This window comes from Aethalodelphis obliquidens, unplaced genomic scaffold, assembly GCF_003676395.1.
Source record: "Aethalodelphis obliquidens isolate GAN/ISIS:26980383/991018 unplaced genomic scaffold, ASM367639v1 scaffold18, whole genome shotgun sequence".
NCBI classification, from domain to species: Eukaryota; Metazoa; Chordata; class Mammalia; order Artiodactyla; family Delphinidae; genus Aethalodelphis; species Aethalodelphis obliquidens.
In genome coordinates, this window is record NW_020837962.1 from 11,162,835 (window position 1) to 11,284,730 (window position 121,896).

A 121,896-nucleotide genomic window follows, 5' to 3' on the forward strand; every position below is an offset into this window, starting at 1 on the left:
CAAGAGTGAAAGTTAAAAATTAAATAGAAGGACTGGAAAGCAAAATCAAGGAAATGTCAGAAAAATGGGGACTCGAAAGGCACTGAACATGAGAAAATTTTTACAAGTGAAGGACATGGTTTCCGGCCTGAAAAGGCCCCAAGTGCCCCCAGCAGAGCCAGGTACCACAGGGATGGAGACACGACCCTATACCTTCAAGCAAAGACCCCCTGTATGCACCTTGGAAAGATGCAGTCATTCGAGCACAAACACCAGACAACCATGGAAAAGGAGCCACAAACAGCCACACCTCCACTGCAGTGTGTTCCCACTCAGCCGTGGACAGATTTATAGAACAAAAGTGCAACAGTGGGGCTTCCCTGGTGGCGCAGTGGTTAAGAATCCGCCTGCCAGTGCAGGGGACAAGGTTCGAGCCCTGGTCCGGGAAGATCACACATGCCGCGGAGCAACTAAGCCCGCGAGCCACAACTACTGAGCCTGTGCTCTAGAGCTGCGAGCCACAACTACTGAGCCCACGTTCCACAACTACTGAAGCCTGCGTGCCTAGAGCCCGTGCTCCACAACAAGAGAAGCCACCACAATGAGAAGACCACACACCGCCATGAAGAGTAGCCCCTGCTCGCCACAACTAGAGAAAGCCTGCACACAGCAACAAAGACCCAAAGCAGGCAAAAATAAATAAATAAATAATAAATTTATTAAATAAAAAAAGTGCAACAGCTGCCTCGAGAGGAGGGGGCAGTGGGTAACTGCTGGGTCCTTGCCGTCTCTGGTCGGAAGTCAACAGGAAATAAAAAAACAGTTGACAGCAATGGAAGGAAGCACGCTTTAGGGAAGAGGGCAGCAGATGCCCTAAGGAACAACGGAAAGGGGACTTCCCTGGTGGTCCAGTGGTTAAGGCTCAGCGCTTCCACTGCAGGGGGCATAGGTTCAATCCCTGGTTGGGGAACTAAGGTCCTGCATGCCGTTCTGCACAGCCAAAAAATTAAAAAAGGAAGCAAGGAAGGAAGGAAGGAAGAAAACAAAAAAAGGAACCATGGCTGAGTGGTTATTTGGGGTGGGAGTTGGGGGTAAGGACGGGGCGAGGCTAGATCATCCCTAGGTACATAGAAGTTATAAGGAAATGGGATAAAAAGAGTCAGAAAAAAAAAAAAAATCAGAGATCTCGAGTTTGAGACAATTTTAGGGCCAAAAAGGCTCTAAAGGCGACTCAGATGACTCAGAAAAGTATGGGACTGGGAACCCCCGAGGGAGAGCAGGGAGCAGAGAAGGCTGGGCCGAGGCTGCTCTTAGCAAGATGAGCCGGAATATGCACGTTATTGTGGCCACGAGAGTCAAACATAAGCACTGTGGGGCCGACAAAGGTGGGAGGAGGGGGGCTGTGACCCTCGTCATAGAGCCCAGAGGGACGATGGTAGATGATCAGGCAGAACAGCTGGAGGAGAACAGAAGTCAATGACAGGAACGGGTCACCTTCAGCCCTTAAGCCACATCTGTAGGACGTGCTTATTACCGGGCACGGTGTCAGCCACCCACACTGGAAAAATGAGAAACCAGCTTGTGCAATTAGCTTTCTCTATGAATCCTATACATTCTTAAGAAAAAAGAAAGGATGAGAAGGAGGAAAGGGAGCCTGGGTTGGTCAAGTGCTGCAGAGATTCTGGGCTGGTCTGAGCAGGAGAGTGAGGCCTACTGCCCAAGAGAAAGGGTGATGCCCCAAGTCACCTAATCGACTTGGGGATAAGGTGAGGTGGACCAGGAGGGGGTGTGGGGGTAGGGAGATGAGACAGGAGGGAGCTGTAACCTTCCAGAGGGTCCCCAGTAAGGACGGGGAGGATGCTTGCTGGAGGTCAAGAGGGAACGGGGTGGGCAGTCTGGGTCTTCTGACTGTCCCCCGAGGCCGCTCCCCGGTCTGGCCTACCAGAGCTCCCTCGCTGAGCCGTGCCAGGGCGTTTCTCTCGCTGCCGCAGGGCCTCCAAGCCCCCCAGGTCGGGCGGGTGGCAGTGGCCTCGCATCACTGTCACCCGCTTGCCTTGGGTGATGGCTCGGCTGCGGCAGCCCATGCGGGCCTGGTCCCGGCACGTCCAGTACACCTTCTCCCCGGCCGCCTTCTCCCGCCTGTAGAGGAAGGACTCGTACACCAGGAAGCTGCCCCCCAGAGGGGTCCTCAGGAACTCAGGGCCTCCTGGGGAGAAATGGGAGAGGGGGTCAGGGGAGGGAGGTTGGAAGCTGGGGTGTGAGCCGGAGCAGGGCCTGGGGCTGGGCCAGGCCTGGCATCGCCCCCCTCCCACCTCCTGGGACCTCGGGGAGCAAGACTGGAGTGCAGGCAGAGCGCCAGGCCAGCGGGTGTGGACTCACCCAGGTCCTCGTCCTGGTCCTCCTCGCCTTGCGGCTGGGCCAGGAAGTCCTGATCTTTGGCCTTTGACCGCTTTCTGGGCCGGGGCCTGGTGAGAGTCAGGGGGCCCGGCCCCCTGCGGTAGAACAGGCTGTCCACGCCTTGGAGCAGCTTGTCCACTTGGCCCCCGGGGCCGCCCGGCCTGGCCCGCAGCAACTCCATGGCCTTCTCCTGCTGCCGCCGGGCCTCCAGACCCTCCACGTCAGGCGGGTGGCAGTGGCCACGCATGACAGTCACCCGCTGGCCCTGTGTGATGGCCCGGCTGCGGCAGCCATGCAGCGTGTGGTCCCGGCACGTCCAGTACACCTTGTCCCCCACAGCCTTCTCCCGCTTGTAGAGGAAGGACTCGTGCACCAGGAAGCTGCCCCCATAGCAGGTTCTCAGGAACTCCAGGGGCGGGGGCCCTCCTGGAGGAGGAAGTGGAGAGGGGGCTGGGCAGGTGCAGGCTGGCAGAGCTCTGCTCCTTTAGTTTACCGTGCAGGTCAGGGCCCTGGATGCATCCCCACTGATTGCCCACCCAGTGCCCCAAGGAGGCTGTGTGGCTCCTCTCCTGGTGGCCGGTGAGGAGGCCACGGCTCTGGGTGGTCAAGCACCACGTCCCAGGTCACACACTGGAGAGGGCCAAGCTGCCTCCGATGCCACACCCTGCCTGCTCAGTCACTCCCGGCCATACTTTTTCTTAGGGTTTGTTTGAAAATTGTATCTAATTATCGAATAACACATGCACATGCCATAAAATGAAATGGGACCAAAAGATACACAGTGAAAGACAAGTCCTTCTCACCCAGCCCCCGGCACCCAGCACAGCAGCCGCCTTAAATCCCTAAATCCTTCAATCCTCTCCAGGTCTGGAGGCACCCAGCCTATGGGACCAAGCCCACCTCCCAGTTACTGGTAATAAAAACTGCCACAAAGAACAAAACAAAACCCAACAAACAAAGAATAAGAACCTCTGCAAAGACTCCATCTACCAGTTACTCAGTGACAACACACACTGGACCAGGGCTGGCACTGCAGCACCAGATCCCCTAATGGCGAGGCTATCACACATCTTAGGAGCGACCTCCTGACCTGCAGTGCTTCAACAAGGCTGCCCAGCTACATGAGGCAGAGCTGGATCTTGAACCTGGGGCACAAGGCTCAAGCCTCCCACCAGGCCGATCTTCCCAAACTTCAAAGGTTACCAGAATCACGTGGGGTCCATAAACCTCAGGTTTTTGCATCAGGAAGCTCCAGAAGGACCTAGGCTGCCTGGCTCACGAGCATTAGTTCTACCCCTTGGGCTTAATGATTACTTGGACACATTTATATTTTAAAAATCGTTTTGACTTTGAGCACATTATGAAGCCACGTGGGACCCACATTTATCTTTGGGCAGAGGAAAGGGCTGTGGTTCCCACCTGCCTGAGAGTAGAGCCGGGGTGGGGGGGCACTCACCGGTCCCCAGCGTCGGGCGTTTCTTGGGAGGCAAGCTCAGCAGCGACAGGGCTCGGAGCCCCTCATCCTCCTCGGGAGCTGGCTTGCTCAGCACTGGCCCCGGGGCCGGCTCCGGCTCCTCGGGGCACAGCCACGGGCCCACCCCCTCCAGGGGCTCCTCCACTCGGCCGCCGGGGCCCTGGGGATCCCCCAAGCCTTCGGGCAGGGCTGGGCTGGGCAGCTTCTGTCTCTGGCGCCGGGCCTCCAGGCCCTCCTCATCGGGCGGGTGGCAGTGGCCCCGCATCACCATGGCCCTTAGGCCACGGGTGATGGCCCGGCCCCGGCAGCCCAGCTCGGTGTGCTCGCGGCACTTCCAGTATACCTTGTCCCCCACAGCCTTCTCCTGCTTGTACAGGAAGGACTCCAGCACCAGCAGGCGGCCCCCAAATGGGGTCCTCAGGAACTCCAGGGGCTGGGGGGCTGCTGAAGGCAAGGGGAGGGCCAGGTCAGCTGACACAGAGCAAGGCTTGAGCCAGGGGCACAGATGGGAACACAGGGATTGGGGTGCCCTTGGATGACGTCCTGCGATCATCACACCAGCCTGGGTCAAGGTCCAGGAGGCCCTGCTCAGAGCAGGGAAGAGATGGCTAAGGTCACCTCACTGGAAAGGGGAGTATGCGAAGCCCAAGTCTGAGCATGCAGGGCCACAAAAGTGGCCAGACAGGGGCAGCTGGCCCGGAACTCACCTGTGTCTGGCTTGCTGTGTTTCAGTTCCTGGGCCTGGGGGCTTGGTTGGACTGCCCCCTGCTGTTCCTCTACTGGCAGGATCTGGGGGGTCCCAGCCAGGGTGTCAGGGCCAGACATCTCCAAGGACAGGACACAGTGCACTGCTTTGGGCTGGGAGTCCACTCCATCCCCATTCTCAGTGGAGGCTGTCAGTAGGACCAGTTCGGAGAACTCCGTGGGCTTCGTGGGGGCTGCAGGGACGACATCTGTGCCCGGCTCAGGGGACTCAGGGGAGGGCTCCTGGCCGGCCTTCACGCTCTCGCCCTCCTGCTCACTGGGCTCGGGCAGGGGCATTCTGGGACCGATGGCCTGGCCCCCAGGCCACGCTCAGGCCCCAGCAGATGGGATTTCTCCTCCACCTCCCTGGAAGGAACCCAGCAGTTCAAGGGCTCCGTCCTAAGGCAGGAGGCAAAATCCCATCAGTGGAGGTGCCCTTGGACCTGGGTTCAGGAAGAATCTGGGCTGGAGGTTGGGGCAGATGGGGCTGCCTCGGTGCCCCCAGGAAAGGACCTGAATGGAGCCAGAGAACCCTGGGCTGGTGCTTCTGCTCTCTTGGTAGCCTTGGGTCCGTCACCTCTCCCAGCCAAACCTCACTTTCCCATCTACAAAATGTGCCCAAAACAGGGCTCTCAAGGGGCTACTGGGGTGACCAAGGTGCTGACAGCTGTGAGTTACTAGGAATCCAGGCCCACAGGTGCTGAGCACACGGTGAAGTGCTTCCACAGGTGTTTCCATTTAACCTTCAGCCCCATGTTATGAAAGTTGATCTTTCTCATTGACCCAGGTTACAGATGAGGACACTGAGGCATGCAGCCATGAAGGCAGAGCTGGGAGTCCAGTCAAGGTGGGTCCAGAGCCCGCCCGTACAGCACCTGGGGTACCTCATCCAGGATAACAGGAACCGGTCTTCCTGAGCACCAGGCGTTGAGGAAAAGCACTTTGGGGACATGAGTTCAGGTCACCAACCCTCCCAGAATGCCTGGTGCCCTTCACCCTGACACTGTGTCACTGGGAGCATGGGCTGGGCCCCTGCTGGCACTCTGCAGACCCCAAAGGAGGAGCCTGGCCCTGGGAGGAGGCACTCTCTGGATTCACAACTAGATCCATCCCCCATCCCAGGCAAGAGGCCCCGGGGCACCCAGTGCTAGGGGACACCAGGGCCCCACGAGGGCAGCGACCTTGTGTCTGAGCTGGTGCTGGCTCTGCCTCAGCTGAGTGGGGACAGGGCTGTGGAGGTGTCCAGAGAATCCGTGGTCACTGAGGGCTCCTTGGCTTCTGGTCTGGAGAAGCAGAAAGGATGGATGACAGGCAGGGCTGGCCTGGAGACCGGGACCCTGGGGCATCAGTGTGGGGGCATAAGTGGCCGTTTTGTCTTCCTGGGGGACTGGGTGGTGGGTGCATGTCAGGGTCTTTCCCATCTATCAGTACTAGCCCAGAAACAGGATGCGGCCTCCCAGCACGTTTCAGCTTCCCCACCTGTGAGCTGTCATCCCCATCCCAAGCTCTACGGTTCTAATACCTGGGTCCCCCATTCCTGCTCCGCCATTTCCTGGTCTGGGGCCCACATTCAGTTCCCCAAGGCCTGTCAGCCCAAGCGCGGGGCTCCTGGGTCCCCGTGGAGACGGAGCCAAGGCCGAAGGTGCAGGGGGCGCCGTGTCCCCTACAACCTCTCCCAAACCGCCTGCACGCCCAGCCCCGGGCAGCACCAAAGCCCTGTCCTGAAGGGCGAGACTCTAGGAAATCCGGATAACAGGTAACGGGACACAGGACTGGGAGTACCCGGCCAGGTCTGTCCTCCAGCGTCATCCTCCTCCGGCCCCCGGACAAGCCAACCCCTGCTCCTCCTGTGCAGTCCTCCCCGCTCTGCCCATCCCGCCCCACAGGGCGATGTAGTGGTACTGGGGACTTGCGGGTACATGGGGACCGGCCGCAGCAAGACAGCGCCGGCGCCTCCGCGTGCAGAGCCGCTCGGGCGGGAAAGGGTTACGCGGGAAGCCACGCCCCCCGCCCCCGCTCGCTGATTGGTCTCTGCCCACGTCCCTCCGCCGGCAGCCCGCCTCCGGGGCTTGCGCGCTCCGGGTTGCCGGGCGAATGAACTTGGTCTCCACCGGGCGTCCTCTCCTCAACGGGGCGAGAGGGCGCAGAGAAACTGGCCTTCCCTTCCACAGGCCTTTCAGACAACTCAAGCCCCCAAAACGTTGCGGTCACTGTCCACCCAGCATGCATGTTCCTACAGGACCATGCGGTTGGTCCCCGCCGTGCAGAGGGACAGGAGTTGAGGCTGCAGGGACCCCGACACACCAATGGCCTCAGTCTCAAGCGATCAGATGCCGAAGCCCGGCCTCCTTCAGGCCACTGGGGGTTGGCATGACAGAGAACACCCACATTCCCGTGAAACTGTACCCAGAGTCATGTGTACCCCGAGTCAGTGTAATTCTCTCAACTAAAATCTCTGTACCTCAAAGGATATGGAACAAGTTCCAGCGCAACAAAAGACCTTGAACTGTGGCTGACTACAGACTGTGGATAGGCTTGGCTCCTTGCCAGTGGGCTTGAATTTCGATTCGATTGACGGTTCCCATTCTCAACCATTAAAGGGCCTTAAAGTGTAGACTGTTTAATGACCACAGATCCTCCCATAAGGTATGCAGGCCCCTTTGCCATGCGGTCTTGAATCTGGACTGGTCTCCAGCCCACATTGGTCACTTGCCGTAGCCAATAGAGAGTGGCAGAAGCTCGCTGTGGGGGTTTGGACGCCCTCACCCTCATGGACAGGGGCCCTGAGACTGCCAGAGAAGGAAGCTGTATGAAGGGCCACATGCAAGGGATGGAGGCACTGCCAGGCATGGAGGGAGGCCATTTCCAGTGTCCAGTCCAGCAGACCCTCCACTTCTGTGTAGCCACAAGAAGGAGCCTGGGGAAACAAGCCCAGGCACCCCATGGAACCCTGATCAATAATAAACTACTGTTATTTTAAGCCAATAAGATCAGGGCTCATTTGTTATGCAGCAGTAACTGATATTCTTGGCAAGTGACTGAACCTAGTCAGTTTTGGCTTTTTGACAGATGAATTAATACTAATGGTTGTGAAATATCCAATATCAAAGTGCTTTTGAACGCTTGAACTCTAGGGGCCATGCTACACAAATTTTAAATCCCTCAGATTATCACATTTAAAGGGCTGGTAACCCAGTGAAAGGAATAAAAATATTAAGTATAAAGGATAGCAAATAAGAATTACTTATTTAAAAAGTCTGTAACATGAAATAAGCCAGACATAAAAGGACAAATGCTGTATGATTCCACGTATATGTTGTACCTAGAGTAGTCAAATTCATAGAAACAGAAAGTCAAATGGTAGTTGCCAGGGGCTGGGGGGAGTGGAAATGGGGAGTTAGTGTTTAGTGGGGAGCGTTTCAGTTTGGGAAGATGAAAAAGATCTGGAGATGGATGGTGGTGATGGTTGCACAACAGTGCAAATGTATTTAATGCCACTGAACTGTACACTTAAAAATGATTAAAGTGGGGGTTGGGATGAATTGGGGGATTGGGATTGACATATATACACTATTGATACTATGTATAAAATAGATAACTAATGAGCACCTACTGTATAGCTCAGGGAACTCTACTCAGTGCTCTGTGGTGACCTAAATGGAAAGGAAATCCAAAGAAGAGGGGATATATGTATACGTATAGTTGATTCACTTTGCTGTACAGTAGAAACTAACACAATATTGTAAAGGAACTATACTCCAAAATTTTTTTAAAAAAATGATCAAACTAGTACATTTTTGTAAGGTATATTTTAACAGACACGCAAAAAAACAAAAACAAAAAAACCCAAAAAAACCCAACTATAACAAACCATACATAGTAATGCTCCACCTACCATACTGGTGAATGAGGTTCTCCATACAATGCAGATTTCTGATTAACTAAAGTTATCCCTCCATGATTCTGAATTTTACAATTTCTCTCTCTTTCACAATTTATGCACTGAGGATGGATGCTGCCTAAGCTCTAATGACTCATCATCACTGCCTGGATAAAGACAGCATACAATTTTTATCCTGATTTGGTAAATGAAGTGTCCCGTCCAGTTCCCTTGGCACTCCACCCCCCGGGGGCCCTTTCTCCATCATTCATATCCTGCTCTCTCTGGTCTCCAAACCTCTCTGCCTCCTCTGGGTCTTTGCATTTAGAGTTCTCAGGTCCTAATCTTCTTAGGTCTCCTATATCCTAAAACAAAACCTCACAAGACTCTCTCCTTCCCTCAACAGTTAGACTTTGCAGGAACAGTCCATACCCCTTCCTTCTCACCCAGGCCGCCTGGCAGCTGCCCCCCAACTCTGCAGACACCACTCTCCTGTTGGGCCACCGTGCAGGATCAGCACCTGCTGGGTCAATCCATAATCCGTGTTTCCCTCTGAAATACCTGCTCTGGCCTGTATGTGGTCTATCCATGCAGTGGAATTTATTCAGCCATAAAAATGAATGAAGTTCTGATACATGTTACCATGTGGATGAACCTTGAAGACAGTGCGGCTCGGTGAAAGGTGCCAGACACTAAAGTCAGCATGTGGTATAATTCCATTTAAGTGAGATGTTCAGTAGAGGCAAATCCATAGGGACAGAAAGTAGATTAGTGGTTGTCAGGGGCTGGAGGGGAGGGAGGAGGAGATTAGGGAGTGATACTAAGGCGTGTGGAGTTTCTTCTTGGGGTAATGAAAATGTTATAAAATTGGCTGTGAATACAATAAAACATTGAATTATACACTTTAGTTGGGGGAATTGTATGCTATGTGAATCATATCTTAATAAGGTTGTTTAAAAAAAACCTTATAAGGGCTTCCCTGGTGGCGCAGTGGTTGAGAGTCCGCCTGCCGATGCAGGGGACACGGGTTCGTGCCCTGGTCCGGGAAGATCCCACATGTCGCGGAGCGGCTGGGCCCGTGAGCCATGGCCGCTGAGCCTGCGCGTCCAGAGCCTGTGCTCCGCAACAGGAGAGGCCACAGGAGTGAGAGGCCCACGTACCGCAAAAAAAACCCCAAAAAAACCTTATAGGGAATCCCCCGGTGGTCCAGTGGTTAAAAGACTTGGTGCTTTCACTGCCAGGGTCCAGGCTCAATCCCTGATCAGGGAACTAAGATCTCAAACAAACAAACAAACAAAAAATCCTCATAGGTATGACTCATGTCCCCGGAGTCACTTGGATAAAAAACCGTTTTCTCCATCAGAAACAGGCTTCTCACTCCTGGGCCTGGTTTCCTCACCAAAGGAGAGGGGTGGCATGGACTATATACTGAGATATTTTGTAAGTTGCTAAGATCATATTGTAAAAACTACATAGAAAACATTTTAAAATGTTGAGAACTGACACTCATAAATCACCCACGAGCCTGCCACTCAAATGCACAGCTGTTTCCATTCTTGTATTAGTGCCTTTAATATACACGTAATTTTCTGTTGCACACACATGTGTTCAACATGTTTGCTATTTTATTCCTCTTTAGAGTGGGAAGCCCGCACCTGCAGACCAGATGGAGCCCTTGTGAAGGACCAAAGCATTACCTAACGCAGGCCCCTAACATGAACACAAATCTAAATCCTCAGTAATACCAAAAGATGACCACAAGATGGCAATCTTGCTCCTTGAAATGCACGTAAAGCATCCTTGGTAGAATTAGATGTATCACAACGTTTAAAAACTAGAATTTGGGAGTTTTTCCATATCAGACAAATAATTCAGGAAGACTTCTGAAAACGTTTGTATTTACAAAATATATTACGTAGAAAGCAAAATCCAGTTAACATATCGGCGAAGACTATGTTTTCTAAGCTAAGGTTTAAAAAAAAAAAACCAAAATATTCCTTAGACCATGACACTGCCTCTAGACCTCAATCCACTTCATTTCTTCTGTCTCAACTCAAGTCTCAAGTCTGGTCACATTTGTTGTTTATCGACTAACTTTATTGTATGTATTTGTGACTTTAAAAAAACCTTAAATAACTGGGAGGAAATATCTCAAAATGTTAAAACTAGTAAGGAAAGCAATTAATTTTTTCCCTTAAATTTCTTTTGTTTTCTCAAAATTGTTTACAAGGTGCATGAACACTTTACAGTGGGAAAATAGTAAACACTTTAAAGATAAGCTGCATCTCCTTGCTTGGTAATTTTTTTCTTTAACTCCATAACTCTCAGGAAAAGTAGGGATTCCAGTCCTATGCAAGATGTGTCATACAGGAAAATAAAGAGTAATATAGACAGGGGACTTCCCTGATGGCCCAATGGTTAAGACTCCACCCTTCCGATGCAGGGGGGCATGGGTTTGATCCCTGGTAAGGGAACTCAGATCCCACATGCTGCACAGTGCAGCCAAAAAATAAAATAAAATAATAAAATAAAATCCAGGGCTTCCCTGGTGGCACAGTGATTGGGGGTCCGCCTGCCGATGCAGGGGACACGGGTTCATGCCCCGGTCCGGGAAGATCCCATGTTCTGCGGAGCGGCTGGGCCCGTGAGCCATGGCCGCTGAGCCTGCGCGTCCAGAGCCTGTGCTCCGCAACAGGAGAGGCCACAGCAGTGAGAGGTCCGTGTACCACCAAAAAAAATTAAAATAAAATAAAATCCAAAGAAATTAAAAAAAAAAAGAGTAATATAGATAATGGGACAGAAAAACAAGTGAAAATCAAGTACCTTGCAGTCTGTGTTGTGGGCCTTGCATGGCCTCAAAGACCTTTTCCCCAAGATATTTATTAACCACAAAGGGAAAGATAATGACTTGACAGGGGAGAAATCTCGCATACACAGCCTTAAGTGCTCAAGGTCAACTTCACCAGTAATAAAACACATCAACACCATGACCTCCTTGATAAGATGCACCAAGGAGGGCACAGCATCACCTCTGTGATATTCCTGCCCAGAACGCACACCCCCATGTGGCACCCCCAAGCCACATGGAGGGACATTCTACAAAACTGACCAGGACACTTTGAAAGTGTCAAGGTCATCTTGGACAAGGAAAGGCTGAGGGCCTGTCACAGACTGGAGGAGACTAAGGAGACACAAGGACAAAATGCAACATGGGATTTCAGAAAAGAAAAAGGACATTAGGGGAAAAGCTGGTGAAATTTGCATACGGTCAATAGTTTAGGTTAATGGTTTTGTACCAACGTGGATTTCCCAGATTTGCTCACTGCACAATGTTAGGTAAGATGCTGACATTCAGGGAGACTGGGTGATGAGTATAGGAAAATTCTTTGTACTTTTTTTTGCAATTTTTAAAAAAGTCTAAAATTAACTCAAAATAAAAGGATTTTGAAAACCCAAGTTTCAAACTTACAGACACAATGGAAGTTGACAGAGAAAATAAATGACCCATAGGCCTCCTGGGTGGAAGGGTGGGGGAGGAGAGGAGGGGACACAAAAGGGATACTCTCTGACCCAGAGCCATGTGGTTGGTCCTCAAGCTGGCACCTGAGCCAGGAACAAAAATCCTATAACATCACGTGTACCTCAAGTATGGGGACCCAACAATCTCCCTTCACCATCATCCCCGCTCTGTTTCTGGGGAAACTGAGGCTCGGGCCTGAAGCGAGTGGCCCAGGACCATACGGGTAGTGAGAGTCAGGCCTTCAGAGCTGCATTGATCAGCCCTACAAACCAGCTATGTTATGGCTTAGCACTGTGGCTTCCAGCTGATCTGGCCAACCGGAGGCACCATGGGAGACTGGAGGGTGTCCCTGAAGCGACCTGCCTGGGGTGGCTGCTCCAGCTCTGCTGGGTCCCGCCTGCCACCCTGGCTGCTCTGCCGGGCCTCGCTGTGGGGGTGGCATCCCACCACTGCTAATCCCTGGGTCGCTCACCATTTCCCATGTGGCTTCTCAGCTCTTCCACCACCAGGGAGAGCAATGAAATTCCCAGTGAAACCTTACGGTAGTTTCTGTTTTCCCAGATGGTTTCTGATCATACATGCTTCAAGAGTCCGAAGGACCGTGATCACACATTTCATGTTCACCAAATACCAATGAGGTGCCTGGCACTAGGCGAGGGCTTTGCATGCTTTATTCCATTTTATCTCCCAAATACCCTCATCCATTAGGCCTGCTGTTGTTTCATTCACAGAGGAGGAAACTAAGGCTCACTCTTAGATTCCTGTGACCGAGAGCCAGGCCACTAAAGGACAGAGTCAGCATTCAAAACTCCTGTGTCTGTTTTCAGGGCCTAAACTCTTAATATAAGTTAAAATGGTTCTTTTCAATTTGAGGATTCCAACCCATAGGAATCAACGCAGTAGGTTAAGACTGGTGGTTCTTAGTCATGGTGATCTGCCCACCAGGTGACATCTGGCCAGGTCAGGAGACATTTTTGGTTGTCATAACTAGGGGGTGGGGCAGGCTACTGGCATCTGGTAGGTGGGAGCCAAGGATGCTGCTCAACATCCCACAGTGCCCAGGGCAGCCCCCCACCCCCACTCTCCCCAGGAAGGATTTGGTCTAAAATAGCATCAGGGTCAAGGTTGAGAAACCTGCTTAAAAGCAGCGCTTGAAAAATAAAACAGAACAGAAAGAGTGCACCCATATACTGAGGTTAAGTACAGTTTTCATGAAGCTTTTATTTCAATTATTTGTATACGTAATTCTGGTCTCCATAAGAATTACTCGGGGCACTTGGTAAAAATGCAGATGCTTAGAGCACAGGATTCCTGGAGCCCTTCTCTGTTACCTCCCCACCAATCAACCAGAAGAAAATCACATACCCTGCAGCCTCACCCCAAATTTTGCCTATAAAAACTTTTCCCTGAAAATCATCGGAAGTTTGGGGGTTTTGAGCACAAGCCACCCATTCTCCTTGCTTGGCCCTGCAATAACCCTTTCTCTGATATTAAAAAAAAAAAATCAGATGCCTGGATTTCCCATCCAAAATTCTGATGGTGAGTCTGGAGCAAAATTCAAGAATCTGGGTTTTTAACAAGTACCCCCTGAGACCCTGGTTCTGGTGGATCATGGACTTGGCTTTGAGAAACACTGGAATAGATGCCCTTGAGGTTAGGTGGCCAGAGGCTAAGTGACCAACTTAATAAGGATTTGAGGTTTTCTTTATGCAGGGCAACACATGAAGTGTTTCACATACATTACCTCGTTTAATCTGTCACATTGTACAGGTTCCCTCATTAATGCATTAAACAGAATCATTAACATTTGTTTATTTTATATCGGTGGGAGAGTCATGATTGCATCTTTTTAAATGATCCTTTAATAACAATTTAACAAGTTTCAGACACCTTAAGATATTTTGGGGACCTCAAGAAGAGTGGAATTTGTCCAAATTTTAAGTAGTACAGGTGAAATCTGGGGGAGAAAGCTCATTGGGCATGGCTTTAGTACCTTGGGATAACAAATACCAGACTTTTAGAAATCCAATCTGAGGTTCCTCACAGAGACTTCCAGCAAAACAAACTCAAGATGGCCTACGAGGTGAATTAGCATGCCTGCCGCACCTATGTAAATAATCAGGCCCAATCTTACTGGACCAGCCTTATTTCATGCAAAAAATATCTTTCATTGAGATTATGAAGCCATAGGGAAAATTTGTGCTTCAATGGAGAACTGGGTTTTGTCTAGAACACAGCCTTTCAGGTTATACGATTCTAGCCTGTTGCTGCCTTTGAGCTACTTCTGCAGCTCTGCACAGATAACGGAACAAGGTAAAATAATTCTATTCTGTAGACACGTTCTCTCTTTCTTGCCATGTAAATAAATACAGATAAGTAAGTAACTTCTCTGGTTTTGCCTCCATTTGCACATTCATGTCAATATTCCTAATCTACAGTCTTCCAGAATCTTTTTTGGAGTCTCCTGCAAACTGGTTGTAAGATCTTACTGCTTCCTTGATTGATGAGTTAAGTAAAAGCTTACACACGTGTTCATTTAGTATCTGTATGAAAGAGTTTTATTTTCTTTGTTTTGGTCTAAGCCTCTGCTTTTCAAATCTCCCTGGTCATTGCTCTTATAATCTTTGGGTTCCAGGCAGCAATTTCAAAAATTACATAGGAAATAACCAATCTGCATTGTGTGTAACAGAAATGAGCATTATTTTATGAAACTTCTATTTGCAATAAATTTATATATTTGTTCTAGGTGGATTTAAATGTATTTTTTAATTTTTGGATGATCATTGTTTTGAGGTAAATACTTGGGCCCTAATGTGTTTTTTCATAATATTCCATTTTTACTCAGTAAAGATTTATTGAGTTGGCTAGAATATTTTTAAGTCAGGCAGATGTAAATGGAAAGTAGGAGAGCCTCACAGTTTACAGTTGGTCATTCTCTTATGCTGTTTCCCCTCCCCCAAAATTGAGGTACAGAGCAATCTGAGTGCAATACTCAGACTGCCTGCTCAAATAAACCCAACACCCAAGACACACACAATATTACAAATTGTTAGGTGCCTCTCAGACACCAGTGGGTCCAAGCCCTAAGATCCTGAAAGGCAGAGCCTCGCTCAGCAGCTGATGGCGGATCAACAGAATTACCTTCATACACAAGAGTGAGAACCACCATCACTGTCCGCCAACACCCGTCGTTAGCGCTGACTTGCTGGGTGGGAGACCTGGGGCAAATCCCATCACTTCTCTGGGCTGATTTCATCTGTGAAACAGGAAAAGTGGCAAATGAGATACTGTATGTGAAATTCTTCCATAAACTGTGAATCATCATGTAAGAACAAGGAGTACTTTGTCCAGGCCCAGCAGAGGTTCTGAATAGTGGAACGGGGAGGAGAGAATATCCTGATGTTTGAAAAAGCTCCTGGATGATTCCAAAAGCTGCCCCACCCCCCACCCCCAGCAAGCTATGAAAATTAGAGGTGCACACTGATTGGCTCATGGACCCTCCTACCATTATGTGCAAAGTCTCTGAGTGTGCATACAGGCATTAGTCCTGGGAGAGGTGAAGGTGGCAGTGATCTCCCTAAAGATTAAGAATTCTATTCCAGGGACTTTCCTGGTGGCGCAGTGGTTAGGAATCTGCCTGCCAGTGCAGGGGACAGGGTTTGAGCCCTGGTCCAGGAAGATCCCACATGCCGCGGAGCAACTAAGCCCGTGCGCCACAACTACTGAGCCTGCGCTCTAGAGCCCGCAAGCCACAACTACTGAACCCGCGTGCCTAGAGCCAGTGCTCCAAAACAAGAGAAGCCACTGCAATGAGAAGCCCGCGCACCGCAACAAAGAGTAGCCCCCGCTCACCACAACTAGAGAAAGCCCGCCCGCAGCAATGAAGACCGAAGGCAGACAAAAATAAATAAATAAAATAAAATAAAATAATAATTCTATTCCAAAGCAGGGCTTCTCAACCTTGGCACCACTGACATTTTGCACCAGATAATTCTTTGTTGTGGGGGGTTGTCCTGTGAAATGAAGGATGTTTAGCAGCATCCCTGGCCTCTGCCTGCGAGATGCCAGTAGCAGCCACCAAATCCTGACAACCAACATTGCTGCATGTCGCTTGAGAACCACTGCTCCAAAGCAACTTAGAGGCAGAGGACACAGAAAGGGAGATTCCAGCTAATAGTACTCCCAGCCCCAGATCCCCCAACGCCCCTAGAGCACAATCATGGCTATTTCCATGCCTCCCATATCAGGCCTAATTCGTCCTCACATCTCTGGGCACCTGGTCACACCATCTTCCACGCCTTCCCACCCCACATTACCTCAAGGCTTTGATACCCACCACCTCCTAAATGGCTTTTCTGCCCGGCATCCAGCTGTTCCGATTCTCCCTACGCAGTGCTGAGTTCCTAAAGCTGAAACATTTCCCTCTCCGATAAAAGTAGTGTCCGTCTCCATTATAAACGCTCTATAATCTAGCCTCCACATACGAACTCTTCCCCGAGTCCGACTGGGAGCTTTTGGGAAGAGGAACAAGGTAAACCTGCCTGAATCGCACCAAGTCCTGGAGATGATTTTGGCCCCGAAAAGCATTAATGTCAAAATAATAAAAATATACCCTTTCTTTGGAATTTAAGTTTACACATGATTATCTGTTATTGGACCTCTGCATCCTCCAAAGGTAAGGGGTAACGGAAGTAAAAGACTGGTCGTTAAAGCAAGGGCTTCAAACTGTGGTCAGACTCTTTAGGTCCTGAAATCAGTTTAATGGGTTAGCAACAGACTTTTGGAATGGAAAGAACAGAACAGAATAGAATAGAATAGGACAGGACAGGACAGGATAGGATAGGTTGGAATTAGAACCCACGTAGAGTAGATCTGGCTGCGTCATGTGAGATTGGGGTAAAAATCTCCCTTTAAAGTTATCGCTCAGTAATCTGCATCTACAGGCGTGTAAAATATATTTCTCACTGTAGGTTGAGTCAAAAAAGTTTGAAAGCCCCAACAGGTAATCTAGGTATGCAGGAGTGGAAGTAGGTGTAACGACAGCAAAAAGTGCAAGGTCACTGGGACCTCCAGAGGCACAAAGACTGGATGGGGCTGGGGTGAATGCCAGGGCGGGGGCAGCACTGGGTGGGGCGGACACGGTAAAGGAAAGGCAAACCCATGTGGGGCTCCCTGACTTGGGGTGTGAGGGCTCAGTCCCGGGGTCTGGTGGGTGGAGGGGGGTGAGGAGGAACGAGGAGAAGGGAGGCTGCGAATTGCAGGTGAAGGACAAGGAGGCTGCCTGAGCGCCGAGATGCAGAGTCCGGGGACACCCCCCTCCGCAGCATCAGCAGTCCTGGGGACCCCCGGGAGAGCCCGGCTGGGGGCGCGGCCACGCCGAGTGACCCGAGACCCTCCCTGACCCGCTGGGGCCCGTCCTCACCGGGCACCGGCCGGGCGGCGACGGCAGCGGGGCCCTCACTCTCCGGAGACCGAGCCGCGGCGGGTCCTCTGGCCTCGGGCCGCCGCAGCCACAGGCGCCGACCTCGCGGCCCAGGCCCCTCCGGCCACCGCAACCCGGGTGCCCACTCCCCGCCCCCACCTGCCCTCTCGGGAGCGAGCTCCGTGCCGCGCGCGCTGCCCCGCTGGCCGTAGGGAGCGCGCAGCGCCCCGCGGGGGAGCCGGCCTCTAGGAGCGCACTAGAGGGTTCCTAGCAAGCATGCGCAGCGGGGCCTCGGGGAGCCCATTCTTTGGGCAAACCCCACTTCTCCGGGTCTTCCGTGCGCGGTGCCTAGCTGGCGGCCGGACCAATCGGCGCTGGGAGGCGGGGCCAGGGCTGGAGAAAGAGGCGGGGCAAGCCCAGGATTGGGCTGCGGCAGCCGGGGACTGAGCTTTGATCTGACCTGAGGCTTGGACGGTGCGGGTGGGGGGGTCGCCTCCGGGGCGGTGGACCCTCAGAGAAGAAGAGATTTGGGGGGCTTGAGAACCCCAGACCTGATCCAGGATTTGAGTCTGAGCTCACTGAGCGGAAGCGGTCTTTTTTTTTTTTTTTTTACGGTACGAGGGCCTCTCACTGTTGTGGCCTCTCCCGTTGCGGAGAATAGGCTCCGGACGCACGGGCTCAGCAGCCATGGCTCACGAGCCTAGCCGCTCCGCGGCATGTGGGATCTTCCCGGACCGGGGCACGAACCCGTGTCCCCTGCATCGGCAGGCGGACCCTCAACCACTGCGCCACCAGGGAAGCCCGGAAGCGGTCATTAAAATTTTTTTTTAATTTTATTTATTTTTTATACAACAGGTTCTTATTAGTTATCTGTTTTATACATATTAGTGTATATATGTCAATCCCAATCTCCCAATTCATCTCACCACCACCACTCCACCACCCCTCTGCCACTTCCTCCCCTTGGTGTCCATACGTTTGTTCTCGACACCTATGTCTCTATTTCTGCCGGGCAAACCGTTTCATCTGTGCCATTTTTCTAGGTTCCACGTATATGCGTTAATATACGATATTTGTTTTTCTCTTTCTGACTTACTACGGAAGCGGTCATTTAAATGCATCATTAGGCCCGTCACTTTCGTTAGCCAGCGGAAGGAAATTTCCTGTGGACTTAACAGAAACTTTAAAATGACCTACCCCAAAGCTGGGTCAATTTGATTCAAACTAAATAATGATAATAACAGATTATAACTGAGTAAAATAAGAAGCCATGATCGATAGTGATGAAAGTAAGTAAATGGGGAGATGGGAAAGCTCTTACAGTAGAATGCCAGCTAATAAATGCAGAAGGAAGGATGCGGAAAATCACCCTTTGGCGACCATCGTAAGTAATAATTGATTCGGGCAAAAATTATCAATGGCCGCTAAGACCGGAGGGTGGAAGTTTAACAAGGAACTAGTATTTACATATTCCCAAAGTACATATTTCCCCACAATACATTTATTAATTACAAGAGGAAAAATATGAATTTTACAGTAGGCAAATGGTCCTCAAAGTGTAGTCTGGGGTTCTTGGAAGTCCCTGTGGGATATTCCAAAGGTTACATGACGTGTAACAGATTGAATGCCAAAGCACAGATGAGAACCTGTAGTCCTCCATTAAGCCTACATTAAAGAGATTTGCAAAAAAAAAAAAAAAGAACAACGCCATTCTTATAAAATTTCTTTGATTTGGAAAATATAGTGATTTTCATAAAAATATGTTATGCTAACACATAAAGGGTTTATTATTGTATCTTTTGGTAACAGATTTATTGGATATAACTCACATACCATACAGTTCACCCATTTAAAGTGTACCAATTGAATGGTTTTTAATAGATTCACAGAGATGCGGACATCACCACACTCAGTTTTAGAACAATTTCATCACTCCAAAAGAAACCTTTAGCGATCACCCCCAAGTCCCCCATCCTCCCACACTAAGCAACTATTAATCTTTCTGTCTCTATAGATTTGCATATTCTGGACATTTCATTTAAATGGAATCATACAATCATATATCTTTTGTGTGTGGCTTCTTTCACTTAGCCTAGTGTTTTCAGAGTCCATCCATGTTGTAGCATGCCAGTAGTATTTCATTATTTTTATCGTCAAATAGTATTGCACTGTATGGATATACCCCAATTTGTTTATCCATTCATCTGTTGACTGACGTTTGCATTGTTTCCACTTTTTGGCTACTATGACTAATACTTCTGTGAACATTATGTGCAAATTTGTGTGGACAGATGTTTTCAATTCTTTTGGGTATACACCTGGAATTGGATTTGCTGGGTCGATGTTTAACCGTTTGAGGAATTGCTAGATTGTCTTCCACAGGGTCTACTCTATTTTACATTCCCACCAGCAGTGTGTGAGGGTTCCAATTTCTCCACATCCCTGTCAACAGTTGTTATTATCTGTCTTTCTGATTACAACCATGCTAATGGATATGAAGTGGCTTTTCATTGTGGTTTTGATTTGCATTTCCCTGATAGCTAATGATGTTGATCCTCTTCTCAAGGGCTTATTTGACATTTGCCTATCTTCTTTGGAGAAATGTCTATTCAGATCCTTTGCCCATTTTAAAATTGAGTTGTCATTTTATTATTAAGCCTAAAAATTCTTTATATTTATATTCTAGATACACTTCCGTTGTCAGATATATGATTTACAAAATCTTTCTCCCATTCTGTGGGTTGTCTTTTCACTTTATTGCTCCCAGTTAAGATGGTGTCCTTTGAAGCACAAAAGTTCTTAATTTTGATGATGTCCAATTTATCTGTTTTTTCTTTTGTTGCTTGTGCTTTTGATGTCACATCTAAGAAACCACTGCCTAATCCAAGTTCACAAAGATTTACCTGTATGTATTCTAAAAAGTTTTATAGTTTAGTTCTTACATTTGGGACTTAGACCCATTTTGAGTTGTTTGTTTGTTTGTTTTTATGGGCAAAGTAGGGCTCTGATTTCATTCTTTTGCATACGGATATCTGAGTTGTGCCATTTGTTGAAAAGACTGTTAATTCCTCTCTGTGATTATTTTGGCTCCCCTGTTGAAAAACAATTAACCATAAATGTGAGGGTTTATTTCTGGACTCTCAATTCTATCCATGGGTCTGTGTTTATTTTGTGCCAGCACTACATTGACTCAATTACTGTTGGTTTGCAGTAAGTTTTGAAATCAGAGAGTGTGAATTCTCCAACTTCGTTCTTTCCCTTTCGTTTTGGGTCTCTTGAGTTTCCAGTTGTCATCTTTCTTGTCAATCTTTTTGAAAATGAATCTTCTTTTAAATTTTACATCATTGCAAACACACTCCATGGCAATTATTTTCAAGTATTCCTGCTTTTTCCACCTAACTGTATATTGTAAAACTCACCGCCCCCATATTATAACCGTATTTACATATGGCTGGCTACATAGTTTAGTTATTTTCCTATTAGACACTAGTTTCTTTTTTTTACAGGCAAATGTATTTTATAAGATGCCCAGATCTCATTTTTTTCCATCATAATACATCATATAAATTCAGGGGAAACATTTAAACGTTTTTCAGATCACATGATCTGATATAGATTTTCTAACCAGAAGAATCCTCCAACTCAAATTGAAGAAAAAAAATTTTTAAGCATTTTTTAAATTAATTAATTTAGTTTTGGCTGCGTTGGGTCTTCGTTGCTGCGTGAGGGCTTTCTCTAGTTGTGGCGAGTGAGGGCCACGCTTCATTGTGGTGTGCGGGCTTCTCATCGTGGTGGCTTCTCTTGTTGCGGAACACGGGCTCTAGGAGCGTGGGCTTCAGTAGTTGCGGCACGCAGGCTCAGCAGTTGTGGACACGTTTCTAAATTTCACTATTGCTGCTGTGGCTGGCTTTATTCCTAACTTTTGGGGAACCTGGGTGAAAAGTATATGGGCATGCTTTGTACACTTGCAGTTTTTCTGTAGGTGTGAAATTATGTCAAAATAAAACGTCAGAAAAAAAAATCTGCCCCTTTGAGGGGATTCCGTGCGGGGAAAGCATCTTTTTCTGCACTGGTCCAACCCTTGCCCATCTATCCAGCCCTCGCCCATAGGTCCAGCCCCCACTCACAGCGCACAATCACTGCACACTTGTTCTCTGATCACCCTGCGCGGTGGGGACCGGGATTGTTCTGGCGCGGGGAGCTGCGGGGCCTGGGGACTGCTTTCCTGGACACTTGGCGGGTGGCGACCGGAGCGGCCCGGCATCCTCCGAGCGGACACCCTCCCTGCCTCTCGCCTGCCCAGGCGCGACGACGCCCCCGCCTCCCCTCCTGCAGGGCGCCCCGGGCCCTCCGCTCACCGCGACCCTCCGCAGCCCCGCGGACTCCTCCCTCCGCCCGCCCTCCTTTGCCCAGCCGGAGCCCCCAGTCTCCCAGTTGGCAGAGTGAAGACGCTGCTCCTCTCTAGAAAACGCCACTACCCTGACACCCCTCCGCTCCGCCTTCCTCCTCTCGCTCTAAAGCTGCTGCTGGAAGTCCCCGCCGCCCCCCTGCCCCTGGGCTCCAGGCAGGTGCAGGTTCAGGTCCCATGGGGCCCTCCTGCCCTGGTCCCCCGCCCGCTCCGCATTTCCACGTTCTCCGTATCCTCCGTCGAATCCCCTCCTTCCCGCGTTCTCCCGCCCCCTTTCCCATCCTTGTTTTCAGTCCTCCGCCTCCCACTGCCTCATCCTCCGCGCCTTCCTCTCGCACCTACGCTCCGCCCAACTCCGACTGCGCGCTCTGGATCCCCGCACCTCTGCCCCTGCCTGGGCTCCGAGTGCCGTACCCCATCCGCACCCTGCGCCTCTCCGCCCGCTCCCCTGCCAGGTCTCCACCCTGGGCACCTTAGGAGCCCAAGTCCACAAAGACCCCTGCCGTGGTGGCGTTGAGCTTACGTTATGGGGGGTGGGTTGGGGAGAAGCAATAGATAATAATAAACAATGAGTCACATGGGCTCTTAGAAGAGGTACTTGCTGTGGGGCAATCAGACTGGGAGGAGGAGGGGCTGCGACTTGTGTTGGAGTGTCTGAGGATGACGAGGAGTACGGATCTCACCCGCGTTCTTCGGATAGCCGGCCATCTGCCGGATTGTCACTGAGGAATCATCCCTGGCCCCTGCAGAAGGCAAGTTAGAGCCGGTGCCCGGGCCTCAAAGGGCCTGGGTGGGCGTCCGGAATCTGCTGGGCCTGACGGCGTCCGCGCGCGTCTCCTCCCGGCCTCCAGGAGAATCAGCCACACTGAGCCTGGCGGCGGCTGGGGGAACGGGGGCGTGCCTGGACCAGCTCTCCAAGCTAACCAAGGAAAATGCAACCCCCAGGAAAAAGCACGCAGAGGTTGTGCATACAAGATGAAGCGGGGGGCGTTATCAATATTTTCTTCTTCTTCTTCTTTTTTTAAATATTTTCTTCTTAATGGTATTACCGGATGTTTGCAAGGATGCCTGAGAGCCGGGTATTCACGGGCCGCGGGTGGAATGATAGTGGCTGTGTCCAATCCGTGTGCAGGAATCTCACCCAAGGCTTTTGAAAGGATTGTTGCCAACCTGGAAACAACGGATACGTCCAACAATCAGGACTGGTTGGATAAATGATCCACCCCTGTAGTGGTACGTTGTAAAATGGACGCTGGAGAGACATTTGTAATACATTAAGAAAAAAATAGGGAATTCCCTGGTGGTCCAGTGGTTAGGACTCCGTGCTTTCACTGCCGGGGTCGGGGTTTGATCCCTGGTCGAGAACTAAAATCCCGCAAGCCACGCAGTGCGGCAAAAAAAAAAAAAAAAAAAGGCACTTTATCACCCCAATTTTCTGAATATAAAAAATATTTATCATAGACTTATCTCTAGATGGTGGAATTATTGTAGATTTTGTAATATTTTTTCATAATCAGTATTTTCTGTTTATTTTCATGAACATGAATTACCTTTTTTTGTTTGTTTTTTAGCTTGAAGGAAAGACCAATGCAAGATATTTTTTTAAAGTAAGTGTAGGGACTTCCCTGGTGGCGTAGTGGATAAGACGCTGCGCTCCCAACGCAGGGAGCCCGGGTTCTATCCCTGGTTGGGGAACTAGATCCCACATTCATGCCACAACTAAGGAGCCCATGTGCTGCAACTAAGACCCGGTGCGGCCAAATAAATAAATATTTAAAAAATAAGTGTACAGTAGTCATCCTATTTACTTTTTATCCCCATCATAATTAATGCCCCCACCCACCCACTCACTGAGTGCAGAGACTCAGAACTTGTATCAATCTGCCACTTCTGAGGGATTTCTGCTCCGTTGACACTGGTGGGAACCACTCTTGACCAACAGGAACACACCCGTCCAGCAGGATGCCAACTGTGTGAACTGGAAGGCCACTTGCCCCCAGCTGCCTTCTCCCCTTGGATTCTCCTCCTGGTGGATGGCACTGTCATCCCGGGCTGGGCAGGCCAGTCTTCCCTCAAACACTGTCCCCCAAAAGAGGCCTACACTGAGCCCTTCTCAGTCCCCTTCTAGAATCTCCCATCTCCCCTCCCTTTGCTCTCCCCCGGGCTGTGGTGGTGCCCTCACCAGCCTCTCCGCTCCCACTTGGGACCCCCTCCAGTCTGTTCTCCTCAGGGCACCAAGGGAGTTTTGTAAAACGACACTGATCACATTCCTCCTCTGCATAAATCCGTCCCAACCTCCTACTACCCGTGATGAGCCTGGAACCCACCTGTGGCCTCAAGGCCCTGGGCCAGTAGCCTCTGCCAACCATTCCTGCCTCGTGGCCTTCCTGTCCTACTCCGTCTGGGCTCACTCCTCCTTAGGCCGCCCTCTTCACCTTTCAGCTCCCTCCACGGGGCTTCCTCAGGCACCTGTCATATGCTGAGGAGCTCCTGGTCCTCTCCTGGGCAGCCCTTAGCCCCAGATTTCATGGACTCATCAGCAGGAAGTCCTGTGTCTCCTGTCTACCTCTGGGAGGCTGGGGTTGTGACCTGTTTACCACTAGGTCCTGTGTAGCAGACATTAAGGTCCTCAAGAAGTGATGAGGCAAGAAAGCGGCAGGACTAGGAGGGAGAGGGAGGGTGAATCTAGGTGAGGGATATGTGGTGTTGCCTGCATGTTCCTTCAACTTTTATGGGAGTTTGAAATGTTTCAAAATTTAAAAAATAAGAAAAGCTTAACACCTCCGGATCCAGTGTATGAGCTCCCTGCCTGGCTTGGCAGTGGCTTCCCACCCTCCTGGCAAATGACAGGCACCACAGGCCGCTTGAGCCCCCGGAGGGAGGTGCACCCTTCCTGTGCCCCCACCCAGCCTCCAGGGGCCACCTAGTCAACCAGGCCCCCTCACTGGGGACCCAAGTGCCACCCCCGCCCCAGGCTCCCATGGCAGCTGCAGAAGGGGTCGATGGTGCCACAGCAAAATGCAGGGGAGTGGATGCCTGCAGTGACCCTGCCCAGGCCAGGACTGCCTGGAGTCCAGGATGAGTGGCAGGGGTCGAGGCTGGCCAGTCCCTCTCCCCACCTCCTCTACTCCATGCCTCCTCCACCATCAAATGTTAAACCAGAGCAAGCCCTCAGGCAGTCTCCTCAACTGACAGAACCAGCCCTCCAGGATGACTCAGAGCCTCAGGAAAGGAGAAATCTTGTGGGGGATGGGAATCTATTTAAATATAGAATTCAGACAAAACAACTTTTCAAGTTATGGTTACAGAATATAATTGTTACAGACAACTATGCTGTAAAAATAACAGCAAAATGGAGAGTTGGGCGCTGCGGATGTGCTGTGTAACTCACTTTTCCCAAGAGGGAGTCAACAGATACTGATTAAATTTGGAAAATGTTTGAAAACATAAGTCCTCTAAACTCTACTTTTAAAAAGTAATCCATTTCCTTTTGCCCAAAGGCAGTTTTCAAATGATGAGGAACACGTGGGCTGAAGCAACTTGAGGCCTATGCCTTTTCTCAGGGGACCCCGACTTATGGTTGAAGGAGGGGAACAGTGTTTCTTCATCTTTCCCTCCAGCAGGGCAGCACCCAGGGGACCTGAGGAGGGGCTCAGGCTCCCAGGAATCTCCCTCAGCCCCCAAACCACCCAGAGGAACATGGCAGGGGCACAATACACTTCTGTCAGGCGTGCCCCCTCACACCGCAGGCTCACCTCCTCAGCAGAACCTTGGGCTGCCGTGGACATCAGGGCCCTTGTGCACAGGGGCTGTCAGTCCTGTGTGGCTCCCTGGAGGAGGTGGCCTTTATGAGGGTTCAGCAGGAAGAAGCAGGCTGAGGCCTCCTGGGAACTAGCCCTGGAAGGAGAGCCAGGGAGGGGCAGGATTGGCTTCCCAGGGGTTCAGGGCTGGACACCAAAGGCAGCAGAAAGTAGAAACCTCAGAGACTCCACCTAGTCTCTGAGTCAGTGGTCGGGTTTTCCAGGCTGAGGAGGCCCTGGGGGATGGAGGCCGCTGGAGAGGCCTCCTGGGCCTGAGAGATGGCCCAGGCCAGGAAGCCCTGGAGCAGGGCCAGGTAAGGGCTGGTGGGGGTTGGGGAGGCTCAGGAGCAGGGGGGTGGGGATTGGAGCTGGGACCTCAAAGGACCCAGAATCATGGAATTTTAAAAACCTACCCGTGGTGGGATCTAGTGTACAGCTTCTTTTATTCTCTTTTTAATTTTTTTTTCTGCTTACAAAAGTAAATTATGCTTGATCAGAAAAAGATTACAACGTTGAAAGTGAAAATCAGTCAGCGGCTGGGCCGCAGGCAGAAGCCCAGTGGAACGTGTAGAAGTTGCAGCCAAGTTCACTGACCCAGCCAGGATGCACCCTCAGTTGTCAGGGCTACGGGTCCTCCCTGGACACGATGGGGCCCATGGTGGACTCCTCCCCATCCACCAAGGGACTGGGGGCAGGCTGTCCTGCCAACCTTCCATCTTCTTTTCCGTCTGGAAGAGAAGGGGATGGGTCAGGCTGTTGTCAAAGGAAAAGGGGGAAGGGGTGGGGGGCAAACCTGGGGGTCCCAGCTGCCAGAGCAGGGGCAGGGATTGCTGACTCCAGAGACATGCTCCCAAAGGCCACTGGCCCAGGGACACAGAGGCTGTTTCCAGGAAACTTTGGGCCAAATCTGGGCTGAGCATCAGGAAGCTGCTGCTCCCTCCCCGCTGCCTGGCCCAGGACGGGGCAGGAGGTGGGGAGGGCCGTGGACAGGTCTGGAGGTAAAGACAGAGAGGCAGGTTGAGAGGTGTTGACTGCCCATGAGCATCTGCCCAGGGGAGCCCATGGGGCCAAGCTGCAGCCCTTGTTACGCTCTTCATCTCTCCATCTGAGGAAGGGTGACTTTGTCCTGATTCTCACAAAGGTGCCATATGGGGTGGGGTCCATATGGCCCCAGAGCCTGCCTGATCTGAGAAGTGAGCAGAGGTCTCAGTTGGGGTAGAAATGGCCTGTCCCATCCAGCTCAGCTGGAAGAATGGGCTCTGAGCCAGAGGGGGCCCCCCCATCCTTTGCAGTGAGCTAGCTGGTGGCCTCAGGGTGGTGACTTGGCCCTTCTGAGCCCTGCCTCCACACAGGTACTGAGGACAGAACCCTCTCTGCACTGGGCAGAGGCAGGTGGACATGAGGAGGCACTTGGAGCAGAACAGGCTGGTGGAAGGGCTCAAGGGTGAGCCAGGCCCACTGCAGAGGGGCCTCCAGGCTCTGGGGTCCCTGACTCCAGCAGGCGATGGAGCCTGAGGGGGTCCCTCAGGTCCCCTGAGAACTCTAGGCTTGTGGCTGGGGATGCCCCTATCTCATGAAAAACACATAAGAGTAGACACGGAGAGAAATAGGCCCAGGAACACAGACATATAAGAACCCACACAAACTTACTCTCCTAGGCAAATACACACATAGGGAGACAGAACCTTAGAGAAACACACGCGCACACACACACACACACACACACACACACACACACGGAGGCCTATAGACACGCAGAGATTCACACTGAGATAATGTAGACAGATGCACGCAGAAATGTTCACAGCACACACATACTCCCCTGAGCCAGCCGAGCCTGCTGTCCCCCTGGCTGCCCAGGTGACAGGGGACTTCGGCCCCAGGAAGGTCTTGCTCCCGCCCTGCTCGCTGGGCTGGGGCCTCACCTGTGTCCAGCTTGCTGCGTTTTTGCTCAGGCTCCTGGGGGGCGGCCTCGATGGCCCGCTGAGCCTCGGGATGGATCTTGAGGAGGGCTTTGGCAAGGGTGGCGGGACCGGGCACCCCCAGGGACATGATGCAGTGCACTCCTTTGCGCTTGGCCCCCGCCACTTTGGCACTGTCCTTGGAGGCTGTCAGCAGCACCAGTTTGGAGAACTTTCTGGGCTTCCTGGGGGCTGCGGGGACGACATCTGTGCCCGGCTCAGGGGAGGGCTCAGGGGAGGGCTCCTGGCCGGCCTTCACGCTCTCGCCCTCCTGCTCACTGGGCTCGGGCAGGGGCATTCTGGGACCGATGGCCTGGCCCCCAGGCCACGCTCAGGCCCCAGCAGATGGATTTCTCCTCCACCTCCCTGGAAGGAACCCAGCAGTTCAAGGGCTCCGTCCTAAGGCAGGAGGCAAAATCCCATTAGTGGAGGTGCCCTTAGGCCTGGGTTCAGGAAGAATCTGGGCTGGAGGTTGGGGCAGATGGGGCTGCCTCGGTGCCCCCAGGAAAGGACCTGAATGGAGCCAGAGAACCCTGGGCTGGTGCTTCTGCTCTCTTGGTAGCCTTGGGTCCGTCACCTCTCCCAGCCAAACCTCACTTTCCCATCTACAAAATGTGCCCAAAACAGGGCTCTCAAGGGGCTACTGGGGTGACCAAGGTGCTGACAGCTAAGTTACTAGGAATCCAGGCCCACAGGTGCTGAGCACACGGTGAAGTGCTTCCACAGGTTTTTCCACTTAACCTTCAGCCCCATGTTATGAAAGTTGATCTTTCTCATTGACCCAGGTTACAGATGAGGACACTGAGGCATGCAGCCATGAAGGCAGAGCTGGGAGTCCAGTAAAGGTGGGTCCAGAGCCCGCCCGTACAGCACCTGGGGTACCTTGTCCAGGATAATGGACACCCATCTTCCTGAGCACCAGTCTTCAGGGAAAAGTACTTTGGGGACAGGAGCTCAGGTCACTGATACTCCCAGAATGCCCGGTGCCCTTCACCCTGACACTGTGTCACCAGGAACATGGGCTGGGCCCTGGGAGGCAGAGCTCTCCAGATTTACAACTAGATCCAGCCCCCATCCCAGGCCAGAGGCCCCAGGGCACCCAGTGCTAGGGGACACTAGGACCCCACGAGGGCAGTGACCTTGTGTCTGAGCTGGTGCTGGCTCTGCCTCAGCTGAGTGGGTACAGGGCTGTGGAGGTGTCCAGAGAATCTGTGGTCACTGAGGGCTCCCTGGCTTCTGGTCTGGAGAAGCAGAAAGGATGGATGACAGGGAATTCCCTGGTGGTCCAATGATTAGGACTCTGCACTTTCACTGCCGGGGGCCCGGGTTCAATGTCTGGTCAGGGAACTAAGATCCTACAAGCCACATGGCATGGCCAAAAAAAAAAAAAAAAAGAAAAGAAAAAAATGGATGACAGGGGCAGTGCTGGCCTGGAGACCGGGGCTCTGGGGCATCAGTGTGGGCTAGCTGTTTTGTCTGTTGGGGGTGATTGGGTGGTGGGCAGATGGCGGGGTCTTTCTCAGTTTCCAGTTTGGCCCAGAAACAAGATTGCCGCCTTGGCAGACATCTCACCCTCCCTGTCCAGGACTCAGGCAGCACCAAGGCCCGTACACTCTTACTTGGCCCCCTAGACCTGTTTCTCCAACCTGGCTTTTAGTTGTGTTTCTCTGGGCGCCTCCAATGCACATGGCTTGAGGTGTCCATGCCCCGCACCCAAAAATCTTCGAAGACCCCTTCATCCATGAGAGGAGCCTGAGGTGCAAGGCCAGTGCATGGTTGGGGTGCCTTGCCCCCTGCAAGCTCCCCTTCTCAGTCAACTAGACATGAAAGCAGAGACCAGACAACTAGACACGAAAGCAGAGACCTCCCAACTGCAACAGAGGAGGACCCCCGCCTCCAGGGGGTGTAGCCTCAGGTAAGTGCTTCCTGGTAGCAAGTCACCTGACCACAGGCACCCCTGGGATTGATGTCTCATTATCCCTCCTGTCCCTGGTCCAGCCCCTGGATAAGCTAACCCCTACTCCTCCCATGTGGTCCTTCCCAGCTCTGCCCATCCTGCCTCACAGGGCAGGCAACATGGTGGTACCTGGGACCTGGGGGGACATGGGGCCCAGCAGAAAAGACACTGCCTACCCCCCCCCCCAACCCAGAGAACCACTCTGGGCAGGAAAGGGTTATGGTGGGAAGCCCCACCCACAGGACCCTGCCCCCATACCCTGACTGGCCTGGTGTACAACACTGGCCAGCAGCCCACACCTCTGTGGTCCAGGAATGAAACTCCAGGAGGTTGGACCCCTTTCTCATATCATAAAAATAATTAACTCTAAATGACCATAGACTTAATTATGAGAGCTAGTGATAAAACTCTTAAAAAAAATAAGAAACGAGTAAATCTTCCTGACCTTGGATTAGGCAAAGCTTTCTTCAGTACGACACTAAAAGTACAAGTAACCAAAAAAGAAACACAAAAATTTGACTTCATCAAAATTTAAAACTTTTGTGAGTCAAAGGACACCATCAAGAGAATTAAAAGGCAGCCCATAGGATGGGAGAACATTTTTGCAGATCATACATCCGATAAGGGACTTGTATCTAGAATTTATAAAGAACACATAACTCAGTAATAAAAAGACAAATAACTCAATTTTTAAAATGGGCAAAGGATCTGAATAGGACTTTCTCCAAAGAAAATATACAAGTGGCCAGTAAGCACAAGATGTTCAACATCATTAGTCATGAGGGAAATGCAGATCAAACTATAATGAGATACTATTTCACACTACTAGAATGGATCTAATAAAACAAAACAAAAAAACCAGACAATAACAAGTGTTGGTGAGGATGAGGAGAAAATGGAACCCTCATACCCTGCTGGTGGGGATGTAAATAGTGCAGCCACTTTGGAAAACAGTCTGATGATTTCTCAAAAGGTTAAACATAGAATTACCATATGATCCAGCAATTCCACTCCTAAGTGTATCCCCAAGAGAAATGGAAACTGATGTCTACATAAAAACTTGTACATGAATATTTGCAGCAGCATTATTCATAGATGCCAGAAAGTGAAACAGCCCAAATATCTATCAACAGATAAATGAATAAATGTGATGTATCCACACAATGGAATATTATTTGATAATTTAAAAAATTCATGCCACGACATGGGTGAACCTTGGAAAGATTAGCTAAGTGAAAGAAGCCAGTCATGAAAGATCACATATTATACACTCCATTTCTATAAAATGACCTGGAGTCTATAGAAAATCTATAGAGTAGAAAAATCCATAGAGACAGAAAGTAGATTTGTGATTGTCTAGGGCTGGGGGTGGGAGGGATGGGGACCAGAAGAGTGAGGAGTGAATACTAGTATGTATGGGGTTTCTGGGGTGATGAAAAAGTTCTAAAACTGATTGTGGTGATGGCTGCACAACTTGGTGAATTTACTAAAAGCCATTGAATTGTACATTGTGAGTGAGTGAATTGCATGGTATGTAAATTATCTCAATAAAACTTAAGTATTGAGAAAAGAGAAATTAAGTCTATAATCAGTGGTTTCCCCACTTCATGATACCTAAGAATCACCCAGAATTCTTGTTAAAAATGCACAGTTCTGGACTCCTCCACCCCCAGACTTCTTTCTCAGTGGGTCTGGAGAGGGACCTGAGAATCTACATTTTTTTTTTTTTTACCATTACCCTATTTGATTTGATACTTTGTGAAAAATGGATGATGCCATGGGCCCTCTGTTTAAGAAGTTTCTAATTTCTAGTTCATAGCTGAACTGTTTTTCCACCACTCCATGTACAGGGGTGGACAGTTCCTCAGGCTGGATCAGTCTCTTTTCTGGATTCATCCCTAACCTTCTAGCAATTTATTTTTGAGATGTGAATGGAAGAGTTGACAGGCAGCTATTTTAAGCTATTTATTTATTTATTTAAGCTATTTATCTATTTTGAAAATTAAATTTTTACTCAATAAAAGTTCATTGAATTAACAGAATTTTTAGAAGTGAAGCAGAAATGAATTAAAAAGATCAAAAGGCTTAATAGTTTACCTTACTTCACTCACTTTACACCCTCCACCTGCATCCCCAGTCGGATGGTTTGATATTGCTATGGGTCTCCAGTCACCCATTTATCCTAGCCAGCTGTCATGATATTGTAAGATGGCTCAGTGTAAACCCCAAACCACACAATGTTAAGAACTGGCAGGAGCCTCTTAGACACCTTGGGAGGCAGAATAATGCCTCCCCGCTGCCCATCGCTAAAGCTGTCTAGGTCCTGATCCCTGGAACCTGTAAATATGTTACCTTACATGGCAAAGGGGGAATTAAGTTTGCAGATGGCATGAAGGTTACTAAACTAGGAGATTATCTTGGATTGTCCAGGTGGTTCCATCACAATCACAACGATCCTAAAAAGCAGGAAACACAGGTAGAAGAGTCAGAAAGAGTGGTGTGATGATGCAGGCAGGGTCAGCGAGAGGAGAGATTCAATGTTGCTGGCATTGAAGGTGGAGGGAGGGGGATATGAGCCAAGGAATGCTGGAGGCCTCTAGAAAAGACAAAGAAACAGACTGTCTCTCCTAGAGTCCCCTGGAAGGGTTACAGCCCTGCCCACACCTTGATTTTAACCCAGTGAGGCCCGTGTCAGACCTCTGACCTCCAGCACTGCATGACTTTTACAAAGCTGTGTTGTTTTAATCCACTAAATTTGTGGTAATTTGTTATGGCAGCAGTAGGTAACTAATACAAGGTCCAGTCCCTTGATGGTGAGGTTCTGAAAGCCAGGATCATGGGAATTACCTGGCGGTCCAGTGGTTAGAACTCCCTGCTCTCACTGCCGAGGGCGCAGGTTCGATCCCTGATTGGGGAACTAAAATCCCACAAATGGCGTGGCCAAAAAAAAAAGAAAGCCAGGATCATTGCCTGGAAACTGATGATGGATTAACATAATTACCATTACCTTCATATGTATGGGAAAGAAATACCATCAATGTCCACCAACACCTGCATTCTCAGCTAAAAGGCCAACCCCTTACACTCTCTGGGCTGGTTTCACCTATGTAATGGGAGTAGTGGTGAACTTCGCAGGGGCTCTCAAGAGCAGGCAGGCAGGCAGGCAGGCAAGGGTGAAGTCTTCAAGTTACCAGTGATACTGACAGATGCCCCTTCTATAATCGCTGTCTCATGTGGTTCTTGGAGGGCTGCTGGTGGGATGATGGACCCACTTAGATATGCAGGTACACATCCTTACAGGGAGATTTTCAAAGCAGCAGTAAGACCCAGAATGGGTCAAGAACTGCTACTCTATAGTGTGCAGGGAACAGCTTCCCCAAAGTGGGAATTTCATGTAATGGCACCTCCTTACCCTAATCACCATGGCTTGGAATCTTAGTTACTTTTACTCCTCCTTACCCACTGCAATTTGTCCTAAGACCTGTCTATGCTGCACCCAAATGGCCCCTGCTCCCCGCCTCTCTCCTCTCGCATCATTACCGCCACCTCCTAAGCCTCCGGAGTGCCTCCCCCGCCCCAACATCTCAGACCTCCAACTGCCATCCCTGCGAGCATCTCTAGAGCCACAAGGATGGGACGGGACTGGGGATGGGTGCAGCGCGGGGGCAGTACTGGGCGGGGCGGACACGGTCAAGGAAAGGCAGACCAATGTGGGGCTCCCTGACTTGGGGTGTGAGAGCTCAGTCCTGGGGTAGGGTGGGTTGGGGAAGGACGAGCGAGGAGAAGAGCTGAATCGCTGGTGAAGGACAAGGAGGCGGCCTGAGCGCCGGGATGCAGAGTTGGGGGGCACCCCCCAGCATCAGCAGCCCTTGGCGATCCCCAGAGGAGCCCGGCAGGGACCCGAGACCCTCCCCAATCCGCTGGGGCCCGTCCTCACCGGGCACCGGCCGGGCGGCGACGGCAGCGGGGCCCTCCCTCTCCGGAGACCGAGCCGCGGCAGGTCCCTCAGCCTCCGTGCCTGGGGCCCCGGTCTGGGTTCGGGCAGTCACCTCAAGCTGGGGTCACGGAGCGAGCATGCGCAGAGGGCTTGTGGGGGGCCCATTCCTTGGGCTAACTCGATTTCTCCGGGTCTTCCCCTCGCGGGGCAGAACTGGCGGCCTGACCAATCCCGCGCGGGGGCGGAGCCAGGGCTCGCGAGGGGGCAGGACCATGCCGTTATTGGGCGGTGGCCCCCGGGGGGCGGGGTTCAGCCTTCCAGTGGCCAGACTTCGAGTTTTGGGCGGGGCTGTCCCAGGACAAGAGGGGGTGGGTTTAACTGAGACCACACGGCCTCCCCCAGTGTTTGACCTCGGCTCCACGTAGAGGAAGTCACAGCATTTGTTTAAAGGCCTCGATTGTCTCCGTCGTTCTTCTGAGCGAGCAGAGGGAAGAACTTTCAGTATGCTCATCAAAGCTACTGATTCCGCTCCGCCCAGCATCCCTGAGGGCGCAGCATTTTTGCCATTGGTCCCTCCCCGACCCTCGGTCCAGCCCTCGCCATTGGCCCCTCCCTCGTTATTGGTGCTCCCCGACCCTCCCCCGCCACAGGTGCAGACCTCGTCCATCATCCCGGCCTTCGCCCATCGGTCCAGCCCGCACTCACAGCACACAGTCACTGCACACTGATTCTCTGACTACCCTGGGCGGTGGAGACCGGGATTGCTCCCGCACGGGGAGCTGCGGAGCCTGGGGGCTGCTTTCCTGGACACTTGGCGGGTGGCGATCAGAGTGGCCCAGCATCCTCCGAGCTGACACCCGCCCTGCCTCTCACCCGCCACCCCTCCTGCACGGCGCCCCGGGCCCTCCGCTCACTGCGACCCTCCGCAGCCCTCCCCCCGTCCCCCTTCGCCCCGCTAGAGCCCCCACTCTTTTAGCTGCGCGTCCTAACGTTGGCAGAATGAAGACGCTGCTGCTCTCTAGAAAACGTCACTCCCCGGACACCCCTCTTCTTCTCCTCCTTTCTTTCTCTTGCTCTAAAGCTGCTCCTGGGCTCCCAGCAGGTGCAGGTCCAGGTGCCATGAGGCCTGCCTGACCTGGACTTCAGGCATTTCCCACGTTCTCCGCATCTTCTGCATCCGCCGTGTCCTCCAGTTCTCCCGCGTTCTCCTGTATCCTCCTCCTCAAGTCCAAATATCAGCAGAACCTGCAACTGCCTCTACAAAGGCTCCTAGCTCCCTCCTCCCCCGCCTCACCCCGCCACCGCCGCCCTGGCTCTGCAGATCCCTGATCACCACCCTCGGTTCAGCAGCCACGGCTTCCACCGAACTCCAATCCTTTCTCCAGGGGCCAGGTCATTTCCTGGGTATTCTTCAGAGTCATTCAAAGGCCTTCATGAATTTATTTGCCATTATCTATTAATAATCCACTGACTACTGGTTGTTTCTAATTTTATTACGTTATAAATATCTTTGTATCTAAATTCCTGACATCTGATTATCCCCTTTCTTGAAATTTCAAAAAATAGTAAAAGAAGGCAAATGTCTTAAGAGCTTTTTATTTTATTTTTGATAAGTTTTTTAAAAAATTATTTATTTTTATTTATTCATTTTTGTCTGTATTGGTTCTTCGTTGCTGCGCGCAGGCTTTCTCTAGTTGTTGCGAGCGGGGGCTACTCTTGGTTGTGGTGCGCGGGCTTCTCATTGCGGTGGCTTCTCCTTTTGCAGAACATGGGCTCTAGGCACGTGGGCTTCAGTAGTTGTGGCATGAGGGCTCAGTAGTTGTGGCTCACAAGCTCTAGAGCACAAGCACACCAGTTGTGGCACACGGGCTTAGTTGCAGCATATGGGATCTTCCCGAACCAGGGATCAAACCCTTGTCCCCCGCATTGGCAGGCGGATTCTTAACCACTGTGTCACCAGGGAAGTCCATAAGAACTTTTTAAACATGTTGCCAGATTGTCCCCAAGGAAGTGCACAAGCTTGGAGTCAGATGCCTGTGTTCAAATCCCAGCTCTGGCGTTAGCTTGCTGTGTGACAAGCAACTGCTTCCCCTGTCTCTCAGTTTTCTCATCTGATAAATGGGTATAATAACATCACTCACCTCATGGAGTCATTGTGAGAATTCACAGAGTATCATCCTGTGGGTCGTGGGTTCCAACATTTATATTCCGTAGTCCAGCGGTTCTCAGGCTTTTGGGTCTCAGGACCCCTTTAAAGAGTGATTATACTCTTTAAATTATTGAGCAGCTTGAAGAGCTTTTGGTTATGTAGGTTACATCTATCAATATTTACAATATCAGAAATTTAACATGAGAATTTAAAATAGCAATAATAAATTCACTGCATAACTGTATCTTCAAACCAAAAATGAGTGAGAAGAGTGGCAATGTTCTACATTAAAAAAAAAAAATCTGTTTGGGGACTTCCCTGGTTGTCCAGTGGTTAAGACTCCTCACTTCCACCGCAGGGGACCCGGGTTCAATCCCTGGTCGCGGAACTAAGATCCTGTGTGGTATGGCCAAAAAAAGAAGAAAAAAATCTATTTAATATCACGTTTGAGAAAAGACAGCTGGGTTTGCATATCTGTGTCTGCCTTCACTCTATTGGGATACGCTGCTTTGGTTGAAGTACGTGAAGAAAATTTAGCCTCACACATAAAAAACTGGAAAAGGAAGGAATATTTTAATATCCTTTTCAGATAATTGTAGATATTCTTCTTTGATACTACACCAACACTCAAAACATGGTAGTTTTTTGAAGGTTAGTTGCAACATGGAATCTGAGATGATATCAGTGAGCATTTTGTGTTCTATTACATGAAAATCCATTGATCTGTCATGCATTTTGAAAGACTCTTTTACCCTCATGTGATTTCATAAATCATGTGTTGGTCTTTTCAAAAATATTTGTTCATTGACTTATACAGATCTTGCAAATGTTGACACATCTCATTATACAGTATAAATAAAATGTATAACATTCATTAATACTGCCACCAATCTCAACACAAAAGTCTGGCAATATTGGGAAGCTGTGAAGCTAAAGGTGGCATACAAGTTTTCCAAAATTGTACTTTTTGCCAGAAGACTTAGAATTTTATCATTGGCAATAAATTCTGTCAGTTTGGTGTCACTGCCTTGATTCACACTAAGAGTCACCATTGCTTCTGCATCATCAGTGCAAAGTCATCACAGTGAAAAAGGCAAACATTGTCTCAGTATTACTATGAAAATAATCATGGACCTTCTGAAAAGTCTTTGGGAACCCCCAGGGGCCACCAGAACACACCTTGAGAACAGCTGCACTTTCATTTTTCTATTAGCTTGTTCATCTTTTTCTTACTGATTTAAGAAACATTTTTATTGAACTCAGATTAACCCTAGTGTTCCACATGTGATGGAAATATTTTATTATTTACACTTGGTGGGGGAGGAGGTTGGGAAAATAGGTGTATGATAGGTGTGTGTGTTTACACATCTGAATCTTTATTTATTTGTTTGTTTGTTTGTTTGTTTATTTTTTGGCGGCACCTCGCAGCTTGTGGGATCTTAGTTTCCCGACCAGGGATTGAACCCGTGTCCTTGGCAGTGAAAGCACAGAGTCCTAACCACTGGACCACCAGGGAATTCCCTACACAGCTGCATCTAGTGGTCTTTTCCAATTTGAGTTTCTCTGTTTTTTAAAATTATCCTAAGCAAGTTCTTCCCATACTTACTTGAATAAATACTGGATAGTTTCTGTATTCGTTTGTCAGAGATGCTGAACAAGGTATCACAAACTGAGTGGCTTAAACAACAGAAAATTTTTCCTGGCAGTTCTGGAAGCCAGAAGTTTGAGATCAAGGTGTGGACTGGGTGGGCTCCTTCTGAGGGCTGGGAGGGAGAATCTGTTCCAGGCCTCTCTCCTTGGCTTCTAGGTGCATTACCCTGATCTCTGCTTTGTCTGCACACAGTGTTCTCCCCGTGTGCATTTCCGTGTTCAGGTTTCCCCTTTTTAAAAGGACACCTGTCGTTTGGGTTGTGTCCACCCTAATGACTTCACCTAACTCAATCATCGGCAAAGACCCTGTTTCTAAACAAGGTCACATTCACAGGCACTGGGGATTAGGACTTAAACTTCTTTGGGTGGGGGGGGGGTGGGGACATAATTCAACTCATAGCATTTGCTTTTACCTTTTTCTAAAGGTTTGATAATTTCTCCCTTTCCACTTGATTCTCTCATGTTTTGGAATAAATAATAAATAAATAAATAATAATAAATAAATAATAATAAATAATAAATAAATAAATAAATAATTTTTTTATATATATTATCAAATCGTTTCAAAATACTGATACTGCTTAGGGACTTGTCTCTAATTTTAATTGATTGAAAATTAAGTTTCTCATTGCCCCCCAAACCAGGGATCGAACCTGTGCCTCCTGCAGTGGAAGGTGGAAGCACGGAGTCTTAACCACTGCACTGCCAGTGAAGTCCCCTGGAATTTATTTATTCAACAAATGTGTGTTCAATAGCTACTATTTACTCGGCACTGTGAACTTGGGAACCTCAGTGAACAAAATAAAGATCCTGCTCTCCAGGAACCCATATTGTAGGGTCAATGGAGGAGACATAATAAAATAGATATAATAAGTGATCAAGTTATATAGTTTGTTTAAAGTTATATACCTTGCTATATATCAATAGTTTGTGCTATCTGAGGGAATGTTTTGGATTATGGAAATGTTCCATTTCTCGATTGGGGCAGTGGTTATATTTGTATATGGCAAATGTACATTTCCAAAGGGAAATTTTTATCCTATGTCAACTATATTTCAAGAAAATTGATTTTGTAAAAAGCGTTGTGAAAGAAAGAAGGAAGGAAGGAAGGGAGGGAGGGAGGGAGGAAGGAAGGAAGGAAGGAAGGAAGGAGATCGAAAGGGGGGCCTGCAATTTGTATTGTGATTTATGTTGGAATTCGGGGTGGAGTAAGGATGTCACCGCATTCTTCGGATAGCGGGCCAAATGCCGGGTCATTGCTGAGGAATCCTTCCTGGCCCAAACGCCACCCTCCCCGCCACCCCTGCAGAAGGCAAATTAGAGCCGATGCCCAGGTCTCAAAAGGGCCTGGGTGGGCTTCCGGGGTCCACTGGACCCGACGGCGTCCGCGCGCGCCGCCTCCCGGCCGCCAGGAGCATCAGCCATACATTGTCCACGGCGGGAAACATGGGTGAGATCGTAATCCGCTCTCCACGTTGACCGAGGAAAAGCACAGAGGTCGTGTGCACAGAGCGAAGGGATGTTTTGTCTGGTCTCCCCTCCCCCACCCCCCGTTACCGAATAACTAGAAGACCTCCTGTTTATCCTTCTGACATAGTTGTTTCATCGCAATTTCACTCCTTGGCCTATGCTGAGGCGACACGGATTTAGCTTCAAGGCTTTTTGAATTATTCATAACAGTGAAACAAATATGACGTAACTCGGATGTCCATCTAATGATGACTGGATAAATAAATGTGGGCTATCCCTGCAATGCAATATTGTTCAGCCATAATAAGAGACAAAATACAGATATCTGCTACACCGCGAAGGAACCTGGGAGACCATACTCTGGTGAAAGAAGCCAGGCACAAAAGGACAAATACTGCATGATTCCATTCATGTGAAATGCCCAGGACAGGCAAATCTATAGAGACAAAGTAGATTAGTGATTGCCGGTGGCTGGGAGATTTGGGGGGAAATGGGGAGTGACTGCTAAAAGGGGACTGGGTTTCTTTTGGGGTAATGACAATGTTCTGTGATTAGATAATGATGATGGTTGCACAGCGTTGTAAATATACTAAAAGCCACAAAATTGTACACTCTAAAATGGTGAATATCGGGAGTTCCCTGGTCGTCTAGTGGTTAGGATTCAGGGCTTTCACTGCCGAGGGCCCATGTTCAGTCCCTGGCTGGGGAACTAAGATCCCACAAACCATGCGGCCAAAACAAACAAACAAACAAAGATAAAAAATGAAGGATCAAGAAGTAGCATATAGGGGCTTCCCTGGTGGCACAGTGGTTAAGAATCCGCCTGCCAATGCAAGGGACTCGGGTTCGAGCCCTGGTCCTGGAAGATCCCACATGCCACGGAGCAACTAAGCCCACGTTCCACAACTACTGAAGCCTGTGTGCCTAGAGCCCGTGCCCCACAAGAGAAGCCACCGCAATGAGAAGCCCGCCCACCGCAACGAAGAGTAGCCCCTGCTTGCCGCAAATAGAGAAAGCCCCCGCGCAGCAACGAAGACCCAACACAGCCAAAAATAAATTAATTAATTAATTTTTTTAAAAAAGTGGCATATATATTAAAACTGCTCCCTCAGAATGGTTTGTATATCCATAGCCATAATTTCAGTTACTTTATATAATTTCACTTTATTTTTTAAGATTTTAAACATCTTTATAGGAGTATAATTGCTTTACAATGGTGTGTTAGTTTCTGCTTTATAACAAAGTGAATCAGCTATACATATACATGTATCCCCATATCTCCTCCCTCTTGTGTCTCCCTCCCACTCTCCCTATCCCACCCCTATAATTTCATTTTAAATACCAAAAAGTGAAACTAAAATATCTTTTGTTCCTTGATTCTAGACACGCATTTTCTGCCTATATTCATAACTTCTTTCACATTAAAATCATTGTTTAAACAGTACTTGCAAAGATCACTGATATGTTTTGTACTGATCCTGCCCTCATTGGCGTTAGTGGATACTGGCTTCACTGTCTGTACATTTTTCAACCAGATGGTGTAAGTGTTGAAGTGGCCTTTACATAGGTGAGGAAGGGATGTGTACTCCAGCGAGTGTACCATTGGAATCAAATTACAAATGTGCCCTATGCTTAGGCACATGTATCCACAGGAGATGGTGGTTCTCATTTCTAAAGTATTCAGTTTCAGTTTCAATCCTGGGATAAATATATCTTGAAACTTTATCTCTTTTTCTTTAGTAGCTTGAAAATTAAAATTTTTTTTAATTGATTAATTTATTTTTGGCTGCTTTGGGACTGTGTTGGGTCTTCGTTGCTGCGCGCGGGTTTTTCTGTAGTTGTGGCAAGCAGGGGCTACTCTTCATTGTGGTGCGCGGGCTTCTCATTGCATTGGCTTCTCTTGTGGAACACGGGCTCCAGGCGCACGGGCTTCAGTAGTTGTGGCACATGGGCTTAGTTGCTCCATGGCATGTGGGATCTTCCTGGACCAGGGCTCGAACCCGTGTCCCCTGCATTGGCAGGATGATTCTTAACCACTGGCACACCAGGGAAGTCCCTCCATGGTTCATATTTTTAAAATAAAGTAGAACTAATGAAAATTTGGATCATACATACATTTTAAATTACTAATGGCTGTACAAATATTCTAGATGGTCGTCACTGATTGGAGGAGGCTAAGGAGACATGACAGAGAAATACATTTGGGATCCTGGGTTAGATCCTGGACCCGAGAAGGACATTAGTGGAAAATCTGGTGAAATTTGAGGGCTTTAGTTAATGGGATTGTATCAATGTTCTTTTCTATGGTTGATTACTATGGTTATGTAAGATGCTAACATTAGGGAAAGCTGGGTGGAGGATATATGGGAAAACTCTATACTTTTTTTTCAGCTTTTCTCTAAATATAAGATTATTTCAAAAGACAAAGTTTTAAAAATTCTAGTTTGTGGTTAGAGAAATGTGTCTTCTCCACACTTTATTGTAGAAATATACACATTTATTATATGATATCACTTGTGTATAAAAAAATGTACAATTGTGTCCCCCAAAAGATGCATTCAAGTCTTAATCCCCAGTAGTTGTGAATGTGACCTTATTTGGAAATAAGGTCTTTGCAGACGTAAAAAGTTAAGGATATCAAGCGGAAATCATCATGGATTTAGGGTGGGCTGTAAATCCAGTGACTGGTGTCTTTCTAAGGGCAAAGAAAGGGGATGGGGACACAGACACACAGAGAGACACAGGCAAGAAGGCCATGTGAAGATGGAAGCAGAGATTGGAGTAACGTGTCCATAAGCCAAGGAATGCTGGACCCACCATAAGCTGGAAGAGGCAGGGAAGGATCCTCCCCTAGAACTTTCAGAGGGAGTGACAACCAGATTTTGGACTTCTGAACTCCAGAAGTGAGAGAGAATAAAATTCTGTTGTTTTGAGACACAAAGTTCATTGGCTGGAGCGGCGGCTGCGCGGGTCGCGATGCTGTGAGATCTGCGGGCGCTGGTAAATCGGGCCCAGGATGCAGAGCTGGCAAATCGGGCCCAGGATGTAGAGCTGGCCGTGCCTGACGGGGAGCCTGACGCGGAATTGGGTGGGATAGAGAGCAGGGGGCAGTAGTCGGGGGTGAGGAGAAGGAGGAGGAGGCGGCGAATCGCTTGTAAATGGCTCCGAATCATGACCTGAAGCCTGAATTCCAGGAGGGTGAGTCTGAGCCCCTGGGGAAAAGGCATCTAACAGCGTGTAAGAGGGAGAGGGAGAAGAATTGTAATAGGGGCGGGGCAGGCGCCAGCTATAGCAGCCTCGCTGCTCTAGCAACCCCCGCTCAGCCACTGGTGGGCGCCACAGTGGGCCTCTCCTCTTCCTCTCTTCTCTATAAAAGGAGTCGGAATTTGGACTGAGGTAAAATGTTTTGTTTTGTTTTGTTTTGTTTTTTAGATGCTAGTCTGCCATCTTCTGGGTCTGCTAGCTTTCTGATTCAAATTGTTATTCCTTGTTCCAAAAAAAAAAGAAAAGAAAAGACACACAGTTCATGGTGGTTTATTGTGGCAGCCCCAGAGAACAGATACACCTACTTCGGATTGTCTCTGCACCAAAACATCCAGAGGGACAAGGTCCAATCCACCAGAAATGAGAACTGTAATTGGGGGCAATGGGACGGAAAGACTGTACTTTTACTTTACGTTTACTTTGTAAAATTTCTCTTCTGTGTGGACGGTCTTATGAACTGAAAATGACTGAGGCAGTGAAGGCTGGAAAAGAGGTCACCAGGGGAAGGTGATGCTGGAGGTCCCACTGTCCCCTTTTGGGTCAAGGACCACAGGAATGGGAAACCTCAGGGACCCTACCTAGTGGCTGGTTTTCCAGGTAGAGGGGGCCCAGGAGTATGAGGTCCTGTGACATAACAAGAAATATACAGTAGGGCTTCCCTAGTGGTGCAATGGTTGAGAATCCGCCTGCCAGTGTAGGGGACACGGGTTCAATCCCTGGTCCGGGAAGATCCCGCACAGCACGGAGCAACTAAGCCTGTGTGACACGACTACTGAGCCTGCTCTCTAGAGCCCGCGAGCCACAACTACTGAGCCCACGTGCCACAACTACTGAAGCCCGCGCACCCAGAGCCCCTGCTCCTCAACGAGAGGAGCTACCACGATGAGAAGCCCGTAAGCCCGTGAACCCGCGAACCGCAGTGAAGAGTAGCCCCCGCTCGCCGCGACCAGAGAAAAGTCCACACGCAGCAATGAAGATTCAACGCAGCCAGAAACAATAAATAAATAAAATAAAATAAAATAAAATAATAAAATAAATAAATTTATTTTTTAAAAAAGAGAATTATACAGTATATTTGATCTCTGCCTGTGGTTCCGGACACAGAGCTCCCAAATCCCTTGGAATTTCCCGGGTGACAGGAGTGTCGTTTGTTCTAATGTGGTGGCTCTGGGTGGTTAGGTTCAGGATGAGGGCTGCCACCAGAAAGACCAAGGCTTGATTAGAAACCTAGAACTTTCAGCCCCATCCTCTGGGGAGGGAACAAGGGCTGGAGATTGAGTTAATGATCAGTCACGCCCATGTGATGAACCCTCCATACACATCCGTGAACTATGGGATTTGGAGAGCTTCCGGGTTGGTGAACACCCAGAGGTGCTGGGAGGTTGGTGCACCCAGAGAGGGCATGGAAGCTCCTCGCCCCTTCCCTCATACCTTGTCTAGTGCATCTCTTCCATCTGGCTGTTCCTCAGCCATGTCCTTCATGATAAACCCGTAACTTTTTTTTTTTTTTTTAGCCACGCTGCGCCCCTTGTGGGATTTTAATTCTCCAACCAGGGATTGAACCCGGGCTCTCAGCAGTGTAAGCACGGAGTCCTAACCACTGGACCTCCAGGGAATTCCCTTTCATTGTTAACAAATCTGTTTTATTGAAGTATAGTTGATTTACAATGTTGTGTTTATTTCTGCTGTACAGCAAAGTGATTCAGTTATACATATATGTTCTTTTTCATATTCTTTTACGTTATGGTTTATCACAGGGTATTAAATATAGTTCTCTGTGCTATACAGTAGGACCTTGTTGTTTATCCATTCCATATGTAATAGTTTGCCTCTGCTAATCCCAAACTCCCACATTTTTTCTTTTTTAATTGAGATTTAATTCACATGCCATAATATCCACCATTTTTTTCCTTTAAACAATTTTACTTATTTGCTTTTTTAAAGGAGCAGTCTTTTTTAAAATTAATTAATTAATTAATTAAATTTTTTGGCTGCATCAGGTCTTAGTCGCAGCATGCGGGCTCAGTAGTTGCAGTGCATGGACTTAGTTGTCCCACGGCATATGGGATCTTAGTTCCCTGACCAGAGATCAAACCTGTGTCCCCTGCAATGGAAGTCGGATTCTTTTTTTTTAATATAAATTTATTTATTTATTTATTTATGGCTGAGTTGGGTCTTCGTTGCTGCGCGCAGGCTTTCTCTAGTTGCAGCGAGTGGGGGCTACTCTTCGTTGTGGCGTGTGAGTTTCTCATTGCAGTGGCTTCTCTTTGTTGTGGAGCATGGGCTCTAGGTGCGCGGGCTTCAGTAGTTGTGGCACGTGGGCTCAGTAGCTGTGTCTCGCCGGTTCTAGAGTGCAGGCTCAGTAGTTGTGGCACACAGGCTTCATTGCTCTGCAGCATGTGGGAATATTCCAGGACCAGAGCTCGAACCCGTGTCCCCTGCATTGGCAGGCAGATTCTTAACCACTGCGCCACCAGGGAAGTCCCAACAATTTTATTTTATTTTATTTATTTATTTTTTGGCCACACCTCGGGGCTTGCAGGATCTCAGTTCCCCAACCAGGAATTGAACCCCGGTCACGGCAGTGAAAGTGCCGAATCCTAACCCCTAGACCACCAGGGAACTCCCTAAACCCGTATCTTAGTAAGGAAACTGTTTTCCTGGGTTCTGTGAGCCCTTCTGGCAAATTATTAAACCCAAGAAGGGGGTCATGGGAACACATGATCTGTAGCCAAGTCAGACAGATGTTTGTGGGTAATCTGGGGACCCACTACCTGGGATTGGCATCTGAAGTGGGAGCAGTATTGTAGGACTGAGCCTTTAAAATGTGGGGTCAGTGCTAAATTCTGTCAGTGTCAGAATTAAGTCATAGAAATCTTAGTTGGTGTCCACAGGAAATTGGAAAATTGGTGGGTGTGAAAAATCCCACACATCTGGTGTGAGAAGTGTTGGTGTGTGACTGTGAGTGTAGGAGAGGGAAAGCAGGGTGTTTTTCCCTTTTCAGGACCTCAGGGCACAGAGGCCCCATAGAGCCTCCCTGGGGTTGAGAGGTGGCCCAGGCCAGACAGCCCTGATGAAGGGCCAGGTCAGGGCTAGTTAGGGGTGGGGAGGGCCCAGGGCTTCTAGGGTTGGAGCTGGGCCTCAAAGGACCCAGAATCCTGGGATTTGGAGCCCACTTCTGGAAAAGAGTCAGGCACACACAGTAGGCACTGAATACATGTGCATTCAGTGAATTTTTATTTTTGCCCACAAGTTGACTTTGTTCATACCTCAATGGTTAAATGTTGCCTCACAGCATTCCCATCCCCAGGAAGGTGGGCTCTCCTGTCTGTAGGGGGCTTGGAGAGGATTCTTGTCAATACATTTTAGGGTTCTTTTTCTTGTTCATTTTTACCTGCAAGAGAAGGGGGTGGGGTCAGGCAGGGCCCAGAATTGACCATGGGAGGAGGACAATGGTGGCCAGTTGGGTGGGGCGGCCAGGCCAAGGGAGGGGGTCTCCCACTACCCTCTCGCCACCTCACTTGTGCCTCCCCCAAACCATGCCCAGGCCTCCCTCTTACTCAGGCACTCCCTGACCCCTACTTCTGGCCACCCTGGGACCTCCCACGGTGCAAGCTCCGGCTTGCTCTGCTCTTCATCCAGCTGTATAAGGCCATCCCGTCAATCATTATTATCACAGTGTGCCACACTGCCGACCCGGAGGCCATTAATTTCAGGGCCGGAGGAAACGGGGCAGGGTGACCCCACAGGATGGAGACAGTAAGGGGACTGTAGGGCTCAGGGTCCCAGGCTGACATGGGGGCAGGAACCAGAGAAAAGACAGGGACACTCGAGATGCCCCCTCCCCAGCTGAGCAGAAAGAATGGGCTCCAAGGTAGATGCCAGCCTTGCCCCACCCTCTGTAGTGACAATCTGGTGGCCTCAGGGCAGTGACTTGGCCCCTCGGAGCTCTGCCTCCTCACAGCTCATGGAGATGGCACCCTCCACCCCCTGGGCTGGTGGGAGGAAGCAAGTGGACATATGGTGGCACCTGGGACAGGGCTGGCTGCAGGGAGTGCTTCCAGGTGAGCCAGGTACAGGCTCCAGGGTCTGGGGGGAGGGGGTCCCTCTGGCTCCTCAAGCACGGCTCCAGACCTGCCTGGACCCCTGGCAGGGGATGGAGGCTGAGGGGTCCCTCAGGTCCCCTGAAGCTCCTGGCCTGTAGCTGGGGATGTCTTGGGGTCTCAGTCCAGGGGAAGCAGCCCCCTCCCCCTCCCCCCATCCCTGGAGACTTTATTTGTCCTGGAAGCAACCAGGGTCCTGTTCTTGTCCTGGTAGCTGGCGGCTGGGCCTGGTCAGGCCTGGCTGATTGCGAGGGGGGACATGTCTCTCAACATGTTGATGGCCATTGCCATGGGCATCTCTCCTGCCACCATCTTCTCAAGGTATCAGAGCTCACCCCTGTGTGTGGGGCGGGGACATGCCTAGTCATCTTCCTTCCCACACACTCTGATTCCCCCAAGACCCCCAGGGATCCCCTCCCCAGAGGCTGAGGCCAGGGCCTTGGGCTCAGGAGTCCCTCCACAGGCCTGGGGATGCTCACATCCCCCTCAGGACTCTGGGCTGGGGGACCATTGCCTCCCCACAGCCCTGCAGAGCCACCTTCCCCGGCCGCAAAGGGAACACACCCCAGGGGCCGTCACAGCGCCTGCTCCCTCCACCCACCCCACATCCCTGCTCTGTCAGGGGCCTTGGGTCTCTGCAGTTCTGGTTTCTGGTTTCTGGTTTTGACAGGGGAGGCAGCGGCAGAAGGCTGGAGCTGAGAGGAGGAGGGTCACATGTCCTGCCTCGCCCCACTCAGCCAGTGGCTCTCCTGCTCCTGGCCTCACTCCTTCTAGGCTACAGCTCTGGCTGGACTCCTCCCAGGGCCCCTTCGGGCCTATGGTTGGTGACAGCTTCCCCTGGGGTCAGCCCTCATGGCTACCTGTACCCTGACCCACTTCAGGAAACTGTCTCCTGAGGGAGCTCCTGCAGCCGCTGGTCTGGCCCCCTCCCTTCTGCCCTCTCCTCTTGCCCATCCTCCTCAGCCTCCTCCAGCTGCCCCCTCCAACTTGCAGCCCCAGGCTTGGCCACTGGGCCCCTCTCCTCTGCTTCCCATGTCATCTGGGAACACCCACCAGCAGCTCCCTGACCCCCGCCCCCACTCTGCCCCTCTTCATGTCCACCAGGCAATTTTGAAATTTTGTTCCTGCTCAGGATCCTGATGCCCCCCTCCCCCATCTCACTGCTCCCAGCAGGATCCTCTGGTCCTGAGAACATGCCATGGGACGAACCTGGAGCTGACTTGAGGGGGATGGTCCTCTGGCAGGTGACAGTGGGGTGGGGGACCCCAGGGATTGCTGGGTGCAGAGGAAGGAGCAGCTTGGCACCCTCCCTCCCCTGCCCCACTCACACTCCCTGCCCAATTCCCCCTACTCCCTAGCCAGTTCAAAGGTACCCCCACATGCTGGTGGGGCAGCTCTCCCACCCTGGTCCCCTGCCCGGCACCAGGTCCTCACCTTCTGAAGAGAGCCAAGCTCTCTCCTCTCTGGCTCTTAGCCTCTAGCTAGGCCAGGACAGGAAATGGACTTGGGCGTGCTATTTCCTTGCTCCTCCCTCCTGTGTCCCCATGATGGCTTCTTAGAAAAACAGTGGCTTCACTGAAACCACGTGACATTTTTCTGAGGCTATGATGGTTCATTTCATTTTCTCTTTCACCTGCTCTACAATAAAAGTGTTTAAGATGTACCTAGTTGTGGGAAAACTAAGGGCACCGTGGGTGCAGGTGAGGGGGAGAGGGAGCACCCAGCTCCTGGGCAGGCTTCCCATGTGGCTGGTAGAGGAGGAATGTAGAGGCACTGGGCCACTAGCTGCAGGAAGTGGGGCCAAAGACTCCACAGTTCTGAGCCCTTTGGAGAGGAGGCTGAGCTCCTTGTGTAAGCACAGCTTTAAGTACAGCCCCTATGTCCAATCCCTGCCCTCTCAGTCTGTAGCCCCCAGCTCATACTCATTAGAATCCCTGGAGCCAACATTTTTGGCAGGAAATGCTTACCCTGGGAGCTCGCAGCTGGGAGCCTTCAGTCCTGGGAGACTTCCTGGAGGAGGTGATACTTGGGCTTGGGAGGGCAGTGACCAAGGGGTGTCCTGGGGAGGGCTAGCAGGAGGGAGACTGAGGCTTCCTGGGGACAGGTCCTGCAGGGGGGGGCCCAGGGTCCCTGACACATACAAAATGCCACTCATCTTACCATCTGCCGTCCACCACCCACCATCCCTGTATCTCTGCATCTAACTACCTACCTTTGTGGAGAATGCAGGCTGCCTGACACGTGTGCCTTGACAACCAGGAGAATAGAGTTCCTCTCTTAACATGAGGTTGTTTCACCGTTACTTTAACTAATATCCTATAGATGGGTATTTAGCTTTTTCCCTTTTTTTTTCATATTATGAACTTGTGCCAACACTATGCATGCATGGATGTCGCCTTCTGATCTTCAGGCGGCACGGCACTCTGTGACCCCTCCAGGGAGCGGCTCCCACCAAGGCTCTGGGGGCTCTGCAGTGTGAGGGTACCAGTTGGGGGAGTACCGCTTTATATTTTTATAAAATATGTTTATAATTTTTAAGTGATGGGATTTTGGTTGATCTTTTACTTTTCAGTGTTTGGGGGTTTTTTCCTCAGTATTTTTTAAAATAAAAAATGGCGGGGAATTCCCTGGTGGTCCAATGGTTAAGACTCCATACTTCCACTGTAGGGGATGTCAGTTGACCCCTGGTTGGTGAACTAAGATCCCACATGCCATGCAGCATGGCCAAAAATTAAAAAAAAAAAAGTGCCACGTCTGGCAGTCATAATTCATCTGAATTTTCATAAAGCCTCAACTGCTAACCTCTCCAAAGAGACTAAATATGCAGTCCTAACAAAATAAAGTTAGTGCTTTAAAAGCTCTAGAAACCCCCAAATTACGGAGAGCATCCACCCCGAGAAGGAAGGGATGGGGAGCACGGTGCTGCCCTGGGCCAGGGCGCATTGCACAAGGACTGCCGGCCACAGGGAAGGAGGCAGTGCCTGTGAAGGCTCGGGACCAGGACAACCCTTGTTGTCCATGGAAGGGCTTCCCTTATCAGGGTCCTGTCCTGGGCACAAGATCAGGGTCATCTTCCAGGGCCTTGGATCCGAGGTTTCTTCGGGGGCCGAGTGCTGCTGGGAGGCTGCTCAGGCAGACACTCTGACTGGTGTGTGCCCCCCTCAACCTGAGCTGAGGCTACCTGGTCCCAGCCAGGCCATCGAGCACACACAGGGCCTGGAAGCTACCAGGCCTGGCCAGGACCATGCTTACAGGCCTGTTGGAGGGGGCGAGCTGGGACTGGGGGCCTCCAGATCAAAAGACCATGTTGGAAACCCTCACAGTTGGCCCAGTGTGCCTCAACATCAGCCCTGGGAGCTGCCCTCCTGCTGGGGCCTGGTCTCCCTCTGGAAGGGAGGGTGAGATCCTTTTCTAGACCTCCTGCCCTCCTACCCCATTTACACCCTCCTTGCTGTTCCCATGATTGGTAATTGCCTATTATTTGTTTGTTTATGGTCTGTATTGCCTTGGGTGGAATGGCAGCTCCAGGATTCCTGGGTCCAGAAATCAAGAGGTGGAGGTGGGAAAGGCTCCACTCACCCCTGCCCCAGAGGTCACCAGCACCTCAGGCTCCGGTGGTCCAGCAGCTTAAGTTCCAGAAGGAGGAGTGCTTCCACTGGGGTGTTGCGAGGAGGCCAGGGAATCAGAGGTTGAAGGCACGGGCAAGGCCTGTCTGCCTGGGGGAACAAGCAGAGGCAGGTGTGCACGTTGATTCTTCTTCAAGTAGAAGGAAAAGAGGCTACAAAAAGGCCTGGTTCTGAGGCCCTATTAAGGAGTTTGAGAGTTTATCCTGAAGGCATTTGGGAGAACTTTAAGCATTTCAGAAGGTTGCATTTTAGAAATCTTACTCTGATGACATAGACACTAAAGTGTTAACTGTGGTTGTTTCTGGGGGCAGGGAATTGCCTCTGTGCGGTTTGACTTTTCGCTTATCTGTATTTTCTCGTTTTCTACAATGACTATGGCTTACCTATATGGATGAGGTTTCACGGGGCTGCCATAACAAATGTCACAAACGGCATGGCACAAAACAACAGGAATTTGTCACAATCTGGAGGCCAGAAGTCCTAAATTGAGGTGTTGCAGAGCCTCCCACCCTCCAACTTCTGGTGGCTGCTGGCATTCCTAGGTTTGTGGCTGCACCACTCTAATCTCTGCCTCCATCTTCCCATGGCCTCTCCTGTGCATCTCTGCATCTCCTCTTCCTTTAAGGACATCAGTCACTGGATTGAAGACCCACTCCAAACTCATGGTGATTTCTTCTGGAGATCCTTAACTGGTTACCTATTCAAAGCCCTTTATTCCAAGTAAGGTCACATTCTGTGGTTCTGGATGGACATGAAGTTTGGGGGGCCACTAGTCAACCTACCACACTGTAGGATACAAATAAAGTTTCAAAGGAAAATTTAAAAATCTTTTTGGAGGTCCCATGAAGGTTGAAGGGGAAGCCCAGAGGCTGGGAGCCTGGAGAAGAGTCCACCTTTAGAGTCTAGAAAGGAAAACATTTGTTCACACAGAGACCTGTATAGTAACGTTCATAGCAGCACTGTTCACAATAGCCAAAATGTGGAAACAACTCAAATGTCCATCAGTGAACACATGGGTAAACAAAATGTGGTATATATACATTCAGTGGGATATTATTCAGCCATAGTAAGGAATGAAATTCTGATACATGCTACAATATAAACCTTAAAGACATTATGCTAAGTACAATAAGCCAGATACCAAAGGACAGATATTTTATGATTCCACCCTATGAGTGTTGGGCTACACACAACAGGCCTACAAGGCCTGCACTTGCCTAGCTTTAAGAACGAAGAAAGAGCCCGGAGTCATCAACACAGACATCAATGGTTTAATGGATAGGGGGTTCTTATAGTTATCCATTTTATACATATTAGTGTATATATGTCAATCTCAATCTCCTAATTCATCACACCACCAACTAATAAGAACCTGCTGTATAAAAAAATAAAATTCAAAAAACAAAGCTGGCTTACACACACACACACACACACACACACACACAAATAATAATAATGGATAGGGGGGATCTTACATGTCTGAAGCAAGGTCCCGGAGCAGCTCCCCACCGTGTGCAGCTGAGGGTGGGGCAGGACATAATGGCAGTCTTCTCTGTGGGGAGGGGTGGGAGGTTTGATTACCAGTTATAGGGGCACGCCCCTCACTGCCCCTTTGATAAGAACAAGCACTAGCTGGGGCCTGGGGCAAGTACGTAGGAAGGTCAGTCATGTGCTTAAGATATAGGTGAAGCAGGCACTGGTCGGGCAGGGGAATATACAGAGAGCAAGAGAACAGCCATCTCGAGTGGCCTGACCATACAATGAGGTACCTAGAATAGGCAAATTCATAGAGACAGAAGATAGAATAGAGGTTACCAGGGGCTGGGGGGAGGGGGGAGTGAGGAGCTGGTCTTTAATGAGTCCAGAGTTTCAGTTTGGGGGATGAAAAACATCTGGAGGGCTTCCCTGGTGGCACAGTGGTTGAGAGTCCGCCTGCCGATGCAGGGGACACGGGTTCGTGCCCCGGTCAGGGAAGATCCCACATGCGAGGAGCGGCTAGGCCCGTGAGCCATGGCCGCTGAGCCTGCGCGTCCGGAGCCTGTGCTCCACAACGGAAGAGGCCACAATAGTGAGAGGTCCGCGTACCGCAAAAAAAAAAAAAAGAAAAACTTCTGGAAATGGATGGTGGTGATGGTTGCACAACATTGTGAATGTATTTAAATATTTATTTTTTTAAAAATATTTATTTATTTATTTATTTTGCCTGAGCCAGATCTTTAGTTGCGGCATGTGAACTCTTAGCTGTGGCATGCATGCAGAATCTATTTCCCAGACCAGGGATCGGACCCAGGCCCCCTGCAATGGGAGCGAGGAGTCTTAGCCACTGGACCACCAGGGAAGTCCCTGTGAATGTATTTAATGCCACTGAATTGTACACTGAGAAATAGTTTAAATGGTAAATTTTATGTTTATGTGCATTTTACCACACACAAAACAACTGCACTAGAATACCATTTCTCACCTATCAGGTTAGCAAAAATGGAAAAGCACAGAAATGTACTCTGTTGGTGAGGTGGTGGGAAAGTAGGCCCTCCCATATTTTGCCAATGCATACTGGTATAACCCTTACTGAGAGGACTCTGTCCTTACTAACAAAACTACATTTGTCTTTACCTTTTGCCCTAGCAATCCCACTTCTAGGAATTTACCTTGAAGATATACCCCCTAACAATATGAAAATACATATGCTCCTGGTTACTCATTGCAGCATGGTTTGTAATTAGAAAATATTGGAAACAATTTAGATGCTCATATATAAGAGTGGTTAAATAAAAGTCCATCCATACATCTCTGTGAACTGATATGCAATGATTTCCAGGATATATTGCTAAGTGAAAAACAGTAAAGTGCAAAAGAGTATCTATAGTATGTTAAAGGAGTCTAAGAATGCAACATGCATGATTTTGAATTTTCTTTTGTTATTAAGGATATTATCAGAACAATTGATAACACCTCTATATAAGGTTTGTAGATTATAGTATTATTTCCACATTACTTTTCATATTTTGAAAACTGTGCTGTGGATATGTAAAGGAATTCATAGTTCTCCCCATAGGAAAAGGAGATTGTCACGAGCATTATTAACTGCAGTGATTCATGTACAGAATTTAGCACAAAATATTCAGTAAATACAGGGAATAATATCATTGGGAATTTGATTACAGGGAAGGGTCTCACTGAAGGTGGTGGGTTTTAAGAAACCACCACCTTCACCCTCAACCTCAGAAACACCAGCTTAGGCCCAGAAAAGACACAGGCTTTGCCACTTTGCCATAAATTACTCCAAAGGTTCATCCAGCTCATGGAAGCACTTGCCGCAGTTCAAAGAGGCAAGATTACAACATCCCGAGCACCGTACACCGAAGCTACAGTTCCTACGCCAAGTGGTGCGTGGCCCAGTTACAGCGTCTGAGATGACTTTATCCTTCCCTGGTTACAAAGAAAACTAACATTAAACACAATCAAACTCAAACGGACCACAGTTCATTATGTGTCTGCCACGTGCTGGGTCCTGTTTAGGGTGCGAGACCCTCGAGATAACCAGGACTGCTGAGTGCGAGCTCAAGGTCAGGTTAAAATGTTGGCCTGCCTGCGAAGCCCAGCTTCTTCAAAGTCTGCTCTGAGGGAGACTGGCTGGTTCTCAGGCTCAAAGAAAACGGACTTAAAACCATTAACCTAAGACATTCTGCAGAAGGGTGAAAAATTTAAGGGTGTTTGTAACGTTTTTGCCCGGCCACGACGTATATAACATGTCCCAGGTTCTGTAGGCGAAAATCACATCGCTGCCTGGGCGCCTTACTCGGAGATCATAAAAAAAAAATCATTCCCCAGGGGCAGCCGGCCGGGTTCAGCGGCTGGAAGCTGCGAACACCACGGCCTCCTGGCTCAGCCTTTGGCTCAGGCCCTGGGCCTGTAGCTGGGCTCTGGGGTTCCGCGAGTGTCCGCTGGCCGGGGTCTGGGGGGCGGGTTCTCCTGGGTGCAGAAGGACGGGTGCGGCGCGGCCCCGGGCTCGCCCCAGGAAGCCTGCGATCACTTGCAAACAGCTGTATCAGTGGGCTCGGGCTCATCGCCTCCCAACACGGGGAGACAAAATGGCGGTCGTGTGGGGGCAGGGAGGGCGAAGCTACGTACGGGTTCCATGCCACGCTAGAACTACAACTCCCAGGATGACCTGGGTGGAAGGCGGGAGGCCGAGGAGAGCGCTAGCGTCGCTAGGCCCTGTGTCCTCTCGCCCCCTAGTGGAAAGTCTCTGGAATGCGTTGTTTGCTCCGGTCCGCCCCCCAGACATTCCTCGCAACTGGCTGACGGGAATCGTAGTTCTTCGACGACAGAGTTGAACCTCCTTCGGGCCTTACGAAACTACACTTCCCGGTGCGGTTTTGGCGCCTGCGCACAAGGCCGGGGGGCGTACTACGGTTCCCGGCAGGCCCTGCGACGCGCGCAGCTGCGTGCTGACGCACATAATTGGTCGTGCTGACGTGCAGCGCGGCCCAGGCGGGGTGCGAGTGGCGCAGTCGGAGTCCGCTGCGGCCCCGGAGGAAGCGAGGAGTCGGCGGTGTTGGCTGAGGCGGGCGGGCCGGCGAGGCAAGGCGGCGGCTCCAGGCCCCGAGGGACTCAGGACCTCGAGCAGCGGCAGCGGCAGCGGCAGCACCTCTCCCCCTCGGAGGCGGCGGGCGGAGGCGGCGGCGGCGGGTGAGAGAGCGCGCGAGCCGGGTGGGGGAGGGGCGGCGGCCCCGGCGCAAGGCCAAAGCGCGCGGAGAACGGCTCAGGCCGCCGCGCGCACGCGCGCTCGCCGCCCCTAGCTCGCGCGCGGACGTCCTTGCTGGTCTGCCTCCCCTCCCCCCTTCTCGCGGTTCCTGTCGCGCGCGGGCTTTTATTCTTCCCTCCCCCATGGCAACGGCGCGCGCCGCCGACTGCACTCGGGCTCGCGCGCGCTCTCGAGGGAGGAGCGCGCGACTCGGCTTCTCGCCTTCCAGACGCGTGCGGCGAGGAGGCCCTCCTGCAGCTGTCTTTGCCGACATTTTCTCGGCGAGGAGGGGGCTGCGGCGTCCGGGGCCCGCTGCCGGCTCCTTTCCCCCGCGCTTCTCCGGCGTCCGGCCTACCCGTCCCTCCCGGGGGCCTGGGGTCGGGCCCGGAGCCTCCCATACTATGGGGCGCCGCGCAGCCCCCTCCCCCATTTCTCAAGGCTGAAAATAGGCCTTGGCCGCTCAGCCAGTGCAGAGAAGGCCTTGAACTAGATGTCCGGGAGAGTTAGGCAGTTTGGATTCATTACTGTGTGTCATGAGGTATTAGGAAGAGAAGGGTTCTAAACGTTTTAAAAAAAATTTAGGTATTTGGTTTAGGTATGTAAAGGCAGATCACATACTCTTTTCTTTCTTGCACTTTTTCATCGTCTCCCCCAAAGTTGTGTTACGGCTGGGGAGGAGGCTGCCAGCCCTTCCTTGAGAAAACGCTGGACTTTTGTCACTGTTTCGCACACAACTTTTCTAGGCCTTGGTTTTCACTCGGACGCTTTTCTAAGATATCTTCTGGGTCAAAAATTGAAGAGTTGTGTTTCCTCTTGAGTGTGAGTCTAGGTCTCTTCCTGAGCTAGTATTTTAGCTTCTGGGGTTTCATAGTGTCTACTCAGCTACTACAGTGCCCCAGTGCTGAGCTTGTTGTGCTTATTACTTTTGTCCATTTTCTTGCACACTCTCCTCCCTTTTTGGTGCGTTTTTTTTTCTTGAATACCATAATACTGAATTTCAAGACCCCCTTCTGCCTGGTTAGTTGGGCATCGTGATAATTTTCCAACAGAAAAAACGCCTTTTTGTCTTTTTTTTTTTTTTTTTTTTGCAGCTTTTACTGTCAGCTTTTAGCTTGGGTGATTTTTGCATACCCACAGTCCTGGACCCCAGTTTAAGTGTCCTTATTTAGGTTTTGGTGATTTGTGTTTGTGTTGTTAATACACTTTTTGGTCCATCCATCCTTTTAGTGTTTTGAGCATTGTCTTAGATGCTGTGGTATTTCTGTTTGTTTGGGTTTTTTTTTTCTTTCTTTTTTGGCTCATTCCGTAAAAGTTCTCCAGTCTGTTGTGATTTAATATCCTTTGCTTAGCAGCTGCTGGTTATCCTTTTCCAGGGAGTGGGAGGATTATTGTGTGAGGTGGTATGGAAGTGTGGGTGAATGGTTAAGCTGAAGAATTGATTGCAGGTCAGAAGCGTTCTGCAAGGGAAGCAGAAACTGGGTAGGGTATAGAGAGCTAAAGAAGGCCTAGCTTTAGAATAGGGAGGAGAAAATTTGAGAAAATAAAAGTGAGGGTTGGAAAATCTCTTGTGCTGTAAAGAAATTTTTCATTTCTTTGCACAGTTCTACTTGCCTTTCATAGATTTAGCATCATTTGTCACTCCTTTAACCCAGTATTGTTATTTCGTTTTGTTTTGCTTTCAGATCTCTAGAGTCTGCAACTGGGATTGGGCAGGGACCCAGCCTTAGAGTTGGGGGGTAAGGGGCTCCAAACTGTTCTAGAGTTGTCCTAGCTCCCTTTCATTCAGCATCTCCCTGTATGGGGTGGGGGGGGGGCTTTAGTACATTCTTCCAGGTATTTGTATGATGTTTCTTTCAGAATTTTTAAAATGAAGCCTTTTCTTTTATCCAGTTCTATGTTTTTCCCCTTTACTTTCACTAATCTCTCCACTTTGTTCCTTGGGTTCTTTCCTGGGATCATTTTCCCTCACACATTTCCCCATGTGAAACTATCTCGGACAGGATGAGTTGGAGGAAAAAACAGAGTACATGTAGCTGGAGAAAGGAATAGAGTGTACGTAGCCAAGAAATCTAATCAGTAAAACTAGGGTTAGAGGGCTCTTCAGAGTCATGCTGGGGTTGGGACAGATTGAGAGGATAGAACCTGGTAGGAGGCACGTGATAATGAGAGGGTTAAGGACGGCCTGGAAGAGAAAAACTAGGAAATGAGATAACGGGACTGTTAGGGAAAGTTGACAGTTTGACGTTAATGAAAGTGAGGTATGAAGAGTGGGGGTTTTGTAAGTGCAGGGGAAGGAATGTAGAGAAGGTATGGGGACAGTTGGAACAGAGGAGGCTTGTTTGGTGTATTTAGAGCATTGAGTTGAAAATGTAATATTTTACAGGAGCTAGTGAGAGTTCGGTGAGCCACAAACCATGTGAGAAATCCTATTGGGAAGGAAATTGAAGGAATATGTTATTAGTCAGGATAGTTGATTGGAAATGGTCCCTTACTTAAGAGGTGAAGTATAAGAGGATTACATATCCAAAGTTCATGTGTTTCTGATGTGCATGCTGGCCTTTAGCCTGGGCCACCTTTTGGATATCTAGGGGCTGTTCAGTCAGATTGTATTCATAATTTCTGGCTATCTTCAGGGTAGCCTGAAATGCTTAGGTCAGTTCTTGAAGAGTCTAGACTTGGACTGCAGGCCTTTGGGTGCCACAGATCTTCGTTTGGTGTTTGTTGTGCCCTGTTTGGAGGCCTCAGTCAGTTGCCAGGGTTAGGAATTAGAGTAGTTGGTGAAGATACCAGTTGTGTATATTGGAGCTAAAGGAGAATAAAGAGAGTGTGTGGAGAAATTTGGGAGAAATGGGATCTTTGTTTTGGGTGGAAACAGGAAAGCTAGGTGAAAACAAGAGTGGCTCTTGCACATTGTGGGGAAAGGCTGTAAGAGCTGGGCTATGATTTGGTGGAAAGAAAGCAGTGCTGGAAGGATGAAGAACAGGTTTTTTTAGGAGACCAGGAGGATTATGCAGCTAAAGGAGGTTTAGTGTGGAGAGACATGTTGAAGTAGGGTTGAAGAAGAGCAGGGATTTGGGTGGTGGTAAGTGGCTAGTTTGGGGCCAGGGGCCTGACCCGTGTCTCCCCGCTCCCCTTCAGGAGCGGTGGTGCCCCACCCCGGGCACGGGGCCATGTACAACGGGATCGGGCTGCCGACGCCCCGGGGCAGCGGCACCAACGGCTACGTCCAGCGCAACCTGTCCCTGGTGCGGGGCCGCCGCGGTGAGCGGCCTGACTACAAGGGAGAGGAGGAACTGCGGCGCCTGGAGGCTGCCCTGGTGAAGCGGCCTAATCCTGACATCCTGGACCACGAGCGCAAGCGGCGCGTGGAGCTGCGATGCCTCGAGCTGGAGGAGATGATGGAAGAGCAGGGGTGAGGGAGGGCTGGGGGAGAGCCAAGCACTGAGTGAGTGCAGAGCTGGGGGAGTTAGGTGGGATGTAGGGAGCTTAGGGCTGGTTGAAAGAGGCCTGGAGAGGACTTGTAGGAGGGGAGGAGGTAAAGGAGCTAGCGGATTGAAAGGAGTTAAGGGACAGTTCAAAGTGAGAGATGAGGAACCTGTGTCTGGGATATAAAAGGGAGCCTTTTATGAGGTATTTAGATGGAGGCACATGGGGAAAGAGGGGGGCCATTGAGAAGCAAATATGTGCTTTAAGGGAGAGGTGGGGAAGCAGACCAGGGAAGAGACAAGAGCTAGCTAGGTAAGCTGATATGTGTTGTCATTGGTAGAGTAAAGGAAGATAAATGGATTTAAGGATTGAGGGCTTGGACAGTAGCAAAGGCAGGAAAACAGGAATTGGAATAATACCTGGATAAAAGGGATCATGGGTTGGATAGGGAATTGAGATTTTGGAAAAGGAACCTATTAAGGTAGAAAACCTTTTAGAGCAGTGGTTTTCAAACTTAAGCAGTGGCGCCCGTTTCATATAATGCATGTTCCTTTGGAATCCCAGGAAATGAAAGACTTGTTCTTGTTGATTGGATTTGGGGAGGAACACCTGGAACTCTGCCTGCTTAACTTTCCTCTCTTGGCCCCTGGAGTGTAGCATGTTTAAAATCCACTGTTCTAGAGGGTGTAGTCAGTGGAGGGAAGAAAGATGACAGGAAAAGAGCAGGATTTAATAGAAGGGCCCTTTGGGTGACAGTGAGTGAAAAATTGTATGTGTGCATGGAAAGGGAAGGGATCCTGCTGGGAACGAGGGAACTGTAAACCTGGGACTGGGGAGAGTGTCTAGTCAACCTCTAACCCTGAAGGCTTTTGTTCTCCAGGTACGAGGAACAGCAAATTCAGGAAAAAGTGGCGACCTTTCGACTCATGTTGCTGGAGAAGGATGTGAACCCTGGGGGCAAGGAGGAGACCCCAGGGCAGAGGCCAGCGTGAGTGTTTCCCTCTCTCGATTTTCTCTGGACTTTATTCTGCTTTTGTTGTTCTCTCTGTTTAGTTTGGACTTTCTCCCTGCTCTTGTCTTCATTTTCTCATGGCTGTTTGTGTGAATATGACTCTGCATTTTGTTCTCTATCTCCTTTAGACCTTTGACCTTTTCTCCTCTAGGGTAACTGAGACTCACCAGTTGGCAGAATTGAATGAGAAGAAGAACGAGAGACTCCGAGCTGCCTTTGGCATCAGTGATTCCTATGTGGATGGCAGCTCTTTTGATCCTCAGCGTCGTGCTCGGGAAGCTAAACAACCAGTTCCTGAGCCACCCAAACCTTACAGGTACACAAGACCAAGAAGCCAGTGTCAGTTTCTCTTCCTAATTCTAAGCACTCTGCTCCATTTTTTGTGTGTGGACTGTGTCTTTTCAAATTCTTGAGATTTTGTTTTTCTGAAGTTGAAATGTCTAAGAAAGTTTGTCTTAGCACCCATCTCTGCCGTTTTTCATCTTTCCTCAGCCTTGTCCGGGAGTCTAGCAGTTCTCGCTCACCAACCCCAAAGCAAAAGAAGAAGAAAAAGAAGAAAGATAGAGGACGGTAAGTTAGTTGGAAAGCTATTCTAGTAGCCAGAGGACCAAACCTGTCATGTTTTTTCTCTCTCTCTGGAAATAGAGTATTCTTATTTCTAGGAAGTAGGAGAGAGTTGTCAGAAAAGTCAGGGAAGAGGGAGTTACCATTCAGGTCTCACCTGGTAGAAGAAATAATGTGTGCTGCTTCAGTGGGGAAGGGTTGATTCTGTACGTCTGCAAAACTGATCAGCAGCATTTTGGAGTTATGTTGTTTTTTCCATTTTGGGGTTTGTTGCTATATAATAGGTACCTACGCCTCTTGGAGAGTAAATAAGTTCTGGGCTTAGATCGGCACATTGGTGCTATTGGAGTTGTTCTGTGCTTTAGAAGCTTTTTTGGGGATGGATTATAAGTGGGTGGGCCAGAGAAGGAGGCAGGCTGAATGACCTGTTTCTGAACCCACATTTAGCAGGTCAGAGAGCAGCTCTCCTCGACGAGAGAGGAAGAAGAGCTCTAAGAAGAAGAAGCACAGGTATGAGCTGGGAACAATTGGAGAGGTTTGGTGAGTCCAGGCCTAGGTAAAAAATAATAATTTTACTTACTTTTTACCAACAGGTCAGAATCTGAATCCAAGAAAAGGAAGCATAGGTAAGAGCTCTTTGTGGCATTGGGAACATAGTGGCACATGGAGCAGTGAGCCATTGCTTGATGGCCTTGCTGGCTCTTTAGGGTTTTTTTTTTCTTGGGGTAAAGCTCAGTTCCTTGATCTCCTACTGTCAGTAACTCAGTTCTTTCCATTTTACTTTTCATTTTATTTCTTTTTTTAAAAACGATTTTTATTTTAAATAATTTTGCCTTATTTCTCAGGTCTCCTACTCCAAAGAGCAAACGTAAATCTAAGGACAAGAAGAGGAAGCGGTGAGTGAATTAGAGGGGAATTTGCTTAGTGAGTAGATGAGTGCCACCTGGGGATAGGGCAGAATCAGTCACGTCCCTGACTGGTAAAAGGTTGAAGGGTGGATAAGGGGAACCCAGTGCAGGTGTGACAGCACCCTGAGCTGTGGTGGTGGTCTTCCTTCAGGTCTCGAAGTACAACACCAGCCCCCAAGAGCCGACGGGTGCACCGTTCAACTTCTGCAGACTCTGCTTCCTCTTCAGATACTTCCCGCAGTCGGTAAGGGGTGGTCCAGGAGGAAGGGAGGGAGAGGGACTTGTGGGTTAATCAATTTAATATTTATTGAGCGCCCACGGTGTGCTAGGCGCTGCACAGACCATTCGGAAGACACGGTCCCTGCCCTCTAGGAGCTGACAGGCTAAAGCAACAGGATGGACAGACATATACATTTCCCCTTCTCTTTTTTTTTTGTTTTTTGTTTTTTGTTTTCTTTTGTTTGTGATTTTGTTTTGTTCTGATATATATGGACTGCCAGAATAGGGAGGGTGGTGGTTTGTTCGTGGTGTCTGGGGGAGGAAGGAATCCTTACCCTGGCTTCCTTAATCGGGGAAGGCTTCCTGAAGGAGGTGGGCTCAGAGGTGAGTTGTGAATGAAGCGGGTAGGGAATGGACTGGGTGGAGGGTTTTGGGAGGTTTGGGGGAGGTAAATATAAAGGGGTAGAGGGAGAACATTTTTGGGGACTGATGTTGAGAAAAGAAGGAGCAAAGTGAACTGGACTTGAATTTCAATATGAGTTACTTGAATCCTGTGAGTAAGAGAAGGTTCTTTGGAAGAGGGTTATATTGAAGAAAGGTGGATGGGAGCTGGGGAGGGGGTTTTCTGTTCTCCCCTGAACTGATTTTCTTCCTCTTTTCCCATCCTCAATTACCTCCCTCAGGTCTCGAAGTGCTGCAGCTAAAACCCATACAACTACCTTGACTGGGCGAAGTCCTTCCCCTGCTTCGGGGCGTCGAGGGGAGGGAGATGTACCATCCAGGGAACCAGGTATCACCAACATAGGGCAGCCTAGTAGCCCGGAGCCTTCTACAAAGCAGCCTAGCAGCCCTTATGAAAACAAAGATAAAGACAAGAAGGAGGTATGTTCCTGAGTTAATGGATATTCTTTGGTTTGCAGGGCTGTGGATTCAGGATAGGTGTGTGAAGTTAAGGGAGAAGTAAGGTCCGGTTTTGTTTTTTGCATTCCTCTCAGTTATTCATAAAGTTCTCTTTTTCATTTGCAAATCCTTTAGAATTGTGGCTTTCAAACTTTACTGGGTGTTAGTTTTACATCACTGTCTTCTTTGTACTTACAAGTTGATAGAACTGGAACAAAAAAAATTTTTTGAACTACACCTAACTTTACTACTTATAGTGTCTCTAGTATCAGTTTCATTAAATGCTGGTTGTGGCTCATTAAAACTTTGCAACACACTGGGTTGCTGCTTGCAGTCTGAAAACACAACTTTGGAAAGATCTATTCAGTACCTGTTGTTTTATACTTGCTATTAAAATTCAAGCTCTAGGGCTTCCCTGGTGGCGCAGTAGTTGAGAGTCCGCCTGCCGATGCAAGGGACGTGGGTTCGCGCCCCGGTCCGGGAAGATCCCACATGCTGCGGAGCGGCTAGGCTCGTGAGCCATGGCCACTGAGCCTGTGCGTCCGGAGCCTGTGCTCCGCAACAGGAGAGACCACAACAGTGAGAGGCCTGTGTACCGCAAAGGAAAAAAAAAAATTCAAGTTCTAATCATGTTTTCTTACTTCAACAGTCACAGTATAATTTAAATTGCTTTTTGCTAAATTTGTAGCTCTCCTGTCTGTTTTCCATGTTACCCAGAGTTGGTTTTCCAAACTGCAAGTTGGATCATCTCAGAAATTTAATTTACTTCCTATTGCTCTTGACTTTAATATTTAAAGCTTTTATAACTTGGTCTCTTTCTGTATTTCCCTGTACTTCATTCTGGTCTTTCTTACTCACATAAGTCACGTACTCAAATCTTTGTTTTTTTTCCTTTTATTTTAATATAGATATTTTTTAAGAGTGAAGTCAGTCATTTTGGGAAACTGCTTTATCTTTCCATTTAAAAATACCTTCTTTTTTGCACTCAGCATTTTGTAATGGTTGTCTGTTGTGAAATATAGTACATTAGTTTGCATTATGTTTTTTCTCTGGATAGAAGACTCAAGATTGTAGATTCTGTTTTCGTACGTTTCTCACTGTGTTTTATATTATGTGATCTCTTGTTATTGAATGAATGTGACTGCCTGTGGTGAGGAAAAGGACCAGTTGGTATAATGGGGTGCATAGAGGAAAAGTTTCATAGGAAAGGGTGTTGGGATCTTACAGGTGATAGGAAGTTTTGGTGCTTACATACCCGTATCCTTACTCTTTTTTCCACTCTTAGAAATCTGCAGTTCAACCTAGCCCCTCTCCGGAAAGGAGCAGCACAGGGCCAGAACTACCTGCTCCCACTCTGCTCCTTGCTGAGCAATATGGCGGCTCCCCACAACCCCTTGCAACAACCCCCTTAAGTCAGGAGCCAGTGAATCCCCCTTCTGAGGCTTCTCCAGCCCAGGGCCATTCACCACCTAAGTCTCCTGAGAAACCTCCCCAATCTTCTTCAGAGAGCTGCCCGCCCTCTCCTCAACCTACCAAAGTTTCTCGGCATGCCAGCTCTTCCCCTGAAAGTCCTAAACCTACACCAGCTCCTGGGTCCCGCCGAGATATTTCTTCTTCTCCTGCATCCAAGAGTCGCTCACATGGCCGAACAAAACGGGATAAGTCACATTCTCATACTCCTTCTCATAGAGTGGGGAGGTCCCGTAGTCCTACCACTAAGAGGGGGCGGTCTCGGTCTCGAACCCCTACCAAGAGAGGTCATTCTCGGTCCCGGTCACCTCAGTGGCGTAGGTCCCGGTCTGCACAGAGGTGGGGACGATCTAGGAGCCCCCAGCGCCGTGGCCGCTCTAGGTCTCCTCAGCGACCAGGCTGGTCCAGGAGCAGAAATACACAGAGAAGAGGCAGGTCTAGGTCAGCAAGACGAGGCAGGTCACACTCTAGATCCCCTGCAACTAGGGGCAGATCTCGTTCTAGAACACCCACCCGGAGGGGCAGATCTCGGTCTAGGACACCTGCCAGGCGGAGGTCACGATCTAGAACACCCACTAGGCGCAGGTCTCGGTCTAGAACACCAGCCCGGAGGGGCAGGTCTCGGTCTAGAACACCTGCTAGGCGCAGATCTAGGACCCGATCACCAGTACGACGGAGGTCTCGTAGTAGATCGGTAGCCAGGAGAAGTGGCAGGTCACGCTCTAGGACCCCAGCCAGGCGTGGGCGGTCACGCTCCAGAACCCCAGCCAGGCGTGGGCGGTCGCGCTCCAGAACCCCAGCTAGACGAAGTGGCCGGTCACGCTCTAGAACACCAACCAGGAGAGGGAGATCTCAGTCTAGGACACCAGCAAGACGAGGAAGATCCCGTAGTAGAAGTCTAGTTAGACGGGGAAGATCTCACTCTAGAACACCACAAAGAAGGGGCAGGTCTGGCTCCTCATCAGAGCGGAAGAACAAATCCAGAGCATCACAGAGAAGGAGCAGGTCCAACTCAAGCCCAGAAATGAAGAAATCTCGAGTTTCTTCGAGGCGGAGCAGGTCTCTCTCTTCACCAAGGTCCAAAGTAAAATCCCGCCTGTCTTTGAGGCGAAGCCTTTCAGGGTCCTCTCCACGCCCTAAACAAAAGTCTCAGACACCACCAAGGCGCAGTCGCTCCGGATCATCCCAACCTAAAGCTAAATCTAGAACACCACTACGGCGAAGTCGCTCTGGTTCTTCTCCGCCTCCTAATCAGAAATCTAAAACGCCATCAAGACAAAGTCATTCCAGTTCATCTCCTCAACCTAACGTGAAATCTGGAACGCCAAGGCAAGAGTCTGTAACAAGTCCCCAGGTAAATGAACAATCTGCAACACCACAAAGACAGAGCCGTTCTGAATCATCACCTGACCCTGAGGTGAAGTCTAGGACCCCTTCGAGACATAGCTGCTCTGGGTCTTCTCCTTCTAGAGTGAAATCTAGCACACCTCCAAGACGGAGCCGATCTGGGTCATCATCTCCACAACCCAAAATGAAAGCAGTAACGTCACCAATCCAAAGCCATTCTGGCTTCTCTTCTCCGAGTCCTAGTAGAGTGACATCTAAAACACCTTCAAGGCAAAGCAGATCAGAGTCTCCATGCTCCAAGACAGAATCTAGATCGTTGCAAAGACACAGCCATTCTAGATCCTCCTCTCCAGATACCAAAGTGAAACCTGGAACACCACCAAGACAGAGTCACTCAGGGTCTACTTCGCCATGCCCCAAAGCAAAGCCCCAAACTCCACCAGGGCATAATCTTCCTGGATCAGTGTCGCCATGTTCCCAAGAGAAGTCTAAAGATACATCAGCACAGAGTTGCTCTGGATCTTTCTCTCTGTGTCCAGGAGTAAAGTCCTGCACACCACCCTCAGCTCTGCAACAGAAAGGACAATCTCCAACTTCACCAGACTCCACATCTGGTACTTCAAGTCCAGAAATGCGACAGAGTCATTCTGAATCTCCATATCTGCAGACCAAATCTCAGACACCTCCTAAGGGTGGCCAGTCCAGGTCCTCATCTCCAATCACTGAGCTGGCACCCAGATCTCCAACAAGACAAGATAGAAGTGAATTGTCAGAAGGTCCTAGGCTGAAATCTGGAATGTCTCCTGAGCAGAGCGGGTCCCAGTCTGACTCTTCCCTATATCCTGCAGTGGACTCTAAATCTCTTCTGGGGCAGAGTAGATTGGAGCCTTCTGAATCAAAAGAAAAAACGAGCTTACTCCTTCAGGAGGATGTTACTGCATCATCTCCAAGACCAAGAGACAAATTGAGTCCTCCTTCTGTGCAGGATAGGCCTGAGTCTTCACCAGTACTCAGAGACACCCCTAGAACTCCATCAAGGGAAAGAGGTGGTGTTGAGTCATCTCCAGATACAAAAGACCGAAGTAGTGCATTAACTAAGCCAAGCCAAGATGAGGAATTAATGGAGGTGGTAGAGAAATCTGAAGAATCCTTAAACCAGGTCCTGCCCCATTTGTCTCCAGAACTTAAAGAAATGGCTGGAAGTAACTTTGAATCATCTCCTGAAATAGAAGAAAGATCTGCCATGTCTTTGACTCTTGACCAAAGCCAGTCACAGGCTTCTTTGGAAGAAGTCCCTGCAGTGGCCTCAGCTTGGAGCGGGCCACACTTTTCTCCAGAACGTAAAGAACTGTCTGACTCTCCTCCCAGAGAGAATAGCTTTGGATCACCTTTAGAATTTAGAAACTCTGGCTCTCTTGCAGAAATGAATACTGGATTTTCTCCTGAGGTTAAAGATTTGAATGGACCTTTTCCTAATCAGCTGGAGACAGATCCATCTCTAGATGTGAAAGAACAATCAACAAGGTCCTCCAGACACAGCAGTTCTGAGTTATCCCCAGATGCGGTGGAAAAAGCAGGAATGTCTTCAAATCAGAGTGTCTCTTCGCCAGTACTTGATGCTATACCTAGAACACCCTCAAGGGAAAGAAGTAGTTCTGCATCTTCTGAAATGAAGGATGGTTTACCCAGAACCCCCTCAAGGAGAAGCAGGTCTGGGTCTTCCCCAGGACTTAGAGATGGGTCTGGGACTCCCTCAAGGCACAGCCTATCTGGGTCGTCTCCTGGAATGAAAGATATACCTAGAACACCATCCAGGGGAAGGAGTGAATGTGATTCCTCTCCAGAAGCAAAAGCTTTGCCTCAGACTCCTAGGCCAAGGAGTCATTCTCCATCATCCCCGGAGCTCAACAATAAGTGTCTTACCCCCCAGAGAGAAAGAAGTGGGTCAGAGTCATCAGTTGAACAGAAGACTGTGACTAGTACTCCTCTCGGGCAGAGACGTCGGTCTGGATCTTCTCAAGAACTTGATGGGAAACCCAGTTCATCGCCTCAGGAGAGAAGTGAGTCAGACTCTTCTCCAGATTCTAAAGCTAAGACACGAATGCCACTTAGACAAAGGAGTCACTCTGGATCATCTCCAGAGGTCGACAGCAAATCCCGGCCTTCTCCTCGGCGTAGTAGGTCTGGCTCATCCCCTGAAGTTAAAGATAAGCCAAGAGCAGTACCCAGGGCACAGAGTGGTTCTGATTCCTCTCCTGAACCCAAGGCTCCTGTCCCTCGGGTCCTTCCAAGACGAAGCAGATCAGGTTCATCAAGCAAAGGCAGAGGCCCTTCGCCTGAAGGAAGCAGCAGTTCTGAGTCCTCTCCAGAACACCCACCCAAATCCAGAACTACTAGAAGAAGTTCTAGGTCATCACCAGAGCCCAAGACCAAGTCTCGTACTCCCCCTCGCCGTCGCAGCTCTCGATCATCTCCTGAGCTGACTAGGAAGGCCAGGCTCTCCCGTAGAAGCCGTTCTGCATCATCCTCACCAGAGACCCGCTCTAGAACTCCCCCAAGACGCAGAAGAAGTCCCTCAGTGTCTTCCCCAGAGCCAGCCGAAAAGTCAAGATCCTCACGCCGGCGGCGTTCAGCTTCATCTCCACGCACTAAGACAACTTCAAGGAGAGGCCGTTCTCCTTCACCAAAGCCTCGTGGGCTGCAGAGGTCCCGTTCCCGCTCGAGGAGGGAGAAAACCAGAACAACCCGTCGTCGAGATAGGTCTGGATCTTCTCAGTCAACCTCTCGGAGAAGACAGCGGAGCCGGTCAAGGTCTCGGGTTACTCGGCGTCGCAGGGGAGGCTCCGGTTACCATTCAAGGTCTCCTGCCCGGCAGGAGAGTTCCAGAACCTCCTCTAGACGCCGAAGAGGCCGCTCTCGGACACCCCCAACCAGTCGGAAGCGTTCCCGCTCACGCACATCACCAGCCCCATGGAAACGCTCCAGGTCTCGGGCCTCTCCAGCCACTCACCGGCGATCCAGGTCCAGAACACCCCTGGTTAGCCGACGGAGGTCCAGGTCTCGAACTTCACCAGTCAGCCGGAGGCGATCAAGGTCCAGGACATCGGTGACTAGACGAAGATCTCGATCAAGAGCTTCCCCAGTGAGTCGAAGGCGATCTAGGTCCAGAACACCACCAGTAACCCGCCGTCGTTCAAGGTCCAGAACACCGACTCGCCGACGCTCCCGTTCTAGGACTCCACCAGTGACTCGGAGAAGGTCCAGATCTAGGACCCCACCAGTAACCAGAAGGCGATCTCGAAGCAGAACCTCCCCTATCACTCGCAGAAGATCAAGATCCAGAACATCCCCGGTCACCCGAAGGAGGTCAAGATCTCGCACATCTCCGGTAACTCGAAGGAGGTCTCGCTCTCGAACCTCTCCAGTGACACGCCGCCGATCTAGGTCCCGAACTCCTCTAGCTCTTCGGCGCCGCTCTAGGTCTCGAACCCCATTGTTAGCACGTAAGCGTTCTCGAAGCCGCTCACCACTTGCTATTCGCCGCCGTTCTAGGTCCCGTACTCCACGAACAACTCGGGGCAAACGGTCCTTAACAAGATCTCCTCCAGCTATTCGCAGGCGTTCTGCGTCCGGAAGCAGTTCTGATCGTTCACGTTCTGCTACTCCTCCAGCAACAAGAAATCATTCTGGTTCTCGGACACCTCCAGTAGCGCTCAATAGCTCCAGAATGAGCTGCTTCAGTCGTCCTAGCATGTCACCAACTCCTCTTGACCGCTGTAGATCACCTGGAATGCTTGAGCCCCTTGGCAGCTCTAGAACACCCATGTCTGTCCTGCAGCAAGCTGGTGGTTCCATGATGGATGGTCCAGGTCCCCGAATTCCTGATCACCCGAGAACGTCTGTGCCAGAAAACCATGCTCAGTCTAGAATTGCACTTGCCCTGACGGCTATCAGTCTTGGCACCGCTCGGCCTCCTCCATCCATGTCTGCAGCTGGCCTTGCTGCAAGAATGTCCCAGGTTCCAGCTCCAGTGCCTCTCATGAGTCTCAGAACAGCCCCAGCTGCCAGCCTTGCCAGCAGGATTCCTGCAGCCTCTGCAGCAGCCATGAACCTGGCCAGCGCCAGGGCACCTGCCATCCCAACAGCAGTAAACCTGGCTGACTCAAGAACGCCAGCTGCAGCAGCAGCCATGAACTTGGCCAGCCCCAGAACAGCAGTGGCACCTTCGGCCGTGAACCTTGCTGACCCTCGTACACCCACAGCACCAGCTGTGAACCTGGCAGGAGCCAGAACCCCAGCTGCTTTGGCAGCTTTGAGTCTCACGGGTTCTGGCACAGCCCCAACTGCTGCAAACTATCCGTCCAGCTCCAGAACACCGCAGGCTCCAGCCCCTGCAAACCTGGTGGGTCCTAGATCTACACATGCCACAGCTCCTGTGAATATTGCCAGCTCAAGAACCCCTCCAGCCTTGGCCCCTGCAAATCTCACTAGTGCTAGAATGGCTCCAGCCTTGTCTGGTGCAAACCTCACCAGCCCTAGGGTTCCCCTCTCTGCCTATGAGCGCGTTAGTGGCAGAACCTCACCACCACTCCTTGACCGAGCCAGGTCCAGAACCCCACCAGGAGGCCCAGGCTCCAGAACCCCACCATCTGCCCCAAGCCAGTCTAGAATGACATCTGAGCGGGCTCCCTCTCCTGCCTCTAGAATGGTACAGGCTTCCTCACAGTCAGTTCTTCCTCCAGCTCAGGATCGGCCTAGGTCCCCTGTGCCATCTGCTTTTTCTGACCAGTCCCGATCTTTGCTTGCCCAGACCACCCCTGTAGCAGGGTCTCAGTCCCTTTCCTCTGGAACGGTGGCAAAGACCACATCCTCTGCTGGTGACCACGATGGCATGCTCTCTGGCCCCGTCCCTGGGGTGTTCCACCCAGAGGGTGGGGAACCAACTGCCTCTATGGAGGCCCAGCAGCCTTCTGCTTTGGCTGCCCTGCAGCCAGCAAAGGAGCGGCGGAGTTCGTCCTCCTCGTCCTCCTCTAGCTCCTCCTCTTCATCATCATCGTCATCGTCGTCGTCCTCCTCCTCCTCTGGCTCCAGTTCTAGCGACTCGGAGGGCTCTAGCCTTCCCACTCAACCTGAGGTAGTACTGAAGAGGTGAGAGGACTTTTAGAACTCTTCTACGGGGAAGGTTTTGGGGATGGTTGGTGGGGGTGGGGAGGGAGAAGCCCTATCCAGAGGTTCTTGGCTCTCTGAGGAGGTATGGGGACCATGATCCTTAAGCTGGGGGTAGAAGAGAATGCCGGGGTGGGGGTTAACGGGGGGAGGAATGGGACAGGTAAAAGTCTCCGAAGGTTAATTCTCTAGAGGATAATGATAAGTTTTCCGTCTCTACAGAGGACAGAACTAGAGGAAATGGACTTAATTTTACAGCAGGAGGGATGGCAGTTAGACCTCAAGAGGAACTCCCTGGGCTGGAAGGATCTTCAGAGGTCATCCTATCCCTCTCCCTGCCTCCAGGCAGGACGGCCCCTCCCCCAGCCAACCCACACACACAGAGGCTTCCCCATGCTGTGGCTCTCCTCTCTGAGGACGGAGAGGACGGAGACCACCCAGCCTGGCTTCCACACCTGAGCCCAGGGACCTTATTCCTCCATCAGGGACATTCTTGAGGTTTAACCTTGATCCCTTTTGCTGCGGGCCCCAGCCTGTTGCTTGTGTTAGCAGAGGTTGGGTCAGTTGGGGCCACTGCTCTCCAGAGAATGCACTCACTGGCTCTCGGTTTGGAGAGCTCCGGGCCTTTCTCAGGCACCCCTCCCCCACTGCCATTCCTCCAGGCCAAGGAAGGTAGGGTTGGGGCTGGGGCAGCTTGTCTCCTTGTGACGCCCTCTTCTCCCACAGGGTCCCCAGCCCCGCCCCAGCCCCAAAGGAGGCTGTTCGAGAGGGCCGTCCTCAGGAACCGACCCCAGCCAAGCGGAAGAGGCGTTCTAGCAGCTCCAGTTCCAGCAGCAGCTCCTCCTCTTCATCGTCCTCTTCTTCCTCCTCTTCCTCCTCCTCCTCCTCCTCCTCCTCCTCTTCATCTTCCTCTTCTTCCTCTACTTCTTCCTCCCCCTCCCCTGCTAAGCCTGGCCCTCAGGCCTTGCCCAAACCTGCAAGCCCCAAGAAGCCACCCCCTGGCGAGCGGAGGTGAGTGCTGCCTTGCTTGAGAAGGAAGGGGTGGGGTGTGACCCTGGGTTGTGAGATCCCTGCTGGACTGTGGTGTCTGCTTGTACAGTAGGAGTGGGGCTCTCCTCTCCCTGCTTACTCTGTTGTGCCCTGTTCTGGCAGAGGGCTGTCATCCAAGTGGGTGCTCAAGCCAGAATTGGGGAGTCCTAGGTTCCTTCCTCTCCCTGCCCCTGACATGCAGCCTGGTCCCAGGTTCCAGGGATTCTAGCTTTTAAGTCTCCCCTTTGCTACTGCCAGGGTCTGGCCACCGTCATCTTCTCCCGACTCTATCCACAGCCTCTTCCCTGTCTCCCTGCCTCCACGCCATTCTCTTCCACACGTAGCCAGAGGGATCTTTCTAAAACGCACATCTGGTTACTCCCTTCACAAATCCTTCCGGGACGCCCTGTGGCCTGCAGGATAAAGCCCCACCTCTGCGGGAATGGCGTGTGAGGCTCTCCACCAACTGGCCTTGCCTGCCCTGTGTTCTCCTCTCCTGCCCGCCCCCACACATGCCCTGTGCTCCAGCCACACTCAGCAGCGCCTTGCAGTCTAAGGAGAACCCCATGCCTTTGGACATGCTGTTTCTCCTGCCTGGAATTCCCTTGTCCGCCTGGTGAACTCCTCGTTCTGCAAGACTCCGCTCAAACAGCACCTTCAAGAAGACTACCCTGCCCCTTCCCTGCCCTGCCCCATGTCTCCCTCCCCTGGGTCCCCAGACCCCATGTACATCGGTCCTGCGGGGCTGCTTCCCACACGTGGGGCCAAGCGAGCCTCCCTTGGCCTTCCTTCACCATCAGACTGAGCCCCTCCAAGGGCAGGGACTGTCTTTATCTTTGCCTCCCCCGCTGCACCCCGTGCCCCGCCTGTTGGGGTACTCGGTGGATGGTGTGCGGGCGGATGGGTGAGTGAGCGGATGAAGGTGGGTCTGAGGTTGGCCCTGCGTGGTATGAGGTTTGGTGGTCAGGACCTGGGGTGGGGTGGGGGTGGTCCTGAGTGCTGGCTTGTGGGTTTGAAAGAGTGTGGCACTATGGGGACCTACTCTGATCCCCAGGTCCCGCAGCCCCCGGAAGCCAATAGACTCCCTCCGGGACTCCCGGTCCCTCAGCTACTCGCCTGCGGAGCGCCGCCGCCCCTCACCCCAGCCCTCACCGCGGGACCAGCAGAGGTAGGGTTGCCAGTGTGTGCTGTCCTGCCAGCAGCCCAGTCTGGCTGCCACTGATTTCTGCAAAATAAGTTCTAAGGCTCCAAGGTACCAAGGGTTGGTGGTGTCCTGTGTGTGGTCTCATGTCTGTCCTTCATTGTAGCAGCAGTGAACGGGGTTCCCGGAGAAGCCAGCGTGGGGACAGCCACTCCCCGGGCCACAAGCGCAGGAGGGAAACGCCCAGCCCTCGCTCCTTGCGGCACCGTTCCTCCAGGTATGTGTCTTTGTCACACTCTAGGGCTGGGCTCACTTCTGAGAGCTCCAGGGCTGGCTGGGGCCTCTGCATTGATTATTCTCTTCCATTTCAGGTCTCCGTGAATCTTTTTTGGGGAATTCCACCATACCCCAAGTTCTGGAGCCACAGGACGTGCCCCCTTTCTCCCCAACAGAGCCGTGGGAGGAGGTCTTTGTCTGCCCTCCCCACCAACCCTGGCAGCATCCTGGGGGAGGGCTCCCTTCTTTCCCTCCCTCTTTTTTTTTTTTCTTTGTTCTGTGAAATGTTAATCTCTGTGAGTTTTTCCTGGTTCACATGTTTTGGGGGGTTTGGGGTGGGTGGGAATGAGAATGGGAGTTGCGGGAGGGGAGGATACAGTTTGGGACTCCCAGGTCTTGACTCAGAAAGGATCTGGGAGGCACTGTCCCCCTTTTAGCCCCGAGTTCTTGGGGGGGATGATGGTTTGGTACTTGCAGACCTGTGTGAGGTATACCTGGAAAAAAGGGGCAGTTGATTAGTTGGCTCCTCTTGGCCTCCCAGTGAGGTTGTGGCCCCCTCCCCCCCAACTTTTCTTCACGTTTCTTAAAGGCATTTTGGTTTTTTAAAATCTGTACAGCAAGAGCAACTTTTTCTGTCAAATAAAAACGAGAAATGCAGGAATTGGGTCTATAGATTGTTTATTATGGGTGGGGAGAGTTAGTTAGGAGAGGAGCTGCCCTTATTCTGTGGCTGCATCCCTCTTGCAAGGGGCATACCTTGGAGGAGCCTTATGGGGTGGCTCTAGGCTGTGGATCCCCCACAGAACCCACTCAAACCAACACACTCGTTCCAGCTGGGAGCCAGCATGCTCATGCTAGGAGGGGGCTGGCCACTCTGAAGAAACAAAAGCCTCTAAACCTTTTATCCCCAGGCTGAGCAGAAGGCTGGCCTGGGGGCCCTGGGTTCCTCTCCCCATTATGGCCTTTTGAGGGGTAGGCTGGGCTGGGGGTTGGTAGCTGGACTCAGAGAGCTTGGGATGCAGCAGGCTGGCCTGGAAGAGGCTGAGGGTGGGGCAAGGCGGGGAGCACCAGTGAGGTGATGCCTGAGTCAGGAGAAGGTGTGTAGAAAGAAGCAGCAACCAGGTGGACACCCAAATCTCTTTTATTGGGGGGGTAGGGCGGTTGGGGGACCTCTCACTGCACAGCTTGTTCATTGGCGCTGCTTCCTGAGTCCTGTGGCTTCATCACATCCGGCAGCTCGGGTGGGCTGGAGAAGGGCTCGATGCGCAGGGCCTCAAAGGCCTCATCTGGTGGAGAGGGGGTGGCCACTGCAAAGTGAGTCTCCCACACTTACAGAACCAACCTGATCCTGCTCCCCTCCCCCAGCCTGGCCATGCTAGGGCCCTTTTCCTCACCCTCTGCATCCCTCAGCCTCTGGGATTGCATCCACCTACAATCTCCCCCATCACCTTGTTCCCTTCTCTTGCTTCTCATCATACTTTGAATAAAATCATCATGTCATTATGTCTCTCCACATGTCTCCTTGTGGTCCCCATGTTCCCACATCAACCTCTTTCTTGCCTCAAGGTCTCTGCATTTGCCACTCCCTAGCTTGACACTTAGAATGGCTGGCTGCCTAAGAAAGGCATCCAGGGGCAATCAAATATCACCTCTTCAAGGCCACGACAGTGAGAGGCCCGCACACCGCGATGAAGAGTGGCCCCCGCTCGCCGCAACTAGAGAAAGCCGTTGCACAGAAACAAAGACCCAACACAGACAAAAAAATAAATTTTTTTTAAAAAAGTTTAACCAAAAAAAAAAAAAAAACCACCTCTTCAGAGAAGCGTTCCCCAACCACCCTGTACAACCACCCACTCTACATGCCCAATGCCCTGTGCATTACACTGGGAACACTTAATCGCTAGCGCGAATGCCCTGTTTCTCTTGACCAGCTGCCTTCCTACTAGAACAGCAGCCCCAGGAAGATTTTCCCTGTCATTCCTGCTGTTACTACACAGATAAATGAACACAACTTTTTCTTCTACATGGGAAACTTCTCTCCACCTGGCTCAGGGATCTCAACCAATTAGGCTCCCCAGGGGAAGTCGGTCAGGTCTGACAAGTTTTAACTTTGGGGGTTGAGGGGCTGCAACTGGCCTCTAGTGGGGAGAGGCCATCTTTCGTAAAAGCCAGAGATGTTAAACATCCTGCAATGCACAAGACAACCGCACCCAGAATCATCCAGCCCCAAATGTCAACAGCGCTGAGGTGAAGACACATGGCCCAGCTTAATAACAAATTCATCTTGCAAGCCACAAATCTGAGTGACAATTCTTGCCTTCATCACCTCTCTCCATTCTTTGGAAATAAAGTCTGGAAGATGCTATTTAACACCAGACACTATCATATCTCCCTAACCAAGCAAACCACTTTGGGGGGTGGGGAGAGACCCGTCTCTGCACAAGGAAACTACCCACCCAGAAGTGCGTTTTTGCAAGTGGAAGCAGACAGACTGCAGTCCACACCACAGCCCCTATCAAAACAGCAATGACACACCTGAGGTGATGCCACCAAGGGTCCACAATCTATGCCATAAGGGGGGGGTCATGGGGAGAAAAAAATCACCTCACTGTGCTGTGATTTTTTTCACCTGCAAGATGGTTGAGTAGCTGCAAGTCTATAGGGTGCCTCTGTTCAAATTAGAGGAAGAGATACTTTTTCTGGAAGAATGCAGCCTGGCCCTGGCTTAGGAAGAACAGATGTGCTTTCAGCCCCCGCTTACCTGCCTCAGAGAACAGCCTTGTATAGTACCCACCCTGTACAAAGTCTGCACCAGCCCCTCACCTGCCTCACTGTCACTGTGAGAGTTGAGGGAACCCACACAAAGGCCCGTAAAACTGCTTTTTCCTGAGCGCTTGCAGGGCCTGGGGTGCACGGGGGCTCACATTGCTTTGCTGTGAGGCTGGTCCCAGTGTCATACTCCTTTATGGAGACAAACTCCAGTCTGGGAGGGGCGGGGCGTGAAGTAGCTGCCCGAAGACACAGCTGCTGAGGCCTCACATAGTTTATCCTTATGAAACTGAGAAGTGCAGCTAAGGCTATATGCTCCCTCCTGAGCCCTTGCTACATTTTCTTACAAGAAGCTAAAAAAATAACTCCCTGTAACTTCATCCAGATTTACCCAGCCATTCACACAGCCCCTGGGTCTGTCTACAGCTGTGAAAACACCCTATAACTCCTGTTTAAATTTCCAGAGACAAAGGATAAAATTTAAATCTTTTTCTTGGCAAAAGGAGCAACATAAACCACCCCCACCCCTCAGGTTTCTGAACTTTGGTCACGGTGGAATGTGGTTAAGGAGAGTACAGGCTCTGGGGCAAGAAAGGGCTGAACCTGATCTAACCTCCCCAGGCTTAGTTTACTCATCCTTAAAATGATCACAATACAACTCTGGCCTGTACAGAGATGCTGGGGGAGTAAGCGATGTACCACGGAGACACTGGCTGGCATGGTGCCCAGCTCAGACAAGGTCCTGGCAGCCGGCAGCTGAACTGTGGCCTCCCACGTGACTGCCAGCAAGCCTCGGCGTCCATGTCTCCCAAATGGGGATGGCAGTGCTTACCCCTCAGGGCTATCAAGAGGATTAGATGGGACAACAGAAATAAAATGCAGAGTGCAGGGCCAGGTGCTCAGTAAGTTCCCTGTAACTGTAAGCTAGTACTGTGACTAAGAATCTTTGAATCCTCCATGAAATGGGCTTCAATTTCTACAAGTATCTCATGTGCTTCTCATTGTTTTTAATGGGGGAAGCAAACACACTATTATAGGATATTGCCGGCATTTGGTGAACTGGGAGACATGGTCCAGGAGGAACTGCAGGCTCCCTGACCACCCCTTTCTTTGGCCATTTCCACCCTGTCGCTGTCCCTCTCACCTGCCCTGAAGGCTAGTCCCACAGTGGCTGGGGCCTGAGGCCGTGCTGTCTGGCTGGTGAAGCCACACTCGCCCAATGTTTTTCCGTCGTCCAGAAGCTGGTCGTCCTGAGGAGAGAGGCAGGCAGGGTCTCAGAAGAGGCCCCAGGAGGAGCAAGTCCCAAAGACTTCTCTGGTCAGCAACTACACTGAAAGTCAGAAGACGGAAAAGAAACAGCCCCGAGTAGGGCCCAGAACCACCCCAGAGTATATCAAACAGTTTCCAGGACTACACCCAAGACTTTCCAAATCAGAACCTCCCAGGGTAGGGTAGGGGTCTGGAAGCTACACTCCTGCAACTCCAGGTGAATCTAATCTAATTTCAATCTACACCCCCCTGCAACTCCAGGTGAATCTAATTTCAAGTGTCAGTGACCCCCATCTGGCCACAGGCAGACCTGGTTGAATCCCAGCTCTACCACCTTGCACAAGATGTGCAAGTTTGATGTGAAGTTTCCTTATCTGTAAAACGGGAGTTATTGGAATTCCCAACTCATAGGGCAGCCAGAGGCTTCAATGAGCAAAGGACCTACAGAAAGCACAGAGCACAGCAAGTGAAACAAGCTCAGGCAGTAGGAAAGGTCCTTATTATAGAAGCCCCAGCAGGTAACAAGAAGAAAAGGCCTTTAGAGACAAAGGGGGTGAAGGCTCAGCCTGCAGCAAAAGATCAGTTTCCCAGTTTCCACCCAGAATCAGATCAAGGAACTTAGGTGAGGGACCTCATGCTGCCAGAAACTTGAAATGAGGGGCCAACAAACAGGACTCCCCAATGAAAACCCCAAATCCCACGACATCCTTGCTGGATAATTGCAATTGGCTTGTAAGGGGGAAAGGGGCGGGGGCTTTTAGAACATCAGCAGTAAGTTGGGGAGTAATAAACAGTTGTTGGGTGAAGAACTGGTGGGACCTGACTCATCTCAACACCCTCCATTTCTCCATTTCTTTGTATTAAGGCGTGTCTGGGGCGGGGGGCGTGTGAGAGTCCTGCACACGATTGAGCATCGGGGTTCAAATCCTGACTCTGCCAACAACCTTGGCCTCGTTAAGTGGCCACCTCCGAGCCTGTTTCCTTAACCGCAGAGCAGGGAAATCAAGGGCCAGCACGTCGCGGGTGGGACCGCTGTAGGGATCAGATGTGACGCTGGCCCTCGGCGCTCAGCATAGGGCCTGGCGCGCGACTTTCAAGCCATCCGAACGGAGACCCCCGGTGTAGCGACCGCTATCGGGGCTTCATCTCCCCGAGTTCGAGCAACGGCCCCACGCGGCGGAGTTCCGGCCCGCGGCAACCGGTCGCTGATGTTTACATCAACGACTGGGCCGCCTTGCGCCCACGGCCAGGCTCGGGCGGCGGTTCCGAGCAGCACGCTCCCCCAGCTCCCGGCCGCCCGGAACCGACGGGACCGCACCTTGTACAGCCGCTGCTCGTCCGGCGGCCGCTTGAGGATGCCCTCGACGATGCGCTTTAGCTCGAACACAGTGCTCGACTCCTTGGCGTCCGTGAAGATGGTGGTCTTGTGGCGCCGGATCATGAGGAACACGTCCTGGGGGCGGCGGGCCGGGGTGAGCGCGGAGCCCGGGCCCCCACGCACGGCCCACCGCCCTTGCCGCCCCCGGCCCCGGCCCCAGCCCCGGCCAAGCACCCCTCCCCCAGCGCCCGCTCACCATCGCGGCGGCTGCCTCTCCCCCTCGACGCGCCGGCGCGGCCGCGCTCCGCCCCGTTCCCGGCAGCCCGCGCGCTGTTCCCAGCGTACCCCGCGCCTGGCGGCCCCGCCCCATGACCGCCATTTTAAGTAATCCGTAAAGGGGCGCGCTACGGCCGAGCCTCCGACTGCGGACTGGGCGCCGTGGCGCGGGGCGGGGCCGGTTGGTGGAGTGGCGGAGGTAGTGGGAGGCCGACAGGGACCGAGCGCGGGAGGGACGCAGGGCGCGGTGGCGCCATCTTGGGTGTGGCAAAGCGAGTTCCCCATGTTGATGCAGTCTAGGGGACTCCCGTCCTTGTGGGGAATGTCAGCCTTGTGGGGACTAACTTCAAGCGTAGGGTGCCTCACAGCCTAATGAGAGTGAATGAATGATGTGTCTCGGTCATCAGGGCGGCAAGACATTCACATCTCAGCGAGACCTGGGCTGCCAGGTTTGGGAGTCTGACTCATGATTATGGGTCTTCCTGGCGGGTGTTTTGAGGAGGTGTTAAATTCTGGATCTTTCGGCCGCCGTATCAGGAAACAGCCCCATGTCCCTGCCCTAGCCTTGCTGTAAGGATTATTTAAACCAGTTTACCGAGGCTTTAGGGCCTGTAAGAATCCTTGGAAGCTGCTTTTGGGGTTAGGGAGTGTGTAAGCAGCTCTTTGCAGGAAACTGCCCTCAGCAGGAAGCCCCTTTTCTTGTCACTTTAGCAAAGCTATGTTGTAACTAACTTTTTTGGGGGGGGGGGGCATACTGCTCACCACGTGGAAACTTAATTCCCCTGACTAGGGATCCAACCCCCTGCCCCCCTGCGTTGGAAGGTGGATTCTTAACCACTGGCCCACCAGGGAAGTCCCTGTAACTAACTTTTAAACCAGGCACTGCCCCTCCACCCACCCCATGTTCTACCTACCCATCTCTGGCCCAAGCACACCTTTCAAATCTTTTAATTACACAATACCTTGCCAAACTAGTTGGTTCTTTAGAACAATGAGCAAGTATTTAACAGATGACCAGATCTCTTCCCTAGCTTTCCCTTCAGTAACCTGAACAAACTGTGTGACCAAACTGTGTGAACAAGATAACATCTAGAGGAAGAACCCAAGAAGTTAACCAGCCTGCATGCAGTGGAGGGATGGCAATAATTCTGACCCGCTATCTCAACAATTAACTGAGATTACTTCCCTTCTGCCCTTTAAAAGTTTCATGGCCGAGCACAATCTGTGGAGGTGGTTTTTGGGGGATGCCGAGTCTACCATCTCCCCAGATTGTTGGCATTCTGATTAAAAGCACCTTTGCCACCAACATTTGTGAGTATGCAATTGATTGTGAGCAGCAAGCAGCAGGACCCCCATTTGATAACAAGGCCTGGCAAACATCCTCGGAAGAAGCAGCATGCATAGCCAAAGTTGGTGTTCACGCTTCCCAGGAGGAGGGTGCCCTGGGCAACTGCCCGCCTTTCTGCCCAGGTCCACTCAGGCTCCAGAAGGGCCTGTGGACTTGGTTTCCCTCTCTGGCTGCCCTTCGTACCTACTGACAGCCTAGGCCTCCCTCCTTGGTAGTTGGATGCTCTCCTGCATCGCCCCAAATTGCAGTTATACTAGAGCAAGAGAAGGAGGCTTTTTCAACCTCTCCCAGGGAGAGGGAGAACCTCAGCTGAGTCATTGCTGGCACGTGCCAGAGAAGGCATGCCGTGGCACCCAATGAGAGATGAGCCAGTGGTGACCCTGGATGCTGAACAGCTCAGCAGTTGTTGAGGCCACAATTTGAGGTTCTTTGGAGTGGGTGGAATCTGAAGATGATGCTGCCTTGGCCCTGAATCAAGCTGGTGGCTAGCCATGCAGGCTCTGGGCTCAGACCTGCTGGGATTCAAATCCTTGCTCTGGCACTGAGTGTGCAGCCTTGGGCAGTTAACCTCACCAAGGCCCAGTTTCCCCCTCTCTGAGATTGGAGAATAACTGTTTGTAAAGTTTGCGGAGCCTTGGTGTAAGCAGATGGTGGGGGGGGGGTCCCTGGAGAGAGAACCCAGCATGGTTTTCTTGACAGAAGAGAAGCCATTTTTGGCCTAAGCCACTTTGTGATCTAAGCCTGGCCTCATTGCAAGCCCTTTCATGAATATCCATGTACCCTTAGCCTAAAATTCCCCCAATTTTGCTGTTCGGGAAGACACTGCTTTGGGAAAGATCCCTGGTGTTCTCTTCACTTGCTGCAAATAATAATAAATCCTTCCTTCTCCCCATCTTTGGCTTGGTTGTGGTCTTTTCGCTTGACACTCACCAAGAAGCAAACCCAGTTTGCCGGTAACATCACCAAGAGTTAGCACTCAATAGATGTTTCCTAAACTATAGCTATAGTTATCATTTTTGACTTCTGGCCTCTGGCTCCTCAGGAGTCCTTTGAAGTCCCTTTCCTTCCTGGGACTCCTCCACACCTGTGCCTCAAGGCAGCCCTTTCCCTCAGATGGGATCTCTGTGCACCCCATTGTGCTATGGTGGGTGGGTCGGTTGCAGGAGGTAACTGCAGTCCTCGTGTCAGTGAGTACAGTGACACCTCCTGCAGTGGGAATGGGGTCAGGAGAAGTTTGAAGGAGGAGCAGGGGCTGAGCCCCCAGCCACCCAGTTCTGTGGTCTAGCTGGGTGCAGGCCCTCCTTCCTGGGGGCCATGACAGACAAAATGGGAGTCTTAAGATGGTGGGTGAGCCAGCTGGCCAGCTGCTCTTGCTTCTCTGCACAGGAAGTCCTCCTGGGCCCATTCTGCCCTGTGGCCTCAACCACCCAGCGCTCATGATAGAGACCCTCCCCGGCCTCCAAACTAAGCCTGTAGGGTATCAACCTGGTGGGACTTCTCCTTTGGTCTACTTAAACTTTTTAAAGTGTTGATTAATAAACAGTAATTGTCAATCATCACTCGTTACTAGTGTGCCTCTAGTTGTGTCATACAACTGGTTTCATTTCTATGAGGGAAGTGACAATTCAGTGTGGAATTAGAGTCAGTCGCCCAGATTCAAATCTGGTTCCACCTCTTGCCTGCTGTGGGTCTTAGGGCATATTACCTAGCCTTTCTGGTCCTGTTTCCCCATTCGTGAAATGGGAACACCTCACAGGTGTTCAGAGATCAGCTGAGAGCCCGCCAGTGCCTGGCTCAGCCTGCGTGCTCGCTGGGCAGAACTGAGTCATTTTGACTCTCCCTACAGCCATGATAGGGTTCGTGTTACCAGTTCAGATTGTAGATGGGGAAACTGAGGTTGAGTCAGTACTCCTGGGAGAGGCTGGGCCATCTGGCTGCAGCTCTACCAACTGGAGCAGGTGAGCAGCTAGAGAATGCTTGCTTGGACAGGAGCCTGATGTCCTGTCCCCGGTGGGTTCTGAGGACTATCCTCGCCGCCCCAGGGCCTCCCTCCTGGCACATCAGGCAACCGTTGTGAGGCCAGGGGCAGGATGCTACTGATGCAGGGCCAGGTCCATACCCCGCCACCACTGCCGGCGCCCCCCCTGCCCCGCCCCAGCTCCAGGCCCAATGACCTTGCTGACAGGCGGGATGCAGCAGCACAGGGTGCCGTGCCACTGAGCCTGCTGGACAGAGTAGAGCTGTAGCTTGTCCAGCCCTGTGAGGCTGCCACAACAGGAACAAGCAGAGAGGAGGCAGGCCTGGAGGCCACACTGTTGGAGTGGAAGTGGAGAGAACCAAGGTGGTAATACCCTCTTTACCACCCCCAGCTGCCTCCAGAATCAGACCACCTGGGTTCAAATCACAGTCTACCGTCTACCAGCTGTATGCCTTTAGGCCTGTTTTCTCATCTGACAAATGGGGAAACCCCCCTCACAGAGTGTCTAGTGAGAATCTCATGAGATGGTGCAGTAGAGCTCTCTGCACCGTGTCTGGTGAGGGTTTAACGAGTAGCAGATTTCTGCTCATTCCCTTCCGTGGGCAGCCCGCCCTCTCCACTTCTAGGACACCCCTGCTTAGCTCTCACCTTATGCTTCAGAAACACTTGGCTCTGGGACTTCCCTGGTGGTCCAGCAGTTAAGACTCCACGCTCCCAATGCAGAGGGCCCGGGTTCGATCCCCAGTCAGGGAACTAGATCCTGCATGCCGCAACTAAAGATCCTGCATGCTGCAACGAAGATTCCGTGAGCCTTAACTAAGAACCAGCACAGCCAAAGAAAGAAAGAAAAGAAACACTGGGCTCTGAATGGGGATCCATTACTCTAATCACGGCAGGTCCAAGACTGAGGCATCCTTGGCTTTTTCTGGTCTCAGTACTTTGGGAGGCATCTTGAGGAAGTTCTCTGGGCTGGCCCCCGGCTGAGGGCGGGATGGGAGGATGGCCAGCATCACCCATCAGGGGCGGCCAGGGTCCCACCGCAGATGTGCCCACAGCCTTTTGCCTGGCCTGCCACAGCCATGCCCTGTTCTGGGTACCCTGGTCCCCAGTGACCCCACCAGGGGCAGCCAGTAGACGGCCCTCAGCCTAGGGGAGACAGCAGCCCGGAGCTCGCTCACTGCCCAGTCCACAGCCCCACCCTCCCAGCCTGGCTTGGCCCAGCAGTGACCACGTGCTGCAGCCACTTTTTCCCCTGGGAGGAAAGAAGGGAGGGAGACGAAGCTCAGGCCTGCGTGGCGGCAGCTGCACTTGGTCCTGCCCAGCCAGACTGCCCCTTCAATGATAGCTTCCCCTGTCCCCCCTTTCCCGACTGCCCCGTCAGCTCCAAAGGGGGGCTTCAGAGTTTCCAGGTTTTGTTCCGGTTCTTGTTCTTTCTGCTGTTCTAGAAACTGAGCTCTGTCTATAGGGATGGATGATCCTTGGCCTGGGGATGAGGAGATGGCAGAGAGGGGATGGGACACCAGGTCCCAGCACATGAGGGTGGTCAGGGAGTTGAAAGGGCCTAGGCCGGTCTCCAGATGCAGGTGGGGGAAGGGGGCGGTCCTGGGCCTGGGGGCCTGGCCAAGGCTAGGACACAGCCTCAGACTCATCCAGGGCATGGATGGGGGCAGTGGCAGAAAAAACAAGGATATCAGAAGCTATGGCCAGGCCTATCTGGGGGCTCCTGTCTCCTCTTGGCAGAGGGCATGATGTCAGGTGCCCCAAACTCCTAAGACCTTAGAATTCATGGGAAGGCCAGGCCTGGTGGCTGGCCATCTGCCTCCTGGGGCACTTTCACTGCAGTGGGGCAAAATCTATTTGAGTTTTCTATTGCTGTGTAGCAGATGACTGCAAACATAGCAACTTAAACACTAATTTATTAAATCACTACTCTGTGGGTGGGCTAAACTGGGTTCTCTGCTTAGGATCTCACCGGGCTGAAATCAAGGGCTTGGCCTGTCAGGGTTCTCATCTGGAGGCTGGGAGTAGAGTTGGCTTCCAAGCTTGTTCTGGTTATTGGCCAAATTCGGTTCTTTGCAGTAGTAGTGCTGAGGCGTCCCTTTCCCTGCTGGCTGTCAGCCAGGGGCTTTCATCAGCTCCTTGCCACGTGGCCCCTCCATCTTCAAAGCTAGCAATGGACAGTCATTTCCTTGGTGTTGAATTCCTCTCATATTTGAGTTTCTCTGACTTCTTCCAGAAAAGAAGGGCACACAGACCAGACCTAGCACTGACTCACTTGCCTGTCTGACTGGAGCTCAGGGGGTTAAATATGAGCAGGAAGGGAAGGGAGGGAGTGTGAGACCCTGGGACACTCGGGAGGCTCCTGGAGGAGGGTTGGCAGCTTGGGTTTGGTGAGCCCCAAGGAGGAGGCAGGGGATAGACAGATGAATGGGTGGGTGGATGGCCCCTTAACTTTATTAGGCCTCTAAGCCCTAAGTCAGAAGGGGCAGGGTGGGGGGATGCGTAGATCCCCACACAGACCAGGCAGCTGAGGGACTCCAGAGTCTGGCTTCAGGTCAGTGTCACTGCATCAGAGGCTGAGGCGAGCCTGAATCCAAGGGCTGTAAGTAGCCATATTGGTATAGACACCTGGACGGTTGGGCAGGGCACAGCCCTTGCCCCAGCTCACCACACCCACTAGGACCCAACGCCCAGACCTCATACAGGTCAGGGGTCCTCCAGAGTCACGCTGCAGGAGAAAGAAGAGCTTAGGTCCCAGCCCTCCAGAGACTTTGGGTCCCAGGGCTGCAATCCCCCAGGTGGTGCCTCTGGGTTGGGGTCCAGGACACTGAGCCCTGGAGGTGGTACCTCCTAGGTCCTGGGTTCTAAGGAGGTAGGGTGCTGGCCATAGCAGCATGGACTCCAGAGTTTCCAGGCAGCTTCTCGCACCTGGCAGGCATCCTTCTGGCCCTCGACATAGCCGGTGCACAGGTTCCCTGGCAGCACTATGTGCTTGGCACGAGGAATGTTGGTGCCCATGTAGTAGAGGAGGTCACAGGTGTGAGTACCCAGCAGTGGCACCCGTACTCCCTGCAGAGGTCGCCACTCTGGGAGTGGCACTGGAGAAGAAGGGGGGACTTCTAAGAGCTGGGAGACAGTGAGGTGGAAAAACTGTGAGGATGTTTGGGTCCCTGGAGGTCACGGTGGGTCCTGGATTGGGGCAGTGAGGGGCTGGGATTCCCGATCAGAGAGAGGTGGAGAGAGATCGCCTGTCCGGCCCCAATGCCCCAGTGCCCCGCCCTCTGCCTCACCTCCTGAGTGGAGGCTGCCCTAGCCAGTGACCCAGCATGGTGTGCCTGGTGGTGGGCAACGCCCAGGCTCAGGCAGGCAGATGGGCTGGACTCATGTGCTCAAGGGCACTAGGCGGCGAAGCTGCAGCAACGCCAGGTCTCCTCGGGTCCCGTCCTCTGAGTAGTCCGGGGGCAGCAGCACCCTCTGCACGGGCACCAAGAGAACGTGGGGCGAGGCAGGACACAGGTGCAGTGCCCCGAGGCGCACGGGGTACTCAGATGGCAGCGCCCTCCGGCATGACAGTGGTGGGTCTAGTTAAAGCAGCTCCTTCTCCACCCCCAGTAGGGCCCCCATCCCCGCCACCCTCTCACTCAAAGCCTGGGGACCATGCTTCCACCAAGTGGCACGCCCCGTTCCGTGGGTCTTGCTCCACCCGCCCCTGCCCCCTTCGACGTTGAGCCCTCAGAGTAGGGGAGTGCCCCTTGTCCAAGCCTGGGCTGCCTGCTCACCTCAGGAAGCAGTGTGCTGCCATCAGCACCCACTGGGGGGCGATGAGCGAGCCCACACACACACACACACACACACACACACACACACACACACGTGCCCCGCGGTGCTGGATGCTCGCCTGCCTCGGCCACTCTCCGTCCTGGGTGTCCCGGTCCCCCACGATGAGACTTGACACGTGAGGCTGCCCGCAGGCTGTGGGAGGACAAGGGGAACTCAAGGGTGAGCAGAGGAGCAGGGAACTCGGAGGAGGATGAGGGCAGGGAGACACAGGGCTAAGGTTGGGGGGGGTGGGGGGAGTGGAGGGGGGTTGGCACACTGGAGGAGGAAGCACGGAAGGGACTGGATTATGGGTTTGGTGTCAGATAACAGGGTGAGGGGAGGGAGGTCAGAGATTAGGAATGAGGGTGCCCTCTGGTTGGAACCTGAAGAGAGAAGAGGAGGATCTAGCCCCCCCAGAGGCCCTTTTATCTTCCTTTAGACCCTGGTTGGTCCCAGGCCTAGCCCTGTGGCCCAGGCTCTATGCCCTATGCCCAGGCCCCAGAGACCACCCCTGCCCCCCACCCACTGTGAGATTTGGCCACCTTAGGTCTCGATACAAGCCCTGGACCCCAGCCCCTCCCCCATCTTGTATTTCCATTGCCTGACAGCTGCTCCTGCGTGCCCCCCACCCCTAGACCCCACAGCCCCTGGATTCTGTTCTCACTCTTGCAGCTGGTGTCCTCCTTGCTAACTGGGCTGGGGGACAACCTGGGGGCTTAAAGACCCAGAAGGGGGTGGGGGCCTGGCCAGGAGGTAATTAAGGAGGTCAGGGCGGGGCTGTGGCTTCATCAGCCCAGCCTTGAACAAAGATGCTTTGAACAGTGCTTTTGAGGTGGCAGGAAAGGGACACCTGGATTTCTCAAAGGAAACCTGGCTTGGGCCAAGGTGCACAGAACTGGGGGCGGGAGCCTGTGCCCAGCCAGGCAATGTGGGGGGCGATGTGGGGTGGGGATGAACGGGGGTCGGGGTTGTTTTGGTCAGGCCACAAAGCTCCAGAGGATCCTTGGCCACTCATCTCTGAACCTGATCCTGCCTCCTGGCTCCTTGCAGTGCTCAGTCACTGGGGCTTCTGAACAGCATTGTTCTGTCCAGAAATCCTGGCCGGGACAGCCTCATACAGAGCCCAGGCTTCAGGCCTTGCATAGACCCTCCCAGCCCCAGCTCTGCACAGTTTTTTTGTGGGGGGTGGGGAATGAATGTCTTATGAATATCTTGTTTAAACCTGGCAGCTCTCCTCGCTTAACCCTAGAGGCAGGAGCAGACTTGACCTTTGGAAACAGTCTCCTCTTCAATTTGGGGTGGCCAGGACAGCAAGGCTGCCGGTCTCGGGTGAGGCTGGGAGATGCTGGAGACAGGGCTCAGTCGGTGGGCTGGGCCTGGACTGTGCCCACTTCCCAGAAGGCTCTGGAACCTCCTTCTACCAAGTCATCCAGCAGCCCTCCACTTGGTTCTTCCTCCTGGGGGCCTTCCTGCCCAGCACACCTCCTCCTCTGCCACATCACAGTGGGAGTTGATGTGTGATAGAGGAGGTTTGATTTGTTTGTCCTCCCTCCATGAGGCAGGGTCTGGGTCTCTGTCCCTGTCTTAGCTCAGGCTGCCAGAACAGAACACCACAGACTGGGGAGATTAAACACAGCTTATTTCTCACCATTCTGGAGGCTGGAAGTCCAAGAACAAGGAACTGGCAAGATGGGTTTCCCTCTGAGGCCTCTTCTCTTGGCTTGTTGGTGGCTGGCATGTCACTGTGTGATCACACGGCCTCCTCTTTATGTCTGCTGGGCATTGCGGGGGGGTGCTGGTGTCTGTTTTTAGAAGGACATTAATCCTATCGGATCAGAGCCCACCCTTAAGACTTCATTTAACCTTAATTACTTCCACAGACAGTCACATTGGGGGGTTAAGGCTTCAACATATAAATTTTGGAGAGGACACAGACATTCAGTGCATACCAGTCCCCCATGGCCTGAACAGTGCCCAGCACAGAGTGGGCACTGAGTCTTTGGGAGTGAAAGGGGCCAGCAGGGCATCATGCCGGGAGTGAGGGTGAAGGATATGAACGAGGGGATCTAGAGGCCAACCGGCCCCAGCCCCAGCCCCTCCACTCGAAGTGAGGGAGGGCAGCCTCAGGCCTGACCTCTGCTGTCCACACTCTAGGAGCAGGCTCAAGCCCAGGCTCAAGGACTCCGGAGTCGGCTTGTGGAATGCCCTCCCTCCAGCCCTGAGACCTTGGGAGAGTTTCCTCTTCTGTAAAACCCGCCTCCCAGGTGGTTGTGAAGATTAACTGGGTTAGCCCACGCAGAGCTTGGAATAGTGCCTGGCTGATGTAAATGCTATAGAAGTGCCACAAGAATAAAAGAAGCACCTTCCCCAAGGCTCCTGACCTTTCGTTACCCCGGATTCAGCTGCCATTAGAGGGCTTGGCAGGAATGGAGCCAGGTGGGCAGTGTTCCCCTTGGTGCAGAGTTGGGGCGGCTGGAGAGGCAGGTGGGAGTAAGAGTGACCAGGGACCCTGGGAACACACAGCTATCTCTGGAGATATGGGCCAAACCTTGAGAAGGGAGTTCACTGGAAGGCGGGATGGAAGGAGCTGCGTGTCTGCCTGTTGCAATTTAGGTGAGGCGGGAAGCCTGGAGGACAGACACCTGCGTGCAGGGACCAGGAAACAAATTCCCACTGAGAAACTGGCTTATGGTGGGAGGATCTGGTACTGATTGAATATTGGACAATCAAAGCTGAGAGGAGTAGGAAAGGAACCTCGCTCCAGGGGCTCACCCCAACCCAGCCCCTGTCTCAGATTGAGAAACTGAGGCACAGACCCCTGCTGGGCCCACATGCCCTTCAGTCCCACCCTTGAGTCACACTGCAGAAATGGCCCCTCAGCAAATGCCATCTACTTGCCCTTCTCACAACTATCCTTCTCAGGGCCATAGCTGAGTCAACCCCACGTTTTTCTGGTGCTGGACCTGTCCCCACTCCCAGGGGAGGGCAAATGACCCAAACGGGGGCCATCATCCCACCATGTCCTCCAGGTCACAGTGATTGATCAAGAGGTGACACATGACCCCAGACCAGCCAATCAGAATCCCTCCCTGGGATTTTTATCCTGGAGGAGGGAGAGAGGACCCCTTGGGGCCCAGGCAGGGGGCAGCCATAGCTGCAGCCACTGGCGAGGACTCTCAGCTGGCCTGAGAGCCTGCAACCTTCCAGGCTGAGAAAGAGTGTCCTGTGAAGCTGGAGCTCCTCATTCCAGTCATCCTTGCCCTTGGTGGGCTGTTCTTTATCCTTCTAAAGCAACTCTCCTTCACTCATGCTGGTACTAGGGGATTCTTTTGCTTACAACCAAAGTCTTTAAATGCCAAGGATGAAAACAAAATAACAGTTCAACAAAGGTGCAGGGGATGTGCCCCCTGAGCTGGCTGCCCTGCCAGTGTGTTTCAGTATGGCGGTGCCCAGCCCACCATCTGCAGCACAGGACTCATCTCTGACGAGGGCCCAGCCCTACCCTTGGCCAGATCCCAGGGGCACCCTGTAGACCTGGCAGCAGGAGGAGGTGGGACGGGGTGGCCTTTCCAGGATCCAGGTGGTATGCTCACTGATGTCCCAGCAGAAGCTGGGCCCTTTGGGACGGCCACAGCCAGACCCCACACCATGCTGACCCAACAACCAGGGGTCATCTAAAGCAGCCTGAAGGGGAACAAAGGTGTGGGGTGAGCCAGGCCAGGGGGAGGGGCATGCCGTGGCACCTGGCTGGAGTCCTCTTGAGCCTCTGGGTAGGTGACCCTGAACAGGACCCTATGGGTGGACGTGGGACGTGCACCTGGGCAGGCTTGAAAGTATTTCTGTGGATGAGTCTGTCACATGGGCACTGGGCCACCAGAGGCTACTCTGCCTGCGCTGGAGGAGGGGCAATGTCCAAGCAGGCCTGCAGGGCAGTGTCACAGCATGGCCGGTCTGGGGCCAAGCGCTTAATGGGCATTAAATCACACTGTCTTCCAGTAACACATGGGACACCAGGGCAGTGAGTGTTCTGCTTGGGTCAACTCAGAGGGCCTTTGTGGGAGGTGAGTGGGGGCACCCTCAGGTTTTGGCTGTTGGGGAGGGCAGATGGGGGGAGTGGAAATCTCAATGCAGGTGAGTCTTACAGGAGACCTGGGAGACCCCACCTGCCCGGTACCTGCTGGCCCCTCTGAGTCAGGCCATGCAGTGAGAGGTGGACACAGGCCCTTGTGAGCTGAGTGACTTGAATAGTTCTGTCACCTTGCTGGGCCTCAGTTTCCTCACTGTGATGAGGGGGAAGAGAAGCTCCAGCCTTGCAGGGCTGCCGAGGGGCATGAAGCCTGAGCGTGGTGTCCTACAGCCTGTGTGGCTGTCCTGGTGGGCAGAGGCGAGGAGGGCACCCTCCCAAGACTCCTCCACCTGCTTCTTCACAGAGACAAGCTGTCAATCGACCAGAACTTCTCATACCTTCTGCTCTCATAGCACCTCTGGATCTCATGAAAACGCAGATCTGCCCGAGCAGTTCCAAGCAGCCCAAGTCGGCCCCGCTGGCCTGGTCCCTTGGCCATGCTGAGGCTCGGGGGAGACACGCTTGATGCTGCCCCTCCACCCAGGCCACCTATGGAGCTTGGAGCCCCCACACCCCCAGGACAAGCCTCAACCACGGGGAGTCAGGAGAGAAAGGGCCATGCCAGGTCCTTGTCCCCCACAGGCAATGCTGAGGTGTGTCCCCGTGATTTCTCAGGGGATCCTGGCCAGACAGAGCCTCAGCTGCCCACAAGGGTAACCTCCTCATCTGGGCAAACGTCATTGGCTCTCAGCCCTCCTGCCTCAGTTCCCCCACTCTTCACTGGGGCTTCTTGGTATCACCTCCCAAATAAATTATCTGCACCCTCGTCCTGGTCCCAGGTCAGCCTTTGGGGGACCGTGGTGAGACCAGGAGTGTCTGGCGTCTGTGTGGTGGGGAACACGGCATGAGCGCTAGGGGTGTTTGGGGGCATTTCCTCCCCTGCACTCCACTCCAGCCTTCCTAGCCCCCAGGGACCCTGTTGCTACTTATGTCCTTCTGTAAATTATCTTTCTTTTTTTTAAATATTTATTTGGCTGAGCCGGGTCTTAGTTGCAGCACACGGGATCTTTGTTGCAGGATATCTTTAGCTGCGGCATGAGTGTTCTAGTTCCCTGACCAGGGATTGAACCTGGGCCCCTATATTGGGAGCACAGAGTCTTAACCACCAGACCACCAGGGAAATCCCTGTAAATTATCTTTCTGATTGAACTAACCTGAGAGGGTTCTGTTGTTTGCAACCAAAACCCGTATAGCACAGATGGGTGACGATGGTTTAGGAGTTAAGGAGTGGTCTTCGAGTGGATGGGACATGGGTAACTGTGAGGGTATCCAGGAATCCACCCAGGGCCATAGAACATGGTGCAAGGCATCAATGTGAACATACACACGTTTATTAGCAAAGGGGACAGAAGGGGACTGGGCCTGGTCCAGCAGGCAGTCCTGCCACTGGCGTGCCCCTAGCCCTTGGTGAATATGTCTGGAGCTGCAGTAACTACTGCACCCTCATGGGCTTAGGTGTGCACAGGCCAGCTACAGGAGTCAGGGAGCCCAGAGCAGAGCGAGGGGCAGCAGCAACTGAGAGGGGTCTGGCCTGGGTGTGCTGTGGCCCACCAGCATCTGGATCCAGTTGAAGTAACTACTGACATTGGTATAGATGCCGGCCTGGTTGCGCCTACCACAGCCCACTCCCCAGCTCACAATTCCAATCTGAATCCACGGCCCATTCTTTTCACAGACCAAGGGTCTGCCTGGGTCACCCTGGAAAGCAGTGTGGGTGAGCAAGACCTGGGATGGGGCAGGAGGGGCCAGTGGAGAGGCTGGTAGAGCAGGAGGGGCTGTGGAGCTGGGCAGATTGGCTGCAAATCCCACTCCTCCCCCTGGAAGCAAAAAAACTTCAGTTTCTGCATCTGCAAAGGGGGGCAATAGTCTATCCACTCAATTTCACATAGGATCAAAGGAGGTACAATTAATGTAAAACAGGAAGCTTGTTTTATAGGCTGGATAAATGAGGTCTACAATGATTTTCTCATGAATGAACTCTAAGGGTGGATTGGTAGGGGGTCAAGGTGGTTGCTCTCAGGCCCAAGATTGGGAGGGGTGGTACCCAGTTTCAGTATGGCCCTCATTGGGGCAGGGGTACTCACTTTGCAGGCGTCAGTGTTGCCATCCTCAGAGCCAGGACAAATCATATTATTACTGCTGTGACTGCTGTAATCAGGCTGATGGAACAGGTAGGAACACCTGGATTTGTTTATGATGGAGACTTGCACTTCCTGAAGATCGTAGGGAGGTGGCAGATCTGCCAGGGGTTGAGGGTGGGAGAGAGAAAGACAACAACCTTAGCCTCTCCTCTGCCATCTGGGGAAAGGGGGTATGAAGGGGAGTGGACTTCCTGGAGTATCCACAGTACCTGGGACATTGCTCTTGATTCCTCTGCTCTAGTCCAGCACCCAGTATGTGGTGGGTGATGAACAATATCACAGAAGGACCCAATGGATGGACAGGCTGTCACAGCACCTCCCTGAGGCTTGGTTTCCCTCTCTGTAGCCTGCAGATGACAGGCCCTGCCTGAGCCAGTGGGGAGAGACCATGGCTGAAGCATACACAGGGGGAGGGGCTGATGCAGCTGAGCCTGTTTATAATTAGTATAGCTGCAGGATCCAGGCTGAAGTTTTCCCAAATTTGATGAAAGATATGAAACTACACATTCAGGAAGGTGAACAAATTCCAAGTAGGATAAACACAAGGAGATCCACACTGAGATACATTTTCATCAAAATATCAAAATGCAAAGACAAAAGGAGAATCTTGTAAACAGCGAGAGAGAAGCTACACATCAAGTATAGGGGATCTTCAACAAGATTGACAGCCACATTCTTTTCAGACACCCTGGAGGCCAAAAGGCAGTGCAATGACATATGTAAAGTGCTAAGAGACTAAAACAGTCAACCAAGAATTCTAGATCAGACAAAGCTATCCTTCAAAAAAAATGAAGGCAAGATTAAGATATTCCCAGATAAGCAAATGCTGAGAGTGTTCATCATTAGTAGGCCTGCCCTACAAGAAATGGAAAAGGGAGCCCTTCAGGATGAAATGAAAGGGCAGTAGCCAGTAACTTATACCCATAGGAAGAAATAGAGAACACTGGTAAATGTAACTACACAGGTAAACATACAAGCCAGTATTATTATAGTTTTGGTTCATACTTTTTTTGCTATACAATTTAAAAGACAAATGCAATTTAAAAGACAATAATTGTAAATCTCTGTTACACAGAGATTGCTTACACAATATATAAAGATATGGTTACACAATATATAAAGATGTAAACTGTGACAATAACAACTTGAGAAGAATAGAGTTGTATAGGAACAGAACTTTTGTATGCTATTGAACCTAAGTTGATATTAATTCAAAATAGACTGGTATAAGTTTAAGTTATTAACTGTAATCTCTAGGGAAACTGCTGAGAAAATAACTAAAAAATATACAGAACAGGAAATAAGAAGGAAATCAATACAGTACACTAATAAAAATCAATTAAACACAAAAAGGAGGAAATAAGGAACAAAAAAGATATGACTTAGGTATAGATATAGATATGATATAGATATAAGATATCTATATCTTCCACATCCGACAAAATATAGAAAACAAATTGAATAATGGTAGAAGTAAATCCTTCCCTATCAGTAATTAATTTTAATGTAACTATTAAACACTCCAATTAAAAGGAAGAGATTGGCAGAATGGATTAAAAACAGAGATCCAACTATATCCTGTCTACAAGACAATAATTTTATTATATTTTAATTTTTATATTTTTTAAAATTTATTTATTTATTATTTTTGGCTGCGTTGGGTCTTCGTTGTTGCATGCAAGCTTTCTCTAGTTGTGGCAAGCGGGGGCCACTCTGTTGTGGTGCACAGGCTTCTCATTGCGTGGTTTATCTTGCTGCAGAGCACAGGCTCTAGGTGCACAGTCTTCAGTAGTTGTGGCACATGGGCTCAGCAGTTGTGGCTCGTGGGCTCTAGAGTGCAGGCTCAGTAGTCGTGGCGCATGGGCTTAGTTGCTCCGCGGCATGTGGGATCTTCCCAGACCAGGGCTCAAACCTGTGTTCCGTGCATTGGCAGGCAGATTCTTAACCACTGCACCACCAGGGAAGCCCGACAATAATTTTAGATCCAAAGGTAAATATAGGTTTAAAGTGAAAGGTTGGAAAAAGACATTCCATGCAAATAGTAACCAAAAAGAGCTGAGGTTGCTATACTAATGTCAGACAAAATGGATTTTCAGTCAAAACATGTTACAAGAGTCAAAGAAGGGGGACTTCCCTGGTGGTCCAGCAGGTAAAACTCTGTGCTCCCAATGCAGGGTGCCTGGGTTTGATCCCTGGTCAGGGAACTAGATCCCACATGCATGCTGCAACTTAAGAGTCTGCATGTCGCAACTTAGAAGTCTGCATGCCACAACTAAGAAATTCCACATGCCGCAACTAAGTATCCCGCATGACGCAATGAAGATCCTGCATGCTGCAACTAAGACCCAGTGCAGCCAAAATAAATTAAAAAAAACTAAATAAATATTTTTAAAAAGAGTCAAAGAAGGACATTATATGTTGACAAAAGTGGTAAGTCCTCAAGGTATAATAATTATAAATATCTACACATCTAACAACTGAGTCCCAAAATACATGAAGCAAAATTGATGTAACTGGTGGGAGAAATAGACAGTTCTATGAGAACAGTTGGAGACTTCAATGCCCCACTTTTATTAATGGATAGAACAACCAGAGAGAAGATCAGTAAGATAACAGAGGACTTGAATAGCATTATAAAGCAGCTAGACCTAAAAGACATATACAGAACAATCCACCCAAACAAGAGCAGAATACACATTCCTTTCAAGTGGATGCAAAACATTCTCCAAGATAGATGACATGTCAGGCCACAAAATAAGTTGCAATAAATTAGAAAAGATTGACATCATAGAAAACAGTGGATTGAGGCTAGAAATCAATAACAGAAGGAAAACTGAAAAATTCACAAATACGTGGAAATTAAACAACATACTTCTAACCAATGGGTCAAAGAAGAAATCACAAGGAAAATTAGAAAGTATTTTGAGATGAATGGAAATAAAAACACAACATACCAAAACTTATTGGTTGCAGCAAAAGCAATTCTCACAAGGAAATTTATAGCTGGAAATGCCTATGTTAATAAAGGAGAAAAATCTCAAATCAACAATCTAACTTAAGGAACTAGAAAAAAAAAGAGCAAATTAAACCCAAAGGTAGAAGAAGGAAGGAAATAATAAAGAGAGGAATGGAAAAAAATCAAACTAGGGAAAAACAATAGCGAAAATCAACAAAACCAAAAGTTGGTTCTTTGAAAGATCAACAAAATTGACAATGAAAGTGGGGACATTATTACTGACCTTAAAGAAAAATTAAGGACTATAAGTGAATATTATGAACAACTGTATTCCAACAAATTAGATAACCTAGAGGAAATGGACAAATTCCTAGGAACACACAAAATACTAAAACAGACTCAAGAAGAAGTAGAAAATCTGAACAGACACATAACAAGTAAAAAGATTTAGTCACTAGTCAGAAACCTCCCAATGAAGAAAAGCCTTGGGCCAGATGGCCTTAAATGGTGACTTCTATCAAACATAGGAAGAAATTAACGTCAATCATTCTTCCAAAAAACAGAAGAGGAAGGAACACTTCCTAACTCATTCCATGAGACTGGCATTACTGTGACACCAAAGCCCAAGCAAGTTATCACACACAAAAAGAAACCATAGGGCTTCCCTGGTGGCGCAGTGGTTGAGAGTCCGCCTGCCGATGGGTTCGTGCCCCGTCCGGGAAGATCCCACATGCCGTGGAGTGGCTGGGCCCGTGAGCCATGGCTGCTGGGCCTGTGCGTCCGGAGCCTGTGCTCCGCAGTGGGAGAGGCCACAACAGTGAGAGGCCCGCGTACCGCAAAAAAAAAAAAAAAAAGAAACTACAGACCAACATATATGCAAAAATGCTCAACAAAATACCAGCAAACTGAATCCAGCAGCATATTAAAAGAATTCTACACCACGACCGAGTGAAATTTATCCAGAGTGCAAGGTGGGTTCAACATACAAAAATCAATCAATATAACATACTACAGACTATAGTAATAGAATGAAGGAGAAAAAAAACCCCACATGGTTATCCTAATTGATGCAGGAAAATCCAACACTTTCATTATAAAAACACTCAATAAACTAAGGATAGAGAGAACTTCCTTAACATGATAGAGATCATATGTGAAAAACCCACAGCTACAGAATTGTGAAAGACTGAAAGCTTTCCCCCTAAGAACAGGAAAAAGATAATGATGCCAGTTTTTGCCACTTCTATCTAACATTTTACTGGAAGTTCTAGTCAGAGCAATTAGGCAAGAAAAGGAAATAAAACACATCCAAGTTGGAAAGGAAGAAGTAAAACTATGTCTATTCACAGGAGACATGATCTTATATATAGAAAATAATGAAGAGTACACAAAGAAGGACTAGAATTAATAAATGAATTCAGCAAATTTGCAGGATCTAAAATCAAGACACAAAAGTCAATTATATTTCTATACACTACCAATGAACAATTTCAAAAGGATATTAGAAAAGAAATATCATTTTACAATAGCATCAAAAAGAATGAAATAGTTAAATTTAATTGAGGACCTGTACACAAAAAACTACAAAACATTGCTGAAAGAAATTAAAGAAGACATAAATAAATGGAAACATATCTTCTGTTTATGGACTGGAGACTTAATATTATTTAGATGATAATACTCCCCCGAAGCAATCCACAGATTCAATGCAATCCCTATCCAAATTCCAATAGCCTTTTTAGTGGAAATTGACAAGCTCATCCTAACATTTAGAGGGACTATCAAGAGACCCCCAAATAACAAAACCAATATTTGAAAAAGTAAACAAAGTTGGAGAATACACACTTCCCAATTTCAAAACATACTTGGAAGCTATAGGAATCAAACAATGGGGTCCTGGCAAATGGATAAACATACAGACAAACGGAACAGAATTGAGAGTCTAGAAAATAAACCCATTCTTCTTTGGTCAACTAATTTTTGACAAGGTGCCAAGATAATTCAGTGGAGTAGAGAATAGTCTCTTTAACAAATGGTGCTGGGACAACTAGATATCCAAATGCAAAAAATGAAGTTGGACCCACTACTTCGCACCATAAACAAAGATCAACTCAAAATGAATCAAAGAGGACTTCCCTGGTGGCGCAGTGGTAGAGAGTCTGCCTGCTGATGCAGGGGACACAGGTTCGTGCCCCGGTCCTGGAAGATCCCACATGCCGCGGAGCGGCTGGGCCCGTGAGCCATGGCCGCTGAGCCTGCGCGTCCGGAGCCTGTGCTCCGCAACGGGAGAGGCCCCAACAGTGAGAGGCCCACATACCGCAAAAAAAAAAAAAAAAAAAAAAGAATCAAAGATATACATATAACAGCTAAAACTATAAAACTCTTCAAGAAAACATGAGGGTAAATCTTCATGACCTCGAATTTGGCAATTATTTCTTAGACATGATATCAAAAGCAAAAGCGCCAGATAAAAAATAATCTGAACTTCATCAAAATTAAAATATTCTGTGCATCAATAGATACTATCATGAAAGTGAAAAGAGATGTGGTCCACGAGTCTTGGCTCAGTCCTGCATCTGAAGTGCTCTTCCCCCATCAACACCAGGGACTGACAACATGGAACAACCCGGAAGGAAGGAGCTATGATGCCTCTTTCGAAGAAACTGAAGAGTTAAGTAAGAGGATTCAAAACACAACTTTCTGACACTAAAGCCTACCTGTTCTGCAGAACTTCAGCTAGGTCTTCATTTCAACTTTCAAACCTTTAGCTCTTCGTCCTTTTCCTGGAGATTATTGCCTCTTTCCTGGCATCACTTGGCTAAGCATCATGAACCCCATTAGGCCAGCTGGTCTTACCCTTAGCTACATATTAGAATCACCTGGGACGCTTAAAAATATCCCAATGTCTGTGCCACATCCCAGACCAATTAAATCCATGGAGTGAGACCCAGGAGCCAGTTTAAAAAAAAAAAAGAAGAAAAAAGGAAAAAAAAACCCCACAGAATAGGAAAAGATATTTGCAAATCATATATCTAAAAAGGGTCTAGTATCCAGAATATATAAAAACGATTACAACATCACAACAAAGACAACTCAGTTTAAAAATGGGTTGGGGGGCTTCCCTGGTAGCGCAGTGGTTGAAAGTCCGCCTGCCGATGCAGGGGACGCGGGTTCCTGCCCCAGTCTCGGAAGATCCCACATGCCGCGGAGCGGCTAGGCCCGTGAGCCATGGCCGCTGAGCCTGCGCGTCCGCAGCCTGTGCTCAGCAATGGGAGGGGCCACAACAGTGAGAGGCCCGCGTACCGCAAAAAAAAAGAAAATAATAAATAAATAAATTTTAAAAATTGGGTTGGGAATTCCCTGGAGGTCCAGTGGTTAGGACTCTCTGCTCTCACTGCTGAGGGCCCAGTTTCAATCCCAGGCTGGGGAACTATGATTCCACAAGCCACGTGGTGTGACCAAAAAAAAAAAAAAGGGTAAGGGACTTAAATAGCCATTACTCCAAAGAAGATATACAAATGGCCAACCAGCACATGAAAAGTTGCTCAACATCACTAGTCATTAGAGAAATGCAAATCAAAACCACAGTGAAATACCACTTCACACCCACTAGGATGGCCAAAACAAAACAAAACAAAACAAACAAACAAACAAAAACCTGGAAAATAACAAGTTTTTTATTGAGGAGAATGGAGAGAAATGATAACCCTCACTGTTGATAGGAACGTAAAATGGAGCAGCTGCTATGGAACACTGTTTGTCAGCTCCTCAAGAAGTTAAACATAGAATGACCATGTGATCCAGGATTGCACTCCTAAATACATTCACAAAATAATTGAAAAGAGGTATTCAAGCACAAATTTGTATACTAATACAAATACCCAAAAGATGGAAACAACACAAATGGCATCAATGGAGGAATGGATAAACAAATTGTGCATCCATACAATGGAATATTATTCAGCCATAAAAGAGAATGAAGTTTTCATACATACTATAATATGGATGAATCTTGAGAACATTATGCTAAGTGAAAGAAGCCAAACATAAAAGGTGACACAGTGTATGATTCCATTTATATGAAATGTCCAGAACAGGTAAATCCATAGAGACAAAAAGTTGGTTAGTGGCTGCTAAGGGCTGGAGGGAGGGGGTAATGGGGAGTGACTGGTTAATGGTTATGGGATTTCCTCTGGGCGTGATGAAAATGTTTTGGATCTTGATAGAGTTGATGGTTATGCACTGTGAATGTTCTAAATGCCATTGAATTATATACTTTAAAATGGTTAATGTTATATGAGTTAAACCTTAACAAGAAAGAAGGAGTGAAGTACTGACACACACTAAAACATGAATGAACATTGAAAATATTATGCTTAGTGAGAGAAGCTAGCACGTAGTATATAACTGTATTCATATGAAGCGTCCAGAGTAGGTAAATCCATTAGACACAGAAAGCAGATTAGTGGCTGCCAGGGGCTATGGCCCTAGAACAACGGGGAATTAGGAGTAACGGCTAATAAGCATGGGATTTCATTTTGAGATGATGAAAATGTTCTGTAATTAGACAGTGGTGATGGAACCACTCTGTGAATATACTAAAAAAAAAAAACCGTCTGAATTGTATGCCTTTTTTTTTTTGGCTGCACCGCACGGGGTGTGGGATCTTAGTTCCCAAACCAGAGATCGAACCCACACCCCCTGCAGTGGAAAGAGTCTTAACCACTGGACTACCAGGGAAGTCCCTGAATTGTATACTTTAAAAGGATGAATTTTATGGTTTTTGAAGTATGCTTCAAAAAACCCCCAAAAACAAACAATGCCTGATGCCTTTCTGACAAGTCCACCCCAAAACCTCGCACACCCCTGCAGGCTGGGGGTGTGGCCTGGGCCGGTGCAGGGGGGCCTCCCTCTCTGGTTTCTGGCTCACAGACTCGGAAGGGAGGGGTAGCTGAGTGTGGGTACAGAAAGCCCTGCTCTACGGGGGGGCGGGGTGTGGAAAGGAGGTGAGGAGGGATTGCTCAGCGGGCCAAAGCCAAAGCACAGTGGCACACAGATCAAGGTGGGGGCCACTGCAGCTGGTGTGGCTGGCACAGGACGTGGTGAATAACACTCCCCTTCCCAACCCGTCTGTCCCCAACCTCACTCTTTTTCTCATGGATGTCCCCCCAGCCATTCACCCAGCAGTCATCACGGTTCTTGAATTCAGAGGAGGAGGACAGGACACAGATGGGCTGGATGTGCTTATTGAAGGTGACGGAGGAGGACAGCTTCAGCAGGGAGCTGTCGTCCTGCAAATAATTCCTGGATTTGGGGTATATAATAATACTCTTCACCCTGTAACGATGGAGGTAGGCCCGCAGGCTCCAAATGGGTGGTGTGACAGCTCGCCAAACTGGACCGACCATTCATAGGGATCTCTGTTGCTGGCAGGGGAGGAGAGAGCTGTCAGGGTGGGCCACCTGAGCACACCTGGGGCTGCTCCCTGAGCTGAGACCCCCGAGCTGCTGCGGGGCTCACCCCAGGCACCATTAGCAGGTCTTCCTTCGACCAAAGAGGCCAGGGTAGAAACGGGGAGAGCCCAGACAGCCCCAAACAAAGTCCCACACCTGGGGACTTGGGGGTGTTGGCAGGAGGGTGCCTCCCCTAACAGCTCATCTGGCCAGTCACTCAACCACCTGTCACCTCCAAGAACCCTTCTCAAAAGGCAACGAGCAGGTGCATGGGCGCCACAGCAGGCTGGGCTCAAAACAGCTACCGGGGCCACTGTCACCACAGGCCAGGCTGTGTGTCCAGCACTTACTTCAGCTCATTCCTCCCCCCGGCGGGCGGGGGGGGGAAGGGGTCACCTCTGCTGGGAGGTGGGGTGAGGAAGGTGGAGATTGGTGGTGCCATTTGGGGACAAGTGACGTGAGAAAGAAAAGAACAAGACAAATGTGCGTGGGAAAGTTCTGGGAGAACGTTCTGGTAGAAACCGCACAGCGTTTCCTCCCGGAGCGCCCTGGGGGACTCGCGTGGGTGCGTAACGGGCTGCAGCCGGGACTGCGCCTCAGGAGCACACGAGGGCCGTGTCCACGTGGGGCATGCGCGCAGGTCCTGGTGCAGACCCAGGGCCCGGGGTCAGCGGGCCGCCCGCCCCCAGACTCATTTTTGGAAGCAGTGCGCGGCCGAGAGCACCCAGCGGCGGTTGAGCAGGCTTGCTCCGCAGTAGTGGGAGCCCCATAGGCGCAGGCTGCCCTGCGCCCAAGCCCTGCATCCTTTCCATACACTATGAGTGTCGGGACAGTCCGTTGGCCACATGGCCCTGGGATGGACAAATGGACACCAGGCCGAGCTGCGGGAGGCAGGCCCACCCCGTCCACCCTCACCCACCGAGTGGGAGAAGAAAAGGGGCGCTCCGGGGAACCGCGCGTCCAGGGGTCTTGCCGCCCAGGAAGAAGGGGACGCTGGGGACCTGCCCCACGTGGTCCACAGGTGCCCGCCCCTCCCCCACACCCAGGGGGGCCCCATCAGTTACATGCGAGCATAGAAGAGTTCTAGAAACCTGGGGCGGGAAGAGGAAAAGATGAGTCGCCATTCGCGCTCCGGCTCAGGTGCCCTGCGCAGGGAAGCGCGTCCCCTGGACGCCTTACCTGGAAGCAACAGGTCCCTATCCCGCAACGCTGCGGGTAGGAGAGAAAGTGAGCTCCCTTTGGTCTCCACGCGCCCCACCCTTCCCCCATCACCCCTAGCTGCGCCGGCAGCCCCCGCCTCAGCTCACCCTGCCTCGCGATTTCGACCCGCACCAACAGTTGCGCCAGCAGCAGCGTCCTGACCTGCGCGCCCACGGCTTCTTCTTCCCGCCGCCTGGCGCCCCCTCTGCTTCCGCCAGCTCCAAGGCGCGGCTGGGGCGCCCCCTCGGGGAGAGGGAGCCACGGGAACCCTGGCCGCCCCCTTCCCTCAGCTTGACCTCTCTGGTCCAAGGGATATTTGGGAACCTGGGACGTCACAGTGCCCCGGCTTTGAGCTTCTACTGGAGCTCGGTCCCCCAACTAAGTACCTTGTTATGGCCCAGGAGCCAGTGTACCCAGACGATCCCTTTCTTGTCTGCGACCCTGGGGACCTGGCTGCCCCCCATGCTGCCCTCTTTTCTACCCATTCCTTCCGCTAGGAAGGACCAAGGACCTGCCCCATAGCCAGGACTCCCGTGAAAGCACATTAGCAAGTCCTCACTGAGACCCCCATTGGGGGTCTTGCACTGTGTCATCTACTGTTAAACGTGATGATCCATTACAGGACCCACAGAATAAATGTTGGCCTGATTTGACCATCTAGAGGGCTCTTAGCCTCCATGTCTGCCTGCTGCCCAGCAACAAGCCTCACCTAACTCTGTGGAGTCTACAGGTAGCTTCCCTTCCTTGCAGACAATATTGCAGGGCACCAAAGTCACCAAACTGACTCTCTCATAGATGTGAGCAGACCACTGAGTTGGGGTCCACAGGACCACCCTCTGAGTCAATGATTTTTTAGGAGGATTCACAGAACTCAGAAAAGCTGTTGTACTCCTGGTTATGGTTCCTTACAGTTAATGGATACAGATAACATCAGCAAATGTCAAAGGTGCAGAGGAGAGTCTGGAAGAGACCAGGTGCAGGCTTCCAGTTGTCCTCTTCCAGGGGAGTCAGGTGGGCAGTGCTTAATTTTCCCAGCAATGACGTGTGACAACACTCGTGAAGTTTTGCCAACCAGGGAAGCTCACTGAAAGTTTGGTGTCTAGAGTTTTTACTGGGGTTTCATCACATAGGCATGGAGGGTCCATGTGGCCAACATTATTTCTCAGATTGCAGCCCCTCCAGAGGTCCAGCTGATCCAGTGTGACCCAAAGCCCCGCCATAAATCACATCGTTATCATCAACTATCCGGAGTGGCCTGAGGCCCCAGGTCTACAAAGACAGTCTTTTCAGGCAGGACATTCCAAGGGCTCAGAGGTTATTTCCTAGGAGGTGGGCAAGGGCCAGTCCTTTCTTTGGATTGTGCAGGGTTTGAACATCCTAGGCCTGTTCAGTTAACCTTTTACTGCACAGCAACCAAGGATGAAGAAATATTTGCAGGGAATTTGTGCATGCACCAGAAGGATCTATTTCAATAAACTGAACGGACTCCAAGGAAACCAGAGATAATACAGTAAGTCCCCTACATACGAACGAGTTCCGTTCATAAGTCCAACAAAGTTAGCTGAGGTACCCACCTAACACAATCGGCTATATAGTACTGTACTGTAATAGCTTTATAATACTTTCACACAAATAATACATAAAAAGCAAACACAAAAAATAAAGAAAACTTTAAAAAATATTTATTTATTTGGCTGCACTGGGTCTTAGTTGCAGCACACAAGATCTTCGTTGTGGCATGCGGGGTCTTTAGTTGTGGCACTCGGGAATCTTTTAGTTGTGGCATGCAAACTCTTAGTTGCGGCGTGTGGGATCTACTTCCCTGACCAGGGATCGAACCTAGGCCCCCTGCACTGGGAACATGGAGTCTTAGCCATTGGACCACCAGGGAAGTCCATAAAGAAAACATTTTTTTTTTTTTTTTTTTTTTTTTTTTGCGGTACGCGGGCCTCTCACTGTTGTGGCCTCTCCCGTTGCGGAGCACAGGTTCGGGACGCACAGGCTCAGCGGCCATGGCTCACGGGCCCAGCCGCTCCGCGGCATATGGGATCTTCCCAGACCAGGGCACGAACCTGCATCGGCAGGCGGACTCTCAACCACTGCACCACCAGGGAAGCCCCAACACTAATGGAATTTTAATTACATAAAAGATTAGAGAAAAATGTGTTGTTGGGTGACCTGGCATTCCATTAAAAGTATTGAGTTTCTCTGGGGAAAAGTGGAGAAAAATGTTTTGCTTAGAGCATCCAATGAGATTTTTGAATGAGTGAGTAAAAGGGGAAGAGTCGAGAGTTTCAAAAATGCACAGCCAAGTTTTCCCCTTAGGATGGGCCTCCTTGTCTGGTAGCAGTGACCTGAAGGCAAGCCCGGGCACAAAGGCCAGCTTTGGACTTCCCTTGAGGCGGGGACAAAATGCCCCTTCCCATCTGATCTTTCCCCCTCCCCCACTCAGCGGGCTCTTCCATCTGATTCCTGGGGCCTAAGGCGTCAGATGAGGCCACGTGCAGGAGTCAGCACCCACACCTCGCCCCAGGAGTCTGAGCCCAGGACGCAGGATCCAGCCTGCGAGCCAGGGTGGGACTCCTTGCAGAGGGCTGCAGGGAGGTGCCCACCAGCTCTGAGTGCGCTGGGGACAGAGGCCCTCAGTCTGCTGTGCCTCAGGCTGCAGAGCACAGAGGGGTCTTTGCAAGCCCCACATCCAGAGGGGAGGGAGGCAAGGATGTCAGCCCTGACCCACCCCCAACCCACAAGCCAGCCAGACCAGCATCTGCCTCTGCTGGGAGAAGGGGGCCCAATTGTTCCAGGCTCCTGACAGAGTGAGATCTGGGGCACGCCCACACAGGGGATTATGGTTTCAATGCTGCTAAATCCCCTTGTGGGCAGCCCTGATCCCAGGGGACAAAGGGCCTGTGTTGAGTCTCCCGAGCGGGCTCACAGCCAGCACTGGGCCAGGGTGGACAAGGGGGCAGGGCTCCTCTGAGGGTGGGGCTTCCAGCATAGGTATGCATGGTGTACACGGCTGTGCAGGGTGAGTGCAAGCTCCTGGGTGTAGGGAAAGCTGGGCAAGCGTGTGTGTGTGTTAAAGGGTGCATCCACGTGTGAGCCTGTGGTGCACACGTGCATTTTGAACGCATGTGTGTGCATGTGCATCCCTTATAAGCATGCTCATGCACTCTATGAAAATGCACCTCCCGTGTGCTCTCGGGCATGTCCTGTCAACCCTTCCTTGTCCAGGCTGGCAGCCGTTTCTTCCTCCAACTTCCACCCCAGGGACTTCTTCCTGGAGTCCCAGCCCAGACAGACCCTCCTTCTGGGCTCAAACCCTGGCAGCCTGCATCTAGAAGGAAGGCTCAAGAACAGACAGCATTATCAGAAAAAGTGCCCGAGGGTGGGCTCGGACAAGAACACAAGTCCCCTTTGTGATGTCTCTGGGCCCTTTCCTCTAGGAGCTGTGCCTGCCAAGGTCCTAGGCCTCTTCCACCTCCGCCTCCCCCAGGAGGATTCCAGGGCCTCGGGAGGGTTTCTCTGCCCCTCTGCAGCCTATTGGCCCTGCCCTTCCCCAGCCCAGCCTCTGATGCATTCATGGGGCTGAAGGCCTCTGGTGGCTGGGTGAAGGCTCTGGAGGACAATGGGGGCTCTCATCTTTGCAACATGAGTCAGTGGTGGCCTGAGCCCTAGGAGCCTGTCCAGGGAGACCAGTGCATGGCCAGAAGGAGGGGTACGGCTTTCTGGACAAAGCTGCTCTCTGCTCCCTTCTGCCCACTAAAGGCTGGTTGTCAAATGAAGCCCCCAAGCTGCCTGCAGCCACGACCATGGGCAGGGCTGCATCTGTTGCAGGGTAGGGACAGGGATCCTGACTTTGTGGGTGAAGGGCCACGTGTTTCAGGTTTTCTGGGCCATAAAGTCTCTGTCACACCTGACCAGCTCTGCCTTTGCAGCCTGGATGCAGCTCCAGACGATATGCAAATGAATGGGCAATAACACTTGTTTGTGGACAATTACATTGGCATTTCATGAACTGGCCATGAATCACATTCTTCTCCTGAAATTTTTCTAACCATTTAAAAATATAAAAATTACTCTTACCTCACGGATTGTGCAAAAACCAATGGAGGGCTGGACTTGGCCTTTGGACCATAGTGTACTGACCCCTGGCGTAGGGACCTGATGTAAGTAAGGAAGGTGACAGCTAGACAGGGCCTCCACCCTGACCCTAGGCCCCCCCAGCACAGCCATCTCGATGAAGCCAACGTCCCAGTTCCTGGCAGCCAGCACTTCCGAGTGAGGCTGTGAACACACCAGACCATGCTCTGCACCCCTTCTCCTTGTAACCACATGGGCGGGGGGGGGCTTGGTTCAGGACACTGTAGTCTATGCCCAGCCTGTTTCCTGTGGCAATGCGTCAGCACAGCTGTGGGGTCCATTTCTTCTCCAGGCCTGAGTAGTTCACCGCCACAGCGAGGACACCATCATTCATGAAAACTGTCACCTAGACAGACAGGTCTGTTGTGTCTTATCTTGGGCGATTCCAAAGGCTGCTCAAAGAATAACCTGCATACCTGACCACAGGTGTAAAGCTTTTGTGTTCAGGCCCGTGGATGGAGAAGGATCTCACTGAATTCTCGTAACACCTGTGAGGGGGGTCTATTGCTACCCACATATAACAGAGGGGACAATTGAAGCATACGAGAGTGACATGAGCTCCCCAAAGGGCATGCCTAGGAAGTAGGGAAGTGGGGATTCAGACCCGATCTGGCTCCAGATCCATGCCCACAGTACCCCTATATTGAGGACTGTGACCCCATGGCTCTTCCCAAAGGTCAGGGAGGCCATGCAGACAGCCTGAGCTCCGTCCAGTCACAGAAAGCCTGGGCTTGCTGTACCAAGAGGGTCCCCAGATCCCCTGCCCTCAAGAAACACCCCATTCCCTCCCAGATCAAGTCTGACCCCTCGGCCTTGCCCAGGAGCTCTGGGGAGAACTTGCCTGGAGAATCACCCTGTCCCCACCCACAGCACCTCTGGTCCTGTGTCATTGCTGCTGGTCATCCCATAGCCCATTCAGCCCAGTTCATCCCCAGCTACACCAGACTCAGCACAAAGGAAAGATCTCAGACGTCTTCCAGTGACAGGCCATGGAGGGCCAGTGCCTGGGGTGTCTCTACCACCTGGCACCAGGCACTCAGAACTGGACTGTCCACTTCGGCTGTCTAAGGGCCAGAGGGGAAAGCCCAGGGAACCCAGGGCTCTGCCCAAGCATGAATAAGGCCCTGGACCAGGTTCTGCACGAGGTAGGAGTCCTGGGCCCCATGAAGCTACTGGGGGCAGCTGCCCCGAAGCACCCCTGTGGGGTTGAACCCCGTTTGGTCAAGCTGGAAAGGGCTCTCAGGAAACCTCCCCCACCTCCAAAGTCAAGGTCAAGTGCAGGTACCCAGGAGAGAGACCCACAGGTGACAGCAAAATGCTTGTCACTGTTTCATTTTGTTTGTGTAGGCCACAGGGCCAAGACAGTAAACACAGCACATCCGGGATCCTCCCCCTGGATGGCTCTGGGGATTCCTCCAGGAAGAGCCCCCACTTCCCAGCTCCTTTCTGTCCCCCTGGTGGCCCCTTTGTTCCTTCATTCTGGAGGGTGGCCCATAGGGCCCAGGAGGGTATAAAGGGCCAGGTGGAGGGCGCCCAGGTACAACAAGACTCCCCAGTGCCAGGACTGGACCACAAGACTCTCCAGGCCAGGTAAGACAGTGCCCCCTGCCATGGATGGACCAACGAGATCGGGTGGGACCCATCTCTGAGAGTCAGATGGCCTGTTCTCTTCTCTCCAGGAGGCCTTCACTCGCCAGCCAGAAGCCATGCTGCTATGGCTGATCCTCACCCTTCTGTGGAGCCCCACCTGCTGGGCAGGGCGTAAGTCTGGCTGGGTCTCTCCCCTCCAGCCCATCCCCCTAGAGGCCACCCTCACCTCCCTCCATCCAGGACCTGGGGTCTGGGCCCAGCCCTTCTCACAGACTAACTCTAGTCTCAGGCGTGTCCCATTGTCTGGAGGGGGTACACCCTCTTCTGGGCAGAAATAACCAACATGTCCCTGTGTAGTTTTTTTCTTTTATCCCACCTGGTTCTTCATCTAATAGAGATGTACGGGCCCGGAGGAGGATGGCATTTCAGTACCTTTAAAGACTATGAAAATGAAATCACTGGGATTTGAGTGTTTGTAGGTGCTATCGGCATATTTAAGAGGTGAGTAGGAGCAGCACCATGGAGCCCCTTGCTGTGTCCCAACTCCTGCCCCAGTCTTGGGAACAGGGGTAGTGGGGCTTAGAGCCCCTTCTCCCAACACCCTCACTGGGTTCCTGATGACCCTAGGAGTTCAGTTGAGTCCTTGGAGTCCTGGAGCCACCAGTCATCGCCTTTTTTTTGTCCCTTTTCCTCTGCTGCTTCCTCTCCTGCACACCAGCTCTACTCCCTTCTCTCTCCTCCTGCAAGTCCGGCCTCTGCTTCCTGGGTTGATCTAAAGGGAAGGGTAGATGATGCTTCTCCCTACTTTGTCCTTTCAACCCAAACTCAACCATAAATGGTCTCTCAGTTTGAGAATACCTGATGGGAAAAGCAGGAGAAAGGTCTGCCCAGTTTAGGGTCAAAGAGAAAATGAAGTGAGGGTCAGAGTGCACCACTGATTGAATACAAGAAGTATATAGAGGCAGCAAGCCCAGGGTCTTCCACTAATGATGGGGTGGGGGCGTTGCTCAAGGTCTGGGGTCGATCTTTGCTCTGCATTTACTGGGTCCCAGGGACCTGGGAGAGGGAATGGGCCAGAGCTGCAGACACTAAAGGAGACAGAATGTGGGTGGGGCCAGATGAGGAGGGGAGGCTCTGGGACAGGCACCAAGGTCGGGGAAGGTCACAGATAAGAGTCACCTACTTCTCAGGCCTGCCACCTGGACTTGTTGGAGTGATTGGGGCTCCAAAACCTGGGCCCAGGGACAGCTCCCTGCTCTGAGTCATGACAGTAGCTGGCACCTCCTGAGCATCATGGTGACTGGGTACCTTGTGGAGCTCTCCTGATGGAAGGTCTCAGTGACTGCTCCCCCAATCACTCCCACTTTGCAGATGAGCACACTGAGGCCTGGAGTTGCTAGGTAGCAAGCCCAAAATCACAGAACTTGAAAGTGGCAAAGCAGGGGATTGAGATCAGGAAGCCTGTTTCAGGCACCCAAAGTCACGTGCTCAGGGACTTATGCTGCAGTGACAGGGCTGTCCTTCTTGCTGGTGACCAGGGGATAAAGGACCTGGGGGTGGTGAGTCACCTGGATCCCAGGCCTTCAAAGCTCCCCCTTCCTCCCAGTATCCAGGTGAGGTTTGGATCCCCTGGAGTGAAAAATATGGAGTCTCAGGTGCGAAGCCCCAGGAATGCCTCCTGCTGCCAGGTTAACACATTATAGAAATCTACGGCTCCTACAAGCTTTTCCTCCAGCACCTGGTCATATACACCGACTTTGAGTGCTGGAGAGGAAGCACTCTCCACACTTGGAGAGGAAGGTGGCAGGACCTTTTTTGACTCCCCAGGTAACAGTAAGGAGGTGCTCACTGGAATCTTTGAGCATTACAGGCTCCTGGGCATTTCCAGTATCGGCTTTGAGTGGGATTATCCTCTAGTAACCTTGAACTCTGTTCCACCAGATAGCACCACAACCTAAAAGAAATGAGTGCTCCTGGGTCTCCAGGGCTGGGACCTGGGTTACCCTGCTGAGCCCATCTGGCTGGTGGTGGGCTTCATGCACAAGGGAGTCTGAGTTGAGACTCTGAATCAGAATCCATCAATAAATCAAGCTTCTGAAGCAACAAGGCGTCCAGGCATGGTCCTTGAGTCTGGGATAGAACACAGCCTTCTGAGCTTGTGGGGGATGAGGCCTCCGGGGCGGAGCTCACTGAGCAGAGCTGCAGGACGAGGCAGGAGGTGGGTCTGACACCCCAGGCCTCGGTGATTTTGCCCAGGATGCTGGGCCTGCCCGTGCAGACCCCAGGCAGATCCCATAATCTATGAGGATTCCTGGCTCCGAGGATGCTCCATCCCCCACTCCCTGCTACAAGCTCATCCAGGTGGCCTGTGCTGCCCAGGCTCAATTCCAGGCTTCTCTGAGTGTGCAAAGGGCTTCAGGGAAACCATTCATTCATACATTAATTCACTCACTCAGCATACATTTGCCAAGGCCTGGTCCACAACAGGCTCCCTGAACACCAGAGAAATTAAGAGGCCAGCTATCCAGCTGGGGACACCCGATGGGGGACAGGTGCAGAAGCAGATGGAGGCAGTTGGTTACTGCATCTGAACTGATAGGGACAGGTGTAGCGCCTTGTGTAGCACATGCCCAGTGATGGGGTAGGCTTCAGGGAAGCCTTTCTGGAGGAGGCAATATCTGAGCTAAGTCCTAAAGGCTGAGTGAGAACTGGCCAGGTGGGGACAAGGGGAGGGGGGCATTGCAAACCAAGAGATCAACATGGGCAAAGGCCAGAACCAGGGGTAGTCAAGCACAGCACTCCTTGAAGAGTGGTCATTTGTTATAGCTTAAAGGAAAACTAAAGCAGACCCCAGGCCTTTCACATTCTATCAAATGCATCCATCAAACTGCAACAGCCAAACACTCAGCCACGGTGTAAAGCGCCAGGCCCTGTCCCACCTCAGCTCCCTGCCCCAGCAGCCCTAGAAGGACAGGACGTCTATTGTCCCCATTTGCAAAAGGAGGAAACGGAGGCCCAGAGAGCACAGTGGCTCGGCCTGTCACACAGCACTAAGTGGCAGAGTCGGGATTCAGGTTGAGGAAGTCTGGCTGCAAAGTCTGGGCTCAGAACCGCAAAAGTTTCCTAACGGATCCTCATGTCTCTTTGTGATACTCACTGACATGTTCCTCTTCTCTAATTCTAATTTTACATGCTGGTTGAGAGTCACTTAGTGGTTCTTAACCTGGAGTCTGTGGGAAAATTCAGGAATCCTTGAACTCGGATCAGGAAAAAAGCACTGATATTTTCATTGTCTTCTACTGGAAATTTCATGTTTCCATTGGTAGAAGGGACCTGGGACCCCTCTTTAACAGTGCCTGTGCCTCTTCATATCAATTAGAGTTGTCCCAGATAGCTTGAAATTCACACTCAGCACTGCTTCCAAATTATGGGTGTTTGTGTTTTGCTTTTTCCTTTTTTTTTAAACTTTGGCCATGCCCCACTTGTAATGCAGGATGGTTCCCCGACCCCAGGGATCGAACCCTGGCCTCTGCAGTAAAAGCACCTAATCCTAACCACTAGGCCACCAGGGAACCCCCAGATTTGCCTTTTACAGAATCAATAATAAAAGCACAGGTGTTCATAGGACACTTGTAAGGCACGTTTTAACAGGTGTATCTGCAGCTGCTTTGCGGGACGTTCTTTTCTTCTTGTGTCAGGGGAAGGCAGAAGGAGGGAACCAGAAAGGGCAGCAAAACTCATAATAGAGATTTTCCAGTCTTAGGCTTGGTTAAGGGGAATCTCCAGCTCTTTGTCTGCGCTGTGCTGAGTATGGTCTTTGCTGAGGGCTTAGCAGGCTGGCAGCTCTTCTACATTTCCTCCTCCCCAGGTGGGCTCCCCACTTGTCACAAGGGGTCGAATAGGTGAAAGCCTGTCCTCCTGTGTGGTCCCTTGGGGAGATGGGTTGGATTGTGCTGAGCTCTGCATGTGCCCATTAGCTGGGGGACGTTTGCAAGAACCAGGGACAGGGAATGGGGCTGAACGCTGGCTGGGAAGAGGCCGAGGAGCCAGGGGTGCCTGGAGCTCAGCAGGGGTCTCCGTGGATCAGGGGCAATGGGGTGTGGCAATGATTGCCTGACTCGGGACTTGTCACTGGGGTCCTGCCTGGCCTTGGCCACCATCTCCCCTAGTGACCTCAGGCAAGGTGCGGAACCTCTCCGAGGCTGCTGCTTCAGATACAGTGGGAATAAAGCAGTGATGTGATGTCACCAGGATCAGGACACTAGTCTGGAGGCCTGATCCGAGTGATGCTCCCCCAGCAGTGTTATCCCGCAAGTCCTTGGATGGGGCAGTGGGATTAGACTTTTAATTTACTTAGAAGAGCACAAGCAACTCCACCTAAATGAGGGAAGGGTGGGGCCCTGTCTCCCACTTTCTCTGCAGCCGGCCTTCTGTTCCGTGCAGTTGCTTCTGTGTCTTCAACCCCTTGGGGGTCACCTAGGGCAGAACCTGCCTGATTTCTTCCTCCTCACATACCCAGGCTCTGTGCCTCTTGGGTGTTTCACAGCAAACATCAGGCCCGGGGGGGGGGGGGGGGGGGGTGGTTGGAGGGGGGAGTTTGCGGCCGGAAAGTCCGCCTCCCTCCCAGCATCCGGCTGAGGTTTAGGGCGCACTGGAGCCCGCGGTAAGGAGCCCCCAGCGGTAGCGGGCCGGAGTCCCTGCGGTAGACGCGCTAGAGGGTCACCCGGGCGGCCTGCATCCGGCATCTGCGCTGCGGCACCAGCAGGAGGCGCCAGGCCACCATCGGGTACCGCGCGGGGCTGCGGTGCAGCGCCCGCCCTCCCGCCTCCCGGCTGACACTCCCGTCCGCCAACGGCCAGCACCTGCTCCACTGCCTTTCGGGAATCGGCTTCAAGTGGGGATTTGGCCCCGAGAAGCCGTCCGCCCAGTCGGCCCGCCGCGGTGACCAGAGAGCTGATGACCCGCGCGGGGAAGCAGGACCCAGCGAGGCCCAGTGCGGTCCTGAGCCGGTCTCGGGTCCCACCACGCCCTGCTTCCTCGCGGCCAGGTGGTCAGGACCAGAGGCCAGGTGACCCTGAGCTGGTACCAATCGGCAAGGCCAGGGTGATGCTGAATGCCCGTGTTGAAGAAAGGTTCTGCACACACGTGAGCCCGCCTGATTCTTGCCCCCAAGGGGAGTGGCTCCAGGCGCCCCCAAGCTGCCTGGGCCCGCGCACTATGCGAGCCTTATATTCTGATGACCGGAGGTTCTGAGAACAGCGTCTCAGGACGCTGTCTCCACCACGCGTGACTCCGTGGGGCCCGGGCAGGGCTTGGCCCGGAGGACACCTCAGTGTTTGCAGTGGGAATGATGAAGGAATTCCCAAGAACCGGCTCCCAAATAAGGATGAACCGTGCCCAGGAAGGTGCTTCGCAATTAGTCCCCACAACAGCCCCTGAGCTGGCGCCACGCCTGCTCCGGCCCCTCCCTCCCCTCCTCCCCCCACCCGCTCCTCTTCCGGCTCTCCTCCAAATGCTCCTCTTCTCCTACCTTCCCCAGTCTAAGGCAGTGACTGCTGTGGGGATCAGTGCTGTCACTCTTCCCATCAACACTGTCCCATTCTGACCCTCGTTGTTGCCAACCAGGAAGCACTGGGAGGCGACCCGCTCCCAGCTGCCAGCCCCAGGAAAGGTGGGCCCCAGAAAAGGAGTGGAGTCTCCTCAGTACTGGAAACATTTCCCTTTTAGCAAGCCAGGGGCAAGGAATTAATTATGCAACAGAAAGGAACTGGTTCCAGAGTGCTGCTTGTGAAAACTGCTTTCTGTTGCAATGTTTTGTGTACGTGTGTGAGTAATTCTCCTGTGACTTGATTTATTCCTGCAACAGGGGTGGATGGATGGATGGAAGGATGGACTGAAGGAGCAGTAGCATCCATCCTGCACCCATGTGGGGCCAGGCCTAACGCCAGATGGTTTCACAATTGTTCTCTCATTTAGTCCTCACAACACCTCTCAGGTGGGTGTTAACATCCTATCTTTACAGATGAGGGAACCCAGGCTGAGAGAATTGTTGTAATTTACCCAGTGGTTGTGGAATTTAAACCTACTATCGCTCTGCCCCCCCCACCCCCGCTCCCCTGCTCAGATGTCCATCCAGTGCCCATCTGGGTGCCATCTGGGGGGAGAGATGTCCTTTCCTGAGTGTCCCCACACACTTCAAAACTCACACAGCAGGCAGTCTCCTTGCAGGTTTCTTTCCGCTGCTCTGGGAACTCGGGGCCCAGAACTTACAGGGACTTTGGCAGAGCCGGCCTGGCCCCTGTGATCTCCTTCTCAGTGGTTCTACAAAAGTTAAGAAACCGGGCACATGTCAAACCTGAGCCCTGGGGTCCAGGCTGACGGAGGGACGGTTTATCCTGGGCTTGGATCCTGCTCTTCATCTGGCCTTTGGTCAGAAGTCAGCCTGTCAGCCTTCGGAACATCTGCATACATTCTAACCTCTTCCTTATCCACGTCCTGGCTGAGCCATGGAGGGTCGTTTGTTTGGGGGCTGTGAATTGTTTCTTCTCCACACACTGAACTCCCAGCCCCTAACCTGTCCCTGGACAGTGTCACTAGTCCCAGGCCCACCAGAGGCCCACCAGGGTGCAGGGACCACCGGCCAGCCATCAGGGGGCCCTTGAGAGACATTCAGCCGTGCAGCCAGGGTGGTTGGGCAGCCAGATGCTGAGAGGAGCTGCTGGAGGTGGGGCAGCTCCTCCACTCCACCCCACCCCCAAGAGGCCCCAAGAGAACCCTCTCTGTCTGTTGCACCAAGCCGGGGTTGGGGTGGAGTTTTATGAGCACAAGTGTCAGTCTTCCAGATCCTCTGCAAACACCCTCTGGAAGTGGCCAGGGAAACAGATGACAAAGGGGCTGGTGTGTGTATCACAACCAAGGTCAGGCTGCAAGGTCTCCGTGGGTTTTGCTCTTGGTTCAGGCTCCTTCCTCCTCACTCACCATCGGCACAAGTGGGAGGTGGGGTGGGGGGAGGAGGCACCCCTGGCTGGGGGAACTGAACCGTTTCTGCTGTCTTTTGCCAGCAAATGTGGGGCGCTCTGAGGAACACACACACAGACAGATCACATACACACATGACACACACGCAGATACACCCAAACACAGACACGTACAGAATGTACACAGACACATAAACACACACACACACACATGTACACATATAGATGCATAGAGACATATACAGACACACACAGATACATACACAAATACAGACACACACGCAAACATATACACACAGAAACATAAATGTGAACATACACATGAGGCGTTTTGCTTAAGTGAAGGACCAGCTATTCCAGGAGTCACGATGCACCAGAGTCACTTTGAGCTCTGGAGCCTCAAGCACCTGGGCTGTCACCTTCAAATCCCCAGTTTGAGGTCCATTTTTTCTGTGTCACCTCCAAGCCTCCTGAATTGCAAATCCCACCAGAAGGGTGAGTCTGGACTGCATCACTCAGAGTTCACAGGGCCCCAAGCAAGAGTAAGGCCACCGGCTCAAGCAGGGGCACAGCGTGGAACCCAGAGGTGCTTGAGGGAGACTTTGCCAGTGTTCCCCATCCAGTCTGTATAGGTTGGCACATGGGTGTAGACACCAGGCTGGTATGGCCCAACGCAGCCTGATTCCCAGCTTACAGTCCCAACCGGGATCCAAGCATCATAGATGGAACAGAGCAGTGGCCCCCCCAGTCACCCCAGGGACAGGGAGGGCAGGAGCCGAGCATGAGGCCTTCCAGAGCCCATGGGCCTGCGCACCCTCTGCTGAGGTCACAGGGGCTGGGCAAGGATGCTGCTCCCTGTGGATGCTGGGGTGTGGGGGTGGGGACCGAGTGGGGACACGAAGAACCTGGAGGGTGGATGGAAGCCACCGTCACCTCGCAGGAGTCTTTTTTCCCATCACAAAGAGGCACGGAACATGTCATACTGGATGAGGCCCTTCCTGGGGAGGCTGGGCTATCCTAGGTGCTCACCTGCTAGTACGTCTCCCAAACCCAGATGGGCCCAGCCACCGCCGGGAGGACCCACGCTAGGACTGGATCTCCTGCGCCTCTGCCCACCCAGCTCCTCCCGCCTCCCAGAACCAGGAGGCAGGGGCTGGGGCAGTAAGTTCAAGCCCCAGGCATCTGCCTGGGAACTGAGGGCCCTACTAATCTCACAGCCTCTCAGCCTCAACTGCACTGGCTCCGCCACGGGCAGAATCCAGGACACTGGCCCAAGGCCCCCAAGTCCTATGCAGGTCCCTGTGGTGAGAGGGCTCAGGGAGTCTAACTGCACCAGGAATCTGTCCCCTGGGCCACCCCTGCCCATGGTCGAGGGTGGACAAGGAGACTGTTCACAGACACGGAGGTCAAGTTGGGATGGGAAAGGGAGGGAGCGACCCACCTGCCTCAACACAGTAGAGCTGGGATCCGAACACCCAGGAGGCGCTGATGATCCCACATGCCAGCTTCCGGGGATGATGGCGCTGGGAGTGTCCCCACTATGTCAGCACCAGGGTCTGTGTCCCCCAGGTGGGCCTCGGCCGCCCCTGCCCTCCAGGAGACTCTGCAAGACCAGCAGGGAAGTAGCAGTGTGGGATGCCCTCCATGGAGCCCCGAGCTCTGGGCGAGCCCGCCGCCCAGCAGGGCTGAGGGGCCGCCCTCACTCGTGCTGCAATGGCAGCAACAACCACTACCACAACCCAGTGACAGTGGAGACAGCACCCACAGTGACCACAGCAAAAGCAGCAGCAGCAGCAGTAACAAAAACGACACACAACCACGTGAGTCAGGGCATCCATTTAGCTTCCTGCTCACACAGACCCTGAGTCCCACATCCAGAGCCGGGTGTAGAGATGCCCCTTCACTCTTGCTGGAGACGCCGTCCTGTTTAGTAAAGCACAGCTGTTCCAAAGCACACGATCAATCAATCAATAAAGACCTAGGAGGGAACAGACGCAGGTGCTGCCTCTGCAGCTAAGGAGCCCGTGGCCGCCCTCCACCCACCCCACTCACCCAAGGAAGCAGTAACGCCCAGGGCGCCCAGCTGAGGGGGGTGAGGGAGCCCCCACCCACGTGCCCCTTGAGGCCATCCTCAGCTCACCTGCTGCAGCCACATTCCTTCCTGGGCCCCTTGGTCTCCCACAATCTTCCCGCATCCCTGGATAGGCCCCACCCCGGGAGAGACCGGCAGGTGGGGACGGGGCCCAGCCTCAGCCATCACATGTGTCCCCTCCTCTCAGTTTCTACTCCAGCACCTCCTACGCACACCCCACTGGCCCTGGACCCTTGGCTGGGACGTCCAGGGCTGGGCCAACCTGGAGGCAGCACATCCTTGAGGGCCCCTAGGAAAGACAGACCAGGGAGGCAGGGTCACCATTCTGGTCATAAAGTCACCCCGCTCTGTTAGACCAGGAGTGCAAGAACAGGGCGAATCCCAATTCTCCTTCTGGTCTGGGGGAGGCCACCCCAGATGGAAGGAGCTTCCGGGTCTCCTCCTTGATTCTTCCTCCTCCCACCTCCCCAGGAGGCTCGCTGGCCCCCAGGGCCAGGCCTCTGCCCCTTGGCCCTGTCCCAGCCAACCAGAAATCTCCCTGGAGGATGACAGAAGCAAAAGACCCAGGCCCCACAGGAGAGCAGAGGGCCCAGTGGTGGGGCAGGGCAGCGGTCAACAGATGCAGCAGCAGAAACAGGCAGAGGCCTGGCCAGCCGCATGACTTACCACCTGCAGACACTGTTTGAGGGTCAGCATCCTTGGATGGCACCCGAGGGATGGTTGGTGGGTCCCTCACCGATGGCAGTCACCCGGAGCCCTGGCTGGGCAGGACCTGGCCCGCTCCTCGCTGGCAGTCCTCTCGGACTCCTGTCCTGCCCCTTCCAGGGAGACAGCTGAGAGGAGGCCGGGTACCACAGGGCCCATCTGAGGCCAGTCCCTCCTAGGATCCAGGGTCGGTGGAGCTGGTCGGGCTTCCCCAGACTGAGATGTGAAAGCCACGTCATCCAGCAGGCAGCCCATCACCTCCTGTGTCCAGGAGACCTGGGGTCCCTACTCGCTGCTAAGGGATGGCCACCTGGCCTCCCTGTCCCACCCAGGGCACACGATGTCTCCCTGTGGACCGGCCACCTCCTGACTCCCTTCTTCCCAGAGGAAACTGCAGCTCACGGAGAGTAGAAATCTCTAAGTTCATGGTTAATCCACAGCAAAGCCTTTACTTTTCATTTGTGGAGTAGGACAAGGCAAGTTGAATTTAGTGAGTTTGACATTATTAGAATTTCTCTGATGATTAGGGACAGTCCCCACTGGGTCAGTTAGCAGAAATTAAACCCAAGGACCCCAAAGGCAAACCTCCTGAGTGATGTGCATCAATGGCAATATCTAAGGGTTGGAGCTCAGCAGGTGGCTGAGGCTAGATGCTCCTTTGAACATAGCCACCTGGGTGCTCTGCTCGTGGGAAGGGTGACTGGTCTCTGAGTGCAACCTGTAAGACCTGCAAACTTAGACCTCACGTGCAAACCAGGGCGGGCTGGCAGTGAGCTTGCGTATAGTGTAAGCAGGGCGAGGGGGAGGGCAGTGTGAGTCAGACTGCAGGCAGGAGGTGTGTTCATCGGCGTCCCCACTTGACCTTGACCCAAGCAGTGGAACCGAATTGAAGGAATAACACGACTTTCCAGTTCTCATAGGACTCCTCCCTACAGACCGAGTCAACCTGTAGGATTCTTGGATAATTTCTGGGCAGAATGGGGTGGCCTCAAGAAAGAATAGACTTCTGCTAAGGAGAGAACTCAGTGCTTGAGTGAATAATTAGAAAAACAAAAGAGATGTGTCCACATTGTCCACCAAACTGGTGACATAGACCATACTCATTACCATTAACTCAAGAAACATTTACTAACATTTTTTTTTTCCAGGACCGTTTTCTGGACACTGACTGTATCATGCTGGATAAGGTAAAGGTCTCACCTTTCATAAGCTCAGAATATTTCCTGGGAAAGATAAATGAGTAAATAGACAGTAATAAGAGAACATGACAAATGCAGGGACAGAGGTTTACCTTCTGGTTATGTGTGTCAGGGAGGGGATGATAAACAAGGAACAAATGAAATAAATTGTATATATTAAATAGTAATAAATGTGCTGGAAAAAGAGAAAGCAAGGAAAGGAGCAAGAGTGGAGGGAAGGAACATTGTAAACAAGATGATGACATGGTGACATCTGAGTAGAGATTTGTAGGAAGGGAGGGAGTGGCCATGCAGTCCTGCAGGGGAAGAGGAAACCCTAGGTGCAAAGGCCCTGAGGCAGGAGCATGCCTGCTGTGTTCCCAAACACAGCTGGGAAGCCAGAGAGGCTGGAGCCCCACAAACAAGGAGGAGAGAGATGAGAAGGGAGGCTGGAAAGATGACATCATTTACTCTGAGTAGGGTTTGGAATAGAATGACAGGATCTGACTTAGGTTTTAAGAGAACCACTCTGGCTGCTGTGCTGAGAACAGCCTGGTGGGAACAACAGCCGAAGCAGTGGGACCAGTTAGGAGGCCATGACAGAAATCTGGGATAAAGAGGAAAGTCGCTTGGGATGGCATGGGAAAGAAGTGGCCAGATCTGGACGTATTTTGGAGATAGGATAGAACTCACAGGATGTGCTGATGGCTTGAACTTAGAGAATGAGAGGAAGAGAGGCGTAAGGAAGATGCCACAGTTTTGTGTTGTTGGGGTTTTTAAAATCAGTTTTATGGAGGTATAGTTTACACAGAGTAAATTTCACCATTTTTAATAAATTATAGTCCTATGAGTTTTGATAAATGCATCCAGTTATGTAACCATTACCACAATCAAGATGTAAAGCCAGTTCCATCACTATTAAAAAATCCCCCTATGCCCCTTTGGGGGCAATCCTTTCCCCACCCCAGCCCCTAGCAACCACCCATCTGCTCTCTGTCCCTATAGATTTGCCTTTTCAACAGTGTCATATAAATGGAATCATGGTGTGGAGCCTTTGGAGTTCAGCTTTCTCCCCTCGGCATCATGTGCTTAAGGTTCACCATGTTGTGGGGCTTCCCTGGTGGCGCAGTGGTTAAGAATCTGCCTGCCAGTGCAGGGGACACAGGTTCAATCCCTGGTCTGGGAAGATCCTACATGCCACGGAGCAACTAAGCCTGTGTGCCACAACTACTGAAGCCCGCTCACCTAGAGCCCGTGCATCGCAGCAACAGAAGCCACCGCGATGAGAAGCCTGCACACCGCAACGAAGAGTAGCCCCTGCTCGCCACTAGAGAAAGCCCGTGCGTAGCAACAAAGACCCAACGCAGACAAAGATAAAAGAGGGATTTCCCTGGTGGTGAAGTGGTTAAGAATCCGCCTGCCAATGCAGGCGACATGGGTTGGATCCCTGGTCCGGGAAGATCCCAAATGCCACAGAGCAACTAAGCCCTTGCGCCACAACTACTGAGACTGGCTCTAGAGCCTGAGAGCCACAACTACTGAGCCCGCATGCCACAACTACTGAAGCCTGTGCACCTAGAGTCCATGCTCTGCAACAAGAGAAGCCACCGCAATGAGAAGCCCATGCACCACAACGAAGAGTAGCCCCCGCTCACCACAAATAGAGAAAGCCCGTGCGGAGCAACGAAGACCCAACCCAGCCAAAAATAAATAAATAAATAATTTAAAAATAAATAAATAAATTTATAAATAAAGATTTAAAAAAAAAGATTCACCATGTTGTGTATAGTTTGTTCATTTTTGTTGCTAAGTAGAATTCTACTGAACGGATGGACCACAGTTTGCTTATCCATTCACCAGCTGAAGAAACATTTGGGTTGTTTCCAATTTTTACCAATTCTGAATAAAGCTGTTATAAATATCTGCATACAGATTTTGTAAGAATATGTTCTCTTCTCTCTTGGATCAATCTTAGGAGTAGGATTGCTGCATGGATGTTCAACATTACACGAAACAGTCAGCATGTTTTCCACAGGGGCAGTACCAGTTTGCACTCCCACCAGCAACATGTGAGCGTTCCAGGAGCTCTGCATCCTTGCCAACACTTGGTGTTGTCAGTACTCCAAGGTTCCCAAACTGAGCAGTTGGAAGGAAGGACAGCTGCTTTGTGCTGAGATGGAAATTCTGCCAGTGGAGCAAGTTTGAGAGGGAATACTGAGATTCATTTGGGGTCACCTTAAGGATGAGATGTCTATATGATATTTACAAGGGGATGTTGATTAGTTGAGTGGACATGCAGGGAGAGAACTCTGGAGTCACCTCTATGGATAGTGTGTAGAGCTATGACACCAGATGCTATCACCCATGGATACAAGTAGGTGAAGGAGGAGAGAAGTCCCAGATATGATGTTGGGGCATCAATCACACAGAGGTTGGGGAAATGAGGAAGAACCAGCAAAATAGACTATGTTCTGTGAAAGTGATTATTCCCCCCTCAGTAAGAATTGAGACAACTGTGTCCCTGAAAACTGGTATTTGTCCTGGTTTGCCTGTGTGTGATTGTTTAGTAGCTGCCAACAGGAAATCAGACCCACAGGCCCATTGGGTCAAGGCCAAGTGGTGAGGCAGATGAACACAGCCCCCACAGTCTGACACACACCACCTTCCCGCATGCCCTGGTTACGCTCTTACTCACTAGCTGCCTGCCAGTCTGCCTGGTGTCATCATGTGAGGTCTAAGGTTGCAGACCTTGAAGGTCATACTCACAGGCCCAGTCATCTTTCCCATGAGCGACTTTGTGATACTATGAGCACAACGACCTGGGCACAGGTAGCAAAGTTTGGCTTGGAGCTGGGAAATCCATTGTCTCCACCTTCACGTAGAATTCCACACTCCCCAGCCAGTCTGGGGAGCTTGGGGAGCTTGCGCCCTTGGTGAGGAGACTGGTGAACTCATTAAGGCACCATCAATGGGGTCATGGTGAGACTCCTTCAGATGCCTCCCCGGGCAGTAGCACTGACTGGGAGACTTCAAGCAGGAAAGGGAGAGAAAGAAAATACTTGCTCTTGAGTAAGCATGATATGAAAACATGAAACTAACTGGGACACCCTCCGAAGGTCCAAAGCTCTTGTGGATAGGTATGAGCTCAAAGCCTTCATAATTTGGATAATTTAAGTGTGATTTGATTGCACTGACAAAATCTGACATACTGTTTCCATGATAACAGTGTTTATTGTAAAAAAAAAAAAAAGCAAAAAAGTTTTCTGTCAATCTAAAACTATTCTGGGGGCTTCCCTGGTGGCTCAGTGGTTAAGAATCCGCCTGCCAATGCAGCAGACACGGCTTCGAGCCCTGGTCCAGGAAGATCCCACATGCCGCGGAGCAACTAAGCCTTTGTGCCACAACTACTGAGCCTGCGCTCTAGAGCCTGAGAGCCACAAGTACTGAGCCCACGTGCCGCAATTACTGAAGCTCACACACCTAGAACCCGTGCTCTGCAACAAGAGAAGCCACCACGATGAGAAGCCCATGCACCACAACGAAGAGTAGCCCCCACTCGCTGCAACTAGAGAAAGCCCACGTGCAGCAACAAAGACCCAATGCAGCCAAAAATAAATAAAATTAATTAATTAAAAAACGATTGTTCAGAATAGTTTTAGATTGACAGAGGGTCTGAAGCAGGCATATCAGTTACAAAGGCATTTAGCTGCAGTAAAAGAAGATCAGACCAACAGTGGCTTGAAAGCACACAAGAAGGATGGAGGTGGCTGTCTAGGATGGAGGCAACTTCTCAACCATGTCCTCACACCCGCAGCTTCTGAATCTTTGTTCACTGTCAATTTAGGTGTTATTCAACTCGTAGCCCCATGTTGATAAGATGGCTGCTAAGGATTAGGCATTACATCTGTATCCAAGACTAGAAGAAGGCAGACGGTGGGAAAGGATAATGCCAACTGAACATGTTCCTGTTATCAGGAACAAAACAAAGTCTTCCCAAGAAACTACCCATCAGACATCTGTTTCCACTGGGACCTTGTGGGAGACTGTGGAAAGGAACATTTAGTTTTTCCAGTCTCTGAGGTGGAAGAAGGAAGGGAGGGGTGTTGGAATGGGGTTATTGGCTTAGCCAGCCAAAGGAGTCGGCCACCGAGGGACCTCATGGGGTTAGATGTGATTTACACACTTGTTCTGGATGCAGAGTAGAGACGAATTGGCAGGTCCCTGGTGTGGAAGTGAAAGTCTTCTAAAGAATTAAAGATCTGAGGAAGGAGCATGTGGAGGAGCAGTAGCCAGACCTCGCAGCCTATGACCAAGGCACTTCCATAGTAAGGACATGGGTCACTGTGGCCAGATGGCGGCACCCCTGCCCTGGGGGAGGTAAGGAGGACTCTCCCTGGGGCTGCTCCATGTGGGGAGTTAAAGGTGAGTGGAGGCACCTGCTGGGAGCCCAGGTTGGCGTGCCAGCCCCTCCCACTGGCACTTCCCCTTAGCCCGACAGGCCAAAGGAGCTCCATGTGCGGCCCCCAGAGGCAGGAGGTGTCGGTGGAGCCGAAGCAGTGATGGCCCCCACCCCCGCCCATTTGGGGCTTGCTCCTGGCCTGGTTCCAACCAA

The 121,896-nt window shown here is 51.3% G+C and overlaps 8 protein-coding genes and 1 long non-coding RNA gene across 29 annotated transcripts in view; 3 read left to right on the top strand and 6 right to left on the bottom strand.

Annotated features, from left to right (window-relative positions):
- Nucleotides 1–15,249, bottom strand: part of FLYWCH1 (FLYWCH-type zinc finger 1) — a 27,328-nt gene extending 12,079 nt beyond the window's left edge. For 2 of the 4 annotated variants that reach the window (XM_027117704.1, XM_027117703.1), the window contains exons 1-5: nucleotides 15,136–15,249; nucleotides 4,558–4,993; nucleotides 3,833–4,294; nucleotides 2,359–2,802; nucleotides 1,922–2,185 (exon numbers count right to left, since the gene is read on the bottom strand). In XM_027117704.1, the coding sequence (XP_026973505.1) occupies nucleotides 1,922–2,185; nucleotides 2,359–2,802; nucleotides 3,833–4,294; nucleotides 4,558–4,891 (1,504 nt within the window). In that variant the 5' untranslated portion in view covers nucleotides 4,892–4,993; nucleotides 15,136–15,249. The remainder of the gene's footprint in view (nucleotides 1–1,921; nucleotides 2,186–2,358; nucleotides 2,803–3,832; nucleotides 4,295–4,557; nucleotides 4,994–15,135) is intronic. The other 2 variants (XM_027117705.1, XM_027117706.1) reach the window with 2 other exon arrangements.
- Nucleotides 15,250–26,048: 10,799 nt separating this feature from the next.
- FLYWCH2 (FLYWCH family member 2) lies at nucleotides 26,049–33,688 on the bottom strand. 5 transcript variants are annotated; one of them, XM_027117709.1, is made up of 4 exons: nucleotides 33,480–33,688; nucleotides 28,725–28,826; nucleotides 27,550–27,984; nucleotides 26,359–26,616 (listed from the first exon to the last, which is right to left on the bottom strand). In XM_027117709.1, the coding sequence occupies exons 3-4, from the start codon at nucleotides 27,881–27,883 to the stop codon at nucleotides 26,384–26,386; spliced, it is 567 nt and encodes a 188-aa protein (XP_026973510.1). In that variant the 5' UTR covers nucleotides 27,884–27,984; nucleotides 28,725–28,826; nucleotides 33,480–33,688; the 3' UTR covers nucleotides 26,359–26,383. The 5 variants fall into 5 exon arrangements, with proteins under 5 accessions (XP_026973513.1, XP_026973510.1, XP_026973508.1 ...); XM_027117712.1 differs by lacking the exons at nucleotides 26,359–26,616; nucleotides 28,725–28,826 and adding an exon at nucleotides 26,049–26,352 and having other exon boundaries at nucleotides 33,480–33,680; XM_027117707.1 differs by lacking the exon at nucleotides 28,725–28,826.
- Nucleotides 33,689–45,232: 11,544 nt separating this feature from the next.
- On the bottom strand, nucleotides 45,233–51,295 carry LOC113626557 (uncharacterized). Its single transcript, XR_003435189.1, has 3 exons — nucleotides 51,217–51,295; nucleotides 49,695–49,831; nucleotides 45,233–45,406 (listed from the first exon to the last, which is right to left on the bottom strand). It is a non-coding gene; the product is annotated as an uncharacterized LOC113626557 (long non-coding RNA).
- A 2,918-nt stretch (nucleotides 51,296–54,213) lies between these two features.
- SRRM2 (serine/arginine repetitive matrix 2) lies at nucleotides 54,214–72,607 on the top strand. Of its 11 annotated transcripts, none has more exons than XM_027117713.1 (15): nucleotides 54,214–54,433; nucleotides 57,627–57,900; nucleotides 58,795–58,902; nucleotides 59,078–59,242; nucleotides 59,419–59,496; nucleotides 59,938–60,000; nucleotides 60,084–60,116; nucleotides 60,336–60,386; nucleotides 60,550–60,642; nucleotides 61,301–61,499; nucleotides 62,803–69,482; nucleotides 70,227–70,511; nucleotides 71,584–71,697; nucleotides 71,837–71,947; nucleotides 72,042–72,607. In XM_027117713.1, the coding sequence occupies exons 2-15, from the start codon at nucleotides 57,659–57,661 to the stop codon at nucleotides 72,049–72,051; spliced, it is 8,232 nt and encodes a 2,743-aa protein (XP_026973514.1). In that variant the 5' UTR covers nucleotides 54,214–54,433; nucleotides 57,627–57,658; the 3' UTR covers nucleotides 72,052–72,607. The 11 variants fall into 11 exon arrangements, 10 of the variants coding, with proteins under 10 accessions (XP_026973514.1, XP_026973516.1, XP_026973517.1 ...); XM_027117715.1 differs by having other exon boundaries at nucleotides 71,840–71,947; XM_027117716.1 differs by having other exon boundaries at nucleotides 59,941–60,000.
- Nucleotides 72,608–73,069: 462 nt separating this feature from the next.
- Nucleotides 73,070–77,667, bottom strand: ELOB (elongin B). Its single transcript, XM_027117724.1, has 4 exons — nucleotides 77,559–77,667; nucleotides 77,303–77,437; nucleotides 75,860–75,965; nucleotides 73,070–73,232 (listed from the first exon to the last, which is right to left on the bottom strand). Exons 1-4 carry the CDS (start codon nucleotides 77,559–77,561, stop codon nucleotides 73,120–73,122), a joined length of 357 nt encoding a protein of 118 aa, XP_026973525.1. The 5' UTR covers nucleotides 77,562–77,667; the 3' UTR covers nucleotides 73,070–73,119.
- A 5,194-nt stretch (nucleotides 77,668–82,861) lies between these two features.
- Nucleotides 82,862–89,288, bottom strand: PRSS33 (serine protease 33). Its single transcript, XM_027118363.1, is given in 7 exon segments — nucleotides 82,862–83,632; nucleotides 83,833–84,002; nucleotides 84,195–84,463; nucleotides 84,684–84,876; nucleotides 88,317–88,407; nucleotides 88,467–88,515; nucleotides 89,188–89,288. Coding segments are annotated over 7 exon segments (1,032 nt in total). The 3' UTR covers nucleotides 82,862–83,473.
- A 910-nt stretch (nucleotides 89,289–90,198) lies between these two features.
- Nucleotides 90,199–101,063, bottom strand: PRSS41 (serine protease 41). The gene is given in 9 exon segments (XM_027118364.1): nucleotides 90,199–90,547; nucleotides 90,934–91,088; nucleotides 99,093–99,317; nucleotides 99,320–99,364; nucleotides 99,879–99,886; nucleotides 100,095–100,203; nucleotides 100,579–100,608; nucleotides 100,707–100,842; nucleotides 100,986–101,063. Coding segments are annotated over 9 exon segments (1,005 nt in total). The 3' UTR covers nucleotides 90,199–90,328.
- Nucleotides 101,064–106,201: 5,138 nt separating this feature from the next.
- ZG16B (zymogen granule protein 16B) lies at nucleotides 106,202–108,320 on the top strand. The gene is given in 5 exon segments (XM_027118310.1): nucleotides 106,202–106,503; nucleotides 106,728–106,833; nucleotides 107,939–107,958; nucleotides 107,961–108,112; nucleotides 108,114–108,320. Coding segments are annotated over 5 exon segments (510 nt in total). The 5' UTR covers nucleotides 106,202–106,448; the 3' UTR covers nucleotides 108,291–108,320.
- Nucleotides 108,321–111,093: 2,773 nt separating this feature from the next.
- On the top strand, nucleotides 111,094–118,483 carry LOC113626304 (uncharacterized). 4 transcript variants are annotated; one of them, XR_003435115.1, is made up of 4 exons: nucleotides 111,142–112,327; nucleotides 114,879–115,129; nucleotides 117,255–117,293; nucleotides 118,290–118,483. XR_003435115.1 is itself a non-coding variant. In XM_027117726.1 (3 exons), the coding sequence occupies exons 2-3, from the start codon at nucleotides 114,155–114,157 to the stop codon at nucleotides 117,348–117,350; spliced, it is 1,071 nt and encodes a 356-aa protein (XP_026973527.1). In that variant the 5' UTR covers nucleotides 111,094–111,477; nucleotides 112,199–114,154; the 3' UTR covers nucleotides 117,351–118,483. The 4 variants fall into 4 exon arrangements, 3 of the variants coding, with proteins under 3 accessions (XP_026973527.1, XP_026973526.1, XP_026973528.1); XM_027117726.1 differs by having other exon boundaries at nucleotides 111,094–111,477; nucleotides 112,199–115,129; nucleotides 117,255–118,483; XM_027117727.1 differs by having other exon boundaries at nucleotides 111,101–115,129.
- The last annotated feature ends 3,413 nt before the right edge of the window (nucleotides 118,484–121,896 follow it).

What these genes read in the sequence shown, in the direction of transcription:
- FLYWCH2 (XM_027117707.1), bottom strand. Translation starts at nt 27,883, where the DNA reads ATGCCCCTGCCCGAGCCCAGTGAGCAGGAGGGCGAGAGCGTGAAGGCC. An exon ending in ACGCAGCAAGCTGGACACAG is followed by an intron (nt 26,617 to 27,549) that starts GTGAGGCCCCAG and finishes CTTTACCTCCAG; the next exon opens with ACCTGTCCACGGCCCTCCCC.
- SRRM2 (XM_027117713.1), top strand. Translation starts at nt 57,659, where the DNA reads ATGTACAACGGGATCGGGCTGCCGACGCCCCGGGGCAGCGGCACCAAC. An exon ending in ACCCCAGGGCAGAGGCCAGC is followed by an intron (nt 58,903 to 59,077) that starts GTGAGTGTTTCC and finishes TTTCTCCTCTAG; the next exon opens with GGTAACTGAGACTCACCAGT. An exon ending in CCTGAGGTAGTACTGAAGAG is followed by an intron (nt 69,483 to 70,226) that starts GTGAGAGGACTT and finishes CTTCTCCCACAG; the next exon opens with GGTCCCCAGCCCCGCCCCAG.
- ELOB (XM_027117724.1), bottom strand. An exon ending in ACGAGCAGCGGCTGTACAAG is followed by an intron (nt 75,966 to 77,302) that starts GTGCGGTCCCGT and finishes CTCTCTCCTCAG; the next exon opens with GACGACCAGCTTCTGGACGA. An exon ending in GGGACTAGCCTTCAGGGCAG is followed by an intron (nt 73,233 to 75,859) that starts GTGAGAGGGACA and finishes CCTCTCCACCAG; the next exon opens with ATGAGGCCTTTGAGGCCCTG.
- LOC113626304 (XM_027117726.1), top strand. Translation starts at nt 114,155, where the DNA reads ATGCTGCTCCCTGTGGATGCTGGGGTGTGGGGGTGGGGACCGAGTGGG. An exon ending in CAAAAACGACACACAACCAC is followed by an intron (nt 115,130 to 117,254) that starts GTGAGTCAGGGC and finishes TTTTTTTTCCAG; the next exon opens with GACCGTTTTCTGGACACTGA.